General features: G+C 35.1%; 3 long non-coding RNA genes across 6 annotated transcripts; 2 read left to right on the top strand and 1 right to left on the bottom strand.

Moving 5' to 3' along the window:
* The first annotated feature begins 33594 nt into the window (after positions 1-33594).
* Positions 33595-34703, top strand: LOC132597268 (uncharacterized). Its single transcript, XR_009563786.1, has 2 exons — positions 33595-33926; positions 34328-34703. It is a non-coding gene; the product is annotated as an uncharacterized lncRNA (long non-coding RNA).
* Positions 34704-40788: 6085 nt separating this feature from the next.
* LOC132597269 (uncharacterized) lies at positions 40789-89309 on the top strand. The gene is made up of 7 exons (XR_009563787.1): positions 40789-46335; positions 52938-53051; positions 56192-56703; positions 61689-61719; positions 74789-74853; positions 84257-84492; positions 86688-89309. It is a non-coding gene; the product is annotated as an uncharacterized lncRNA (long non-coding RNA).
* LOC132597270 (uncharacterized) lies at positions 72094-133615 on the bottom strand. 4 transcript variants are annotated; one of them, XR_009563789.1, is made up of 7 exons: positions 133489-133602; positions 116690-116923; positions 105121-105159; positions 104249-104348; positions 83516-83646; positions 82303-82332; positions 79676-80134 (listed from the first exon to the last, which is right to left on the bottom strand). It is a non-coding gene; the product is annotated as an uncharacterized lncRNA (long non-coding RNA). The 4 variants fall into 4 exon arrangements; XR_009563791.1 differs by lacking the exons at positions 79676-80134; positions 116690-116923 and adding an exon at positions 72094-74002 and having other exon boundaries at positions 133489-133615; XR_009563790.1 differs by lacking the exon at positions 116690-116923 and having other exon boundaries at positions 83516-85044; positions 133489-133615.
* Positions 133616-144179: the final 10564 nt, after the last annotated feature.

Genomic DNA, 144179 nt, shown 5'->3' with positions numbered 1-144179 from the left:
TTGTCATGGGAAATCATAGCCGGTTACAAGTGGACCAGTAGGATCTCTGCCACTTACTTTCCCAGCACAGTCTTTGTGAGAAGGCATTGCCTTAAAAAGGTTTACATATGTGTCTACTGACTTTGTAATCTTAAACAGATTAACAGACATTGGAAATGATTCAGAATTGCCTCTGGTAACAGTCATGACTCATATTGTTAGTTTATTTTCTCTCTTACTTTTTTGTTTATGATCCATACCCAAAATGTGGCAGAAAATCTTGACCAGACATGCAACTGCCAAGCTGGTTTAATTTTTCTTTAGATTTTACAAACTACTTGGGTTGATTCTAATGAAGTGGGTGGAGGAGAAAGAATCCAGGAAATATTGCATCTGTATTTACCTCCTGAGGATAAACTGTTAAACAACTGAAATGACTTAAGATGACATGGCTGTCTTTATTTATGAGGCAACTGAGCCTACACCTGACTTTCATCAAGAACGTCTAGGCATTTAGAGGCTGGGCATTCCCTACTTTAAAAGGATATTACCAAGATTCAGTTGCACTTTTTTATTTTAAATGAAGCTTCAAAGCAGTCAGCTGCATTAGTTAATCAAGACCTATAGGATGCAATTATCTTGGGGTAGTATTACAGGCAAAAGCTTCATTAAAATGTGGCACCTCCCATGGGGTAACCTTAGGGACCCCTTACAATGCACTTTTCACTATGATTCCACCTGGAAGAGATCTATTCTTATGCTTAACCACTGTTGCACAGTGTCCCCCACTCAAGTTGCACATATTGTTGGTTACCTTTTCATACATATGCCTCATATCACTAATTAGAGCAGGAGCCTGAGGTCTGAAACATAAGGTCTCTAACATGAAAATTTCTACGTATGCGTTTAATATTTATTACTATTTTACCTCCAGAATACAAGGCAACTCAGAACCTAGATGATCAACAAGGTTAGATCTTGTTGATACCTCAGACATCATTCAGTCCAGTGTCCTTCAAACTTTTGTTTAAGTATCTGAGCCTGTTCTTATAAAGAAACATAACTCAGAAGTGTAAAGTATAAAAGAGATGTAAGGAGAAGCTGGCTGGCTAGAGCCTAGTGAGATCTATTTCCTTGAACCTCCCATTGCTTAGGTTTCCCCATCCTAACCACTTTCTTTCTTTTTTTTTTTTTTTTTTTTTTTTGCGGTATGCGGGCCTCTCACTGTTGTGGCCTCTCCCGCTGCGGAGCACAGGCTCCGGACGCGCAGGCTCAGCGGCCATGGCTCACGGGACCAGCCGCTCCGCGGCATGTGGGATCTTCCCAGACCAGGGCACGAACCTGCGTCCCTTGCATCGGCAGGCGGACTCTCAACCACTGTGCCACCAGGGAAGCCCTGCTTTCTTTTTTTATTTAAGCAGATGTCTTTAGTAACAGCTGTATTTACTTACAGTTAAAATTTAATTAGAAATTTACAGCATGTAGCATTAGAAAAAAAATTGCCCTCAGTTTCTTTTTTTTTCCTGTTGATTTGTCTTTTTCTTTTTTAAAATTTATTTATTTATTTATTGAAGTATAGTTGATTTACAATATCATGTTAGTTTCAGGTTTACAGCACAGTCATTCACATGTGTATATATATCTTCTTCTTCAGACTCGCTTCTCTTATAGGTTATTACAAAATATTGGGTATAGCTCCCTCTGCCATACAGTAGTTCCTTGTTGGTTATCTATTTTATACATAGTAGTGTGTATATGTTAATCTTAACCTCCTAATTTATCTCTCCCCCAACCTCTTTTCCCCTTTGGTAACTAACCATAAGTTTGTTTTCTATGTCTGTAGGTCTCTTTCTGTTTTGGAAATAAGTTCACTTGTATCTTTTTTTAGATTCCACATATAAGCGATATCATATGATACCACTTGCAATGAACTTCCAGGACCCCATGAAGTGCTGTCTAAAAACACTGATTTCTTCCATTTAAAGATGAAAGAACTATGAGAGTGACTGTCTTCAAAAATTTTAGATCGCATATGCTTATCAGTAAAAACATTTTAAACATATGCTGCAAAGTATATTTATATACTACTATGGCCTGTTCTTATAAAACATACACACAAAATAAAATATGTACAAAATAAAAATATATAAATAATGACTTGAAAATATGAAAGTTATACTTTCCTCCCATATCCTAATAGATCATCTTGTGTGCCCTGTGTTCCCCATACGAAGAGCAGTCTATTAGATGTGAGGGCTGGCATTCCCAAACCTCATGACTGATTGCAATACAACAAGTATGCAAAATCTACGTAGTGGTCCAGCATTCTACTTTCTTTACAAATGTTCACTCCAGTTCAGGGTATATTGCTCTAGAACTGTGTTTTCTAGCAATGCTCAACTTTCTTTATAGCAACAAAGTACAAATTCCTTGCCCTTCTAGTTCTTGTGCAACAATAAAAAGCAAACAAACCTAGTTTACAAATCAAATATGATCCAAACTACAAAATCAATAAAAACCAAAGTTGTCGGCATGAATTGATTGTGATGGATTTTGTTGCTTTGATGAAATTAAATTACCAACTGTATCAACTAGTAACGATTTCACATGAATATAAGAGCAAACAAAACTTACAAAGGCTTAAAAAAAGGATCTGTTTCTCCCATGGGAAGAAGGCTGTGGACAGGTATTATGGCTTTGTTTAGGGGTTTAACAATGTCAAGTATTCTTTATCTGGAAGTCTTGTTGGCCTTTCCTTCATGGTTGTAAGATAAGTACAGTAGTTACTTTTATTTTTAATAACACATTTCAACATTGGACTGATTAATGAGCTACTCAATATAGTAGTACACAGCAATAGATAAAGCAAAAAAAAATTCATTTCTTTAAAAACAAAAAGTTATTTTCCCTGTATTTACAACTCCCTTTTCTGCTAATTAATTGACTTAAGCTGATGCATAAGTAGGACAGGTCCCACTGACATTTTCATTATTTCAAATGAATGACCAAATTGTCATTAACTCAAGACTGAGCAGCCTGAGGAATGGGACTGTTGAGAGTAAAAGATAAGGAGCATTGAATACACATTCCTCCTTCTTCACAATATGCTGTTGGGAATATCTCAGCCTAGAACTCATTTTTAAGTGTATCTTTTCAGGGTCTGTGTATATATGATATCTTCCTAGGTTATCTGGAAATTAAACAAATATTTAGAAACCAATGCATGATTGTATAATGGATGGATTAGATAATCACTGGAAAACAGGGAAAGTGGATGAACGTGTGCAGGTGCCCTGAGTGACACCTATACAAGTAGGAAATGAGAAGGGAAAGGTCACAGAGATGATCAGGGACCAGATCATGCGAAACCCAGGAACAATTTAAAAGACTTTGAATTTTATTCACTGTGGAATAAGGAGCCTTTGGAGGGTTTTAAGCAGGATGGTAACATGATCGGAAATACATTTGGAGAAGTTAAATAAGTTCTGTAAGATCAAACAACCTAGAAGTTGGTGAAGTTGTGATTCAAACTCAGGTCTGTTCTACTCCAAAGACTGAGCTTTTAACAACCTATGCTACAGAGTACTGCCTTACTTTTGATATTATTATCCAAATCAAATCCTAAACTCAGAGCTTGAGTTTGTGTCAAAGTTTGTCTTTGCTTAAAGAGAGTCTATCAGTAATAACATATTTTGACTCTTTGAAATATATTATGAAACATGAAGACACAAAAAAGAGGTGTTATAGAAAACTCTCTATTGGAAAAAAAGGTAATGAAAACTTTACTACATTGAAAACAAGTAAGCAAAGTGACATCCAAGAGTAATGCAGACATTAATTTATGTTAGTTGCATTTATATACTATGACTTATAATGTGAATTATTACATCAAAATAATTCTGATTTTTCCTTCAAAATTTTTGTATAGAATAAAAATTGAGCTGAGCATACTAGGTACATAAAGTCTTTATGAATTTTTCATATATCTTGTCTTCTAGATTGCTATCAGGTATATGATTAGATATGTTGAAATCTATAAGAAAGGCTCATGTTGTATATTCCTCCTGATTGGAAGAAAACTCATGAGAGAACCTAATCCCTGTTCCTGTACAATTTTCAGACTCAAGAAGATTGGATAGTTCAAAGCAAAGCCTCATTCTGTCTTGAAATTCTTCCATTATTTATTTATTCTGAAGTCATATTGTTGCGTTCTCCTTTTCCCCTTTCTTCTGAGGGCGCTAAGAGAGGAGAATTTTATGGAGGAAATATCTCAGAACAAAATTTCACATTTATTTATTCAAATGATTTCTTGTACTGATGGGTCTTAATTTTCTGTGCTTCTTTATTTTTCTATGAAGCAAAGAAAATGAAACTTTCTAAGTGGATCAAATAGTACCTCAGGGCTGCACAGGCTCTTAGTTTGTTTTATGTTGGCCTTAAAAAACAAAGGCACAAATTTGTCTGATAACTGCTGAGTATTCTTTCCTCCAATCTAGACCTACATTTGGCCAATACCTTATATAAGTGATTATATTTTGTCATGAGAACCATACAAGTCTAAGGTAAAATATATATTTTTATGTGATTTCCATATTTAGTAAATTGAGGACGATTCTTCACGTCAATGAATATATTGATACTTCTACAGTATTACACTGTGAACAACTTTAAACTATTTCATTATGTGAAGATACTAAAGTTCATTGAAATAAACCCTTACTGTTGTATATTTAAGCTGTTTTTTATATTTAATTATGATTTATAAGACTGTAAAGGACACAATCATAAATAATTTCTTTCATTTGACAATATTCAACAATTTTCCCCCACATAGTTGAAGTAATCTTTTCCAAAGACAGTTCTGCTTCTATTTAAAACTCATTAAAGCTTTGAAGGGAAACCTTAGTTATTTGAGAAAAGGAACGAAGCTCTGAAAAAAAAAAAGAGCAAGGACTCAGGTGCTTTCTTATCCCCTCCTGCCTCATTGCATACCACAGTCCTGCTTCTCTTGCCATTCCAGCCACAGTGGTCTCCTGTCAGCTCCTCGTATTCACCATGTCTCCTCCTACCCCTGGACCTTTGCACATGCTACTTCTCTGCTTACAACCTGCTTTCTTCTCTTTTATGGTTGACACATGTTCCTCACTTAGCTTTCAGCTTAAAGGGTCTTCTTGAGAGAAGCCTTCCTTGATCTTTTTTTTTTTTAATTTAATTTTTATTTTTGGCTGCGTTGGGTCTTTCTTACTGTGTGCAGGCTTTCTCTAGTTGCAGCAAGCAGGGGCTACTCTTCACTGTGGTGCGCAGGCTTCTCATTGCGGTGGCTTCTCTTGCTGCAGCTCGCCGGCTCTAGTGTGCATGGGCTTCAGTAGTTGTGGCTCACGGGCTCTAGAATGCAGGCTCAGTAGTTGTGGTGCACGGGCTTAGTTGCTCCGTGGCATGTGGGATCTTCCCGGACCAGGGCTCGAACTCATGTACCCTGCATTGGCAGGCAGATTCTTAAACACTGCACCACCAGGGAAGCCCCTTGCTTGTTCTCTTTGACCGTGTTAAACATCTCTCTAAAAAGTGCTCATCTCTCCCTTACATAGCACTTGCCACAGCTGCCACGTTTGTCTGATTTTTAATGTGTCTCCACCACTAAACTCTAACTTCGTGAAGACAGGGACTTGTCATCATTGAATACCCGGCTCCTGGCACGTTGAGTGACAGAAGTACGTATGCAGTATGTATGTGTGTATGCGTCTGTGTGTGTACAATATTAATCAAGTATATACTATGTGTCAAGTATTATGCTAATTTATATACACATATGAATTTTTAAGTATGTTCTTAGGATACACTTCTAGAAGTGTCAAAGGATATGCACTCTTTCACATTTTTAATACACATTGTCAATTTGCTTTCAATAAATGTCGTACCCAATTAAAATCCCAAGATAAATATATAAGGGTAAGAACACTTTTCCCTGAATCCCCCCAAAATACTTATAATTGTCATGTTCAGTGATTTTCATTTTTTTTTCCTAGTAAGTAATAGTATTTGTTTATGTTTATTGATCATTTGTACTTATTGCATAAATTCTCAGATTTAAATCCCTCAACAACGTCTTACAAATAAAAATGTATAGACTCATATGGTTTCACAAATTTCTTCTGGACGATCTTCAGTACTTTTCAAATTTTGTGTTTTTATCTGAATAAAATTATAAAAACAAATTATATAGGTATATTCTGGCCATCGGGAGAACCACCATAAAATCAAGTCCCACTAAATGATTTTAGTACCAATGTTTGCATTATGATAAAAAAGGAACCACTTAGCACAACTTTACTTATCAACAGTGAGAAAAGAAGGCACACTTAGTAATGACTTGATGTTTTTATACCAAGGGACACCAAATGATGCCATTGTGTGTTCTGTAAGTAATAATGCCATAGTTATTTAGAAAGATGAAATTTCTGGGAGAACTCAAAAAACTTTCATAAGTACTATAGTCATGTTCTAAGAGGCAATTTAGCTTCTGTAAAACAACATCATCTTTCATATTAAATCACAATTGTTAGCTTGGATTTTATGATTTGTATAGGGATTTGGTTGTCATTTAATTTAAAAATATGGCTTTGTTACATAGTATAAGATTGATATATCAAGTTTATATTTACTCTTGTTTACCAGTATATAATTAAATTCAATTGACATTAGGAGTCCCAAAGAATATTTTCTTTTTAAAATATATCTTTTTACTACTCAACTGCATGAAACACAATCATAGACCAACATAGTTTGAACTGAAATATACAGCTGACACTTCCTAATGAATTGTGAAGAAAAAATATCAACTTTTGTTAAGATGGCCATAAAATCTGTGGCTCAAACTTTGAGAGTGAAAGGGAGTGCTGTTAATAATTATGCCAGAACTATAGGTGTTAGCCTAAGTCCTGTGCAGACTGTGTTGTTTGGCGACCCAAAGTATATAATTGGCTTTATTGTAACTTTTTGTCATATAAAAATTAGGGCAGGTAAAAATGCAGCCTTAACTAGTTCAGCGGTCTGGTAATCGGTACTGGGCATAATAATTACAGGATTTTGGCCTTTGAGATTTGACTCACTGAATTAAAGAAAGACAAGCAGTAAGAGTATTTTTTGGAATGATTGTATCTGAAAACGGGTAGAAAGCACAAAATGAGTTGCGTATAAAATCAGGTAAGTGGAGAAAAACGCAGGCAAAATGTGATATGAATTTTTAAAATAAAGTAGATTCCAAGCACAATTTACCAGTCCCATCCATTTCCCTATAGAGAGGAACTGCACCAAGAACACACACTTCAAGCAATACAATTTCAGTTTGGCTTTAAATGCCATCTGTAAATGAGGACTTCCAAATTCATATCTCTGGATCCAGCTCTCCCCTGAACTCCAGAATCATATATCCAACTCTTTTCTTGATATATAGAAGACATCTCAGAATTAACATAGCCTGTCTTAGTCTGTTCAAACTGCCATAACAAAATACCATAGACTGAATGGTTTAAACAACAGAAATTTATCTTCTAGTAGTTCTGGAGGGTGGGAAGTTGTTCAAGATCAAAGAGGTGGCCAACGTAGTTTCTGGTGAGAGCTCTCTTCCTGGCTTGCACTTTCTGTGTCCCTATGTAGTGGAGAGAGAGAGGGAGAGAGAGAATGCATGTGCCTGAGCAAACAAGTTCTGATCCCTTCTTATAAGAGCACAGATCTCATCATAAGGGCCCCACCCTTATGACCTCATCTAATCCTAATTAATTCTGAAAGCCCCCACCTCCAAATGCCATCACACTGGGGGCTAACACTTCAAAATGTGAATTTGGGGTGAGACAAACATTCAGTACATAACATATGCCAAACTTTTTGTATACCCTTCAACCTAAACTGACTTGTCTTTTAGGCCACCTCATTTCAGTAAATGACACTTCATTCAACATTGCTCAGTTCAAGCATTTTGACCCTTCTTTTGCTCCCACACCTCCCAATCAAAATATCCTTTTAGTTCTAACTGCAAAATAATGCTTACCCTGTATTACAATGTCCTGTGAGATCTGGTGTCTGGCTAACTCTCTGATTTTCTCACCATTTCTGGTCACACTTTCTTGGTTAATAATAATTACATTTTATACTATAACCAACATCTCCATAATTGGTTAGCCTTATTTCTGTATTTAAGTGGTTTCAATACTCATTCCAAGTATTTTTCCTTGTTCTCTCTAGTCTTCTATAAGTCAACCAAATTTCATCATCCCGATGGTAGCATTGTGCTGTGAGTTCTTGCATGTTTGAAAATGTATGCTTTTTGCCTTTATTCTTGAGCAAAGACTTGACTTAATATAAAATTCTTGAATCGTGTTTCCATTCCTTGTTATCTGTTTAACACTACCATCTTCTGGTATTAAATGTTGCTAATCAGAGCCAAGAGCAGCTTAATTTTCACCCTGAGTTGGTGACGTTTGTTTTTCTAGTGGTATTCTTTTTTTCTTTTTAATCCTTGAAATCTAGTAATTTTATAAATACATAACTTGATGTTGATTATTCTGTCTCAATTATCTCTCAGACACAGTTCAGTGTTCAGTATGCAGATTCTATTGTGTCAAATATTTTCAGTTCCAATTAAGTTGTATTCTTCTTCAGTTACAACATATAAGTGCATGTTGCATCCTCAGTGTATGTCCTCCGTACTTATTCTTTTTTCCAATCCTCTTAAATGTTTACACATTTTGAAATTCATTTTGTTCATGCCTGTCCTTCATGTCCCCAACTGTGGTTTCAGCAGTGTCTGTTTGCATTATTGGCTCTATTTTAATCATATAGGTAAGTTGAGTCTAGCAGTTTACTTTCATATCTTAATTCTTGTGTACATATCTTTGACTTTTTTTAATAAGCCATGTTTTCATTAGTTCTTTGAGATCATGAATATGTTCTTGTTTGCCTGGCATAATTATTTTGATAATTCCCCCTCTTTTCTTTATATATTAATTTCCTTTCTCCTGCTTCCTTTTCCTTTCTTCTCCCTTCTTTTTTTTTTTTTTTTTTTTTTTTTTTTTTTGCGGTACACGGGCCTCTCACTGTTGTGGCCTCTCCTGCTGTGGATCACAGGCTCTGGACACGCAGGCTCAGCGGCCATGGCTCATGGGCCCAGCCGCTCCGCGGCATGAGGGATCCTCCCAGACAGGGGCACGAACCCATGTCCCCTGCATCAGCAGGCGGACTCTCAACCACTGCGCCACCAGGGAAGCCCCCTTTCTTCCTTTTTTTCTTCAAACTTTTTATTCATTTTTGCCTAACTCCATGATTGCTTTCTTCTAGTTATTACTCATCTTTTAATGTGGTCAATTCTATCTGAATCAACTTACTGTATAAGAAGAGACAAAGAACAATGAAGAGGTGATTGAGCAGGAGAATCAGGCAAATCCATTCTAGATATGGTGTCTCAGAACCTTTATGCCAAATATTCTTAGTTTTTTGCCTTAAGGACTTGTCTTTACCCAATCTTTTCAGTTGTCCCTGTGGAAGATTTCTGAGGATCACAGCAAAATCTCCAATGTCACTAATTTTTGTGTGATGATTTAGCATTTACTTATTTATTTTTAGATGCTTGTGATCAGCAGCTTCAGAGTAAATTGCCTCCATCTGTTTCCCACCCTGAGAAATGGACTACTTTCAACTTAAAGAGATGACACCTGTCTCCTGACTCAACTTCATCTCCACCCAGTGATGTATACTGGGCTCAGAGATACTCTCTCAGGCCATCCCTCCCCAAACCTACCTGGACCAAGTATAGGGACACTGATCGGGCCCTTTTACTTTAGAAGAACTCTGAAATTTGAGCTAGATCTATAGAGGTGTGTATCCTACTTGGCACTCACCCTCAAATTAATCTAAATTTCAAATTTTTGTCATTGTGGCGGTTTTCTACTTCACTGGAGGTGGAATTTACAATTATATTGTTCTTTGCAATGGTTGGCTGGTTTCAAAGAGAAGAAGAAATAGAAATGGCTCTATTCTTCCCTCTGTAACTGGAAGTTTGATTCAGAAGATTTATAAATAAAAATATGAAGCCAATTGTCAAGACACTCATAGTCTAATATGAGAAAATCATCCTTAACAAACAATTCCTATTTCATCTGCTACATGCTGTAATATTCAACATCTTGCTTATTTTAATGCCTTCTTCAGCTCTTATCATAAAATAACTTTTTAAGCAAAAACACACATGTAAGCAAAATTTATAATTTTAAATTACATAAAGTAGCTGAATTTATGCTTTTATTCACTAGGAATTTAAAAATTCAGATGAAAATAATAACATAATATTGTTAAATACTCATAATATTGACAAAATTTTAAAGTTTGATAATTCTAGGCTTTAATGAGGAGGTAGAACACTGGAAACTCTCATACCATTGGAGGCATCAATGCTACTCCTAGCGTTGATCCTTTAAAAGGATTCTTTTTATATAGAAAAGATAAGAATATTTTCATTCTAACATTATTGGTGATATCAAAATATTTGCAACCACCTAAACGTGCCTCAATTGGAAAATGGGTAAATAAATTGTAGTAAATAAAGCATTGGCATATTATATATCAATTAAAAGGAATGAAATAAAGGTACATGTATTAACATGGATTCACCTCAAAAATATAAATAAGAGAAAAGAAAATTGAGGAAGAGTAGGTAGAGTAGGTTGCTGTTTGTAGAAAGTTTAAAACAGTATAAAACAATACTCTATTTCTATCAGATAGCATTTGATCAGGAAATTAAAACCCATGTTATATTCCAAGTATTAAGAACTTTGATACAAGAGATTAGAGGTGTACAAAACAATTGAAAGGGCTGGGGGACTATAATAAGGGGATTCACTAGTAACGATTAGTTAGTGATAACAGCAGAGCTGGTGGTTTTCATGATGTTATTCAGAAAACATTGAAAGTCTCAGGAATCAAGAGAAAGCTATCCCAACTATCCCGGCAAGCAAACACTGATTCTCAAGAAGCCATTGCTTGATACCTCAATTGTCTACAGCACTAAAGCAGATGAGCTTGCCAGAAAGCTGTTGTGGTCTTCTTGTTTGCAATCTACCCAGTGTCTGTCTGAAAGTACTTCCAGAAAATCCTATCCATCCCTTCTTTCCTACCTTCCAAATGCCACTCAAGCACTTCTCATTGGCAAACTCTAACCCAGAACCATGTGGAAAAAGGAACTCAGTGAAAAGTTGTTCCTGGATTTTCCTCTGCAACACAGAGTCCTTTGGAGACCTTGAAAGGGATGGCAGCTATGCCATATTGACAACAATCCAGCCAAATATTCTTGCTGGATAAAAAAATATATATAATAAATGTTTAAAAATCAGCTCCAGAATGATAAGCACAACATACAGGATAGTGGCTACTTCTGAGCAGGGAGGTTTTCAAAGTAAAAGCAATTCAAGGTTAAGTGGAGAAACTATCAGTCTTAAAAAAGAGTTAGATAGCATTGCAGCTTCTAATGAATAGAGTTGTTTACAAACTGTATTTCAAGCCCATGTGTAAACACTGCAAATTTGCAGTTTCACTTATCATCTACGCTTTGTTTTACGTTTTGAGTTTAGCCAAGTACAAAAAGTTTTCAAATCTTCCAGATTCTTTGATAAAGAAGGTACACAATTGTCTCTAGTATGACGGACTTCACATCTGTGACTCTATCCATCATCACAGAGGTTCAAGATGACTTAATTCTGCATAAGATGAGGGGGACAGTAAATGTATAACTAAATGGGCCAGTGTGGATCACATATAACCTTAGATTGTATTTGAAGAGGAAAGCCTGATGATTTCCTACTTGGAATTGATTAAAGGACCAAACGGATTCATTTTTCAAGTTTCTAGTGTATATATATTTCCTTATCTCATCTCATGGAAAGTCAAAATAAGAAAGAAAATTTAAGGAGCAATGGGGTGCTCTGAGGCTGTGTGAAATTCCGAGGAACCCTTTTCAATCACAGGAAAGTACTTTTTACATTTTTCTATCACACTTTAATTTAATCCAAACTTCTTTCTCCCATCCTGTTCCTGGTCTCCAGTTTCCTATAACTTTAAAAACATTTAGAACTACTTTATATTTTAAACTTGTAAAACATTGATGTGCTTTAACATGCTTAAAAACACACAAGTAAAACATTCATGATCTAAGTATGGACTTTCATCTATACGTATACTTCTGTAAGATAGCTAAGTGTAAACTTTCTAAGTAGCTTCTAACAATTCTTCTATATGTATCTTCACATTCTTAAGAACTCACTCATTGGTATCTCAGAATGCACAGAAGTAAATTACAACCTGTAGTGTTGAGAAGTGAAAATGTAGTAACGGTATAACCCTAGCTTTGTACTGATGTGAATGTTCAAATAGACTGTGATGCAAAAACTGTTCAGAAGAAAAAAGTCAGTCATGTAAAATGGGCTGAAAACCAGTAATCTCTAATAGACGGCAAGGGGAGATAATCTTCGAAATGGCTATAGCTACAGATGCCAACAGAAGAGCAAGTGACTAAAAATCTGCCAGTGAAAGAGGGATTCCTGCTGCTGTCCAATAATAAACACATGTCAATTTTTCCTTGATCAGACAAAAATAGTCACAGAAACTATGGGGCTGGACAGTTGCCATGTTTTTTTCAAAAGAGTTTGTGTTTGTAGTTTGCAGCAAATGAAAAGCAGACAGAAAGAAAATGATCTAGCTAAAGATTTTTGCTCAGGACTGACAGTCAACATCTGGAGAAATTAAGAGAAGTAAACCAATTTATCTAATTAAAGCCTTTGATAACTTGCAAAGCTCACCTAGTAATAACTAACCTGGAATTTAGGGTTTGTAAAGTGTTTTCACATTATATTACTTCCAAACCAAGTGCTTGAACGTAGACACTCAACTAGAATTTCGTATTGAACACTTAAAATTTAGTGTGTTTATCCCAAAGCATGTTCTCTTCACTCCATGAAAACACAGCAAAACAATAACAAATGCAATGACCAACAACAGAATTTCTCAAAGTAAAAACTGACTTTTGGTACTTAATAGAGAAACAGACTCTAGGCACAGTTGTCCTAAACAGATTGACATGAGACCAAATTTATTTTAAAAGGATAAGCTTAAACCCACGAACCTTAAAATTAGAGATGTTCAGCCTCACAAAACTTCCCAGCTGCCTCAGTAGCCCCCTATATATCCAATATTCCCCAGCAATCAGACAAAAGGACATGGGAAGTAAAATATTCACTTAATAGCTGTTTTATACATAGGGCAATTAAGCATAATTTTATATGCCTTTTAATATTCAAACTGGTCTCTCCACCTGCTCTGACGATATAGAGAACTCAAGAGGTGAGCTCAAGAAATGCATTTAATGTGGCTCTTTGGACCTGTGATCCAAGAGGCAGAGACTTCAGGGTCCATTTTGCCTCTTACCACACTTGATAAAGGAAACTTGGAGACTCCCCCAAATCGATGGCTTCTGTGATTTCTTGGTCTTCGGCTTCCACAGTGCCCATGGTGCAGACCAGCTGAGAGAAGGCTGATTCGCTTCAGCTATGAAGTAAGGACACAACTGACCAGAGCAATAGCAGTTGTTCTGAAATCAATTCTGACCCAGAGAAGATTTCAGTGCACATCAGACAATATATCTAATTTTTCAGAGATGGGTGTTACAGAGTTGAGGAAGCTTAAAAAGTTCATCTAAGCTAGCTGAGCTTCCAAGTTATGTTTTCTACTTAATTCTTCTTTTTGAAATTACAGTACGTGTCTCATAGCTGACCTTCCAAGTTATTTTTTCTACTTAATTCTCTTTTTTGAAATTGCAGTACATGTCTCATAATCTTTCTCATAGTGTATAAGGAAGTTGAATAATATTTATTCATTCAGTTTTCTAATAAATATTTATTGTGTGCCTTTTATATATGAAGCACTGTTTTAGGCATAGAGGTACAGCAGTGAACACACACAATAAACTCTGTTCTTACGTAGCTTCCATTCTAGTGGGAGAAGAAAAACAGTAAACAAACAATTCACATAATTTCAAATAGAGGTAAATTATATGAAGACAGTAATGGAATAGAGAGTACTTGGGGGATGGGCGTGGGTAACATAGTTAAGATATGGTTGTCAGATCAGGCTTCTGAGAGGAGGTGGTATTTGAATTAAATTCTGATCAAGGCAAAGAGGCCAGTCATGCAAGGACACAAGGCAAGAGTATTTCACGCCGAGAGCACGGCAGGTGCAAAGGCCTGGAGGGAGGAATAAGATTATTGTCTTGCAAGAAGAGAAAGAGGATCATTGTTTCTGGAGCAGAGCAAGCTTGAAGGATGTAATTTGAGATAAGATTAAAGATATGGGCAAATCATGTAGGACCTTGAGACTATATTGTAAGAAAATGGAAGCCATTGAAGGATTTTAAGCAGGAAAGCAACAGGATTTCCTACTGGATGTTATATAGAGAATGGATTGGGGGCTTCCCTGGTGGCGCAGTGGTTGAGAGTCCGCCTGCCGATGCAGGGAACACGGGTTCGTGCCCCGGTCCGGGAAGATCCCATATGCCGCGGAGCAGCTGGGCCCGTGAGCCATGGCCGCTGAGCCTGCGCGTCCGGAGCCTGTTGCTCCGCAACGGGAGAGGCCACAACAGTGAGAGGCCTGCGTACCACAAAAAAAAAAAAAAAAAAAAAAGTAGCTAAAAACAAGAATGTATGTGTTCTGGTAGGAAGATCGAGGAGACGAGAGCAGTTCATGATACAGAAGAGCAAAATGGCAGACGCAAAATCCTTGAGTAGGCAAGCAGGGATGAGAGCCAAAGGACAATTTGAAGAGAACATGTGTATATCTTCCATTGTAACGAGCGAGAAAGCATCTATTCAGTTACTGTTAAGCTCTTTCATGTAAAAGTCACCGTAATTGTGTGTATGTATATGTATATATATATGTATATATATATATGTATGTGTATGTGTGTGTGTGTGTGTGTGTGTGTGTGTGTGTGCGTGCGCACCAAATACTTTGAAGGAGGGAGATAAACATAAATACAGAAACTTAGTGTAGACAATTTTTGGAGTCAGACATTTCAGATCTTATCACCACCACCCACTTTAGGTATATGACCTTAGACAAGTTATTTAAATTTTCTAAGCCTCCATTTCCTCATCGTAAAATGGAGAGGATAGTATTTGCTTCACAGAATTATGGTCAGATACAACTTAATTTTATGGGGGAGATAAAATATGCATAAATGTATATAAATTTTTATATACAAAATAGTAGTGGGGATGCAAGCTGCAAATTATTACACTGTGTGCTAAAAGAAAATACACTCAGGCAGTGATGAGAGTGACATGAGGATAATCCTTGTTCCTATTCAACATCTCTATGCTGTCAATACCCTAAATCCATATCTACAACCTATGTAGTAATGGTATAACCCTAGCTTTGTACTAATGTGAATGTTCAAATAGACTGTGATGCAAAAACTGTTCAGAAGAAAAAAGTCAGTCATGTAAAATGGGCTGAAAACCAGTAATCTCTAATAGACGGCAAGGGGAGATAATCTTTGAAATGGCTATAGCTACAGATGCCAACAGAAGAGCAAGTGACTAAAAAACTGCCAGTGAAAGAGGGAGTGACCAACTGGGTGACCAACTCACCCCAGTTTTCCCAAGGCTTTTCTGATTTTAGTACTGAAAGTCCAGCAAGAAACCCCGTAATTCAGGCAAACAGGAAGAAATTGGTCACGCGTCCAGCCTGTCCTATCTCCTGAGATTCGGCTGGACGTCTCCATGTTACAGCCCACAGATGTCTTATTCTCAGGAGGACCCAAACCAACTTATTCCTTACTTCCTGCAGAACTGCTCTTCTACTTGTGTTTCCTATCTCAGTAAATTCTACCACTATCTACCCTGAAGATCATACCAGACACGAGGTCTTTTTTTTTTTAACTTTCTTTTTTCTCTCATACCTTATCTCACACTTCTTAATTCCTTCCCCGAAGAACACAAGTTCCAAATTCCTTCCAAATTCCTCTTCAGTCTACCTTTAGATCTCTGCATTGACATTAAAGCTGCTAACTGGACTCCCTACCTCATTCTTGTCCCATTTAGTCTTTTCCACACTGAACTCAGAGCAGTTATTTTCTAAATCGCTAACATCATCATTTCACTTCTTTGATAAACATTTTTCCCAGTTTCCCTTCTTTGCTAATAGAAGCAAATCCACACTCTTTAACATATAGTATATTGTATCTCCTTGCTGCTTTGTTCACACAGTCATTTTGGCACTGGAAAATTTAAATCAATCAAAAATCAAACAAATTAAAAACTAACTGATGAATTAACTAATTTAAAAACTAACTAATAAATTAGCTACCAAGCCATGAAAAGACATGGAGAAAACTTAAATGCATATTACTAAGTGAAAGAAGTCAATCTGAAAAGCCTACATACTGTATGATTCCAACTATATGATGTTCTGGAAAAGGCAAAATGATGGAGACAGTAAAAAGATCAGTGGTGGTCAGTGGATGAGAGGGGAAGGAAGGACAAATAGGCAGAGCACAGAGGCTTTTTAGGGCTGTGAATCTACCCTGTATGATACTATAATGGTGGGCACATGTCATGATAAATTTGTCCAAACCTAAAGAACGTACAACACAAGAAGTGAACCCTAATACGAACTATGGAATTTGTATGATAATGATGTGTCAATGTGGGTTTATCAGTTGTAAGAAATGTACCACTCTGATGGGGGATGTTGATAGTGGGGAGAGCTATGCACGTGTGGGAACAGGGGATAAATGGAAAATCTCTGGACCTTCCACTCAATTTTGCTGTGAACCTAAAACTGCTCTAAAAATAAAGTCCATTAAATGTAAGGTAGATAGCTAGTGGGAAGCAGCTGCATAGCACGGGATATCAGCTCGGTGCTTTGTGACCACCTAGAGGGGTGGGATAGGGAGGGTGGGAGGGAGGGAGACACAAGAGGGAAGAGATATGGGAACATATGTATATGTATAACTGATTCACTTTGTTATAAAGCAGAAACTCACACACCATTGTAAAGCAATTATACTCCAATAAACATGTTAAAAAAATAAAAAAATAAAAATAAAGTCCATTAAAACAAAGCGAGAGAGAGGCATGGACATATATACAATACCAAACGTAAGGTAGATAGCTAGTGGGAAGCAGCCGCATAGCACAGGGAGATCAGCTCCGTGCTTTGTGACCATCTAGAGGGGTGGGATAGGGAGGGTGGGAGGGAGGGAGACGCAAGAGGGAAGAGATATGGGAACATATGTATATATATTACTGATTCACTTTGTTATAAAGCAGAAGCTAACACTGTAAAGCAATTATACTCCAATAAAGATGTAAAATATATATATATATATATACACATAGGTACACACATATAAAAAAACCCAATATCTTTCTTTCTACCAATAAAAAATAAGATTGCTTTCTTTTAGTAAGTAAAGCATAAGTAATACACAAGTAATACATAAGTAAGAGTAAGATTCAAGCAATATAAAAATTTTCAAAAAAAAATAAAATGAAAGTCTGCAATAATTTTTATACACATTACATAAACTTAATCTCAGTTATGTGATTTAATTCTTATTACTGAACTTTAGCATTTTCTGCTTTTGCAATCCCTATATAAAACATAAAAATCCAATCATAGGGGGCTTCCCTGGTGGCACAGTTGTTGAGAATCCGCCTGCCAATGCAGGGGACACGGGTTCAATCCCTGGTCCAGGAAGATCCCACATGCCACGGAGCAACTAAGCCCGTACACCACAACTACTGAGCCTGTGCTCTAGAGCCCATGAGCCACAACTACTGAGCCCACGTGCCACAACTACTAGAGCCCGTGCTCCACAACGAGAGAAGCCACCGCAATGAGAAGCCCATGCACCACAATGAAGAGCAGTCCTTGCTCACCGCAACGAGAGAAAGCCCGCATGCAGCAATGAAGATCCAACACAGCCAAAAATAAATAAAATAAATAAATAAATTAAAAAAATTAAAATATGATGGTGTAACCACCTCCTCTCATGTGTAAAGTATCTTCCTACTACAAAACACGTTATGTGGAAAAAAAAAAAAAAACAATCATGTCAGAATCCCCTTTGGACTGGGGCCCAGATCTACTATTGCTAGGCCCACATCATACTGATAAACTGAGAAGCTTCCCTATATACTCCAAGAAGAGTATTTTTCGGAAAAGTCTGTGCATATTTCTTTAGTAACTCTAGAAGAGACTGCCAATTTTTCTCCAATATCTCTTATCTCCTTATTCTCACTAAAAGAATCCCAGGATACAGGACTGCCAAGATAAAGACTGTATTTCTCAGCCTCCTTGCAGCTTCACTTAGCTATTTGACCAGGTTTTGGCCAATGGGAGGTAAGAGGATGTGTAATGTTCAACTACTGAGAAGTATTCCTGGAGATAAGGGTCTTGTTTTCTCTTTTTCTTTTCTCCCTGCTGTGTTGAGCTGTTGAGAGACTGCAGCAGATGGCTTTGACTTGAGGATGGTGAAACAGCTCAATAAAGACTGATGCTTTAGAGTTAACTGAGCAACATGGCTGAATAAGACTCCTTCCTTTGTATCCCTACTCAACAACAAGTTGGCATCTATCCATGGACAAAAGTGCTTTCGTGGGAGCTGTGGGTTTCAGCACCATACACCAATGGATTCAGGTGTCTTGCCCATATGTGCACTGGGTAATAGGTATACAGACTTCAGTTCTGGCCGTAGACCTCACAGTAGCCCACAAACCTGCTCCAGCTCCACTTGGCTGTGGTCTGGAAGCTCCTGGAAAACACCATCTTAGAAGTTCACCCTGATGGAAAAGCCTTTGTGAAAGTCCAGTTTTCCAGCAAAGAAGTTCTAACACATCATTGGAGCAAAAAAATATGATGCACTGAAGAAGGTTAGAAAAACAATTCAACTTTACTTGTACCACCCCTCCCCCAAGGCAGCACATGTTTCCAACTGATGTTCTGAGGTGAAAAGTTCTTAAAATAACCCTGACAAAAATCGATGGTACATTTGTTAACTTTTTCTGTATAATTAATTATCTTTCCCCAAATTTGGTACCTTAAAATGATCATTCGTTTTACTTCATAATTTTGTGTGTCATTAATTTAGATGGGGCTCATTTGGACAGCTCTTTTGCTGGTCTTGGTAGCTCTCAAGCAACTGAGGTCAGCGTTGGGTCAGCTGGTGGTTTAAATGTGGTTGGGGTGTTGCTCAGCTGGGAGAAACCACTGCTTCCCTGTGGTCTCTGGTCATCCAGGAGGCAAACCTGGTCTTCTCCACATGGAGTCTCAGGGTTCTAAACAGCAGTGAGACAGAGCAAATGTCCCAGTGCACCATAACTTTTAAGTCTCTAATTGTGTCTCATTTGCTACATCTCATTGACAAACCAAGTCACAGGGCCAAATACAGATTCAAGAATGGAGAGATAAATTTCACCTACTAAGGAATGGAGTTGAAAAATAGTGCCACTATGTTTTTGTATGTTCGTTTGTTTCTTTTTGGGGGCTGGGTCGTGGTCTACAACACAGAAAGCAGAAAGTTTTGTTTAAACAAAATTGGATAAAAGTCTCATATATGTAAAACATTTCTGTACAAAATATAAAATTGAATAAGACATCTTTGTCTTCTGGAAGTCTGCAGACTAGGGATGAGTATCTAAACATCTAATCATACTGCAAGTCTGGGAAAAAAATTAATGCTGGACTTGAGCACAAGCTATATTTTGTTGGAATCCAAAGTCTCATTTAGTCTGATGGTGGTAATCAGAGAAATTTTCATGGACGAATTAACACATGTGCTGGACATAAGTAGATGACCTTTTAGGTAAAAAGATAAAGACAGTTTGGATGGAGGGTATTCATCACATAAAATCATAGAGATGTGAATGTGCATGTGGTGATTAGTGAAATTATACGTTTCATAATTTTCCAGCCAGGTTGATTTCTTTCCCATCTGTAACAGTTAAAAATAAACTTGGCTGCAAGTAAGACAACCCATATTTACAGTGGCTTAAACAAATAGAGACTTCTTTTACTCCCAAATGTCTGGTGATAGGTTGTTTTTAGATTTTTTTCCATCCTGCTTTACCATTTTTAGCATATTAGCTTTTTTTTTCAAGTTTGTTGTGTTATGGTTGGAGGTGGCTATTATACCTTCAAACGCTGTCTATATTCAAGACAGAAAGGAAATAGATAAAGCTTTGCCAATGTAAAGGAAGAAAAATTTCTCCTCAACCTTCTTAGTGTCCTTGGGTGGGTCTGAAATTTAAACTGACAAAGACAGTTTAACAGGAGAAAAGCATACAAATTCATTTAATATAAGTTTTATGTGACATAGGAGTCTTCATAAAGAAATGAAGACTTGAAGAAACAATTAAATCTGGGTGTTTGATGAAGAGTGGACAGCCATGTAGAAATGTGGTTGGTCAAAGTGTATGATCTATCTGTTTGGATTCTTCTGGCATCCCTTTATCTTCAGAGATAAGGATGCTCCTTTCCTGCAGGTATAGGGAGGGCACCTCTCTTATGAGGATTTATGACCTGTTTCAGGGAAGAAAGGTGGGGGGAAGGTCAGAGTGACCTTTCTGCTTCTGCTGTTTGCTTAAACTCCTTCAGCTTAAAGTATTCAGTGTGTCAAGGTACCATATTTTTTTTTTCAAGGTACCATATTTTAGGATAGTGTGTTCTGAGCTCCATCATCAGTTGTATCTGTACCCTTATAACAGAAATGCAATAGTTTTCCCCAAACTTTCCCAGTAGACTCCACTTATACCAGTGGCTAAAGCTGGGTTGCAGCGACTCCCCTACTGCCCCAAAAGCTGGGAAATTAGAGAATAAATTTTTATATTTGGCTTGAAACAATGGATATTCATCTCCTAAACTTGACAAATGACTGTCCTTAACCTTCACAAGAAAGATTCTGTTAGTGTAGAAGGGGAAGTAATATCTGTTATATTATCCTGTAATATGACTTAGTTCTAACTCTGTGCCCACATCTATGTTATTTTTCTAGAATACAATGCCTTTCCTTATCTTTATCACTCTTCAAAGATGGGCCAAAGTACCAACTCCTCTGTGAGGTCTTCCTAGGTAGCCCATTCCTAATGGACTGGTCCTCTTTCTGACCCATGTCACATCAAGTTGCCATTAATTACATTCTGTCTTCAATTGCTTGCTAATTGTTGTATGTATAAAATTTCTCTCCTTGGTGAAAATGTAAATATTGTTCAGGGAGCTAGAGACTGTAAATTATTGTTTTATATTCCTGTTAATGCCCAGAAAAGTACTTGGCACATACGATATATGTCAATTAATCAAAAATTGTTGATTGTTGTTCCGTTGTAGTTTTGCTTCATGAATGTTTAGATTCTTAGGATTGATTAACCCATCCTTCTTTCACTTCCTTTACACAATGACAAAGTTCATTGAAAAAAAGGAGTTTTTATAAGCATGGTGAATATTGATTGTCTATTTCATGTTCTTAAGCACAGGAAATCTTTCTTCCAAACAGTTTTGAATGGTTCTCTCTCCCCCTAGCTGATTCCTGGAAGGAACTTGAATTCAAGTCATGGACAGTCATCTCTTGGCCTCGATTATTAATACAAGAATGGGCATCTGACCCAAACCAGACCAGCAAGTTTCAATTAGGATATTTATGACCAAAATATTAGGACAGAGAAGCATTCTCTTCCTTTGGAATAGAAGCTGGTGGGACATAGGCCTAAAACTGTTTCCTCCATGGAAGAATTTATGCCTCTAGGACCTAGGGTTTTTTTCTTTTTTTTTCCCCCAATCTTTCTGAATTACCATTCTTAGCTGACAAAAATAAAGCCAAACCACAGGAATTCAGAGACAAGGGAGGGAAAGAAAAATAATTGAGTCCCCACAATACCATTTGAATTCCACGATCTAGTCATCCCTGAAGTCTGAAGATTTCAATTAAGCAATAAATTTCCTTTTGACAACTAATTCCCGTTTGACGATAAATCCCCTTTTTGGCTTAAGTCACTTTTAGTTGGATTTCTATCACTTGCAACTGACCATGATATTTAGATTGATGCCTTGCCTTCTTCACTGTGAAGTCTCTCATTGGTACTGACAACTCAACACAGCCTGACAGGATGGAAGTATCCTTGTTTTCATAGTCAAAAATTTACTCTAGTTTGCGCTCTGCCTCTTTCTAGCTATGTGGCCTTACACCGATGTGTTGGGTTGTGTGTTGCCAACTTGGCACTACGATGCTCATTTCAGATGGGTATTACATTTTCCAGAACTCCTATCCCTGCATGGTTCTGAGCTAGAGTTGAACAAGAAAGGAATTTTGCATGAGATTTGGAAGATGAAAGTGAAGAAAGAGGACGTCACTCTTGGAAGGCCATGGTGGTCAGATATGGTAAGGGACAGATACAAAGGTCCCCAGTGGGCCCCAGCTCGTCAGAGCTCTCCTTCTGCATGTGCAACTTGTCTTTCTGACTACTGATCCTACCCACCCACCATGGCCCCTAACCCACCATTATATTCTTGACTGTGAGATTGCAGATGAGCACAGCTTCTCAAATGTTCCTGCAAGTTCTCACTTATCTTCCTGGGCCAACATTTCATTTGCATCTGGTTACTAACTGTATCTCTGACTTCTACTTCCCTCTTCCAGACCGGCACTTAAATAACTCCCCCCACATTCATAAAAAAATATAATTTCTATACTTATTCCCAAAGTCCTTGTAATGGTTCTGTTTTCTTTATGGACCCTGTCTAATAAGGCCAGTTATTTACTCTCTTAAGCCTTGGCTGCTTTGCCTGTAACAAGTGGGTTGTCCTGCCTGACTGTCGCTTCTGTAGGGAGACTCTCATGATAATGAGCCTGGGGTGGAATCTGTAAATGTATAAGCATTACTGCAGCCTGATTGTTGGTCGTTGGAAACAAGGGCCTTGGCTCAAGCATACAGGACTTTACTACCTTTCTTTCTTGTATAAACAAACCTTCAAAAGACAAAAAAGAAAGACAGCAGTTTCCAACCTCAAAACAAGTGTATGCCTTAGAAGTTAAAAAAAAAAAAGGCAATTGCAGTTGAAATTCCAACTTAAGAATGTGCCTATTTCTTGATCCCTTAATTTTTTTTCTCCTTTTCATTCTAGAAAGAATATTGAGGTTTCCTTATTGATCACTGACTAATATTAAAATATTCCTTTTCCCCTATTATTCTCATCTAGATCCCACAACTCCACGTCTTCCCATTTCAAACCTTTTTGTTTCCACACCTATTCGTTTCATGGAAGATACAAAAGGAATGAATTATCAAAAACTTCAATCAGATAAATAGCTATTTTAAATGTTTTTAGAGATTTATGTAGACACTCATTCTTGTCCATTTTATCTATACAAAATTCTCCTATATAGTTCATTGAAGATTACACATTTTATATATACATATATATGTTTTTAAGCTATTGTCCTTTTAAATGTCATATATATATTTAAATATATATAAAAGCTACAATCCAGTTTTATTTCTTAAGCAGAACTCGTTCACTGGTTGAGAAATCTTAAACTGATTTATGATTATGGAGAAAGATATATTTTCACTTGAGCTTTTGCTCCGGATTGAGACCTGATGTTCTGGTGTAAGCCCCTCTTTTTGTTTGTAATAAAGTGTAAAATGGGTGTTCTACAGTGAATGCTCCCTTCCTACACAGTGATTTCCATCAATGTATAATTAAAAGTGGATTTCCTTTTCCTTTTTGGTTGATGGGAGGGAGGGGCAGGTAAACCTGGTTAAAGAAGGGAGAACAAAGAGAACTTTGATGAGTTCCCCTGCAAACAGTCTATCAGTTACAATTCCTAGTGTTCGAATGGCTGCACCATTCTAAAGAAGTTCCGGAATAAAAAAACTCAAGCAGGGGGTCCAAGGAAAATTCAACCCGCATGCCAACTAAGGGAAAGAAAGAAAAAGGCAGGGAGAAAAACCCTATTTTTTGTTGTAAAAAGAACTAATGAAGCTGCTGTTAGAACTGTCCACAGTGACACAACAAGGCTGTACACCCACACACATTGTTCAAGTGCCAGTCATCCCCCGTAATGGGAAAAGGAAATGCTGTGGTTTCAAGGAAGTGGTGGCACACATCGCTTTTGGAGTTTAACTTGGGAAATCTCAGTGAAGTCACACTTTGGCTTGTGTTAGCTCCCAGAAGTTAGTGCAAAAACGCGTAAGGTTGTCTACTTCGGTCTTAAAGAAGAGATGGACTGGTGGGGGGTAAAATCCCATTGTCATTATAAATTGCTAATTAAATAATTATCAATTAGTTGGCAGACAGAACTAATTCCAGTGTATTCCTTAGAGAGCCGTTAATAAAGAAAAACAGTAATTTTGGCTTTTTTCCCTATACAATATTCTTGCCTAGAGGTGCTAAATACAGATAACATGTGATATATCCTATGTTGGCTGTTTCACATAGACTATTATACATTATTGCTCAAAGATAAACACCAATTATAGCAAGAAAACATGAATTTCCATTATCCTAGTTACATGGTGTTAATCTTACCGTATTAACTCATTGACTGGGTCATTTTTCAAGGAACAAGCAATATACTATTTATTTGCCAGCAAAGAAAACAAAAATCCCAACACTGAATTTTCTAAGCTATCATAAAGTATTGAAACAAAGTGTCAACTGATATTAATTTGGAAATCAGAGATTGTCTCTGCATTTTTAATTCCAAAAGTGTTTTATTTAAAATTTCTAGGCATATTCATTCCCTAATTACAAAGATAATTTAAAAATAGTCATTTAAAAATATAACTAGGCGGGCTTCCCTGGTGGCGCAGTGGTTGAGAGTCTGCCTGCCGATGCAGGAGACACAGGTTCGTGCCCCGGTCCGGGAAGATCCCACATGCCGCAGAGCGGCTGGGCCTGTGAGCCATGGCCGCTAAGCCTGCGCGTCCGGAGCCTGTGCTCTGCAACGGGAGAGGCCACAGCAGTGAGAGGCCCGCGTACCGCAAAAAAAAAAAAAAAAAATATATATATATATATATATAAACTAGGAGAAAAAAGAAACGTTCAGAAGTAAAGAAATAAATATTAAATATATAAAATATATACATATATATAATGCAAAATGTAAATATATATTTATATAAGTTAAAATATCTATCTATCTATTTATCTATCTATTTATCTATATTCTTTGTTGTGAATTTAGGACTTAAGGATAAGTGCTAGTACCATCCTCAGATTTTACAAGTGAAAAGTCATTGTTTGGTTTTCAGGAGACAAGGTATTTCTGAGGCTCAGATCAGGGCCCTGAGCAGAAATAAAACCCAAAGGATATAACATCTGGAAAGATGGCAATCAAATTCCGAAGAGATTCAGTTACATTAAATATAAATAAGCTTGTAGCCGTCCATTACATACGTAGAGGTAGATCATTTCTCTCTTTGTAGAGAGATGTGAAGCTCTGAACCTCTCCAGCTATCTCCTCTGTTAACTTTGAATTTGAGAAGGTTGTAAATTTCTAAAAACTTTAGAAAATTCAATAGCATGTTATGGACAACAACTAATTAGTAAAATAAATTTATTTTAGTAGCTATTGGGGAAAACATTTTTCTTCCTACCATGATACTTTGCACTGCAAATCTGCATAAAGTTTCATTTTGTTAAGAAAATAGTAGTATTTTAAGGTTTGATTTTAAAACCACTTATGTACAGGTGACAGTGGTCTTGATTATACAAGCCCAGCCTTTCTTATTATTTCAGTTAATTACCTCATAACAGATGAAAATAAGGTGTGTCTTGTCACAGCCTAATGCCCCTTCTAAACAATAGTTTCCTTTGGGGGACTTGGAATCAATTGAATTCTCAAAATCTTAAAAGATCTTCATTATGGCAAGGCCCTTAATTTGATTTACCTTAAGAAATAGTTAATGGTTAAAGGTCCGTACTATGCTGTATTATTGAATTCTTGTTCACGGTTCAGAACTGATCCCCTTCAGGTTTTCAGCAGGGAGCAGTTTTCCAGGGAAGCTCAACAAGACTCCAAATCAATAAGGTTAATAGATGTGAGGTCACTCAGTCAGAGGTGATAGGGCTGGCAGTTCTGATGCCAATGAAGACAAGTTCTGATGTCACTTTTATGCTGGCAACACTGTCATCCTAATTACCTGGAGCATACCGTTGTTTTGTGTTGACAGGACTGTGAATGGCCCAGGAATCTGAATTACCTTAAGGGAACTAGTTCAAAAAAATTTTTCTACTCTTCTTTAAATTACCGGTCTCCATGATTTCTGAGATATCACCTGCTCTCTTGGTGTAGAAAATAGCAGTGTTCAGTTCTTCCTTGGTATTTTAGTACTCTCAACAACAGATTATAGCTCCGTAAAATGTTAGCCCCCCAAATTAGAGGGTATTTTGTCTAAAAAATGTTCATTTTCTAAAAGAATCCTTATCTAAAGAGGGGGTTTGTAAATAGAAAAATCTGAAAGAGACAACTCGATCTAGAAAGCCTTATGTTTATCTAGTAGTCTATATCAAGCAGCATGAAATATAAACTAGTTAAGCAAAGAATGACTAGTCAAGTTTTGTTTTACTGTACTTTTATAGGTCTTCTCTTTAGAAAGCCCGTAGAAAGGCAGCAATCCCTTCCAAAGTCTATCAAAATGTACCTTTTACAGACATCCCACTGGGACTCAAGCAACTGACTCCAGAGAAAATAGATTCATCTCTTCCAAATGCTTCAATAAATATGTTGATAAGTACATAAATGTAATAAAGTATTACTAAGCGGCAACTTAGATAATTTGCCCATCTGTCCTTGAGGAAAAAGCTTGGCTGTTCACATTATTTCAAAGAACGATGCCGATTTTACTGTACAAAATAAGGAATCATCCTCGTCATCATATCATTCACAGAAGGATCTATCTATTTCCTCTTTTACAAACTTTATTTATTTACTTTTTAAGAAAAACAAGCCAAGTCCAATGAACAATCTAAAGTCTTTAATACCCCAAGAATTTCCTTGACAAACACTGTGGTGTTCACATATCCATCGTGCATGTATCCAACTTTACACTTCATCTTCGGCTGATTTGCCATATTCTTAAAATAAAGATTTATATTGCTAAACCTGGAAACAAGTAGATAATAATTTATAATAATAATTTATTTATAATAATTATTCTGTTCAGACAAATTCTGCCAGTAGAGACAGAATGGACAGTTAAGCCGCAGATTGAATTACGTATTCTTTTTTATTGTCTTGCATACTCATTAAACCTGTTAAATAGTAAAACATATTAGGTTAACGTGAAAATGCTTCACGACTGAAGGAAACTAATTTTTTTTTTAAATTGCACTGGAGATTCTCTGTTGAGTTGTAATCAGTTAGTATTGATCATTAGCCCTTTGTTTTATGATTAGGATGTTAACAGTGATCATGGTGATGATGATGATGTAATGTGCACAGAGAATGACGGAAATGTGTCCTGTTCATCTGAAGAGGGTCTGTTTTTATGCCAAATGTATATCGGTTTACGTGGTGGCCTTGCAGCAACCAAGAAAAAGGCAGTAGCAAACATTCTAGGCATTCAACTAGGCTAAAGGAGGAATTTTCATAATCTTAAATTATCTTTTCCATTCTCATGTTTGAAATGCTAGCCAAAACTGTCTTGAAATTATTTGTTGAGGATAAATATCATTATTTTTTTTCCAGTATGTATTATACTTATCTTCTAGGAGTAAGGCAGTTCTTTTGCCAGTTGCACATTTTAAAAAAATGATGTCTAATTTGAATAAATTAACATATTTTGTCATCAAAAATTAATTCTAAAAAAGGAATGATAACCAGGAAAGCAATTTAATTGTGTATTTTATAGGAAAAGAAGGGGAAAAAACTTTGTCATTCACAGGGCTGCTCAGTATAATTTGATGTACTTTGATATAAATTTGGGGGTTGCTTTCATTTCAAAACATATTTTTTCACTTAATAAGAGAGACAAAAGAAACTTTCAACCAGCATCTCCAGTTTGTTATCTCAGAATGTTTTGGCTTCTCACATGTGAGAACATGATTGTTTTTATTTCCAGGAGGAGATAATAACACTGAAGCAATAAAAAAGAGTCAAGGCGGCATGCACAGCACAGGAAGTTCACAGCCAGAGACTTAATTTCTCACACAATGTGCTGTGCAATGGGCCCATTAACGTAGATGAATAGGCTCTTTAAAGGTTTTTTTTCTTCTTCTTCTTCTTCCAGATATGCAGCTGCCGCTGAATGGCGGTATGTTAATAAGGTACTCACTTGCCTATTCTTCAGGTACTCTGGCATTCTCTACCTAGGTAATCTCTATATAGGAAAAGCTATTAGGGGGCTGTATCTGCTACCACACCTTCAATTATATTAACACCTGCACTGATAATCCACGTAAGGTAAACTAGTAGGGGGCCTATGGACTTAGTCTACCCCTTTTCTCCCTACAAAGTTACATCTGAAGGGGAAGAAAAGGAAGAAGTGGAAGGAAAAAAAAAAAGGAAAGTCACTTTTATTACACATCAGTGGGAACCTTCTGAAAAAGCTTTCATGCCTAGGAAATTGTTATTTCTTCAAACAGCTGACAGCCTGCGGAGGAAACTCTTAATGGAAACCCAGCTCCTGCATTGTTATGCATGGCCCTCATGTAGATTGGGGGCTGGGGGTGGATTAAGTTAGCTTCCAAAGGGTCTATTGTGTGTAGCATTAATTTGCAGGGCTCTTGATATTTCAGTCTGAAGGTTTGTAACCTCAGTGTTTACTTAGATGAACTATATCCTAGGTTTGTTTATTTCCGTCTGCAGTCTCTTATTTCCTAGTAAATGTTACATTTATATTTGTTAACAGCAAGAATGTTGTTATAAATCTGAAAGAAATAATTGCACATGCTCACATTCATTCATTTTAAAGCCTCGATCCTGGTCTTCCCAGGTCACCCTTCACTGTTATGTCTATAGAAGATTATACAGATAAATTCATTTCTCAAGAACATATATGCGATCCAGTTAAACAGCAGTGTGAAGACCATACAGTTTGGAACAAACGCTTAATTATCCTCCTCCAACGTGATAACTTTCTGTGAAATTAACATAAATGTCCCTTGTTTCTTTTGTATAGCAATATTATAAATACATAGCTCCCCAAATCTGTGCCATTTTCTTCCAGATGAACAAATCTACTATAGAATTGATCATCACTTTCTTTTGTTACTGTTTGAATGATTACTTGTAAAGGGTAGTTTCCAATTTTGCAATTTTGAATATTTTTTAATGTTTCCAAATGGCTATTTGCAAACAACTCTGTGTGATGTTTTAGATATAGGAACCCTGCAAAAGTCTCATCTTCCAAGGTTAAATTGCAAATTTACATTCACAAACTTGTTCAGCACCACCCCTAACCCTACTCCCTCCTCCTTTCCCCCCTAGATTGTATAGGCGGTTGCTAACATGAATTTAAAATTCAATATGAATGGCTAGGGGGAAAAAAATGCATGCCCATTGGAACTTACTCTCGTCTTAATCTGGATTTAGGGACTCAATTGAATAGAAGTACATTATGCTTGAACAACTGAAGTTTCTACTATTTTTAAACCTTTTTTATAGAAAACTACACCAAGAGCATGTTGAATATTTTATTGCACATTTTCTGCTTTTGGTTAGTATTTTCAATGTCTCACAGAGAATTTAAAGTGTCACTATTCATGGAATTATCCATGTTAGCATTTATATTTAACAGGTCTTGTGATATAAGGGTGAGATCATTTATTTTCTTAAATATCAGAGACCAGGATTTTTGTTTTGGTTCCAAGTACCTTGGGTTGGTCTCTGAACTTCTTTGGGGTCTTACTTTTTCATCTGTAAAAATTAGAGCGATAGTCTGATATCTAAGGCAATAAAGTTCTATGATTCTCACCAAAATATACTACTTCTTAGGAACTCCCAATAAAGCTGATATACCTAGACGTCCCCTACTCTCAATAATTAGATTTGCCAAACTTTACGTATTTCCCAGGAATGTATATTTAATACTGTTGCTTACAGATATCACTATTTTTTCACCTTTTTTTTCTTTAATTTCAAGGGAAAACTTGATTAGGAAACTAACTGTTGTTAGGAAAACTCTGACAGACCTAGTTGAAAACATACTGGCTCATAGTCGTGAAACTTTGAAGTAAACTTTTAAGCTCTGATTACACTTAGCCTGGTAAGTAATCGTGAAAGATGGATCTTATTACCATTGGTTTGTTTGTTGTTTCATCATGCAGTTCTGTAGGCTGTTCCTATGTATCCTGAAAGACAATCCATCCAAAAATAGAATTTAGTTGATTCAGCAAATATTTCTTGAACACCTCTCATATGCCACACATTGTGCTACATATTAAGGATACAGTTATACATAGGAAAGAAATGGCCTCTGCCTTGGGTTGATTATTTTGGGGACAGTACCTATCATATTATAGACACACAACAATTGTTTACTGAATGAATGAAGGTATATGTTTGCTTGTATGAACGAAAGAATAAACTTACCCTTAATGACTTTATGTTTTTCCTAAGGCAGAGAAGATGTATAGGTTCAGTTCAGCTCAGCTCATTTTAACAGTAATTTATTGAACATTTTCTATGTGCCAGACATTAGGTTTAGCCTTGGGAATTTTTATTAGGGAAATTAAATACCAGCAAAAGTTGACACAGCAAGGTGAGAGCCTTATATGGGCTATATCAAATATTTGCCAATAGACATAAATGCCAAGTGCTCTAATGTGTGCTGAAGTGCTGCTTCATGTGTGTTTCATTTAGTCCAGATTTTATCTCGATCTTAAAGTTGTTATAGGAGTTATACACAAAGTTATTACAATCTGGGGGAAACAACAACAAGAAAATATTCGGTCCTCAAAGGCCACTCATAAGCTGGACTCAGTGGCTCATACGTAGTGCTAAAAGGAGGAAGAAAAGAGAAATAAATTTTTAGTTACTGTGTAGTGATGGTAAAAGTGATAATGATTATGATGCTATCAGCTGTCTTTTATAGTGGACTTACTAAACACCAAATTTTGTCCTGAATGCTCTATATGCATTACCTGATTAAATTTTTCTGATAGCCCTTGGAGGTGTGGGCATTATTATGCCCATTTGACAGATAAAGAAACTGAGGTTTAGAAGAACAAGGTAACTTGCCCAAGCCACAAAGGTGGCAAATGGTAGAGCTGAAGTTCAAAGTCAAATTTCCCTTACTTCCCAGTGTCTCCTCTTAATCACTGCATTACTGTTATCCTATCTTTGTGGTCAAATCCCTCTAGCTATTTCAAGTCTGCTAGTTCTAACTTTGTTCTTTCTGCAATTCCTTAGGAGACTGGTAGTTACAAACATTAATTGCAGCTTAGTACAAGAACAGATTTCAGGACTGCAGTTCATCAAAGAGAATTTTGTTAAGCTCTTGTCCAAAGTCTAGAAATATAACTTTTTTCCATGGCAATAGCTGCAGCAGTTTTATAGACTTCTAATGGAATCTCAAATATAAGTGTCTGCTTCTTAAAAGTGTATGTATATATATACATATTTAAAACATCTTTGCAAGAATAAGACGAAGGAGGTAATAATGATTAAATGGTGGGTTTATGGAACTTGCAAACTAAACTGTTTTGAGAATAGTAACTACATCCCATCGTCATAGCAAAAAGTATGAGAGTTTCTAAATCTGAATGAAGAACATAAAGGAATACATAATTCTTTTATTCTCTCAAAAAGCAAATATAATACCGGGAGGGAAGGACAGAGAAAAGCAGCTGCAAGCAGGCTAGGATTAAGTGTCTGATCCACTACTTTGACAACTGTAAAAACATATTTGATCACTGATGTCATTACTGGATGCAATGGGTTTGCAGACAACACAAATCTCTTCATGCTTCTAGAGTTGCCATTTCTTGTTTATTTTACTAATAGGAACTTGCTCTCACAGTTTGTTTACATTTACAACCATGTATTAGTAAATTGGTTTATGTACAAAGAAAACTTGGATGTAGTTTTAGTTAAAAATTTTGTTAGAGATAGTAACTTGAGTTTAGAGCTTCTTTTTCTGAAATCACAAATAAAACTACAGTTGGTGTTATCAAAAGGAAGACATAACGAGTAAATTTCTACTTAATCATTTTAGGTCTAAGTGCATACAAATAATGAAGTATATATCTGTGGCGTTTATTTTCCCCTATACATAACAGAATTTCAAAACATTCTTTTGATTTTTTGTCTCAATATGATTTAATTGAAAGAGTGGGTGATTTGGTACCTGATAGTTCTGGGAACAAATACTTGCTATCACAGTTATTGTGTGGCCCTAAGGCAGTACCTTAATCATTGGGCCTCTGTCTTTCCTTCTATCAGATGGAAATAAAAATGCCTACCTTTCAGGGTTGTAGTAAGAATTCCAGGGAATATGTATGAAGCATTGGACACAGTGCTTATACTAAGAGTTGGATAAATGGTGGTGACATTTTAGTGAGACTAGAAGCCTGGGAAATTAAGGCATCAGGGAAAAGTGAAACAAGGATATTAGTAATAGAAAAGGCAATGCAGTAGATAAAAAGATGATGAAAAATGGCCAATACTGATTGAGGGAATTAAGATATTCAAAGCCAAAATAGGAAAAGGTAAGGACACTCAAGAGCAAAGTTTGTCCATATTCTGACTATTCTGACTTTTGGAATTGTTTTCATAAAAAAGCACAATGTCTGAGAAGAGAAAGAAAGGAAAAAGAACAACAATATAAAACTATGGGGAAATTAAACAAAATCAAGAAAATTAGATTAAATATGGAACTTTTGTCAAAGAGCAGTTGAACAATGCAAAGAGAACAATATGATAAAACAAAAACCCTGGGAAGTCTAGAAAAGAAAACAAAAGAAAAACAAAGAAACATGAGAAAGACAGAAAAAAGCAAACACAGAGAAGAAAGGGTTGAAGTGTATATATGCTCAAGCCAGTAGAACACACACAACTCTGCTTTTAGTTTTGACAGCAAAAAGATATCTTAATTGAGCAGATTTACGAGAAGAAAAGCACATACATGATGTTAGAAAGCAATGATTTTTTAAAACTTCTCAAGTTAAAACAGAATGCTGTTTAAGCATGATATATGTCTGTGTTTTAAAATGCATATGGAATTCTGGGTTTGGGACAGGGAAACATCACTTGATTTTATTATAAATTTACCCATCTGGATGCTAGAAGTGAGAAATTTGATTGTTTTCTCATTCACCCAATCAGAGAAAATAATTTTTTCAAATTGCAGTTATATCAACAGATACAGAAGCGATCTTATTTAGTTAAAAACCTCCATAAGTGTCATTTAGCTGAATGGATAAAACAAGAGCAACAAAAATATTTCCAGCCACACAGCAAGCCATCTAAAAATTCTTTGGGGAATCTCTTCCTCACTTCTATGGCAAAATAACACGTGTTATCTCTACCACAAATCTAAAGGCAAATAGACTTGTTTCTGTCCACTTATCCTTGCAAGAAAGTATCTGCTCACTAGTCTTTTGCTGTTGTTATTTTTTTTTCTGAATGCTCCAATTCAAAAACCTCATCCTACCACATTTTTTAGTCGTTAAATCTCCCTGTCCTTGTGGCTCTGTCTCTATGCACCAGAGAAACGACCTCATTAACAAAGTAGTTCTGTGCGTCCTTAACACTGAGGCCCTAGACTTCAGCTGGAGGCAGCTCTCTGCTCAGCCCGCAGTGCCGAGTGACACAGGCAGGCGACATCATCTGAGTACTAACTTCTACTACATCCAGACAGACTGCGAGAACCATTTCCGAATCGTGGCAAGACGTAAGAGCAGCAAAGGTAATCCTTCTGTTTCTATATCCAATTTTTGCAAAAATCAAATATTTCCATCTGGAAGGAACAGTTGGGGGTGGGGGCAGGCTCAGGGTCAAAATTGATAAGCCAGGAAATAAATGTATCCATCAGGTAGGAAATAAAGGGCAAACACAGAAAGAGAAGAGCTTCTGATATTTTTGAAAAAATGAAAGTCTCACGCAAGATGAATGAAATGTTTTTAGGATCGATATAAAAAGGGGATGTGCTGGCGAAGGCTTTGTTACGTGGGAATTAAACTGCAGGCTAGTATCTGGTAATAAGAGGAGGAGTTTTTATCTTACTGGAATCTCCAAGTTGGAAAGGACTTCAGACATCATCCAAGTCTATCATGAATGATCACATCTCATACTTTTCTTTTTTTAAAGGGTTAGCTGCAAAGTTTTGGACAAGACCTCTACAGGCAACTGGAAGCACAGTGTACCCAGGTGGTGGGTCTCGTCTGTGGCAATATATTTTTCTGTCTGTCCAATTGAATATGGCTGTAAAGGGAATAAAACCCCATGTAATCTCCAGCAGTGACAATTTAATCAGTTGTGTAAGGGGAAGAAGCAGAGTCCTCTCATTTTCATATTTGCATATTTGATTTTCGCTTTGGGGAATAGAGGTTATGTGTTTCTATTACTTCCCGTTCAATTTTAATATTTAACCCATTTAGGAGCAAATTTTTTCTCATGGTAGGAAATATTGAGTCAAACTGGTCAAAAAATAAGATTTCATTTCTGAAATAAAGCTCTGGATGCAGCATGCTTTGTGTAACATTTTTTCCTACAAAGAATCTGTGTGCCAAACATGGCTTGCGTGCTTCCAGCTTCTGCACGTGATGCATTCCCTATTAACATTCAGAGATCCACCCAGAAAAGGAAGGCAACTGTTTGGAGAACAATGCAAAATGATGAGGGCTATACCATAATATGTCCCCTTTTTTGTTCACATTTTCTTAAAATGTTAAGTCTTAATAACTGCCACTATTTCTGAGAAAATAGGGTTTCTAAAATACCTTATATATACAGGAATCACTTTTTATGAGGCTATAGAGGGGCAATAAATACAGCGAAATTAGTAAAACTCCATTGTTTTTACTATTGATAGAATGATGTTATTGTCCATAATGTGGTAACAGATTAGGGAATAGATTTTAAGATAAATAAGATGCAAGTAATTTGAAGTCATCATCAATTTCCCTTGTGTGACTCCCATGAGTATATTAAAAATCCACTCAGAATGGTGTTGAATTTGAATTACTGTAACATAGCAGTTTTTTGTGTGTTTTTTCAATGCATGTAAGCCTCCACTTGTGAAAGCCCCAGAAGCATGTTGGGTAACTTAAAAAAAATAGAAAAGGCTAGTATTCTACTTGCTTAACGATTTAGAATTTCTTTATAAAAAGTGAACTCTGATTTCACTGGAGAGGAAAGAAATATTGATTTGAGTCTATATAATTTTGCAAAAAGAGAAAAAGATTAAACAAAATTTAAAAATATTGTGTGCATTAAATTTAATCTATGTATGTATTCACACACACATGCACATGTTGGGGGGTGTGTGTGTGTGTGTGTGTGTATAAAATGTGGCCTAAATATTGCTAATCAAATTCTATAAGAAATTACTAAAATTGGAATTCTGAAAAGATGTCATTTCATTTTATTCAAAAGCAGAACAGATTGTCTTTTTAATTTATGTCCATGAAGAGTGCACCAGTAGCGATATACAGACGTGTAATCATTAGAAGACAGGTATAAGATGCTTTGGGGGTTGGCAGAATTCATATTAAATTCAAGCACATAATATGTCAGGTTTTGAATATATTCTTATTTATTTAAATCTGCATTCTGATAATCAAAGAGATTATCATTCATATATTTTTATAAATTCATATATTTCTTACCCCTTCAAAGTGGTAACAAATATATGAATATGTGATCCAATGATTACATATTCAAATTAACCCAGTTTCTTTGAATATGGTCTAATGATTGAAGGATCCCCCAAACACTGTGACTCCTCAGGGAAATATGCTGATGCCTCAGCACATTTTCTCAAGGTCTGGAGAGGACTAGATCTGCCAAGGAGTGCCTTGAAGCACGGAAACTCTGCTCTACCTAAACACAGGTCCTAGGCTTTAATCACAACGGCTAGGTTCACACTAAAGCAATTAACCATATGATTGCTTTCGCAGGAGCCCAACCTCATCAGTGGCTTTCCTTCGGGCAAACTGACAAGGCTGGATGTAGTCAATGACTCAAGTGGATTTGATTACCTAAGAGGTACAAATCTCTGAATACACAAATACAGGGTAGGAATATTCACCCTCAATCTATTTTTTAGAAGTTGATATTTCATAATCAACCCTCTAAATTTAAATGATAAAGATAAAATAACTGCTCCATGAAGCAAGAGTTGGCAAGTTTTAGAATGAAGACTGAGACCAAATAATAATGGTCTGTTGTATAGTTTGTTGGTTTTTTGTTTGTTTGTTTTATTCTTTTCGGCAGTAAGTGAGAGTGAGCCATGATAGCTCTCAAAATCTAAAATAATAAGATTTACTTTGAGATTTGAAAGAGGTAAAAATGCCTAAGGAGTGTAATCTGTAATTGAGTAGCAACTTTAGATAAGGTTTGAAAGGTGTGTTTGTGCGTGTGTGTGCGTGTGTGTGTGTGTACACATAGATACATATATGTGTATATGCCTGTGTCTTTTTTTAGGCTTATTTACCCTTGTGACTTCACTAGTCATTGCTGGACTTGGTGATATATCTAGTGTGAACTTGAAGCTTTCTAGCATCCTCTTCTTGGTATCCTATTGGGAAGTTTCTGCCAGCATGATAACAGGATTTTTGGTACTATCCACTAGAATGGTTTCTTCAAAAGTGAGGCACTAAAGGATTTTAAATGTTTTCCTAGCGTAAAAGCCAAGTATGAATACAAGATCTGGGCAATGTGTCTTCCGACAGGTTTGTCATTTCTCAGCACTTTTTAAAGATTATCCTAAATATCCCTTAAATGCAATTAAAATACACTAGACAGCAAGTGACATGCCTCCCAAAGATGCTAAGGAGTTCATGCTTCTAGTAGGTATCAGTCAGAAATCTGGGAGGTTATGGGGTCTGATGAGCTTCACTGGGGCTGTATCCCATTCTGGAATGCCAGTGTACATATTGCTATGAAAAACTTGTTGAAATCATGAGATTGACTCCCAAAAAGATTTCCATAATTTGGAATTCAACAGTTAGTTTATTACCTGCAATAAAAAGAAAGTACACCCAAGGAATTTTAGTCTTGATGATGTTGGGAGCCTCTTAAGTAAAAACACATATCAAAACATGGAAATTTTTTCTTTAAGGTCTTAAGATGATTTGTCTTGAATCAAAGAAGATTTTATCAAAATTGGCCAAAATGTCTTTTCTGAATCTTAGTGTTAAGCACCACATCCAATGCTTTCTTATGTTCAAATACTTTGGTGAATGGTAAAACTTTATCCAGTGACTTGGCAAATTGTATCCCAACCAAAGTCCCCGATCGTCCTGTCTTCTCACTTTTAAAGCACAACGTTCTGAGAATCTAGATGATTTGCTGAGTGTCTGGGGCTCAGGAGGTAAAGTACCTAGAGACCTGAGGGGAAAAAAGTGCTGAGGGAACCAAATTCTCTCACCATCACTGAGAGAACAAACCTGATGGATATCAAAACATACTTGCCTTGTATTCCAGAGAGCCCATCCATCTATCTCTTTTTTTTCCTTTTTTCGATTCTTAAAGAAAAAGAGATATATAAAAAGAAATCTAAAGAGAATAGTTATGAAAAAACTTTGGGCAATATGGAGTATAATTACAGCCTGTTTGAGGGTTGATGAAAAGACGGATGTGCCTGTACCCTCCTCACATTGGCTGCTGGTTGCAGTAAAAGAGGTTGTGTCTCCCCACAGCCCACTGCCTGCAGCTCCAGCCCCTCCTTCAGCCTATTCTGGGCTGTGGATTCCCCTGTGCTCTTTGTGCACTTTAAGTTTAATTTTGCATTTAAGAACTCAATTGACTCATCCATTAAGCATTAAGCAGCTCCCTTTTGAACCAAGAGGGAGCCCTGGGAAAACCCACAGCTGCTGGAACACGGAAAATGGGTTTAAAAAAACAAAACCATTTTGAAACTTTAAAGCATTTTAGCAGCCGTGGATTTCCCAGTCCTTACCCCCCAAATGGTTCATCTGTTTAACTTTCATCTGGTATTGGAACACACAAACCAGAGCATTAAATAGCCCTCAAATGACTTTTTGTTTAACACAAAATGAAAGTAAGAGCTAAGCAAGTCACGTGGGAGGAACGTTCAGCTATGGCCTGGAATACCTGCAAGTATATTCTCCCTCCAGTTATAGAAACAATTCTGAATGCAGTCATGCCTCCTGGAACCACAACCTTTCCTCCACTCACTTAGATGTGAGTCTTAAGACATAACCTCCACCACCAAAAAAAGAAAAAGGGGGAGAAAACAAGTCCCAAACAAGTCCAAATCCCAGCTTATAAAATGACAATAAAATGGATGGAAAAGTTAATAGGCTGGGGATATGAATGAAACGCTCAATCAAGATTTTAAGTTTCATAATGATTTGTCATTAACTAAAAATTCATGTTTAATTACAGTTGGATAGGCTGTAGATAAACATAAATTATCATTTTATTTCCAGGTTTGCCAAATATTCCCCTAGCTAAACTTGGGACACTGTGGTAGATACCCAATAGACATATAAAAAAAAAATCTAAAGAAAGTAGTTATGAAAGTACTTTGGGCAATATGGAGTATAATTTCACATATAAGTGAAATCATACGATGTTTGTCTTTCTCTGTCTGACTTAGTTCACTTAGCATAATACTCTCTAGGTCCATCGAAATTTTGCAAATGGCCAGATTCATCCTTTTTTATAGCTGAGTAGTATTTCATTGTATATGTATGTGCATATATAAATATATGTATACACCATATCTTCTGTATCCATTCATCTGTTGATGGACACTTAGGTTGCTTCCATATCTTGGCAATTGTAAATAATGCTGCTGTGAACATTGGGGTGCATGTATCTTTCCAAATTATTGTTTTTGTTTTTGTTTTTGGATGTATACCCAGGAGTGAAATAGCTGGGTCATATGGTAGTTCTATTTTTAGTGTTTTGAGACGCTTCCATACTGTTTTTCACAGTGGCTGCACCAATTTACATTCCCACCAATAACGTAGGAGGGTTCCCTTTTCTCCACACCCTCACCAACACTTGTTATTTGTGTTCTTTTTCATGAAAGCCATTCTGACCAGTGTGAGGTGATATCTCATTGTGGTTTTGATTTGCATTTCCCTGATGATTAGTGATGCTGAGCCTCTTTTCATATGTCTGTTGACTATTTCTATGTCATTTTTGGAGAGATGTCTGCTCAGGTCCTCTGCCCATTTTTTAGTCAGTTTGCTTGTTTTTTTTGGCAACAGTTGAATTAGTTTGGAAGTGTTCCTTCCCATTCAATTTTTTGGGAATATTTTGACAAGGATAGGTATTAACTCTTATTTTGTTAACATTCACCTGTGAAGCCATCTGGTCCTGCACTTTTGTTTATTGGGAGGTTTTGATTATCAATTACTAGTACTCTGTCTGTTCTGATTTCCTATTTCTTCCTGATTCAGTCTCTGTAGATTGTCTGTTTCTGGGAATTTATACTCTTCTTCTAGTTGTCTAATTTGTTGGCCTATAATTATTTGTTGTAATCTCTTATGATCTTTGCATTTCTGTGGTGTCAATTATAATTTCTCTTTCAATTCTGATTTTATTTATTTGGGTCCTCTCTTTTTTTTTTCCTTGATGAGTCTGGCTAAAGGTTTATCAATTTTGTTTATCTTTTCAAAGAACTAGCTCTTAGTTTCGTTGATCTTTTTTATTTTTTTAGTATCTATTTTATTTATTTCTACTCCGATCTTTTTTGTATCCTTCCTTCTACTAACTTTGGGTTTTGTTTGTTTTTCTTTTTATAGTACCATCAAGGGTAAGGTTCAAATGTTCATTTGAGATTTTAATTTGTTTCCTGAGGTAGGCCTGTATCAATATAAACTTCCCTATTAGAAATTCCTTTGCTACATGCCACAGATTTTGAAATATTGGGTCCATATCTACTTGTCTCCAGGTATTTTTTATTTCCTCTGATTTCTTCAGTGACCCATTGGTTGTATAGACTCCCATCTGTTTTTCCAGTTTTTTTTTCTTACAGTAGATTTCTAGTCTAATACTATTGTGGTCAAAAAAGATGCTTTATATGATTTCAATCTTACATGTGGTCTGTCCTGGAGAATGTTTTATGTGCACTTGGAAAGAACATTTACTGTCCTGCTTTTGCATGGAATGTCCTTTATATATCCATTAAGTTCTAGTGGTCTAATGTGTCATTTAAGGCCAATGTTTTCTTATAGATTTTCTGTCTGGATAATCTGTCCATCAATGTTGTTAAAGTCCCCTACTATTATTGTATTACTGTTAATTTCTTCTTTTATGCTAGTTAATACTTACTTATTTAGTTGTTCCTATGTTGGGTGCATATATATTTACAAGTGTTATATCTTCTTCTTGTATTGATTCTTTTATTATTATGTAATGTGAATATTTGTCCCTTGTTATACTCTTTGTTTTAAAGTCTATTTTGTTTGATATAAGTATTGCTACCCCAGCTATATTTTGTTTCCATTTGTATGGAATATCTTTTTCCATTCCTTCACTTTCAGTCTGTGAAAGTCTTTAAGTCTGAATTGAGTCTTGTAGACAGCATATATATGGGTTTTGTTCTTTTTTACCCATTCAGCCACCTCATGTCTTTTGATTGGAGCATTTCATCGATTTACTTCTAAAGTTATTATTGATAGGTATGTACTCATTGGTATTTTGTTGTTTCCTAGTTATTTTTTCTGTTCCTTTCTTATTCTCTTGCTCTCTAACCTTGTGATTTGATGACTTTCTTTAGTGTTATGCTTGCAGTCCTTTCTCTTTTTTTTTTATGCATCTATTGTCAGTTTTTAGCTCATGGATACCATGAGGCTCTTATGTGATAACCCATGTATATAGCGGTCTATTTTAAGTTGAAGGTCACTTAAGCTTGAGCACATTCTAAAAGCACTACATATGTACACCCCCGCCCTCCTGCTATGTTTTAAGTTTTTGATATCATATTTACTATGACGTCATAATACTATTTGACGTCTTATTTTGTGTATCCCTTGACTAATTATTATAGATATATATGATTTTACTAGTTTTGTTTTTAACTTTCATACTAGATACATAGGTGGTTGATCCACTACTTTTACCATATATTTGCCTTTATTGGTGAGATTTTTTTCTTTCATAATTTTCATATTTCTAGCTATGATTTTTTAATTTTCTGTTTAAAGAAGTCTCTTTAACATGTTTTGTAAGGTCTGTTTAGTCATGATGAACTCCTTTAGTTTTTCCTTGTGTAGGAAACTCTTTAGTTCTCCTTAATTCTGAGTGATAAACTTGCTGGATAGAGTATTCTTGGTTGTAAGTTTTTTTTTCCTTTTACTACTTTGAATATGTCATGCCACTCCCTTCTGAACTATAAAGTTTCTGCTCAGAAGTCAGCTGATAATCTTATGAGGGCTCCCCTATTTGTAACTATGGTTTCCTCTCTCTGTTTTTAAAGTTCTCTCTTTGTATTTAACTTTTGACCTTGTAATTATAATGTGTCTTGGTGTGAGTCCCTTTGGGTTCACCTTGTTTGGGACTTTCTGTGCTTCCTGGACTTGAATGTCTATTTCTTTCATCAGGTTGAGGAAGTATTCAGCCATAATCTCTTCAAATAGGTTTTCTTCTCCTTCTTGGACCTCTATAATGTGAATGTTAGTATGCTTGATGTTGTCCCAGAGGTCTCTTAAACTATTCTCTTTTTTTTTTTTTGCTATTCCAGTTTGGTGATTTTTAGTAGCCTTTCTTCCACATTACTGGTCTGTTCTTCTGTATCATTTAATCTGCTGGTGGTTCCCTCTAGTATATTTTTCATTTCAGTTATTGTATTCCTTAGCTCTGATTGGTTCTTTTTTATATTTTCTGTCTTTTTGTTGAAGTTCTCATTGTGTTCCTCCTTTCCTCTCCTGAGTTCAGAGAGTTTTTATAATGACTAATATTTTGAACTGTTTATCAGGAAGATTGCTTATCTCCATTTCATTTAGTTATTTTTCTAAGGTTATGTCTTACTCTTTCACTTGGAACATATTCATTTGTCTCTTCATTTTGCCTAACTCTATGAGTTTGTTTCAGGTATTAGTTATATCAGCTACATTTCCTAGATTTAAAAGTGTGGCTTTGTGTAGAAGGTGTCCTGGGGCAGCACAGTAGTGCCATTCCCCCAGCTGCTAGAGTCACTCCAGGAGTGTCCTTTGTATGAGCTGTGTATCTGGGCTGCAAATGCTGTGGACACACTAATGTGTGGGGTTGAGCCCTGTTACAACTGGCTATATGGCCTGGTCACAACTGCTTGTAGGTACTCTGATAGGTAGGCTCAGACCCTGGGAAGGAGCCACTTTGGGGGGATGCCAGTACCAGACAAGTGCCTCTCCAAGACTGGTGGGGAGGGGGTTGTTTTGTAGGGGGCTACACTGTTGGGTGAGAGCACCTGCCAGAACTGGCAGGATTGGGGGCTACTTTGGAGGGACTCCAGTCCCAGCTGAGGGTACCCACAGGGTCTGGCCAGGGGTGGGGTTGTTTTGGAGAAGCTCCAGTGCTGGCCAAGGGTACCCACCAGGACTGGTGAGGCAGAGGGGACACTTTGGAGGAGTGTCACTGGGTTGGGCCCACAGGTGACCCTAGGGGGAGCAAGCAGTTCTAGTCAGTCAGATGGGGAGAGTCAGAAATGGTGCCTGCTAGCACCAGGTCAGCCAGGTAGGTGAGCCCTCCCCACCAAAAAATAAATAAATAAATAAAATGCCTGCCAGCTCCTTTGTAGCCAGAGAAAGTTCCAACAGATCCCTTCCCCTTAGCACCTGCCCTAAAATTAGTCAGTGAATCTCCTTCAGGTGCTTTTCAGACTGCTGCCTCTGTGCTGGGACTCAGGGTGAGTTTTTGCATGAGACTTTGAAAAGCAGAGTCTCGGTTTCCTATAGACGTCTGGCTCTCCTAGACATAAGCCTCCTTAGTTTTCAAAGTCAAATGTTATAGGGGCATATCTTCCCAGTGCAAGCTCCCCAGGCTGGGGAGCCTGACATGGAGTTTGGAATAGGAGAGTCTAGGATTTCTCAGATTGGGGAGAGGACCATAGAAAGGAGAGGAAGGACATGGGAGGGGGAGATCTGCAGGGACTGTATGAAATTAATAATTTTTTGTCCCCTCATGTAGGATTTTGATGCCCAGGTGAGAGTATTTCAAGAAGGAAGGTGGATCCTTTTCAGTTGACTGCTGCTGAGAGGAGCATTGAAAAATGGCTTTTGGATTTGGTGAAAGCTTTAGTAAGGGTTACTGGGGTAGTGTGATGCTGATAGAAACAGACTAGAGTGGGTTAAGGAGGGAGAGGAAGGTGAGAACGAAGCGATGAGAATGGCCACCCACTATAGAATTCTGGCTGTGTAGAAGAGAAGAGAGTTAAGCAGAAGCCATGGGTACTGTGGAGATAGGACAAGGCTGGTTGTTGTTTTGAAATGGAGAAAAGAAAAAGAAAATGCTTAGTGTAGGTTCCCAGATGAAGCAGCAGGGAATAGAATCCAAAGCACAGGCAGAGGCACTGGCCTTAGACTGTTGGATGACACATTCTGGATCAAGCCAGGAGAGAAGGAGAAAAGCCTAGACTTTGATGGTATGCTTGCTGTTTACTTAGAAACTTAAGAATCAGTTCATTTGGATTATTTTGTGTTATTGTTATATTTTTCTCTTATATCTCTTCTTATGTATTTGACAATCTTGATCTATGATTAAAAAGAAAGGGCTGTCATTCTAATATTTTTACATGACATGGAAAGTAATAGTTCAACTAACTGTTTGTTATAATAATAAAGACCAGAAGCAAAAACCAAAGGCCAGGATCCTAGAGTCTTTCATGTTGACCTCTGTTCTATTATGAACTTTAAAATCTGTTTTACATCAGACACTGCAGGAAATAGAATAGGAGAACATGGGAAAGGAATATATCCTGCTAAGATTGCCTAGATCCAGGGGGATTGGTGATGTTACCAAAGAGAAACAAACAGCAGTTGATGAGGGTTTTCAATATGAGTAAAAATGCTTTGATGTCAGATGATTTTCAAAAAGAGGAAGAAAGATGCAGACTTTAGCAAGAAAATATCAAAACAAAACTCAGATTGACTGAAGGAAAGATGCAAGGAAATGAGTAGGGGTAAATCCACAGAGCATAAAAAGTACTCGTAAGTCGTTTGTTAGAATTCATGGTGATCATTTCAATCCATGGTAAAATTTTCTTAGTCATATGAAAATTTTAACTAAACATTCTTTTCAAAAAAGAAAGTGTGCTAAATTTAGAGGAATATGCTCGAAATATGATAAATTGTTCAGAGACCACTTTAGGGTGGATATTCTGTATTTCATTAAATTTTCAAATAAATATTCTTCTTTTGCTTTGTGAAACATCTTTGTATATTATTATGGCTTTTCTAGTTTCTATCCCCTCTTCCACTCCTGTCATTGCTTTCAAAACTGTTATTAAGGTGATGTTACTTACCCTTTCCTGACAAGGTTAAAAGCACTGAGTTAATTGACCACTAGTTTCAATGGATGTGGTATGGTAATAATTGCTGTAATGAGTAAACAACTGTACAACTACAAATACAATGCCAGCAGAGCCTATTTACATGAACCAACATTTAACACACACTAGTGAAAATGATTCCCTCCTGTGATGCTACATTCAACAGAAGGGTTATATCTGGGAGGTCGAAAGACATGCCCAGAGTAATTTACTCCACATAATACATAGTTGTTGTTTCCATAACCCTAATCTTCCTTCTTTAGCTGGAAAGGATGGAGCCAGTGAAAAGGGGCACATATGCACATACTCTTGTTGCCCATCTGGCAAACACCACCAAGCCATTCAAGGTTTATTTCAACCCTGACACATTCTATGGGGTCTTTCTGAACCTCATTCCCCTTGGTAGAACTTATTTCTCTCTTCCTTGCATTTCCAATCTGAGGACAGGAAAAAGAGAATAAATCCAGACCTCTCCTTTTATTATTAATTAATTTAATTATTTATTACATTTATCTATAATTCTTTTTTTTTTTTTTCGGTACGCGGGCCTCTCACTGCTGTGGCCTCTCCCGTTGTGGAGCACAGGCTCCGGACGCGCAGGCTCAGTGGCCATGGCTCACGGGCCCAGCCGCTCCAGCGGCATGTGGGATCTTCCCGGACCAGGGCACGAACCCGAGTCCCCTGCATTGGCAGGCGGACTCTCAACCACTGCGCCACCAGGGAAGCCCTTATCTATAATCCTTAAATATATTTATCTTTTGATTCTTTGGCAGGGTAAGGCTCATTTTTCTGCTTTACATTGTCATAACAATCAATATTGTATTTGGAGGGAATTCATAACAGTAGTCATCAAAAACTGAACAGAGTGTGACTGCATATTTAAACTTGTGAATAAGACAGAACAAGCTGACATAAAATAAACCTAACCCTAAAATTTACCTTAACCTCAACTTTACCTTAACCTCAAAAGGGTATACATTTTGTTCTGTTTTTTTTTTTTGTTTTCTTGAAATTATTCAAAATTTTCTACTAAGTAAAAAAGGGAGAAGAAAAGCAACAATATCTTGAGAAATTGTTAAATTAATTTATTATTTATTGAATGGATTCAAATCTTGAAAAAAATTCTGATGCTGAACTGATTTTGAAAAATAATCATGTTTTACATTAGAAAAGTTTAAATTGCCAGTTTAAGCCTGTTGAAAATATTTCTATTGCATTCTTAGTAATTTCCCAAGGAAACATTTCTAAAGGCTTAGCGAAACATTTACAATTTTATAAAATCTTTTAAATTAATTTATAACTTAGCTATGAGCTTCTTTTTGGGAGACTCAAAACAGTGGGTGACCTTATATCCATAATGTGTGAGCTTAAATGTTTTATTACAGCAGAGTGAATTAGGATGGAATTACTCAACTTTCGATACCAGCATTTCATTTAACTGCAGTCTGCTTGGTGCTTTACTTAAACCAATTTAATTCCTTTTCATACAATTGCAAGGTCACTTTTGTATGTTCTAACTGTTTTGTTTTATTTTCAACTGTAGAATGGCTTCAGGTAGATGGCATGAGAAAATACTGACCAAATTGAATAATTCTCTTGGCATTGTATCCCATTTGATGTTTAAGAAGATCGACGTTTTCTCCTAATCTTGGTTAGTGAGATATAATGTGTTCCCAATCTCACCTCTTCTTAGTCCACTTTTTTTATCTCAGCTGTTACTATGACAACCAACTGTGTACAGGTGTAACCTGACAGCACAGTGCTACAGCCCAGCCATACCTGTCTTTTACTTTCTGTCCCTGAGCATCTTTATTTACACTTACTTTCACTTCTATTTGTTTTCTAATAAATGTTTTAAGGGCTATATATTTTCCTCTGTGTAGCATTTCAATCACATTCACATGATAAACTGGGTAGTGTTCTCATTGTTCATTTCTAATTGGAATTTAATTTTAGCTTTGATCTCCCAAAGTTAACCCAAGGGTTATGTAGAGAAGGCTTCTTAATATCTAAATAAATACTTGCCTTTATTTTTACAGTTTACTGCCTGAAAAGTACCCTGAGTGATTTCTGATTTGGGATCCTCACTAGATTTTTCTTTGCATAAAATATTACGTGTTTTCTTTAAAATGAAATGTCCATGGATACCAAAAATTTTTATGTAACACAATGTTATATTGGAACTCTATCTACCTCAGGTTTGGCTGAGGTCTCTCTCTCTCTCTCTCTCTCTCTCTCACACACACACACACACACACATACACACACATGAAATCAGTGGCAAATACTCTCACACTCTGCTGTGAGGGACTGTTCCAAGTTATGTACGTCCTGCAAAGAAGGTCCTGAAAGTCAGCTTTGCAATCCTTGCCCGTCAACCACCTCTGCCCCATGTAAACTGCAGACTCAGACTTCATCCAGAAGTAGGTTAATAGAGAGAGGGGTGCTTTTTCTGGAGAGAATTGTTGTTGGATGCTGAGGACCACCCACCCCTTCACTTTAAGTCTCCTGTGAAAAAAATTTTACTGATACTACTCAGACAGCTTGATATGTGTCCCTGAGAATATCAGACACACTTCTGAGATATTTGAAGTAAGCAAATTGTGTGAAACTCCTTGTGTCTTCAGAGCAGAGAGCTCTGGTGGATGGTAAGAGCATGTCCACTGACAAAGGGCCAAACATATGCCCGTCTCATTGTCAAAGCTACTTTGGTGCGAAGTGGTCTAAGACTGATACTGAGCCTGTGACATTCACTCCCCTGACTGTCCTACCATGTGAGAGCCAATCAAAGGTAACCTTTCCAAACTACATTTCCAGGATTATAAACCTAAAAAGAGATTATATGCCATCTAAATAGATTAAATATTCCTATTAATATTTAATAGGGCTAAATATTCCTATTAATTCATGTGGTGCACACACACTGCTTTGGGGTGGTGGTAGGAGTTCCTCTAATCTCTAGGGCAGTGTCTTCTCTCCCCTGAGGCAGCCTAAGCTTTCACTGTGGTTGAATCCAGCATGGTGACTCTTGTTAGAATGAGATTTGGGTGTCTGGACAGAGTCTTCAAGTGAAGGGAGCGCAGAGGAGCAATCGGGATCCTGCAGTAGAAGAAAGTGTCTTTGCACTAGGAAATCTCAGGGGTTTTCCCCAAAATAGGAGTTCAGGACATGCCACCCCAAATATGTCTCTTTGGTATACTGATTATTTTGAGCAGAAGGCACTTGCAAAACAGCAAATGTAAGAAGAGGCTTTCTCTGAACTCTCCCTATTTGCTTAAAGACAGATCCTCCAAAAGGAACTCGGTTGTGATAAATCCTCTCTCAGGGCCTTTCATCAACCAGGAGAGATTGACTATTATCACAGAAGAGGAGCATTTTTCACTCATTTTTCCCTGGGTATCTCTCATGTATACATGACGTATATAAGTTAATAAACTTCTGTTTGTTTTTCCCATGGTAATCTGTGTTTCATTACAGAAAGTTTCAGCCAAGAATTCAAAGGGTAGAGGGAATGTTATTTTTCCTCCCCTACTGTTGTAAATAAAGTTTTATTGGAACACAGCCACACCCATTCATTTTTGTATTATCTTTGGCTGCTTTCACATTACAACAGCAGAACTGAGTTGTGTGACAGAGACTGCATGGTCCTCCAGTCTAAAATGTTTCCTATCTAGCCCTTTGCAGAAAATGTTTGCTACCCTTGATTTTTATCTTTCTCAGCTTTTAGTCACCTAATCACTTGGTTTCTCCCACTATGACTGTGAAATTGTCAGTTTCCCCTGATGTTTGAATCAGTTTGTACACTGAAAATTTCCAAAGCTGTATAGCAAAATTTCATGACTTTTGTAACGTTTATTGGCTCATAACTTTATCAGTATCCAGTATACCTCTTTTTCCCTTTTAATGAACTTCACCTTAAATTCTCTTTGGTCTAATCTCAATATTAGTATAACTGCTTTCTTTGAGTTAACATTTGCCTAGTACTTAACTTCCATCAATTAATTTTCAGTCTTTCTACAACATTACTTTTTAGATACTTATCTTTCTAAAAAGCTTATAACTACATTTTAAAACCTTTGTTGTAGAGCATTTAATCTATTTTTTGTGAATTGTAATGCTAAATTTTTCTTTGCCATATCATTTTTTTAATATCACTTATTATACTTATACTCCTCTGCTTTGTTGCTGGGTTTTCCTCAACTCCTTTTGATTTGATCCATCAAGATCACTTGTTAGTTGTTTTTCCCATCTGTGTGTTGAAATCGTAAATCCTCTCTCTCTCCGCCTAGTGTATATCCTTAAAATCTTATATACATATTTAAACTCATTTTTCTACAGTTATTTAGATGTAGCTGTATCAATTTATTCCCTAACATAAGATGAGAACCTTGTCTATGTCTCTTTATCCTTTACACCTCTCACCACTGAAATGTAATCATTTGGACTACTATGAGTAATATTATGAGAATATTCTTTGAAAGGATAGCATCAATTATTTTTACTCATTTATTCATTTTATTAAATTATTTTTCTCTGTTCTTTTTCCAACATTTTCTTTTTTTCAGGCCATTATTTGATTTGCTAATGTACATTCTCAATCTTTGTCAGTGTTCATTGTGATAAACTTTATGAATCTCTGCATGTATGAAAAATATTTATTTTGATCTTTCACTTAAATGCCTCCCTATCTCAACCATGTTCCTTTAACCCTGTTAACTCCTCTGTAAATCGCCTATTAAACTTTCATCAATGAAAACTTTAGTGTGCTGTTTTATGCCAGAATCCTGAATGTGACAAATTTTATATCTTGAAAACCAAAGAGATTATAATGCAAATCATCTTCCATTATCATTTTAGTAAATTGTCTGAACACTAATAAATGTCCAAAAATTATAGATATATAGTACACACACGTGCACATGTGCACACTCACATACATATGTGTTCCACAGAGGCAAAAAAGTAAACACTTGTAGTACTTATGTTGGTTGACAAAACTTCTAACTAACCTAAGGAATAAATTAACTGTAAAGGAAAGGGATATAAATGAAGAAAAGTATAAAATTAAGTAAAGAAACAAAGAAACAAATACATTTTATTGATGGACAAGGAACCTGAGTGAAAAAAAAAAACAGAAAACACTCCTGGATGGTGTATCAGTTAGGATGCATTTGGTTGCAAATAAGAGAAAATGAATCTCAAATTGGCTGCAACAGTGCAGGATGCTGCTTCTAAGAATGTGGTCAGTGAGCGTGCTGCATTAGTGTCACCTGGGATCTTGTTGGAAATGTAAATTCTCCGGACTTATCCCAGAAGTACTGAATCAGAATCTTGGGAGGTGGGTCCAGGAGCCCATGTGTTTAACAAGCCTTCATGTCACTCTTATTCATGTTAAACTTCAAGAAGCATAAGTAAAGGAGATTTATTGGCTTATAAACTGGAAGTTTAGAGTTGAATTCTGTGGCTCAATTGCTTTTCCTTTCGGCCTTCAACTTGGCAGTTTCATCCTCATTCTGCTTCCTCTGGAGATCTCTAGGCACTGCCAAAAATGTTGGGGCTATAGACTTCCTAACTGACTTGAGGAAGAAAGAAAGAGTAGCTTACATATGGGATCTCCATTATAGAAATAAGAAAAGTTCTTTCTCAAAAGCCCACAATTACTTTCTCCTTGTGCCTCATTGCCCAGTTTGGGTCACAGGACCATCCATAAACATGGGCCACGAGATGGGATAATGCTGATTACTGTGTGTCACATGCCCTACCCTAGAGACACAGAGAGATTCATCATTTTTCCAAGCTGATGGGATGCATGGTGAACATACGAATAATTGAATTCAGAGTTCAAACCATGAGAAGCAGTAATAAGTGATGGGAAACTAATGACAGTGTCAACTCAATTCATTAAAACGTCAATCTTCCAAATGATTATAAAAATTAACTTTAAAAGTCTTTCAGAATCCCTACTAAAATAGGTTAAATCTATATTAAAATTTTAATAGAAAATTGCCCAACATTCTTTAAAATAGATAACTAATGAAGAAGAACCCACCCAACAAGATTTAAAATATGCTGCAAAGCTTTAATAATCAATATTGTATACCTAGGAAACCTACTAAAACAGGAATAGACAAATAGATTAATGGAACTGAATGAATTCCAAAATGTACAAATGGGAACTTAACATTTAATAAAGATGGCATTTCAGTCCATTGTTTACTTGATAAATATGCTTGGTATAATTAGCTACCCATCTGTATAAAAGCAGTTAGATCATTTTGTTATATAACATTTACAAAAATAAAATCTAGGTAGATTAAAAATATAAATGTAAAAGACACATAATATTTGCAAAACAATTAGAAGAATATTTGTATAACCATGTTGAGGGGGAGCAGGAGAGAACTTCAGAAGCAATAAAGGAAACATCCCTGGAAAAGATTAAGAGATTTGATTACAAAGAAATTTAAACTCCTTATGTGGAAAAATTTACCATAAACAAAGCCTAAGAACAGATAAGACTGAGAGAAAGTATTTGTAATATATATGGCAACAACAAATAAGTTGATAAGAAAGACATAAAAAAAATTGGCAGTGATATAAACAAGTCACACAGGAGATGCCAGTGAAAAATGGGTATTAATATATGAAAAGGCATTCAACTCCACTAATAATCAGGAAAATGAAAATGGAAATACTAGTAACATATTAGTTTTTCTTAACCCATGAGGTTGGCAAAAATGTGTATATGTGTATGTGTGTTTAATATATAATACCCAGTGCTGATGAGAAGGTGGGGAAATGGGAATTCTTATACATGCTGGCTGAAGTATGAAATACTATGACTCCTTTGGAACAGATTTGGTAGTATCTATTAAAATTGAAAAAAAAAATATATACACACACATATGTCCTTTCACCAAATAATCTCAGTTTGGAGAATCTATCAAACAGAAATAAAACTACAGATACATACAGAAAAATGTTTATTGTAGCATTATATGAGTGGCAAAAATAAATCAGCAAACTATATTGTCAATTAAGAGGAGAAAGATTGAATAAGTTAAGATGCATTCATGCTGTGAAATGCTAGGCAACCATAAAAAAGGAATGAGCTTATTCATTATTCATTCAACAGACATTTAACATATACGTACAGTGTCCATGTCCTGTTTTAAATGTTGGCATTAAAGTAAGTTCTAAACGAAAGTATGTCTTTGGTGACTCATATACTAGTCAGGATGAGAAATAAATAAGTAAAAATAAATAAGATAATTTCAGAGAGCAATTAGATATTAAGAATAAAATAAAACAAGGTGATATGATATAAAATGATAGATAAGGAGGTAAACTGAGAGCTGAAGAAACTGAAAGTCTCATGAAAATAATATTAAAAATTTTTTGATTAAAAATTAAAAAAAAATTTTAAGCCAAATGAACATTTTCCTTATAGCCTTATCAATGGATCCAGAGGGACATTTATATTATACTAAAAAAGAAAAATTACAGAAAAATATGGTATAATGTGATCTTATTTTTGTTTTAAAAAAATTAGGAAAATCACTCTCCTGGCAGGTACGTATATGTTTTTATTTAAGTGAACATAGAGAAAACAGAAGAATATATCATGTTAACACTAATTAGCATAGGTGATAGTATTCAGATGATGAGGTATAAAAATAGTTGATTTTTCTTTGTAGATGTTTGGTTTCGGCTCATAACATCATGCAGATTTTGATATTATAGTTTGGAGTAAAAACTATAATCAAGATTTTCAAATTACTTAAAAAATTTTTTAGGATGTGGATCATTTCAATTTTGAGATTCATTTTTTTGACATTGAAAACTATCCTTATTTCTTTGATTATTTCCTCCCTCCCCACTGTTCTCTCCACCAGTTCTTTATGGAACACATGGCTACTCTGAATTCCAATTAATTCTTTCCAATTAATTATCGGAGACTCCACTAGGGCCGGTTCCTGCTCACTGTTGTGTGGAATACTGGTTGAGTTTTTAAGACCTGAGCCACCTCCACCTCCAAAGCTGTCTTGTGTAGCTATTTTTTGTCTTTTTTTTTTTTTTTTTTTTTTTTTGGCTTTCTATCTTTCAGAATTTTTTCTCAAAGTTTCTTCTAATCACGTTTTTTTCCCTTCAGTATCTTGTATCTAAGAACATTAAAGAATGTCTTGGTCATTTCAGGCTGCTATGACAGGATACCATAGACTGGTATAAACAACAAACATTTATTTCTCACAGTTCTAGAGGCTGGGAAGTCCAAGATCTGGGTGCCAGCAGACTTTGTGTCTGGTGAGAGCCCACTTTCTGGCTCGTAGATGGCTGTCTTCTTGATTCATCCTCACATGACAGAAGGTACAAGGGAGATCTCTGGGGTCTCTTTTATCAGGACATGAATCCCTTCCATGAGGGCTCTACCCCCATGACCTAATGACATCCCAAAAGCCCTATCTCTACTACCAACATATTGGGGATTAGAATTTCAACATATGGATTTGGGGGAGGACAAAAACATTCAGTCCATTACACTAAATAAATTTTGTTCTGAGGAAAGGTATATGTTCAATTTATCATCTTATTCACTCTCCTCTGCTATTCTTTCTGTCACCTTAGAATTTACATTTCAGCTTTGCAGGATAATTTAGGCTAAATGTAAGCACTAGCAAAACTACATGTTTTAGGACACAAATCACTCCTTACATTTCATGAGTTCAGAATATTTATATCAGTTCCCTGAGTTTCGGCCTATTGCAGTCTTTATTTTAGTTTTTATCTTTCTCTGAAAACCATTGGTTTTGAATGTAGGCAGCTATGATTGTTGAGGGCACAGCTCCTACAGCTAGATCGTTGCATCTTTCTTCCCCATTTCAACCAGAGCCACTTAGTTTTTTCCATGTTATATTATATGCATCTGTTTAAGTTCCTGTCAAAAAAGGGGGGATGATTATTTTTAAAAGAGTTGGAACAGCATCTTAAGAAGAAAACCAAAAGCAAACCAAAAGCAGTAGGAATTCATGAGTTTATCTTTGGCTCTCTCCCAATATTTTTCTTGATCTTTTCTCATTTCCAATTCTCCTCATGACCTGCCTTCCAGCTGCCTAAAACCACATGTGATCCTCAGATCCTCAAACCCATTCAGACTCAACCTTCCAATAGTTTTGTCCCTAGCAATTCAAAGTTTCCTTTCCCTGTCCCCCTAATAAAAATGCAAATTCTATTAGTGCACCAGATCTTATCAAGAGGTTATGAAATGATCTGATTAAAAATTCACATGTACATATCAAAAGTGGATAGGAAGCCCTCAAGAAGCATGTTACATTTTAAAATTGGATATTGTCTTAACTTATCTCTTGTTGGTAGATGATATGCAGGCACGTCTGTGACTATGTGATCTGTTCCCCTCTTGCCCCTTGTCTGCCCAGTGCTGTGACATATTCTTCCAGTTGAAAGAATAGGACACGTGACACTGCAAACCCTTTTTATGTGTCAAACTTAGCGATTCTCAAAGTGAAGTTCATGATGAATTTTCCACTGGTCTGTGACAAAATGAGGAAAATAAGGTCACTATAAGAGCATCTTCACAAAGTCAAATTGACTCAGTATGCAGACCAATAATTCATTCTGTGCATCTTGTCCTGTTTTAATGAAATAATTACTGTAGCAAAAAGTAGTCTTATTTCGAATGTCCTGATCTTGACAAAGGAGGACTTCCTCTTGTAAAACTCCCAATTAAAAAAAAAATCCATAAAATGCCAAAGCCTTGCAATACAATATATTCTGAGCTCTTTGGGGGAAAGGACTTTGTCTTATCTGCTCTATATCCCCTGCACAGCAAAGTGTCTATCATATTACAGTGCCCACTGTACGGAAAATTGAATTATGAGATATATAGAGCAAGCCAAGCCTTTTAAAGTTGTCTTTAGAGTTTATGCTGTAATTGATCCGTATTAGCAGAAATCCTATCAAAATTCTACTTTATGTAAATACTACTTCATATAACCCCCGCACTGGGGTATAGGGCTGTCAGTACTCTCTATTTTTTTCCAGTTGGAATTTCAAACGGAGTTTATTCACTCAGTCCCAGAGAATCGGCAAGATAGTCAAAGGTTTCTGTCTTCCCACTTCTCCATATCTTTGTTTCTAGAAAACAATTCCTTAAGACCTGTTGAAAACTTTCTACCATTTTTCTAAAACAGGTTCCCAGCCATCAAAATTGTGTCCTCTTACTCTAGCTGATTAGTGTCTTATCTATCTTTAAGTGTAAATTATGCTAAATGTAACTAAGAAGACAAGGGGGTCTAATTTAACATTCCTATGGCCCATTAGTCACATCCCATAGTGTTAGAAATACTTTTAGGCAATGTTTTCCAGTCCTGGAAAAATTGAAAATGTGCATCGTGTCTTGTTAGCAGTGATTCTTCTCTCCCTGAGAAATGTAGCAAAAGACCTAAAGAAATATCTGTAATACATATCTTACTCTGTACTTTCTCAGACTTTTGTGTTTTCTTAAATTTAATAATTATATAATTTAACTTCTGCCAATTGAGATTTCTTGACTATCCCCTCTAAAAGAAAATTTTATTCCTTCAAAGAGAACCCTGACACCATAACATACACACTTTCCCCCTTTGAGATCATTTAAGTACTTGTCTTTTCTCCATTTCAGCTAGTTTTACCCAGCAACAGTGAAACAAAAAATTCTCAATTATGGATCCCTGTTAATCTTGTTCTCTCTCTTTCACCCTCTGCTCAGTCTGTTTGTAACCTCCTTCTGGTGAAAACAAGACTTTCCTCCTTCCAGGTCCCCGAATTCCACCCCATGGAAGTGTATGGCAGTGATTTTGCTTAATGTACAATCTCATTTTCAAGGAAGTGGACAGAATAAGACTGTGGATATTAAAATAGTGGCACATGTATCTCGTTTCTTTATACTAAGCATTAACAAATGCCAAAGATATTAGCATAGGTCAATATCAGCAAGGAAAATGTTGGAAGTTCAAACATGTCTTTTTTGTCAGTTAAATAAAAATGCATATGTGCAAATTTCTATTAGTATAGTTGGCCTTTGATCATTAATGACAAAAAAGGGCAAGACTGGAGCATGGATAGCTATGGGAAAGCATGGTGCAGTGCCCTTAAAATACAGGTAAAGGACCTTGAGAGTTGAGACCTTGAGTTCATTTGTCCTTCAGTCTAAAAGCACCTTCCACTGTATGGACCCAAGCTTCACATCAGGCTCTTTATTGCTCCCATGCCATTGCACATGTTGGCCTTGAAATTACTGATAAGCTCTAAGATCCTATTATACTTTGTCTTTTGTTGTCCTAGATCAGGAAGATATAGTTCAGATTTATTCCCAAATAGAAATGTCTATGCTATCATAAACATTTGTCGCTGGCAGTGTACCTTCCTGAACTCATTTTAAACATGTGTGCTTCATTCTGTCTAGTATACATTCTCTGTCCATTAAGCATGTTTACCACTATTTTTTTCAGAACCACTTGATAAATATTTTCTATCTTCAACTTCTGAAGTCTTACTGATGGCTTTTTAAGAATACCTGTGCTCATACCATCAAAAAGATTTAAGTGGTGGCGCAGTGGTTAAGAATCCACCTGCCAATTCAGGGACATGGGTTTGATCCCTGGTCTGGGAAGATCCCACATGCTGCGGAGCAACTAAGCCTGTGCGCCACAACTACTGAGCCTGTGCTCTAGAGCCCACGAGCCACAACTACTGAGTCCGCGTGCCATAGCTACTGAATACCGCATGCCTAGAGTCTGTGCTTGGCAACAAGAGAAGCCACCGCAATGAGAAGCCTGCACACCGCAATGAAGAGTAGCCGCCGCTCGCCACAACTAGAGAAAGTCTGCGTGCAGCAACAAAGACCCAACACAGCCACAAATAAAAATAATTACAAAAAAAAGATTTAATAAGGCTCCTCTGTACATATTGTGATGATAACACTGAAAGTTATGAAAACTGGCACATTGATATAGTGAATATAGTAAGTAATTTCACACTCATGAGAATATCATACTTCCAGTTATGTTGATTTAGCGATAGATTGATTGCTGTTTCCAATTTCCAAAACCTGAATTCTTTCTCAAATAAAAAATGTTTTCTTAAATAAAGAATGTTAGAAGATAATTTTCTAACAAAATGTTGAAATCATGATTCTCATATGATATAAAATGAACATGTGTCAAAGATTTTAACTCATTAATTAAAGAGAGAACAAAACTGATTCAAAGAAAAGTCAAAGTGCCACACGTTTATAGTGAGATAAGAAATATTAAAATGAATTTACAAATGAATGTCAAACTGGGAAAATTAATCAATATGTCCAGGTCAGTGTGCATTGATCAAATGTGTTCCATCAGACACAGGTTATATTTTTATAGGAAGAAATTATTTGCAATACTATTTATTAGTTTTTTAGAAGTTAACATCTCTATGGTGCTGTAAAATACCCTAGTCAAAGACAAAATAAGGATCAGTTAATCTCCAGAAGCCATGGTGTTCCACTGAAAAGATATCCAGTGGTCTCTTTTATCCATAATTTTCCCATCTTTTGTGATCTTAATAAACTCAAAGAAAGATTATTTTTGATCACAAAATAAGGATGGTTCATTAGACTTGTACCGATTATTTGCATATAGACAGCAAAGGTCTTAATTTACTACATATTCCTTCTCAAGATCATTTTGAATAATCTAGAGCCATACTAGATTGAACAATCAAAAAATTAACTTCCTTCTGGAAGTTGTCATGAGAAATCTCAGATTGGATTTTAATTTTAAAGCCTTCTATTATTTTTTTATCCTGAGGATAGGAAATCAAGCCCCCCCCCAAAAAAAATCCTTTACACCAGATTTCACCTGCAGTATCTATACATTTGGATGAATTTTCCTTCTCTGTAAGTCCCCCAAATATCCTTAGGTTTCTTGGCATGCCAAGAAGTGAACTTTCTTACCACCTGTAAGGCTGAGACTCTAAAGCCAGGCGCCAGGACAGTTTCCCTGAGAGGATTTTGCAGGCATCCGCTTCATAGGTAAAGTCAATCATAGTTCCTTAAATGTGGCTTGCCATACCTGATTAAATGAGCATTATTCTCTACTATAACACTTTGTGAGGACATGTTTGTATAATCAGTTTTTCTAATTGTATCTTGATAGAAATGAGGACAGATTCTTACTGAGTCTATGTAAATAACCGAATTAACATGAAAAGTTTTCTGGAGGGGTCAATGGAAAGAAGATAGTATTTTTAAGTTTCATTTCAGTGTACAAAAGCAGAGTCTATCAAACTGTCATTTTTCAGTAGATTTGGGGTTAGAAGTCTCATGAAGCTGGTTTTTTCTTGACTCAGCCCAGTCTGAAAGTTGCTGAAGTGATGTCATCAGAAGCCTTTACCCAAAAGTTTCTTCTTTGAAAGGTCAGTAGTGTGAAGTGCCTGGTTTAGTCCTTTTCCATGGTGTTCTGACACACTCTGGTGAAGACAAAACCTCCGGTAGCTTATAGAAGAGTTGTCACACAGCATCAGAGTAAAACAAGGACTGTAGATGACAGAGACTTCATGGCTATTGTTAATTTCTTACTGAATTTTTTTAAGTGTGAAAGGATTAATGAGTGTTCATAATGAGAATCTGTAAGTGACACAAAATGTTAGTTGTTTCTGTGACATGTGAAACATGATAATAACATCATTCCACATATCAGTATAATTTTAGCCAAATTATCTCTAGGGGTAACTGATTAAGCCCATTTTCAAAAAGTCAGTAAATCTTATACCTGATTTATAAAAAAAAGATAAGTAAAATTTTAACAGAGAATAACCCTGAGACATTATATATATGTATAATATATAAATAATATACCAAGAATATGACATAGATTCAGTAAGTAAAGAATAAGGCCTAGACATCTGTATTTTTATAAAACTCTATGAGTAAGTCTGACATACATATGTTCTCAGTTGACAACTGTTGGCCTTGAAGATACCAGTTTCAAATTAAAGAGGTAAGATTACAGTCAAGCAAACAATTTAAATGATTATAAAATTATGACCCATAACATTATACAGTTGTCTAATATCTTCAGGCAACTCACCAGGACTATGACAAATAAAGGAAAAGTTAACTAAAATATTTCCTAAGACCTTTGATTAATGTTTCTCTGAACATAAACATTTATCAGGGACAATGAATATTCTGGCACAGTTGATCCTCATTATTCACGGATTCTGTATTTGCAAATTTGTCTACTTGCTAAAATTTATTTGTAACCCTAACATTCACCCACGGGGATGCATGAGTCCCAACACAGGAATCCTCCAGAGAACAGTTTTCCTGGAAGTTTTCTTTAACATACAATGACAGACAATTCTGTAAAGCTCAGGCAGAGCACTGAAAGTTAAAGAGCTAGGGTGCCAGTTCAGTAGTTTTGGAAGCAAGGCATCCATATACTGTCATGATTTTCTGGTACCTAAGCAGCAGGAGGGATGGAAAGAGAGAGAAGACTGGATGTGTTCATCGAGCAGGGAGGAGGGACCTGTAAGCCTCATCCAAAATGTTGACTGATGTTTTCAAAGTGAAAATGGCAGCAGAGAGATCTGCTGTATCATGGAGGCTTACTATTTTTTCTTTTTTTTGTAAATTCAGATAGTCTTATATTGAGGAATAAGGAATGAGTTCAACGCTCTGGGGAGTGATGTTCTTTAGTCCTTCACCCTGGAGACAACACGTTTCCAGACACATCAGACACAGTAGAGGAATACTTCTTCCATGCGATGCAGAAGCCAGGAATGGCCCAGGAAAACGTCCACATTTACATACCTCTCTGAAATTTCTCTTTCTCTATGATTTATCCATCTGGGGTCTTTCCTGCTCTTTACCCTAGCCAGCCAAGGAGAAGGAGGAAATGACAGGAGTGTTTTCAAGGAAATTTCACTTTGGAATGTTGCAGTATTTAAAAACATTTTAAGGCTCCACATACAGTATATTTGGATTTTAAATTACTTCTGAAGTGGGAGGAAAGGGCCATTTACAGGAATATCTATCTGGAAAGGCGAACAACAACGTATTTTTAAAATATATGTTTCAAATGGACATGGCTATATCTATCTATCTATCTATCTATCATCTATCATTTTATCTGTTTCTTCATCCATCTATCTGTCTCCATCATAATCCAAGATGCCTGTCAGCGTCAGCTCTTGGGTGCAACTTCCTTGTTCCTTGACCTTCCTTTTTCTGTCTCTACCACTTTAGAGACAGGAAGACTATGCTTTCTTCCTGTGCTATCAAAGGTCTCTAACTTATCTTAATATATAAAATGCTTCTTGTTATATTTACTGCAGCTTTACTGGGAGCAATTGACAAAGAAAGTTGAATATACTTAAAGTACACAGCATGATGATTTGATATATGTATACATTGTGAAATGATTACCAAAATCAGGTTAACTAACACATCTATCATCTCATGCAATTACTTTTGTGTGTGTGTAGTGAGAATACTCTCTAAGTAAATTTCAAGTATACAATACATATTATTAACTACCATTACCATGGTGTACATTAGATCTCCAGAACTTATTCATATTATCACTAAAATATTATACTCTTTGACTAGCATCTCCTCATTCCCCCCACCTCTAGCACTTGCTAACCATCATTTTACTCTCTATTTCTGAGTTCATTCAACTTTTTTTTTTAATTCCACATATAAGTGAGATAATACAGTATTTTATTTTTGGTCTGGCACATTTTATTTAACAAAATGTTCTCCAGGTTCACCTATGTTGTCACAAATGGCAGAATTTCCTTATTTCTCATAGCTGAATAATATTACTCTATATAGTATATGAATACAAAATATATAATATATATATATATATCTCACATCTTTTCTATCCTTTCATCTGTCAATGGACACTCAGGTTGTTTCCATGTCTTAGCTATTGTGAATAATGCTTTAAAGGCCACAGGAGTGCAGATTATCTCTTTGAGATAGTGAATTCATTTCCTGGGGATATACACTCAGAAGTGGGTTTGCTGGATCACATGCCCATTTTTAATTTTTTGATGAATCTCCATACTGTTTTCCATAGTGGCTGCACCAATTTACATCCCCACAGATAGTGTATGAGGGTTCCTTTTCTCTACATCCTCTCCAGCACTTGCTATCTCTTGGCTTTTTGATTAAAAAAAAAAACAAAAACATTTTAACAGGTGTGTTATATTATTGTGGTTTTGATTTGCATTTCCCTGATGACTAGTGAGATTGAGCACTTTTCATGTACTTATTGGCCATTTGTATATCTTTAGAAAAATGTCTAATTAAGTCCTTTGCCCATTTTTTAATGATTATCCTTTTTTTTTCTGCTATTGATTTGTCTGCATTCCTTATATATTTTGGATATCAACCCTTTATCAAATATATGGTTTGTAAATATTTTCTCCTATTCTGTTGGTTGTAAATATTTTCTCCTATTCTGTAGGTTGCCTTTTTATTATATTTTATAATAATTATTAAACATGTTTTAAAATATTCTAATTCTTAAAATTTTTGACTATATCTCTTTTACTCGTTGTTAAATGAAATAAGCTCCTTTTTTCCCCCATAAGATGTAGATACACACTGGAATCTCAAAACATTGTGCAAGCATGAACACACATGTTTTCAATTTTGAAGTATCATACAGTTTATTTCTTTGGTTAGTTAACTACCTTTTAATTGAGCTAATAGCAGATGTATTAGTAAGAATCTTTAACTCAAATCAATGTAAGAAAAACAAAGGGAGAGTTATAACTTCATGTAATTAAGATACTAGGGGTAAATAAGTCCTACTTCAGACACATCCTTGAATCCAGGGTGTCAAATTATGTCATTTACAGTCACTCCTGACCGCCCCTATCTTCTCTTTTTCTCCTCTCATCCTTTCCCTTGGTTCCACTGCCTTTTGTACATTGGTCTTGCTCTTCATGAAGATTGTTTCCTTCGGGGATATAATAATATGAGGTATGATTTTGGAATTATACTATTACAATCATGAATTGTAATATACTTAATATAATTATAATCAATATGTAATATAATATACATTATCATATTAAGTAGCATTATATATTAATATTATAATATAACTATATACTAATAAATAATATAGTATTATATAAAATATATGCTATATACTAATATAATATATACTTATTATATAAAATTTTCTACATGATTTAACATTGAATTATAAGCTTAATTTAATTAAATTATATTTTGAGAATTTCTTCATGCAACTAAGTTTTCTGTGGAAAATTTTAAATTAGGAATTAAAATTTTTTAAATTAAGTTTTAAAATTAAATTAAAAATTTTTAATTTAATTAAAAAAATTTTAATTTAAAAATTAAATTTTTTTTAAATGCTTAAGAAAAACTCTATTATTAGAGGAACACTGCTTTTTAAATTGAAATATGTTAACTTCTTTTTGGCTTATCCTTGACAGAGGCATCTTTTTTCTAATGAGTAGATTTCAGATGAATGTAGAGGATGAAGAGTAATAATATGCCATTCTTTGTGTATGAAAATGGCAGTCCTGACCTGCCATTAATCGGGGTACTTATGGCTATGATAGATTTTTCTGGATCCACCTGCTTTCCCTTCCAGGCACCCCAGGCTTCTCAGGATGAAAGACGTAATCGGTGGCCTCAGAACAGAGCAACGCTAATGAGGATGACCCTGACCTCATGAGAATAGTGTTCTGACCCCGTGACCCAAACGGAAATAGAAAAGCTTGTGCAGTACATTTAAGAGTAACTTTGGGATTAGTTCTATAAGTATAAAGATAAATGTGAAAATAAAGTCCACTCACAAGCAGAGAGACTTGGATAATTGTGTGATATTTGAAACAAATCTTAAACTGAAAACTATTACACTCGTAAGTTGAATTACATTATCATTCCTTTTAACTAACATCACAATTACCTTTCCTTTAGTATTTCCTTAGTTAATAAGAACCCAATCTTATTATAATAATTAAGGCTACTAAAAATGCTTTAAGCCTTTTTCTTTTTAAAGATGCATTTATTATCTTTTTATTAAGTCTATTTGAAACATATACAGAAATTGTCCTATTTTTAGAAATTTTGAAATATTATTTCCATCAATTGAAATATATTTAGATTATAAATGAATATTGTCAAATAATTCTTTTGCACTAGATATCATGAAAACCCTTTTCAACCTATAATTAGACACTTACCATGCAGCTTGTCTCTATTAAAACTGATCGTTCTGAATTATTATCTTGAATCTGTTTTACTACAATCCTTGCATATAAATTCATTAATAATATAATTATCTGATGGTGTATGGAAGCTCTACTAATAATATTAGAAATTTAAAATGTACTAACTCTAGAAACAAATTATGTAAAAAGATAGAGTGAAATTATTGTTTATCTTTTTTTACTTTGGTAAGAGACAGGGTTAATTTTTGTAATAAATCGTAGGGATTTAGATGCCGTATGTTTGTTGGTCATTGAAATAGCAAAGGGAACTCTGAGCTAGTCTGAGGAAAAAAACAGAATCCTTATTTTTCTCTTTAAAAAAGTAAAACAACAACTGCCCCAATGAGAACTGGTTGCACCAATCCACTATTTGTCTGATTCTTTTTTTTTTTTTCCCACAAAAGGCAGCTTCAGCTCTGGATTGCCAAACAGTCTGAAAGAAACACACTTTTTGACTGTTGGCATCAACTTTCGGATAAGACATAAAACCAGAGTCTTGGTACTTTCTGGAAGAGTTGAGGCACTAGCTCCATTGTCCTGGCCAAATTCCAATTTGGGTAATTGCATTCTGCTTCTTTAAAGGCCCCTGGTTGGTTCAGTTCGATAAGAAACTCTTCACTTCCTGCTTGAACAGTTACAGAATGTGGCAGCGCTCTGGGAAATGGTTGTGGGGTTTACTCTTAAGATAGGTGAATGTCAACACTGCAACACATGCACACACACTCACTCACACACACAAATATGTGAATGGTGAATAGAAATCCCCATGTGAAAGGTGTGCTTCTGCACACATCTACATTTTCATAAAGCCAGATCCCATTGTAAGACCAATACCATGGAAAGAGGGTCTCTGTCAGTACACAAAAATGATTCTAGTCATTGAAGAAGACACTGATTATTTAATTTTTAATATCCAATTATATTATAACTAAAGCCATAATATACAAAATAAAAGAATAACTTATTAGAAGAGAATATGCTGCCTTCTCCATCTTGTGGCTCTAGGGAGAGCCCAACTGATAAACACATTATTGAGACTTACATTAAGAAAGCTTCGACACATGTGCAGCAATTTTTTAAGAAGATTTCCAGTAACCTCTAACTACTTCAGGTTGCTATTCACAATAAGAAGAGCAGAATTTTAGAAGTCTCCCTAAAGAGAGTAATAGCAGGATTTAGTTCCTAGTGGATTACAGCCCACATTATGAAACTACTGCACATTTGGCACAATTATGCACCACTGGCAGCCTTTTCTCAAAGGAAGCCTCATGTTAAATGAACACTTAGAATCATTTTGGAACTCATGCATCTTGCAGCTAACACTGTGCTAAGTTAAACATCTACCACTCTGCCCATCTGGTAGTGAGAGAATATCAGGGCTGCAATATCATCAGTCCGTTCCCCTTAAAAGCTTTGATTTCGTTAAAGGTGAACTATCAAAGTGCTTTAGAAAATGGGATACTCTACAAAATGTGCTGAATAGGACAGAGGGCCATTCAGTACATAGAGTCCTGTCTTACCCATTGTTGTTTTTAAGGTTTCCCAGCATCATGCAGGTTGGCTGTTTTTCTGCTTTGGTGTCGGTCTTGTGAAGTCAGTATAGAAGTTATTCAGTGGGCCCTGCAGGGTTGAGTAAAGTACATTTGCAATAAAATGTACTGGCCATTACTCTCCAGAGTGTCATTGGGATGGAAGATTTTCAGAAGAGAATTTGGAAACCTCAGAAACAAAATGTGGGCTTCAGTTCCCTTCCAGAACTAAACATTCAAGGAACTGAATTTCAAAAGATGAATATGAGATTATTTCATACTGTCATGACTCTCACCACAAAAGTGTGCTTTACAAACTCTGCCACAAATATTTTACAGAAATATGTAACCACACGACTGCATACCATGAATTCTGGTCCCAGCCATCTTGTAATAATATCTATTTGAAACATGGTTACAAAATGTGAATCAAACCAGTAAGACTGCTGAAAAGAAAACCAATTAAGCAAAGTTCAAATTGACTTTTACTTATCAAAAAGCCTCTGGAGCTACTGCTCAAAGTTGATTTATTTCATGTATTTTATTGAAATAATTTATTTGTGTTTAATTCACAATGCCCTGGACTTAGTTATCCAGCTTCAAAGTCAAAATTAGAAACAGGAAATTACAACAGGTGCTGCCAGTGCACAGTCTATGAATATGAGTGGAAAGTGATATTGTACAAAATTTCAAAAACTCTAGCAGCCTGTCATTTTCATGATTTCTTTTGCCTACAGTAGATTCCAGGAAGGGATAATGTAAAATAATCTTGGCCACCATACTTTGTTTTTTTCTTATGTTAGTGTGTTAATTTTCAAAATACAGAGTTGGAATTGTCATACTGGTTTACATATGTTGTACTCATAACTTTTACTTTCAAATTTCTATTTGGATTGTTAGTCTGTTTCTCAGTTTACCCAACCATTCAATAAAGCTAGTAATCATTGTTTCATAGAAATAGATAAAGGGAAAGTTGAACTTTATATTTCAACATATCCTGAGCTTATCACTATCTTATATAACAATATCTTCATTTAGGTTGAGTGAAATAAAACTAATGATCCTAACTGAGCAAACTACATTTAAAAATTCAGGATACTGTTTATATTTTAGACATATTTTCATTTGAATTAAAGTAAATTTTTAAATGTTGATAATTTCATGGTGAATTTTCCATTGTTCTGAGAGTGAGTTTACCCAGAACTTCAAAATCCTCAGGGGCTCTAAATAGCTTATATTATACTCAACAAAATATTTTGGTTCCATTTGCTTCTTATTCCTTTAGTAGATCCCAGGAGAGTATAAAGTAAAACAAAACAAAACATGGTCACCACAGTTGTTTGCTTTTCCCTTATATTCATGTATTAATTTTCAAACTACAGACAAAATTACAAGCAGGTTTTAATTTATATTGTATCCATAATTTATTTATGTTGTAATATATTTGTCTCATTCAACATTTTGATTTCAAATGTTTTATTTGTGTTTGGATTATTAATTCTATTTTTTTGCCTTATGAATTCCTCATTTAATCTCTTTTTCCAAATTAAAACACATATTTATATTACCATAATTATAAAAGTAATCCATAAATGCATGCTCACTGTATATATTTTAACAATTAGGAATTTAATAAAAGAATAAATAGGGCTTCCCTGGTGGCGCAGTGGTTGAGAGTCCGCCTGCTGATGCAGGGGACCTGGGTTCGCGCCCCGGTCTGGGATGATCCCACGTGTCGCGGAGCGGCTGGGCCCGTGAGCCATGGCCGCTGAGCCTGCGCGTCCGTGAGCCTGTGCTCCGTAACGGGAGAGGCCACAGCAGTGAGAGGCCCGCGTACCGCAAAAAAAAAAAAAAAAAAAAGAATAAATAAAAGTCCCTTTTAACCCTCTTTATCCTCATTAAGTAGTCACCAGTCAAGGGACTGCCAACATGTACCTTCCAGGATTTCAGAGTTCTGTGACCCACTGATTAATCTGGGCCTCTCTTTTCAGTCCATTTTGAATGAGTGTTTATAGTGGTTATCTATCTGACGCATGTCCTGCCATTGTATATTGGTAGTCTTGGGAGCTGATAACTTGTCTATTTAGTTTAATGTTTGTTTAATCTATAAAAACTATTCTCAAGGAGCTGATACTTGCAAATCACACACTGAGAAGCCTGATATGCAACTGAACATAATTTAGAATTTGAACCTGAACCTGAAACCATAATAGGATAAGATTTTGGGGGCCTTGTAGATTTTTTTACATGTGGGTTGAATGTGGATTTTATCACCAGAAGGGAGACTGTGGCAGATTGTACTTTATAAAATCAGCCACAGTAATACTTCTGTCCCCACAGAATTTTCCAGAACCTTGTCAATCCTCCTTCAAGAAGTACAGTCTATTTCCCATCTCTTTGAAATTGGGTGGAACTTTGTGATTGCTTTAATTTAATAGAATGTGGTGGAAATGATGCTTCTTGACTTTCACTGGTACATCATAAAGTAATATAACTTCCACCTGGCTCTCTGTTTCTTGGGATGCTCACCCTTTGAATCCAAACACAATGTTGTGAGGAACCTCGGGCCACATCAAAACATCCTGTATAGGTGTTTTGCTTGGTAGCCTTAGCTAAGATACCAACTGACAGACAGTTACAGTTGCCAGACATGTAAGTGAACAAGTCTTCAGATGACACTAGTTTCCAGCAATTAAGCCATCTTTGCTGATGCCAAGTAGAAGAGAGACAAGTTGGCTCTGCCAAGTCCTGCATAAATTAGAGACAAACATGTAAAGCAAAATAAAGTTTTTTAAGTCATTGAGTTTTGGATTTTTTTTCCCACACAGATAAAGATAGCCAGAATAGATCACAAGCTATTTTAGATAGCTGATTAGAGAAGAAAGAAAATAAATCTGAGCAAACTTGACATGGCTTCATTTAGATGATTGATTTTGTTCATATATTACCTAAGTCTTAATAAACTGGCTTTGGGGATATTGGACTAATATAGTTGGTCCTTTTATTGATGCCACAGGACCAGAATAGACCAGACCCTTGTGTGTGTGTGTGCGCCCGCGTGTGTGTGTGTGTTTAGGGAGGGAGTTTCACCAAAAAGAAATGTATATTCACACTTTAAATTATACTATGAAGAGACTGATGCTGGGGCAGAAAATCAAGACTCAAGATGTGAATGAGTAAGAGAGTGAATGAGTGAGCAAGCAATTGAGTGAGTGAGTAAAAGGGAAGATCTTTCTCCTCCCTTTATGGTCAGGAGTCACTTTGGCTCTGACTGACACACAAAGATGCCTGGAGCCCTACTGGTGGTAGTCTTGGGGTGAGCTGCCCCTTCCAGTGGTAAAGTTGAGCTTCCTCTTCAAGTAGTAGAGGTGAGATGCCTCTGGCTTCTTGAAGTCAGGGGCCATTCCAGTGAGAGCACCTGAACTCGTGCACTAGTCTCCATTTTGAGCTTCCCTTTCATTATTTCTAAACCACTAGCAAAGTTTCCTGAAAAGTTACTCCTGTTCTTTGCACAATTAAGCCTATATAAAATCAAGGGAAAAGACCTATTCTATGCTTGAAAGAAGTAGATAAGAAGATGTCAGTGTTTGACACCAGAAGAGAGATGGTAATACTAGCTTCTTGTGAAAAGCGGTACATGGTAGACCAACCATCTCATAACGTTGATTAGAGGCAAAGGAAGCGTCTTGGTGGCATGAGGCAAAGGTTGGGACTAACTAATCGGGAAGGCAGCACTCTAGGGAATGCTTGTGGAAAGCTAACTCACATCTGTTAATTCTCAGAGGAAACTTCCCATGCTATAACATGGAAACAGTATAAACACACCACTTGTTAGATATTTGACCTTTGGTAATAACATCTCTATGTCTCTCAATTTTCTATTAAGATTAGTGATATCTATCTCATGGAATTTGTATGGTAGGTAAATGAGGTACTATAAATGCATTGGCTCAGTTGAGAATTTCTTGTCTAACAAGGCATTAAATTCCTTAAATAAGTTAAGTGTAACAAAATCATGAAGCACTCAGAAGAATATAGAAAGTAATTTTTTCTAATCTTGGATTTGGAAAGGATTGTCTAAACACAAAAAAAGAAGAAAAACACTAGCAAGAGGGAAAATTAATCTGACTTCCACCAAATTAAAAAAATATTTTTGATATTAAAAATTTAAAAGGAAAGTGAAAATAGAAGACACACCATCAAATTTGATAAGAGCTGAGTATATATAACTCACTTAAGATAAATATAAATATTTAATAAAGTACAAAAGTATGTTCAACCTCACTAATAAAGAAGTGAATTGCAAAATATTCCTATTAAGACTATTCCATTGGCAAATCCCAAATTTGGACAGAGTATGATGATACTGGAGCTTTCTTACTTTGATGGAAGGACCATAAATTGATGACAACATTCCAAACTCTAGAACTGTTCTAGAATCTAGAGAATAATTTGACAATAAATAAAGAAAACTGAAAAATGGTACATAGGTCGAGCCAACATTTCACTTATAAGAAAGTATTTTAAGGAAATAAGCAGAGACACAGAAAAGATTTATATGCAGTGATTTTACAATATTTTAAATAAAAAATAGTACAAATTAGCCACAGTACAATATTTCAAATACATTATCAGTTCAATGGCAATATTACCAATGTGGTATTACACTGCCATTGCAAGCTATTTTAGTAATAGGATAAATTGTTAAGCAACAGATTTTTGAAAGAGAGCAAGTGACAAATAGAAGAAAAATATGGCACCATTCCAAGATATGCATGATAAAAAGACTGGAATAAAACATAAGATAAGAGTGATGGATTTGTAGGTAATTTTTGTTTTCTTCTTTAATTTTTCTATATTTTACAATTTTTTACAAAAATATATTATTTCTTCAAACTGGGAAAAAGATTTAAATATTAGAATTAATAAGCATTTTGGAATAAAACACACAAAAATAAAAATTTTAAATTTTCTCCTGTAAATACTTTGATTTATAGGTTAAATTGCTATTTTAGTTGTTCTCGCTGAAACTTGTTCAGCTGGAACAACTGAAGGTCTTGTTGCAAGGTCCAACTGCCCCAAGTAAAATTACAATTCAAGGAACACAACTCATGAATAAGAAAAAAAAAAGGTGTTCAGCTGATAAATTTCTACTGTAATAAGAGATCTGCCTTTTAGTATCAAAGTATATCTGAAAACCACCAAACTAAAAGTTTATCTGAGTAGAAGAGTCAGGGTTTGAAAGCATTAATTTTGATCCAGTTGCCAAGACAACCATTTCCTTTCACTATATGCTTAGGTGGTGGCTCATTTGTAACCTGTCTTTTAGGATATCTGGACTCCCCAACCTCCACCCTCCATGGCAGAAGAGTGGACAAAGTAAAAGCAACAAAAATGCTGAATACTAATATGCATGTTTAACTGTAACCTTAACAAATTATAACTTGGCAGAATATCAATTCAATATTAAATGCAGTATATTGGGGGGTGATGTCAGCAAGGTGGAAGACTAGGAGGCCCCAGTGCTTGTCACCCCTCCAAAACAAACAAGAACAATGAATAAACAACTACATGCCAGTGGAAATATCTCTAGGAGAACTCTGGAATACAATGGGAGAGTTGCAGAAACACTGTGGAGCACAGAAACCCAGGATACTCTCATACACAAGCATAGGAAGTATTTTGCTTGTGTCATCCCATCCCTCAGCCTGGCATAGCTCAGCACCAAGAGGGGTTCCCTCTGTGCAACCTTCTCCCATGGTGGAAATGGAGAGTAGGAGGATCCAGTAGCCCTCACCACCATGACAGAAACCTGCAGCATTCACTACTGAGGACCCCTACAGTCTTCACTGACACTGAACCCAGTTGAAGGAGCTTTCCGGAGGGCATGCCACTTTGCCACCCACCTTGGAGAGGCAGCAAGCACTGCTCTTCCCTCAAAGGAGCTGCTCCTGTGCCTCATTCTCACATCCTGGGGCTAGAACCAACCCTCCCCTCTCCTGCACCCCAGATACCAATGTCACTGCTGCTGCAAGCTCACATGGACCTCAGATCCTGGTGCTACTGCCACTGCATGTACACCTGCAGGCCAGACCCAATGCCAAGCAAGATTCCCTTAGCCAGGACTTCCTCCTGCAAGGATAAAGGAAAACAGCAGGACCACAGAAACCTTCAATGCCACAAATATCCACAGCCTAGGCCACTAAAGACCTCCTCAGTCTTCACCGATGCTGGCTTCAGCTGACAGAGCTCCACAGAGGCTATGCCACTGCTGAGGCCCCACAGAGCCACCACACCTCTCCCAGCTAGTGCCCTCACATACACCCATAAATAAGGTCTTTCCCACCAAATCCAGTCCATAAAGTCTGCAAGAGGTGACTGTTCCCTCCAACTTGCAGACATCCATGCAAGGCTTCAAGAAACATAAAAAATTAAGGAAATATGATGCTACCAAAAGAACGCAATAAGTTTTCAGTTACTAAAACTAAAGAAATAAAGATCTACAAAAATTCCTGTCAAAGAATTCAAAATTCTCTTTTAGCTTGGTGAGCTAAAAGAGAACACAGTCAACTCAATGAAATCAGAAAAGCAATACATGAACAAAACTAGAAGTTCAACAAAGAGACATCATAAAAAGGAACCAAACAGAAATGCTGGAGCTGAAAAATACAATGAGTAAAATGAAAAATACAATAGAAAATTTTAACAACAAATTCAAGCAAAAAAAAAAAAAATTGTTAACCCAAAAACAAGTCATTTAAAATTATTCACTCAGAGGAGAAAAAAGAAAGAAAAAGAGTGAAGAAAGCCTAAGAGATTTGTGAGAAACAACCAAGTGAACCAATATAAACATTATGGAATTACCAGAAAAAGCAGAGAAAAAGAAAGGGGCAGAAAATATATTTGAAGAAATAATGGCTTTAAATTTCCCAAATCAGAGGAGGAAAATGGACATCCAGATTCATAAAGCCCAAAGGTTCCCAAGTTAAGTTGAAACTAAAGAGGTCTACACTGAGAAACATTATAATTAAATTGTTAAAAGTCAAAGACAAAGAGAATTTTGAAAGCAGCAATAGAAAAGCAATGCATCACATAAAGAGAAATGCCATAAGGCTATCCGTGGATTTCTCAGTAGAAAGCTTGCAGGTGAGGAGACTGAGATAATATTTTCAAAGTACTGAAAGAAAATACTACCAATCAAGATTACTATACCTGGCAAAATTATCCTTTAAAAATGGAGGAGAGATAAAGACATAACCAGACAAACAAAACCTGATGGAGTTTGCCACCACTAGAAGTGCCTTGTAAGAACTGAATGTGGAGGACACTATGCTAAGGAAAATAAGTCAGTTACATGTAGAATCTAAAATAAGAGAACTCACATAAGAGAGAAGAATGATGGTTGCCAGGGGCTGGGGGGAGGGGTAAATGGGGAGATGTTGGTCAAAGGGTACAAAGTTTCAGTCATGCAAGATGGATAAGTTCTGTAGATCTAATGTACAACAATATGAGTATAGTTAACAATACTTTATTTTATACTTGAAATTTGCTAAGAGAGTAGATTTTAAGTGGTCCTGGTACACAAGAAAATGGTAAGTAGCTAAGGGATGGATATGTTAATTCGCTTGAATGTGGTAATGATGCACTATACATATGTATATCAAATCATCAAATTGTACACCTTAAATATACACAATTGTTAATTGTCAAAAAAAGCAAAAAAAAAAAAATCAAATAGCAGTATATTGAATTTTATGTATATAAAATAGAAAGTTTAACATTTACATATAGGCACATATTTATGTATATGGAAAATCAACTTTCATAAATACATTTCAAATTCAATTATTAGTTAAAGTACATATATTTTAAATGTCTAAAATGTCTTTTACATCTATTTAGTTTAAAATGTTCAAAATATTTTTACATCTCATGTTGCCAAATGAAAACTTGAATTAAAAATTTGGAAGTGAACATGTTAAATCCACAATGAGGTCATGAGAGCATTTTCTAATTACAAGTATATTCTTGGTTATATATCCAAAATTTATCTCTCTAGATGCAAGGGTATAGTTTTAAATTTCCCACTTATGAGAATTTCTGTGAAGTATCCAAGATATTATAGAATATATACAAAAATATATTTGTAAATAAATATTGCAACTTTAATGTATTAGATATATTAAAATATTGATATTTTAGATTCCATTAATTGGGATTTTTAGTTATCCAGATAAGGCCTTAGCATTGCTGGTATCTCTAGAAGCCTGAAAGCCAATAACTTCTTCCCTATCCAAGTTTATCAGAAAGCCAAGGCCAATTAGAGACTTTTATTATTTGGTTTAAAGAAAGCCAAGGCAAGTTAGAGACCTTTATTATTTATATAGCTAATATTGAAGAATGTGGTTCATAGCTGCAGGCAAATAAAATACCTAATATTGTTCCCAGAATTAAACATGTGTGCCCATCCAAAGACAGAGTTAGTCCAAGGATCACCTTGTCCTGTTTAAAATGTATGGCTTTGAAGAGCAGAGCTAAATTTATGCTGGGAGCAACTTGCTCAACTTGCTTGATACTGGTATATTTTAAAGCTTTTATCTGTTTTATTATAACTACCACTACTAATGAGTAATTAAAAGTTTTAGATAGGCAGATATATATAGTTACAGATATTTTATCTAGTTCTTATCTAATCTTAATAACACATGTTTCAAATAATTAATAGAATATTAATAAATGATTCATATCTATTTATCATGGCCAATCAGAAAAAACTGATTCTTAGGAACATTTCATTAAAATTAGTTTGTACATCTAGAATAAAAGTATTTCAACTGAGGTAAGAAAATATATGCTAAGTCTTTACAAAGGAGAGTCCCATGATTGTGAGTTATCACATTTCTGATACAGGTGGTCCACTTTCTCTGTGTGTTGTTTTTACTACCATAGTTCTCTAAACACCTAAGACTGAAAGGTAAAAGGAAAAACTGAAACAAATGTTTAAAAAGGCAAGTTTTGTGGTTAAAGAAAATAGTAGGTTAAAAAGTGATAAAATAAAAGTATGATTGAAACAAATGAAAATGATAAAAGATATTTAGGAGGCTTTTTAAACAACAATACTTAAAGATTCTACATCCTGTATCTATTGCATAGTGTATATTGACCTCTTAGATTCCACGACCTCTGCTCTCTAAGAAAATTTCTTTGTCATCCTCCCCAGTTACCGTACCATGAGTTCATTCACATTAATTTAACACATCATCATCTAAAGGATGTGATAAGTTGGTGTTTGTATCTCTCAAGGGACCGAAGAGATGAAAACTAGGCATCACCAAAAGGTATAACTTTAGGTTGTTGGATACCCTTGCATTTTTCTTAATTATTTCTGACATTTTATCTATTTCACCATGAAGTTCCTTGGAGAATACAGATGAAAAAATGTCTTCGTGACACAGAAGAAGAAATACATCTTCTCTTAATAAATCCCACCTGAAATCATATAGGGGAAGGAAAGAAGGAATAACAGTTAACATTTATCACTCATACTGTTTCATTTGCTAAACTCTTTTTGTAACCTGAAAGACAGTTTCTTTTCAGCATGAAAGAGATTTCAGGGTGAGGGTCTGAGAAAAAGAATTTTGGATACACTATATAAGGATCTGTCCAAGGGGAAATTGAGATGTGGAAACAACAAGCACTGCCTGTCCTAATCCTAAACTCTGAAGATAAGACAGCATTTTGTTAATTGATATATTCTTAGCACTTAGCATATGGTAGGTATTCAATAAGTGTATCTTAAAATACTTTGAGTTGCATATGGCATTTCAATTAAGATGTCATGAATCCTTTCAGAAATGTGTGCTAAACCAGAAGAACATACATAAACTAAAGACACAGACTGTGTATCTATTGCATACCACACCTACTGCCCAGGGCAAAACTTACTGTTTGTGGTATGTAACAGAGTTTATTGTTGAATCCATGATTTAAAAATTAAAAGAGCTAAGAAAATATTGAGGCAAAGGCAAAAATACATTTCTTATAAATGGTTTCTGTTAGTTTTTCTTGGCTCAAGAGGTTACAAAAGATGGCAGGACCTCTTCCAAGATGGCCCCAGTAAGCCATGCCTCCTGGTATTAATACTTTTGTGTAGTCACCTCCTATATTGAATCTAGGCAGATAATAAATAGAAGACAGTAGAAGTGACTCTGTGTGACTTTTAAGGTCAAATTAGAAGATTTGTTGTATCTAATAGCTTCCTCTTTGCTCTTTTAGAAGGAGCACTTTGGGGGAAACCAGCCACCATGCAAGAAGACTATCCTGAGATTGCCATGTTCTGAGTAAGTCCAAGCCTGCCACGTGGAAAAGCCCCACACAGAGACAGAGATGCCAGCCAGCTTCACAGCATTCTAGCTTTCTCAGCTGAGACACCAGACATATGAGAGAAGTTATCTTAATGAACTAAGCCAAATGGGTGGATAGCCATGCTTAAACTTGGAATCCGTTATTAAACCTTCCTCTGGGACTTGGGATGGGGAGGGTGAGTATTAAAGGGATAGCTTAAAGGAGGTTCAATTACCAAGAATCAGAACACACTCATACCAATCTCTTTGGGTCCAACAGTACAAGGAGGTGCAGTAAGATCAGCAGGCTTCCACAGGTATAGATATTGGTAAACTTAGGTATAATTAAGGAAGTTCCTATAATTTCATTTAATATTTTAAACTGGTGTTAATATAACTAATATCTTAATTTTAATTATTCTCTATATGGCCTCTTAGATTTTAATTTATTCTGTTATTTTCAATTAATAAGATCTTGTAGAAGTTTATGTTAAGAGTAGGTGTCTGCTATTGACCATGGCTTTATTTTTTCTGGTATGTGTCTGGAAATACAAATCAACTGAGGTATAAAACTTCTCCTGCTCTTTCTGACAAGTTACATGAAGCAAAAAGACCATAATGATGTCACATATGTGAACAAGTATTTTACTAATTACCTCTATTTAAAGGTCAAGACTAACCATGATGGCAAATAATCTCAATAACAGATTTGATATTAGACAAGAACTAGAAGGAAGAGAACAAAAATTGGAGAATATATTTTTCACATCAATTGATTTTTTAAATTGAATCATGCAGACTTTTTTTTATTCAACTTTAATTGGGTAGATAATCCCTATTATCTGTTAGGGATGTTGCAAAATGTAGAGGAAATAACTGAAAAGAAGACAGAGAAAGACTTCGTCCCCAAGGAGATTTTAGTGATGGAGCTGGTGAGTAAGGGCAAGTAAACAAACAGAAAGTCAACATAGGACTTTCCTGGTGGAACAGTGGTTAAGAATCCACCTGCCAATGCAGGGGACACGGGTTTTAGACCTGATCCGGGAAGATCCCACATGCTGTGGAGCAACTAAGTCCATGTGCCACAGCTACTGAGTCTGCACTCTAGAGAGCCCACAAGCCACAACTACTGACCCCTCATGCTGCAGCTACTGAAGTCCACGCTCCTAGAGCCCGTGCTCCACAACAAGAGAAACCATCGCAATGAGAAGCCTGTGCACTGCAACGAAGAGCAGCCCCCACTCACTGCAACTAGAGAAAGCCCTGGAGCAGCAAGAAAGACCCCAACACAGCCAAAAATAAAAGAAAACAAATAAATAAATTTATTTTTTAAAAAATCAACATAAATCTCCTTCAAGGTGTCAAATATTGAAGCATGTTAGTAATTATATGCAATCCTCACATAACTGTTGATAATATAATCCTGGAAAAAATATTCCATCTTGGTTGAGTCGTGAAGGTAATTCATTATTAACAACAGATACTGTGGTATGTATATATTGAATATATTTGGAATTTAAATTTTCTCTTTGTATGTGCCTGTATTTAGGCCAATAATCATATTATGTTCTGTTCTTCATTTTCCTCTTGTGTTGTATTCCCTTGTTCTTTGACCATAGAAGCAATGTGGCAATGAACAGTAAGATAATAAAAGTCTTAGGACTTCATTCTGGATATTTTCTTTTGACTTATCTTCTTGTTTATAAATTCTTTCTTCAGTTATATTTAAGCTACCAATAAACCCTCCATCAAGTTCCTGATATAATTTACTATAATTTTTAGATCTGGAGTTTATATTTTGTCCTTTTTTGTAGTTTTTAGGTTTCTGACATTTTCAATTTTCTTGTTTATCTTCTTGAATATATAACATAATATATTATCATATGCATCTCTCTACTCCATTATCTTGACAACCTGTGATTGTATTTCTACTGACTCTTATTTTCTTGGTTTTCATTTGTTTTCCTTTAATGTGTTTACAGTTAATTTGGATTGAGGGTCAATAATTTATATGAAATGAAATCTGTTGGGTGGCTAGAACATTTGCAATCAAAAATAACTTAATTGCCCTCAGGCTTTAGTACTTGCTAGGGAGGGTCTACTTTTAGGTTCCCTTCTTCCTAGATAATAGCCTTTCAAAGTCGTATTTCAGAGAGTGTTTTCTGGCAGATGCTGTAATACAGTGTTGATCCTCCTAGTTTGGAGGCTGGTAGAAATTTTTCTCAGATTATTAGTTTCTCAGCTTCTTGGCAGATGAATCTAATGCAAAGGTGATAATCCCCAATATAGTGCATCAACCTGGCTATATGTCTTTTCCTGAACTGTGACTTTGTGAGTCCTCACTGCTTTTTTAATTATCTCATGTATTGAAGCAGGTTTTAAAAAATATTTTATCTAGGCTTTCTAGGTGTTCTCAGTGAGAGGTTGGTTCAAGTCACTTATTCCAACATTACTTAGAAGCAGAAGTTCTGCATTCATATTTCTTTGCATTCTTATGAAAATTTAAAGGAAAGGCAAAATATGAATTTATCACTGTTTAAAATTTTCTTTTATATGTATGTATTAGTTTTCATAGACTACATATAAGATTTTATTTTTTACCGGGAAATTTCAAGTTGTTTTTATTTGATTGTTCACAGGTTCCATGTCCAGCTCTTTAGGACACATTATGTTCAGACTGGCAAAATGTTCAGGTTCAACAGTCTGCTCTTTCCTGTATTGGGTTGGCCAAAGGTTCATTCGGGTTTTTCCGTAACATCTTATGGAAATATATGAATTACTAGTTAAGAATGGAGTAAGACCATTGCAAAATTATTCATTAGTAAATTATATTTTTAAATTATAGTTCAGAGTTCTTTGGTAATATACAAGAGAAACTAACTATGATTGCCAAGAGCCTTGGGCAGTTCCAAGGATTTCAGAAATGGTACCTAATGAATAAACTCTTCAGGGGAACTCTTTGGGTTGACGATAGTCCAAACATTTTTATACATTGGGCCTGTCTGCATAAAACACTTGTTTTGCCTTGGAGTCCTATCAACAAGGAAAAGTATGACAACATTTTTTACATAACTATTTACTGAGTAACCCCCTTTTTTTTTTTTCAAAAAAAAGAAGTTATAGTTTCCTCATTTATTGTAGAGTCATAACAACTCTGCAAGACAAATATTATACTTTTCATGTTATACAGAAGTTAAATAACTTGTTTATTTCCCTGGAGTCAGAGAAATGAGTAATATTGGTCTGTCTTGGGAAGAAAAAATTGGTTTAAAGACTTTAATGTTCCTAAGATCATAAGATCAGTAAATGACAAACTGGGATTTCCACTTTAAGTCTTTCTTTTATGCCACATTATCTCCTTACATTTGGGGACAGCCTGTTTTCATGAAATTCAGAAGAAAAAGTTACAATAAAAAGTAAGTTTTCTCTGTTGACCTTAAAAGAACGATGTAATATTGAAAGCAATCTTGCCACTATGTTCATTTTTTCACCTCATCTTTAGGATTATGATCTGTATTGTGTTATATCTATCTTACAAGAACATTAATAGTATTTTTTTTAAATGGACGCAAAATAAAATAGTATAAAAATCTGTATATTCCAGAATACAGCTATTAAATCATGTTACTGGACATAAAGACAATGAGATCTACTACTGATGTGGGATAATGGTAACCATTGATTAAAGTAAGTTATTATAAGCTCATTAATAAAGCTGTGGTTTTTCATACTTGGACAGATCTCTTTAGGGAAACTTCTAGATTAAAAATAAATTTTATTATTTTAGCTAAGAGCAAGCCTTTCTAAAGTCACAGGAATTATATAGCCAATTAGTAGTGCTAGTTACCGGTAATGTTAGAAATCCCCAAAAGCCAAACTAATATTCTCTAGCCAAGCTTATAAGAATATGGAATATCCTCAAATGGTTACTTTCTCTATGCTTGGCTTCCAAACATTCTTCAAAAGTCATCTCATCTAGTAGCTAAGTATTTGTTTTATTTCACATGATTTTTTTTTTCATCTACAATGAGGTAAATTTGGTAACCAATAACCGAACCAATAATTTCAATAATTTATGTGTCACTTTATTTATTTAAGGTATGTGTTATTTATAAACTGATGCTTGAAAATCTCTACCTAATCAAAATCATGAGCATGGTAACTATTTTTTTTAGTTTCCTCCATGAAACTAAAAAATGTAATTTTCTACATGTAATTTTCTACAAACTTTCTAAGTCAGATGCTTTATTTTGTCATATTCTTGAGTGATAATAATTTAATTTTAGCATTTCTTTTATTTATATTTTAAAATCTCACATCCTAATAGAGTATTATATTAAAATTATTCTTTTAAAATTATAGCATAGCAAAATTGAGCTATTTGTAATGAGGTGGATGGACCTAGAGTCTGTCATACAGAGTGAAGTAAGTCAGAAAAAGAAAGACACATATATATGGAATTTAAGAAAAAAAAATGTCATGAAGAACCTAGGGGTAAGACAGGAATAAAGACACAGACTTACTAGAGAAAGGACTTGAGGATATGGGGAGGGGGAAGGGTAAGCTGTGACAAAGTGAGAGAGTGGCATGGACATATATACACTACCAAACGTAAAATAGATAGCTAGTGGGAAGCAGCCACATAGCACAGGGAGATCAGCTCGGTGCTCTGTGACCACCTAGAGGGGTGGGATAGGGAGGGTGGGAGGGAGGGAGATGCAAGAGGGAAGAGATATGGGAACATATGTATATGTATAACTGATTCACTTTGTTATAAAGCAGAAACTAACACACCATTGTAAAGCAATTATACTCCAATAAAGATGTAAAAAAAAATTATAGCATAGTGAGACTCTATTGGATAGCTATACACATTAAATCTATTTTCAAAATCTGCAAGTACAAATTATAGATTTCAGTGTACAATTAGACATAAGTGCTTTTTCCACTAATATAAATTTTAGAAATGCTAGATTGTTAAGAATGTAAAACTAAACTATTAAATGCAGAGTTATTTGATAAAAAATACATTGATTTTTAAATTATTAATAAGGCTTTTTGTGAAATGAAATAACTACTGGGAATAGGGGCCAAGTGTTTTCAAAAGATGAAATGGTACTTGACTGGAAGGTTCTCCTGGCAAACTTGGTGCATCTTGGTAGGTACATCTGATGTGAGTCAGGTAAGATCCAGAAGTCACACAAGCGATGGACCACAGAGAAGGATGGAAAGGAGAGTACGCCACAATCTTCTATGCCAGCCAGAAAAGGAATACATCCTACAGATGTGAGGGTAAAGTTCAGGGACTTTACATGCTGAGGCAGCCCTAGAATTCTGTTTCTAAATATCATCTAAACACTTATATTTGATTTTTGTGTCATATTTTATGTTCATGAAAGTTTCATTATATCTTGCTAAGGGTACTATTTTTCTGTATTTAAAAGAGAGTGATTTTGCTGTCTAGCAATATTACCTGAGCCTAATTACATAGACATTTTAGTGTTTCATTTCCCTGAGATAGTTATTATAATATTACACTTAGGTTATTTCTTAATTCTCTTCACTTAATTCTTACCCCTTAAGGAGTGCATTATTATCCTCCTTATAAAAGCTTATGTTTGGTGAGGTAAATTTCCTTTAGACAATGTATTAGAGGAACCATTTTCTAAACACATATTTTTTTGACTGAAGTCTATCTTTTTTTCAACTCATCACTATGGAAAAAGTATTTTGTTTCCCAAAAGCTGAGAATACTTTCAAGCAATGTGCTCTTTTCTCTACCTAGAGATTGTGTAACCAGTCATCACTCTAAAGTGAGTCTACCTTTAATTTTGTTTTTTTAAATCCTCCAGAGGTGGTTTTATCATTCCCTCTATTTTATTTTTAATTTCTTGTTTATGATGTATTTGGAAAATGGCTGAGTAGGTGGTTGAACACGAATGAAATTGTATGTTTTATTGGGGATTAAATCTGTAAGCTTAACCTCAATAACACCTTGCTTTTAATCTTAGTGGTGCTATTTTTGCACCAAAAATCATTACACATATTTTTCACTATTATAGAATGGCTGAGCCTGGATAGCCCTTGAAAAAATACATCTTTGGCCTGCCACATTTTTTCATTATTTTCTATGGTCCTTCATGTCTTTTTCTCTTTCTCCCAGCCTATTTCATCCCATGTCATGTTTTTCCAGTCTGGTTACCATTTTTAAAATATGTTAACTGAACATATTTTTTAAAATATGGTTTTACTTAAAATTCTGAAGAATGAAACTATAACACTAAAGTATCAAGTGATAGAGTTAGATTTTAGATGCCTTCCTTGGTGCCCCCTTAAACACATATAAGTGGCTGCCTAATCTACTAAACTATGCATTTCTTGAGCAAAAGAATTTAAGTACATTTGTTTTTGTATAAATCGGTATGTGTGTGTGTACTCATATATACATGCATGAGCATAAGACTAATTTTATGCATCACTACATTAACATATATACTAGCAGTTTATTGTCAATGTGTTTGAATAAAAATCTAATTTATCTTATCAACTATCCATAAGACAAGTCCTAATTTGAAATAATTTAAGGAGGACTTTGAGAAAACAAACAAATCATCCTTAACATATACAAAGCAAATATTTCATTGAGGCAGATAAATATCAGAATAAAACTTACAGAAAATATCAGAAGTCAAAAAAATCATAGATCTTTCAGCCAGTTCCACATTAATTTAGGATTAAAAATTTAAAAAGCAAATCTAGGTTTTATTCAGACATCATTCTCATCCTATTATATTCAGTGTTAGTTGCACCATCTAAATTAAAGATAATTAAAATTTTTAGTTCAGCAATTTGTTAATAGCACTCATGAGGAAAAAATTATACAAACTGATAAAAACCAATGTTTTCTTTTGTTATTTCAAAGTTATTTGCCAACAGGAGGTTTAAAAAAGAACATGCAAATGGGAAAACTGTACCAACTAACTACTATATTTAAATGAAATCTATTTACCTTTTATCCAGTCTGAATAGATGCTTTTTAATTATTGCTAATTGTTTAAGAAGGCTTTGCATCCCCGGGAAGATTTAGTCTGAATAAATTTAATTCCTTTAAAATCTCCTTCAGTTACAGGCAAATACAGTAAGAAGCCCCATAGATATGGCTGTAAATAGTCATAAAGGCAGAAACATTTAAATAAGTAGAGCAAGGAAGTCTTCCCCAAAAGAGGCAGAAAAGCTATATGGTTAGGATGTAAGAGCCAAACATGAAACACAGAGTTGAAACATTTGAGATGGCTGTGAAAAAGGTCTATGTTCACTTGTTAAAGAATGCGCTGGGGCAGACGAAATCATATGAATAGTTCTTTCACAGGTCACAGCGTCCATTCAGCCTGTGACATTGTTATTACCCACAGAAATAGATGTGCCTAATTAATATTCTGAACATACCTGGGAGAACATTCTTAAGGAAATCATCCTCTGGTGGTTTGAGAATTAAAAAAAAGAAAGAAAGAAAACAGTAAGCATTAAAAATTGGATCTAGATAACAAAGTCAACTGCTTTCAAAGTTTAATGCCAGCTGCAAATAGGAGTCTTGTTTGTGTACATTTCTTGGTATAAATGGTTGTGCCTTGTGAAATAAAGTTCAACAGTAGTTTGAATTTATTAGTAATTATATTCTTGCCATTTCAACAAATAACAGGCAAAAGTCAGCTACAGAAAGTTTGTCATAGTAAACTGTGCAAATTCATATAATAATGAATAATGTAGCAATTTATAAATTGAGCATTAATTAATGTAAAATGCTTAGAGTGAAAATACAGTATCAGGAAAAAGAATTTAGTATTTTCTTGAAAAAGTAGGTATGTCATTGATTGGAGAAACAATCACCTGGAAATAATGTTTAAGATATTTCTAAATAAATTATTAATTTTCAATATATGATTAAATCTAAATTTCTCATACACAGCTACAATACAATAAGCCATGAACTTCTCAGTTTTTTTATTTTGAACATTTTACATTTACAACAGCATTTATGGAAGATTAATTATACTTAAAATTTTACTTTTGCAAATTGGGATCTAAAACCATAATTAGTTTAAAAATATAATAAAAAATAGACTGTAGGACAAATTTTATGAGCTATTTTAATATATAAATTTAACATATGCATATTTATATATAAATGACATATATAAGCCCACATATATGTATAACGCATACATATATACATATATTAAAGAAAGAACTGAGGATAACACTATAGAATATTCAATAAAACAAGATAAAGGTACTTACTGAAGAATTTAGTAGTTAACGTACTTTATCCTGTTTACATACCTGCATTTAACAAAGTAATACATTCTGAAATGGGAGTCAGGTGTTTAGTGCCCAAACTTAATACAGTATGTATAAAACAAAATCCCTATTGAAATGAATGGAGCCATTCATTTCCCAGACACAAAAAGCTGTAGTTTCTTTGTCTTGCTACTTTAAGGCCCCTTGGTAGCATTTTTCCTTTTTTATGGTGCTTTAGGTATAGATGCTGCTCTGCTCAAAAATCATGAAAAAACTACAAGTAGCAAATACCTAAATATGTAACGGGTATATACATGCTCCTCAGGATAAATAGATTATGGACAATTAATGGTCATCGTACCTCTGTCTTCATTTCCACTTGTTCCTGTAGTGTACACTAGTGGCTTATTAGGAATATAACCAAAGCAGTAACACAAATTCCAGGTTCAAAGTTAACTGAGGAAAATCTGGTTCCTTGCTTCTTGAGTGTTCCTTGTGAAAAGAACAATAAGCAATGCAGAAACAAAGTCATAAATGAGTATCATTCAAGGGACCACTTACAAAAAACCCCATGTTATATTTTTGTCTGGTTGTAAGTATATTTCAAATTGGATGATCAAAGGAGGATTTAACACCACTTCAAAAGTTGTTAAATGCAATAGGTGGTCCTTGTTTGGATTATGATTCAAACAAATCAAACCAAATGTGATCATGTTATGAAAAAAGAAATCAAAGAAATTTGAGCACATTGGATATATGATGACATTTTAAAAATTATCTTTTTTAGTTGTGAGAATGAAATTGTGCTTTGGATTTTTTTAATTTGTGGGTGAAATGATGTATTGTCTGGAATTTCTTCAAAATAATTGGAATGGCGTGTAGAAAGTGGGTGGATGTATTGTGGTGATATTTGAAATATGTTCAAAAATTCTTTGATATGCCTCCTTTCAAGATGTGGAGCTTGATTCCTCTCTCCTTGTGCGTGGGATGTGTGTCATGACTTACTCCTAGCAAGCAGAGTATGGCAGAAATGACAGTGTGTGATTTCCAACACTAAGTTACAAGAGTCATTGAGCCTTCCTTTTTGTCCTCTCTCTTGTAGATCCTGCTCTGTGGGGAAACAGTGGCTGTCATGAGAACATTCCAGCAACCCTATGTAGTGAAGAAGTGAGTCTTTCTGCCAACAACCCCTGAGGACCTGAGGCCTCCTGCCAACAACCATGAGAGAGAATCACCTCGGAAGTGAATCCTGTGGCCCTGACCCTACTACAGATGACCACAGTCCACGCCAACAGCCTGACTGCAAATTCGACTGACTCTCAGAGCCGCCCAGCTAAGGTGCTCCCAAATTTGTGACCCACAGAAAAGGCGATGATAAATGTTTACTGTTTCAAGCTACTAGGTTGTTGTTGTTTGTTTGTTTTTGTAGTAACATATAACTAACAGTATCTATGAAACCAGATTCTCTATCTGTTAAGTTTTTGATGCTATTGAATAATGAAACATGAGGAGTTATTATAATATTTCATCTACTTTCATGTATATTTTAATAACTTGATAACTTTTTTATAATTAATTAATTAATTTTTGACTGTGTTGGGTCTTCGTTGCTGCGCTAGGGCTTTCCCTAGTTGCGGCGAGCAGGGGCTACTCTTTGTTGCGGTGCGCAGGCTTCTCATTGCGGTGGCTTCTCTTGTTGCGGAGCACGGGCTCTAGGTGTGCAGGCTTCAGTAGTTATGGTATGTGGGCTCAGTAGCTGTGGCTTGTGGGCTCTAGAGCACAGGCTCAGTAGTTGTGGCACACAGGCTTGGTTGCTCTGCAGCATGTGGGATATTCCCGGACCAGGGCTCGAACCCGTGTCCCCTGCATTGGCAGGTAGATTCTTAACCACTGCACCAACAAGGAAACCCAACTTGGTAACTTTTTAAAACTTGTTTTCATTTTTCTTATTCCAAGCTGTCATTTAAATGGAAATTATAGACATTTTGTTAAAGTGTAAGAACTTATAGTTTTCTTTAAAAAGAGTTCTTTTAAACCTTTTCGCTATTTTTTTCTCCAATAGTCCATAGATACATTTGGATCATACTCACCATTTTCCAGCAACTTTCCGAAAAGTAGATCTCAATGAAAAAAAAAAACACGCTAACAAAATCATGTAGGGCTATAAAATAGAGCCAGCACTAAGCGGGGACTTGGAGAAGTGATTTAGGTCCTCCCCACATCATAATTTTTATCACACTCTCACAAATAAGCATACTCTGTGAGTAAAACAGTGTGTTTTCTTGGCAAACACAGCTTCCAGATAAGACCCCTTGAGCTCTGACTGTACCAAAATAAGACTATACATGTGAAAGACATTATCTTTAAAGATTGCTGTGATATGATTACCTAAACCTCTATCTAAAATGAATATAATCAGTGAATATATATTTAATAGCCTTGAACTAAGGGCTAAATGAAAATGAAATATATTTTAACCTAAGAAAAACAAAGTTTTTTTTTTTTTTCATAGAGTAAATTCTGAAGGGATTAATTTCTAAAGTTTTGTGTCTTTGGTCTTCAAAAATGTAAGTTCAGCATATCATATTAAATAGAAAATGTATCTATTATCAACTATAATCAGGCTTTTATAGAGGAAAGTAATGCATATTAGGCACATCATGTTTGATACATTTTATTATGTTGATTTCTCACATTTTCCCTGTGAGTTACTTGTTTTTTTCACATTTATAGAGGAGGAAGGAAAACTTGAAAGATAAATTCTCTTGCTAGGATTACACAATTAAAATTAATGGTTCCCGGGCTTCCCTGGTGGCGCAGTGGTTGAGAGTCCACCTGCCGATGCAGGGGACACGGGTTTGTGCCCCAGTCCGGGAAGATCCCACATGCCGCGGAGCGGCTGGGCCCGTGAGCCATGGCTGCTGAGCCTGCACGTCCGGAGCCTGTGCTCCGCAACGGGAGAGGCCACAACAGTACCACAAAAAAAAAAAAAAAAAAAAAAAAATTAATGGTTCCCTATTTCATATTTGAGCTTCACTGAGTCTAAATTCCCAAATCACAGGGAGAACTGTTATGTACCTAGCATTGTGTTCTGTTCCATGTGGACAGAAAAGAAGACTACAGCATAGCCTCTGCCCTCAGTATATATTTAAATGTAAGGAAACAAAATATTAAATGGAAAATATCAGGGCATGAAAATATTAATGGTATACTGCCTGGGTCTGCTATCATTGAAATGGAAATCTACAGGAATTAGGGATGTGTGTGGTCAACAGCAGGTGAAGAAATTTTCATTAAGGAGGTGAGATTTTAAGTAAGCTTTGAGAAAAAAAAGTATAATTTAGATAGACAGAATGTAGTGTGTGGGTATTATTGGTTAACTTAATCCCCACTCCCAGCCACCTTTCAGTTGAAGGAACTGCGTAGAAGAGTTCTAAATGATGATATTTAAGAAAAAGTCAGCTGTGAGATTTCTGGGAAGCCTGTTGCCTTCTTCACACTCCTTTCTCTTTTCGCTTCTTGTTGGAACTCAGATGTGATAACTGGAGCTGCCTAGAGAACATGCAACGCCTCAGGGTCACGTCACTGAGCTGCTCAACTAGCACCAGTAAGTGCTCATCAGAGCCTTCTTGTTATATAACAAAAACAAACCCATGTTTGTTTAAGGCTCCATATTTGGGCTATCTATTACTTCTTGCACAAACATTCCTAATAGATATGGAGTGGTATACACTATTCCAGGTAAGAGAAAAACCCTGAAAATGCACTCATCCTGCGCATAAAAAGTTTAAACTTCCATGACTGATAGTATTTGAATATAACTTAGTCTGATTCCAAGTCTAATCTTTGGCTAATAAATCCTGATGTGTTGCCTGAGAGAATCGGGCTTATTGTTTCCTTTAAGGTCTCATGTATTAATCTTCTCCATATAGTTGTATCTGAGATCATCTGCTGAATATAGGGTGGAATGAAGATTATGAGATTGTGTGAAGTCCTGAATAATCTCTATTTGGAATGTTCAATGGAAGCCCTGGACCCACCCATGAAATGAAATAAAAAGCTGGATAAGCAACTGTGGAGGTCAGTTGGAAGTTAGTAAACTAGTATTTATTACTTTCGAGAATTAAGTTCTATACTCAACTGTGGTGACTGGGTTTAAGTTAGTTCGTGTAATTTTCTTACTTCTGGTACATTTGGAAGGGATAGACGACAGTATTAAAATTGTTTTATATAAGAGATGAAGGAAAAACATGACCTGGGCTTCAGTTTAAGGGATTGATAATGTTAATACTTCTGACTGAAAGGAAGCTATTTGAAAGGAGTGTTTGTCTTGGAGGGAAAGAGATAATTTCCCTGTTGGATGTATATGCATTTGAGTACCCCTTATGTGGACTTAGTAAGCTGCTGAGAACAGGCACAGAGACAAAGGCAGTGGGTTATGAATGGAGTTTGACATTAAGAAGTAATCAGGAAGAAAAGCAACAACAACTAGAAAAGTGGCTGATTTAATTAGACCGGCAAGCTAAAATTGCAGGTATCAAGAACAGATGTGTGAGCTTCCATAAGGGGAAGGCAGCAGTGTGAGGAACGAATATCGTGCATGGAGATAGAGCAGCAGTTAGGAAGATGAAGTGTCAAGAAAGCCAAGGGAGGGGACTTCCCTGGTGGTCCAATGGTTAAGACTCCGCGCTCCCAATGCAGGGGGGCTGGGTTGGATCCCTGGTCAGAGAACTAGAGCTTGCATGTCACAACTAAAAGATCCCGCACGCGGCAACGAAACTAAGACGCGGCGCAGTCAAATAAGTTTAAAAACAAAAGGCCGAGGGATACTGGTTGGGGACTCGGGAGAGCAACACAGTCAAGGGTAGGGCTGGGATTCAGGAAAGACCCTGCTGTTAGAAGGCTTTGGTGACCTGTAGGAGAGTAGAGTTCTGGTTGTGGTGCGGATGGTGAAGAGCCTTCATTCCAGGAGTGGGGGAATGAGTGCAAGGAGAGAGAATAGACAAAGCCTGCCCAATAAACAGCCGATTCCAAAAAATGCATGTGCAGGATTGACGTGAAGTTTCAGGAGGATGGAAGGGGTTTATTCTCAATGTGGCAGCTGTTGGAGGGTGCAGATCCTGGAAGCATCAACTCCGTTTGACTTAGCAATTTGGGATAATATATTTAAAGTCCTTTGCTTGTTTCACTGTGGTAATTGCTTCTGAATTTTTGAAAAAAATGTGTGAATATTTTTGAGCTGTACAAAGGTTATAAAAAATTATTTACTTCACTTTATAATAATTGCCCTGAATTACAAGGCACAATTAAGGTGCAGAAAGTTGCAAGTATTCAGCTCTTAATGAGAAAGTTTCTTCCTACTTTTAAAGATCAAACAAAAATTTTTACAATATGTTTAGACAGAAAAATGTGTTTTGTTCATGGAAAAATTTTCAGTGTATTTTTAAACTTATGCTTTTGTATCCAACTTTATGAAATGTAACTATTCTTTGCTATCTACATTCTAATCATTATTGTATGGCATCAGAAAGCTGCAAAAACATCTTATTATCATGGCTCCGCACAAAATTGCCTTTATAGGATTGAACACAATAATTTGATTTTAAAATAATGCCACTACTTTCATCTAGTATGTATGTAGAAAGTAATCATGAACAAAATATCTACATTAAATATTAAAATAAAGACAATAAAATGACTGAAAAAATGATCCCATTCCTTATGCTATTCATTATTTTTTATTTAAGGTTCACATGATTAATTCTTCTTAGGACGCCCATGCTAAGAAAACAAAGAAAGTAGCAAAACCATTAAAACAGTGTATGCCATGTGTTTTGTTTCTGATAAATAAACAAAAACAAGGAGACACAATCTCTTTTTGTCTAATGGGAGCTCTAAAACCACCATGTTCCTTGATTCCCCTCAGTTCTCGGGAAGCTCAGTTGAAATTTTTTGAAAGAGCCTCCAGCAGGTTAGCTTTTTTTGGCATGATTATTTCTCCATCCTGGCTTTACTACTTGGCTTTTCTATTCTTTCTCATGCTTTATTGGTTTACCATTCTATGATATCTTCTTTAATATCATCAGTTTTCTTATAGCCATTTTGAAAGGGGGCAAAACATAAATAATGAATTATATCATTGTCAAATCATACTAACGTTCAATAAATAAATTTGTTTTGTTTTGTTTTGTTTTGCTTTTTTTTTGTGGTACGCGGGCCTCTCACTGTTGTGGCCTTTCCCACTGCGGAGCACAGGCTCCGGACGCGCAGGCTCACCGGCCATGGCTCACAGGCCTAGCCGCTCAGCAGCATGTGGGATCTTCCCGGACCGGGGCACGAACCTGTGTCCCCTGCATCGGCAGGTGGACTCTCAACCACTGAGCCATGAGGGAATCCCAATAAATGTGTTTTAGGGAAAATATTAAGATAAGTTTTAAAAGAATTAACTAGTCTTAAGCTAAAATTACAGTTTTAAATACCATTGTTATTTAAATGAATTTAGTTGAATGTTGAAGTCAGTTTATTAATGAAACTTACATTACTATTAAAAATAATCTAGAGACAAAAAGAGGACAATAGATTAGACTATTAATCAGAAATGTTCTAGATTGTATAGGGTATGAAATGAAAATAAGTATAACCAATTAAGCGTAGCAGATAATTTCCTGATCTGGGAGACTGTAAATCCACTTCTTACTCTGACTAGACTACTGAAATGTATCTGATCTTGACTAAGGCTTGACCTTTTGAGATTTCAGTTTTTTCATCTGTAAAATGAATAAATTTGACTTACCAGTAAGGCTCCTTCCAACTCTAAAACTTCTTTCCTGGAATGGTTTTTAAAATCTTTCTATTTTAGATGCACTACTTATCTTTGTTTTGTTTTATCTTGTTTGACTGGATATAATAATGGGTTAGGAGGAGCAAAAAATTGCATAGAAACCACACAGGAAAAAAAATATAGATATCTCTGGTGTTCCAGAATTTCTTTTGAAAGACTATGCTTAATACACTAGTAAACTTAATTTGGAAATGTTTAACTTCCAAAAGTTTGTGAAATTTTAAACAACAGTGAACCGCACTTAAAACCAGTTGCATTTTGCTGTAAAAGATAGAGGCTGAGAGTCTTTTAAGCGTACTTATGATTTTGGTATCTTATAAATTTACATTTGGTTTGCTGGGTTCTCTGTATAATGTGTTTTTGCACACTTTCTTTCAGAATTTCAACAGATTCAACCAGTGGGAATCTGGAAAACAGAGTTCAATGGAAATGAAAACTACATATTTTAACATCATTCTTCACTTTTTCTCTGAGTTTCCAAAAAGATTTGATTCTAATTTGATTTGGGAGTGAGTTTACTAGATTGCCCATCTTGATTTCAGATTGACAGCTGGAGGGCATTCAACAACCACAGACCTAAGGCAGAACTACCTAAAGTAGAACTATAGTTGGAGGGAAACCAAGGACTCTGCATCAGTAAAATTTCCATGTTACTGATGGTTTCTTGTTTCTGTCCTTTTTCAAGTATTTGAGTGTTTTTTTTTACTTTTGTGTTTTAAAAGCTTTGTGCTTATATAGAACCTCTGGTAAAGGAATGGAATCCAAAAGAGCAATATCATTTTGGCTGAATTGTTATGGAAAGCTGGTAAAAATCAAGTTTTTATAGTATCCCCCTGACAGCATCAGACTATTGAGAACTTTCCTTAATAACAATGTACATTTTAATTATAATAGCTCAGCTTCTTTAACATTTTTTTTTTTTTTTACTATCTTCTAACCTACTGACATAGTTGTTGAGAAACTTATGAATGCTTCAATGGAAGAAAAAAGTCACTACTTAAAACACTAACATAGATGTTAGAACAGTTATTGAAGTAATTGACTTTCTGAAGCTGCATAATTGATAGCCTCCAAATGTTAAATTAATTTATGTAAGAGCTATCAAAAAGCTCCTCCTGAGTTTTCCTTATTTTTCTGGGAAAAAAAATATAATGTCACCACCAACAACCCAAAGATGATTAATAGAGAGAGTTAACAAAACCAAAGATGATTATTTGGGAAAGTCAACAAAATTGACAAACCTTTAGCTAGACTAAGAAAAAAAGAGAGAAGATGCAAATAACCAAAATCAGAAATGCAAGTGGGGACTTTATTATCAATCTTACAGAAATTAAAAGAGAATAAGAGAAATTAAGAGAATAGTGAACTATTGTATACCAATAAATTTAATAATCTAGATAAAATGGACAAATTTTTAGAAGCACAGGATTTAACAAACTGACTCAAGAAGAAATAGAAAATCTCAACAGACATAAAACAAGTAAAGAGATTGATGCAGTAATCAAAAACCTCCCAACAAAGAAAAGTTCAAGACCAGATGACTTCACTGGTGAATTCTATCAAATATTTAAAGAAGAATTAATACTAATCCTCCTCAAACTTTTCCAACAAAAAAAGAGGAGGGAATACTTTCTAACTCATTCTATGGGTCAACATTACCTTGATACCAAAGACAGATAAAGAAACCACAAGAAAAGAAAGCTATAGAGGAATATCCCTTATGAATATTGATGCAAAAATTCTCAACAGAATACTTGCAAACTAAATTCAACAGCATATTGAAAGGATTATACATCAAGTGGGACTTATCCCAGGGATACAAGAATGGTTCAACATAAGAAAATAAAGTAATGTAGTCCATCATACACTTAGAATATAAGATTAAAAACCCACATGATCATCTCAATTTACATAGAAAAACATTACACAAATATGTGTATACACATGTAGACTATTGGAGTATGTTAAGGCTTCAAGAATCCCATCAGTTTATCAAGGGATAACTTTATTTTTTCTAGCACATGCCTCCTATCATTTTCTTCCCCCTTTACTTCTTTATTTTTTTGTCTCTTTATCGCCTAGCCATCCTACAGCCTCTTCATGTGTTGGCTTTTATTGTTGACTTCGTTTTATGATTCTCTAAGTTGCATAGAGGATTTAGAAGATTTTATCCTACTTCATTTAGTACTTACTTCCTAGTGTAGTTAGGATTAATGTTTATTTTTCTTTCTTTCTTTCTTGGAGAAAGGCATCCCAGAAAATCAACCTAATATCCTATATCAACTTTCCTAAAGGCTAGTGATAGCCACATTGTCAAGAGAGATATGGCAAGATATCACAAACTCTACTAACTAAAAGCTCTATTACAAAGCTCTGAGGGGGATGGAGGTCCCTCTAATGAGCAGGAAATAACCTGCCAGCTGCATGGCTGGTAATAATATGGATGTGGAGCTGGGTCCAAAGAGGAATGCAGAGTTCTCAGAGCCTGTTGATAGAGCTTGTTGAACTCTGTGGGGAGGGTGCTTCTAGAGACAGGGCTCATTTTGTCCATTCCGAGATCCAGTCCTACAAGCCTCCTAGGATCTGGACTCATCATGGGGCAACCACGAGAAAATTTGTGTTACAAAGTCTCCCTTCATTTCTTCGTTATCATATTCTTTTACACTTTTTTAACACAACAGGTTCTAAAATCCTGCTTTCCTCATTTTTTCCACATATGACTTTCATTCTCTCCCCTGGACAAGTCATGATTGGTCTTGATCTCTTGCTTGTTAGATAGAGACTTCATGACTAATAATCTCTACATCCCAGTACCTGCTATGATGTCTAGGACACAGTAATTATCCAATACATATTAGTGGATTGTTATAAGATATTAGCTAGTTGGCTTAAATACATCCTCTTTTTCTTTTCAGAATCAATTTCCCAAACATTACTAGTCAACCAATTATGACTGTAAATATTAAACAAGGTGCTTGGCTGACGCTGTAAGGATTTCAAAGATGTACGTACTTTGACTTTAAGGAAATTGTTTTAAAAATAAAAATACAGGGCTTCCCTGGTGGCACAGTGGTTGAGAGTCCGCCTGCTGATGCAGGGGACATGGGTTCGTGCCCCGGTCCGGGAAGATCCAACATGCCGCAGAGCAGCTGGGCCCGTGAGCCAAGGCCGCTGAGCCTGCACGTCCAGAGCCTGTGCTCCGCAACGGGAGAGGCCACAACAGTGAGAGGCCCGCGTACCACAAAAAAAAAAATTAAAAAATGAAAATAAAAATAAATAAAAATACACTTAAACTATGAGATGAAATTTAGTTTTGTCAAAAAAATATTTACTATGGCTTTATGCTTTAAACCACAAACCGGATCAATACTGAAAAACATTAGAGGAGGCCATTATAGGGTATAAGCAATTAAGTGTTATTATAATTATTATATAATATGATTTTTAAAATAAACTTATTTATTTATTTTTGGCTGTGTTGGGTCTTCGTTGCTGCGCATGGGGTTTCTCTAGTTGCAGCAAGCTGGTGCGCGGGCTTCTCTTTGCAGTGGCTTCTCTGGTTGCAAAGCATGGGCTCTAGGTGTGCAGGCTTTAGTTATGGCATGTGGGTGCACGGGCTTAGTTTCTCTGCGACACGTGGGATCTTCCAGGACCAGGGCTCGAACCCATGTCCTCTGTATTGGCAGATAGATTCTTAACCACTGTGTCACCAGGGAAGTCCCTATAATATGATTTAAATGTGTAGCTAAAACTATTAATGGAAGTGCAAGAGGTAAACTAGAGTTACAGAGAACACTTCTAACAGAACACCTGAGCCTCAAAGGATTGGTAGTTATGACATTAGAATGCAGAAAATGCAGAGCATTCTAGGTGAGGGCAGGAGCAAAAGTTCTAAAGAGAGAATTTACAATGTGTGCTTGGAAAATAGGATATAATAGAACAAGTAAAGGATTCCTTAGAACTCTGCATCTTAGAAACATTCCCTTTAAAAAAAAAAATTATGGCCAGAATGGGTATCTTAAGAATATTTATATATGAGGAGACTCCTTCTCTGGCTTTACTTGCTGGAAAATGAGCTGAGAGACCAACAGGACTAGCTCATGTGGACCAATAGGAAAATGACAAAGATTGCTAGTTTCCTTAATCCCTCTTTTTGCAGGAGAAAAACTTATAAAATGGTTAGATGAAGGAGGCAGGATGTCCTCCTGATGAAAATCCTTCCCTAGGTAAATTTATGTCAGAGAGATGGGGCTGGGCCCAGGAAAAGGTTCACCCCCTGATGGCCGCTCCTTCCCCTGTTCCCTGAAGAATCACGTCCTTTCAGCTGATGCTTAAAAGACCCTTGCCTGACTGGGGTGTAGGAAGGAGAAAAAGTGCCCTAAGGGGAGGGCGCAAAATGTCTAAACAGCCAAGCCAAGGAGGAAAGCAGATGTTATGGGTTGAATTACACTGAAGTCCTAACCCCCAGAACCCCCCAGTACCTATATTTGGAGATAGTCTTTAAAGAGCTAATTAAGTTAAGATGAGGTCATTAGGGTGGGCTCTAATCCAATATGACTGGTATCCTTGTAAGAAGAGGGGCAAAAACACACACAGAGGGAAGACCATGTGAAGACACATGGCCATCAACATACCAAGGAGACAGTCCTCAGAAGAAACTAGCTCTGTTGACAACCTGATCTTGGACATCTGACCTCCAGGACTGTAAGAAAATTAATTTCTGTTGTTTAAGCCACCACGTCTGTTGTACTTTGTTATTGCAGCCCATGCAAACTAATACAGCAGGATCCCCAAATGTGCTTAGTATAGAATTGATTACACCTATTGGCAGAAAAGGAGGTAGGTTGATCCAAGAGTTAAGTGCCTCCAAAAAATTTCATTGTGTATCTGTACATTTACCCAAGGGTTGAAGAGGAGCACGACACTTTTCTGAGGGCAAAGTGAGATAAGACACCACCCTCTAATAAGGGTAAATTTTAATGTCTGCCCATGCTGAGCATATGGCAAGAAGAAGATATATGCAACTGAAGGTACAAATTAAGAGGGAGCTAAATTGTGCTGTATAAGGAAGGAATGAGAGGCCAGAAGACAAATTTTTATGTAGAAAGTCAGAAGTCTGGGAGTCCAAGGCCAAATGGAGGAGGGGGAAAAAGAGGAGAGCCAGTGGTGACAGGTGGGGAGGTCATTTGCTTGGGCTTTGCAGTTGACCCTGCCGACACTATCTGAAATTTCCTAAGAAATTTCTTTACAGGTCTTGATGTGAGTGGACTTATTTTTGAGACTACAGAGAAGTGTTGCACCAGTTGGCAAGTTTGATGCAGGCAAAAACAGAGACTTTTCTGGGGGATGACTCACAATTTGACCTCAACAGTTAGGGTTATCCGGGAAGTAAGAGGGATTATGTCACAATTTTGTGAGGCACTGGTTTGAACACGTGGAACTGAACAACATAGTGGATGTCAGGCAAATATGTGAACTTGACTCTGTACAAAGGATCTGGGTAAGATTCACACATGGGCTTTAGATGTTGGCAACCTAATAGCGTCTCTGAGAACTCAACTTGTTTTGTGAGCCTCCAGTGGGGCAGCCTTAGCTGTCACAGGAAGCATGGTAACTCCTCATGGGATGTCAGTCCTGCAGCAGATCTTACCCAAACTCATTGGCCAGTGAAAAAAAACCTTTTCCCTCTCTTACCACCCTTGCCTACCCTAAAAATAAACATTAAAAAGTAAGAAAGAAGACCTCTAATACCATTGGGGTGAAGGAAGTATTGCTAATAACCCATCCAGGGCTCTAACATATGTCACTCTCTACTGTAGAAGCCCACACAGCCTTGGGCTGCTGATCTCTATAGGACATTGGTCGTGGTGCCCAGAAAAGCCATGTCCAACAGAGTAATGGTGGCATCTGAGCATCGGCAGTGCCTGCCTGCACTGTGGGGACTTCCATGACCTTCAGAGTAGCCAGGATCCCCAGCAGACGAATAAGGTGACAAGGAAAAGATGACGAAGCAGGGCTAATTTGAGAATGACATTTGGTTTGTAGTCACTGCATCTGGCTACTTGGGTGCTCAAAGGAACTGTGAGCTTACCCTGCCCACAGGCCTGAGGAATAAGAGTAGTAGAATGAGATAACTATAAATGGGAGCAGGGTAGCAACCTTGCCCAGTGAAAATGAACTCGTTTGAGCAAAAGTGAAACATCCTCTGGGGACTCCTGGAAATACCTGGGTGGGGTATGTGCTTTGCAAGGGGCTTCGGTCCTGTGTAATGCATGTGAGGCCAGAAGGTAGTAAGATGCTAGTTATTAATGTTAATGTGATCTCATTTGTTTCCATAGGCTCTTGTGGCCTGGGGAAATCTTGGTTCTATTGTGTGTAATAGGGAGCTTCTGATTTTTAAAAGCAAAATAGTTGATAGAATAGAAATAGTGTTTTAGAAAGATTAAATTCCAATTTACGAGGAAAGAGAAATGACTTTAGCAGTAGGAAAACATTAGTTACATTGCTTTAAAAATTGAGGAAAAAAATTCACTGTAGGTTTTAAACAAAGCTATCCCGTTTAATATGGTAATTAATATACATACCTCAAAGAAAAAGAAAAATGCTCCAAACTTTGGAATGACTCACAGAGGTCTACAAAACTCCTGCTAATTAAGGTCCTCAGAAGTTCTTTAGCTTGAAGCAAAGCCAACATAGCTTGACTTCTAGTCTGTGCTAACACCTCTGAATAATTGCTAATGTCTTGTTTTCATGTTTATATTGCCAACTTCATGCTCCTTGAGCTGGTTTCTGAATCTTACTATATACACACAGCTTACAATGCTTCTCTTCAAGCTGTATAAGTGGTGGGGAATGACATTGGGCCAGTTCCCTCTGCATAGTATAGGACAAACAAAACAACTGCAGGTTAAATCATTTAATCTGGCCTAAATACTTCTGTTTAACTATCTTAAACAAGTTACTGATTCTCTCTTTGTTTCATCTTTATTCTGTGTAAAATAAAAGGTCCAGATGATCCCCCAAGTTTTTCCATCATAAAACTATATCATTCTAGAAAAATAATGATATAATTACTTGAGAATCACTTTATTTTCCCATGTTGACTAAATCCTCCTGTACTTTTCTCTCAAGGCAGGTTGAAAAGATTCAGAATTTCTCTTTAGTCTAACTAAAATTGCTCTATCTTCCAATAAAAGGCAGACAGCAGCTTTAGCTTACAAAAGGGAGCAGGAAGCAAGCGAGGAGTAACTTCTGCCTAAATGAAAACTTCATTAGGAAAAATGAACTAATCAGTATGCTCTGAGGGAAAGTCATCTGTTAAGGAGGGCATAGCCTCTGCTGCTACACGTACTTAATTTATATTATTATTAAAATTGCTACATAAATATATATACATATATTTTTACATATTTGGAACACAGCTAATGGACCATATTTTACAACTTGGTATTTCTATCAGGAATTACTAGCTATTCTGATATTACATTTGAATATGGATGAGATAACATATTCAAGCAAATATGTGCACTGTGGTGTTAGGAATAGGAAATAAACTCGTTAAACAGAACCTTCTGCAAAGTTCCACATTCTGTGGTGAGTCAGTCAGTACATAATAGCAGGGCTGAAAGATCAGTCCAAGTGTCATCCAATAGCAATATTTTGCATCAAAAGAATATCCTGAACACTTCCACCAGGGAGGAGATGCACTGGTAGTAGAGGTTGAGGCTCTCCGGAGACTCAGGTACTCGATGCCCTCTAGACTAACAAAGGAGTTTCGTGAGAGATCTAGAGATTTTAGACCTCTTAAATTCATCAAAGAATTTCCTAGGTTTTGGAATCATGGAGAATTTAAGAGCTTCTAAATGAAACCATGTCACTGATAGGGCCTTGGTGCTCCGGCTGGGTGTCAGGCCTGTGCCTTTTAAGTGGGAGAGCCAAGTTCAGGACATTGGTTCACCAGAGACCTCCCAGCTCCAAATAATATCAAATGGCAAAAACTCTCCCAGAGATCTCCATCTCAACGTTAAGACCCAGTTCCACTCAACAACCAGCAAGCTACAGTGCTGGACACCCTATGTCAAAAAACTAACAAGACAGGAACACAAATCACCCCATTAGCAGAGAGGCATCCTAAAATCATAAGAGGTCACAGGCACCCCAAAACACAACACCAGACATGGTCGTCCCCACCAAAAAACAAGATCCAACCTCATCCACCAGAAAACAGGCACTAGTCCCCTCCACCAGGAAGCATACACAAGCCACTGAACCAACATTAGCCACTGGGGGCAGACACCAAAAACAACAGGAACTACAAACCTGCAGCCTGCAAAAAGGAGACCCCAAACACAGTAAATTAAGCAAAATGAGAAGACAGAGAAACACGTAGCAGATAAAGGAGCAAGGTAAAAACCCACCAGACCAAACAAATGAAGAGGAAATAGGCAGTCTACCTGAAAAAGAATTCAGAGTAATTATAGTAAAAATGATACAAAATCTTGGAAATAGAATGGAGAAAATGCAAGAAACGTTTATCAAGGACCTAGAAGAACTAAAGAGCAAACAAACAAAGATGAAAAACACAATAAATGAAATTAAAAATTCTCTAGAAGGAATCAATAGCAGAATAACTGAAGCAGAAGAATGGATAGGGACCTGGAAGATGAAATAGTGGAAATAACTACTGCAGAGAAAAATAAAGAAAAAAGAACAAAAAGAATTGAGGACTGTCTTAGAGACTTATGGGACAACATTAAATGTACCAACATTCGAATTATAGGGTCCCAGAAGAAGAATAGAAAAAGAAAGGGACTTAGAAAATATTTGAACAGATTATAGTTGAAAACTTCCTTAATATGGGAAAGGAAATAGTCAGTCAAGACCAGGAAGAGCAGAGAATCTCATATAGAATAAATCAAGGAGAAACACACGAAGACACATATTCATCAAACTATCAAAAATTAAATACAAAGAAAAAATATTAAAAACAGCAAGGGAAAAACAACAAGTAACATATGAGGGAATCTCCATAAGGTTAACAGCTGATCTTTCAGCAGAAACTCTGCAAGCCAGAAGGGAGTGGCAACACATATTTAAAGTGATGAGAGGGAAAAAACTACAACCAAGATGACCCTATCCAGCAAGGATCTCATTCAGATTCGACGGAGAAATTAAAACCTTTACAGACAAGCAAAACTTAAGAGAATTCAGCACCACTAAACCAGTTTTACAACAAATACTAAAGGAACTTCTAGGGGCAGGAAAAACAAGAGAAGGAAAAGACCTACAATAACAAAACCAAAACAATTAAGAAACTGGTAATAGGAACATACATATCGATAATTACCTTAAATGTAAATGGATTAAATGCTCCAACCAAAAGACATAGACTGGTGGAATGGCTACAAAAAAAAAGACCTGTATATTAGCAGTCTACAAGAGACCCACTTCAGACCTAGGGACACATACAGACTGAAAGTGAGGGGGTGGAAAAAGATATTCCATGCAAATGGAAATCAGAAGAAAGCTGGAGTAGCAATTCTCATATCAGAGAAAATAGACTTTAAAATAAAGACTATTACAGGAGACAGAGAAGGACACTACATAATGATCAAGGGATCAATCCAAGAAGAAGATATAACAATTGTAAACATTTATGCACCAAACATAGGAGCATGTCAATACATAAGGCAAATGCCAACAGCCATAAAAGGGGAAATCAACAGTAACACAGTCACAGTAGGGGACTTGAACATACCACTTTCTCCAATGGACAGATCATCCAAAATGAAAATAAATAAGGAAACACAAGCTTTAAATGATACATTAAACAAGATGGACTTAACTGATATTTATAGGACATTCCACCCAAAAACAACAGAATACACTTTCTTCTCAAGTGCCCATGGAACATTCTCCAGAACAAATCAAATCTTGGGTCACAAATCAAGCCTTGGTAAATTGAAGAAAACTGAAATCGTATCAAGTATCTTTTCTGACCACAACGCTATGAGACTAGATGTCAATTACAGGAAACAAACTGTAAAAAAATACAAACACATGGAGGCTAAACAATACACTACTTAATAATGAAGAGATCATTGAATAAATCAAAAAGATAAACAAAAAATACCTAGAAACAAATGACAATGAAAACACGACAACCCAAAACCTATGGGCTGCAGCAAAAGCAGGAAGAAGGAAGTTTATAGCTATAAAATCCTACCTCAAGAAACAAGAAACATCTCAAATAAACAACCTAACCTTATACCTAAAGCAATTAGAGAAAGAAGAACAAAAAAGCTCCAAAGTTAGCAGAAGGAAAGAAATCATAAAGATCAGACCAGAAATAAATGAAAAAGAAATGAAGGAAACAATAGCAAAGATCAATAAAACCAAAAGCTGTTTCTTTGAGAAGATAAACAAAATTGATAAACCATTAGCCAGACTCATCAAGAAAAAAAGGGAGAAGACTCAAATCGTAGAATTAGAAATGAAAAAGGAGAAGTAGCAACTGACACTGAAGAAAAACAACGGATCATGAGAGAGTACTACAAACAACTATATGCCAATAAAATGGACAACCTGGAAGAAATGGACAAATTCTTAGTAAAGCACAATGGGTCGAGACTGAGCCAGGAAGAATAAGAAAATATAAACAGACCAATCACAAGCAATGAAATTGACACTGTGATTAAAAATCTTCCAACAAACAAAAGCACAGGATGAGATGGCTTCACAGGCAAATTCTATCAAACATTTAGAGAAGAGCTAACACCTATGCTTCTCAAACTCTTCCAAAATATAGCAGAGGGAGGAACACTCCCAAACTCATTCTATGAGGCCACCATCACCCTGATACCAAAACCAGACAAAGATGTCACAAAGAAAGAAAACTACAGGCCAATATCACTGATGAACATAGATTAAAAAAATCCTCTACAAAATACTAGCAAACAGAATCCAACAGCACATTAAAAGGGTCATACACCATGATCAAGTGGGGTTAATCTCAGGAATGCAAGGATTCTTCAATATACGCAAATCAATAAATGTGATACACCATATTAACAAATTTAAGGAGAAAAACTATATGATCATCTCAATAGATGCAGAAAAAGCTTTCAACAAAATTCAACACCAATTTATGATAAAAACCCTCCAGAAAGTATACACAGAGGGATATAAGGCCTTATATGACAAACTCACAGCCAACATCGTTCTCAATGGTGAAAAACTAAAACAATTTCCTCTAAGATTAGCAACAAGACAAGGTTGTCTACTCTCACCACTATTATTCAACATAGTTTTGGAACTTTTAGCCACAGCAATCAGAGAAGAAAAAGAAATAAAAGGAATCCTAAGAGGAAAAGAAGAAGTAAAGCTGTTTGCAGATGACATGATACTATACACAGAGAATCCTAAAGATGCTACCAGAAAACTACTAGAGCTAATCAATGAATTTGGTAAAGTTGCAGGATACAAAATTAATGCACAGATATGTCTTGCATTCCTATACACTAATGATGAAAAATCTGAAAGAGAAATTAAGAAAACACTACCATTTACCACTGCAACAAAAAGAAAAAAATACCTAGGAATAATTCTACTTAAGGAAACAAAAGACCTATATGCAGAAAACTATAAGACACTGATGAAAGAAATTAAACATGATACAAACAGATGGAGAGATATACTATGTTCTTGGATTGGAAGAATCAACATTGTGAAAATGATTATACTAAACAAAGCAATCTACATATTCGGTGCAATACCTATCAAACTACCAATGGCATTTTTCACAGAGCTAGAACAAAAAATTGCACAATTTGTATGGAAGCACAAAAGACCCCAAATAGCCAAAGCAATCTTGAGAAAGAAAAACCAAGCTGGAGGTATCAGGCTCCTGGACTTCAGACTATACTTCAAAGCTACAGTCATCAAGACAGTATTGTAATGGCACAAAAGCAGAAATATAGATCAATGGAACAGGATAGCAAGCCCCAAGATAAACCCACACACATATGGTCAACTTATTTTTGTTAAAGGAGGCAAGAATATACAATGGAGAAAAGACAGCCTCTTCAATAAGCGGTGCTGGGAAAACTGGACAGTTACATGTAAAGGAATGAAATTAGAACATTTCCTAACACCATATACAAAAATAAACTCAAAATGGATTAAAGACCTAAATATGAGGCCAGATACTATAAAACTCTTAGAGGAAAATGTAGGCAGAACACTCTATGACATAAATCACAGCAAGATCCTTTTTGACCCACCTCCTAGTGAAATGAAAATAAAACAAAAAATAAACAAACGTGAACTAATGAAACTTCAAAGATTTTGCACATGAAATGAAACCATAAACAAGACGAAAAGGCAACCCTCAGAATGGGAGAAAATATTTGCAAATGAAGCAACTGACAAAGGATTAATCTCCAAAATTTACAAGCATCTCACGCAGCTCAATATCAAAAAAACAAACAACCCAATCCAAAAATGGTCAGAAGACCTAGACATTTCTCCAAAGGAGATTACTGTTTGCCAACAAACACATGAAAGTATCCTCCACATCACTAATAATTAGCTAAATGCAAATCAAAACTACAATGAGGTATTACCTCACACCAGTCAGAATGGACATCATCAAAAATCTACAAACAATAAATGCTGGAGAGGGAGTGGAGAGAAGGGAACCTTCTTGCACTCTTTGTGGGAATGTAAATTGATACAGCCACTATGGAGAACAGTATGGAGCTTCCTTAAAAAACTAAAAATAGAACTACCATATGACCCAGCAATTCCACTACTGGGCTTATACCCTGAGAAAACTATAATTTGAAAAGAGTCATGTACCACAATGTTCACTGCAGCTCTATTTACAATAGCTAGGACATGGAAGCAACCTAAGTGTCCATCGACAGATGAATGCATAAAGATGTGGCACATATATACAATGGAATATTACTCAGCCATATAAAGAAACAAAATTGAGTTATTTATAGTGAGGTGGATGGACCCAGAGTCTGCCATACAGAGTGAAATAAGTCAGAAAGAGAAAAATATATAATGTATGCTAACACACATATATATTTGAAATGAAAAAAAAAAGAAAATGGTTCTGAAGAACCTAGGGGCAGGATAGGAATAAAGACACAGACATAGAGAATGGACTTGAGGACACGGGGAGTGGGAAGGGTAAGCTGAGACGAAGTGAGAGAGTGACATGAACTTATATACACTACCAAATGTAAAATAGATAGTGGGAAGCAGCTGCATAGCACAGGGAGATCAGATTGATGCTTTGTGTCGTCCTAGAGGGGTGAGATGGGGGGGGTCAGAGGGAGATCCAAGAGGGAGGAGATATGGGGATATAGGTATATGTATGGCTGATTCACTTTGTTATAAAGCAGAAACTAACACAACATTGTAAAGCAATTATACTCCAATAAAGATGTTAAAAAAAACCAAAAACAAAAGAATATCCTAATGACTTCTATTTATCTACGTTTAGACATATCTGCAGAAAAATTCAGTACACAGAAATAGGAATGCAAAATATTTATGAACAGTTATTTGGTTTGTCAAATACCCAAATTCAAACCTTAAACTGCACTGGATTTCACAAAATCTCAGTGAGTGTGCTTTAAAAAATTTTAAAAAAGAAGAAGAAAGGAAAAGAAGGAAGAAAAGGAAAAAAAAAAGAAAGAAAAAAGGCAGGTGCAATCATAATAGATATGGCTCTCAAGAAACATCGGAGAATTGTGCTACAAAATAAGCAATTTAATCGTGGCATAAATAGAAGATAAACTTTATAGAATGCAGAAAATAATTTTCTAAGTATATTCCTCTAATTTTACAGGAGAAATGGGAGCAAAAGAGAACTAATATTTATTGAAGTCTGCTATGGACTTGGCTCCTTTATTTAACCCTCAGCACCATCCAGTGATGTCAGTATTATAATTCCTTTTAAACTGAAACATAACAGAGAATGACATGTGATAAACATTATAGGAAACCACATCTGAGGACCAGAGGGAGATATGGATACATGCGAACATAGGTAACGAGGACAAACTACTTACAAATTGAACAAAAAAGAAAACAATCAAAATCTTAGCTTATGCATATTTCTCCCATAAAAATAAGAAGTACTAAGACAGCTAAAACAAGCAGAAGAGGTCAATGTTAAAAAGGTCTTTGGAACAACATTAAGTTGTTTTTACTAAAGAGAAAAATATAATAAAGTACCTGGAAAGGATCAGGCAAACATCATTCAATGAAAAGAGGAGGGATTGATTTTCTTCTCCCTCCTTATTTCCTCTTTCTTTATTGAAGGCAATCTTTTGTCCTGTGGATTATGAAAGAAATGTTGTTTAGGCCACCCAGACTATGGTATTTTTTTTTACAGCAAACATGGCAAATTAAAGTAATATTAATGGCAAAATGGAAGCCAATAGACCAAATGCAGTGTGTAACCAAATTAAAAGACAACAGAAATCAGAAGAATCACTTTCAAAAGTCTTTGCAAAGTATTAGTAAAGCAAATGTTTAAGTCAATTATATCAGTAATAGTGGAAGCAGAAATATGTAGACACAACAAAAGTTTATATGGAAAATAGAACTTATGAAACACACACACACACACACACACACACACACACGGGAGAGAAGAAGCAAAGCACTGTAAAGGAGAAAATAAGGTACAGTTTAATTTAACTAAAAGTTTTCTAATAATTAAACCATTTATTTTTATTCTACCATGTAAGTGTAACAATCTAGTTTATTACTGATAACTCTTTAATGATAATAAAATCATTGTTTCTTTTTTATATTAGGAAATATATTTTTCTTTATTACACAGCAAATATTCTTGTAAAATAGATAAGCAAATACAGATAAACAAAATCAGCTCTATATTAATTAGACTAGGCTAGGTTGTGCCATGGTAACAAAAACTTCCCCATATCTCAGGGGCTTAAAACAAACAAATCAACCAAAAAGATTTACTTTTCTCACTCATGCATTACTGCTCCTGTGAATTATTGTGTCAGGTTTCTTAGGCTGCTATAACAAAATACCATAGTCTGTGTGGCCAAAGCAACAGAAATTTGTTTTCTTACAAGAAGTCCAAGATGAAGGTGTTTTGGTGGAGTTGATTTCTGAAAAGAGAAAAAGTGGAATATTGAAAAATACCCCAAATGACAATGACACTGTGTATAATTTTCTATTGTAACATTGTTCTTATAACTAATCTAATAATGCTATGATAAAAATCACTTTGTCTTGTTATGATCTGTCACAGTACAAAGACATTACATAATTATTGACTATATTCCTCATACTGAACATTTCATACCCATGACTCATTCATTTTTCAACTGGAAGTTTGATCATTTTTAAATGTATAGAAATATTACATCACTATGTTGTGTAACAGGAAATAACATAGTATTGTAGTTAGCTCAATTATACTTCCAAAACCAACAAATATAGAAAGATCAGATTTGTGGCCACTAGAAGAGGGGAGTAGGTGGAGGGGAAATTGGATGAAGGCAGTCAAAGGGTACAAACTTCCAGTTATAAGATAAATAAATACTAGGGGTGCAATGAACAACATGATAAATAGAATTAACTCTGCTGTATGTTATATATGAAAGTTAAGAGAGTAAATCCTGAGTTCTCATCACAAGGAAAAAATTCTATTTCTTTAATTTTTTTAAAAAAATTTTATTTTATATTGGAGTATAGCTAATTAACAATGTTGTGATAGTTTCAGGTGCACAGCAAAGCGACTCAGCCATACATATACATGTATCCATTCTCACCCAAACTCCCCTCCCATCCAGGCTGCCACATAACATTGAGCAGAGTTCCCTGTGCTATACAGTAGGTCCTTGTTGGTTATCCATTTTAAATATAGAAGTGTAGACATGTCAATCCCAAACTCCCTAACCATCCCTTCCCCACTCCACCCACCTTGGTAACCATAAGTTCGTCCTCTAAGTCTGTGAGTCTGTTTCTGTTTTAATTTTGTATTTATATGAGATGATGGGTGTTCACTAAACTTATTGTAACAATTATTTCATGATATATGTAAGTCAAATCATTATGCTGTACACCTTAAACTTGTTCACTGCTGTGTGTCAATTATACCTCAATAAAACTGGAAGGAAAAAAGAGAAATAAAGCATTAAGCTCTCTTGACACTTTTTTTTAAAGTTGTGTTAAAATAAATATAACATAAAATTTACAATTTTAATCATTTTAATGCCACTGTACACTTCAGTGGCATTAAATACATTTACATTCTTGTGCCACGAGCACCACTATCCATCTCCAGAACTTTTTCATCATCCCATATTGAAACTCTGTACCCACTGAACACTAACTCCCTAGTCTCCCTGCCCCCAGCCCCTGGTAACAATTGTTCTACTTTCTGTCTCTATGAATTTGGCTACTCTAGGTATCTCAGGTAAGTAGAATGACATAGTATTTGTTTTTTTGTAACTGGCCAGAATAAAATTACTACTAAAGAAAACTTTCCAAAGCATATTCTTCTAGTATGAATTCCAAATAAAAAAATTTTAGAAGGGAAATAGATGTATTAAACAGCGTGAAACATTTTGAGCATTTTATTGTGTCCTGGCAAATATTTTTCCTGAAATATATTGTAGAATCATCCCAATTCCTTAAATCCTTGTGAACATTAGACATTACTTAAGAATAAAAAGAGAAGGGCAAGGAGGAAAAAGAGTTGAGGAAAACTTTTTGCTAAGTATACCATCAAAAACATCACTTCTTTGTTTTAATTTTTTTTAACCCCCAAATCCTATTATTATCTTTTTGCTTGCATATACTTTTAATGATATGGATAATGTAGTCACTATTTTGGTTAATTTTTTTTTTCTCAGAGAAGCATTTGCTGTTCAATTACAGACATTTTACCCATTCTAAGTTATTCGCTACTTTGAGGAAGAAGTCTAAATTCTAACATATTTAAACATTTGTGCATACATATGGGCCAAAGATTCCATACAAGAAATTGATATTTAGCAGCACCTTATCCTGACAAAGTCCCAATGATCAAGGTTAAAAAGTAGATGCAATATTGTCTTTCTCTGAGCCTGTTTTTATCATAAAGCCAGAAACTCACATGCCATCACCTGAAAGAGCACATCTGTATTATCAGAAAGGATGCACACTTTTTCCAAGAATAGTATTAGAATGTGACAGATGATTAAACATCTCTGATCTTCATCAGAGCATCTTTACCTCTTTACCTCACCAGAGTGCTGTGTTAAAGGTGGACAGCCCCTGAAGAAGGTACAAGCCCATGAATCCACCAAGTGCTGAACTTCTTCCTGGCCCTAATGTGCTCGGTAGACTTCAGCTGGATGTGAGCTCTTGCCTCAAGCTATTTACACCATGATCAGCCTAGTAATTAGCAAAATGTTTAATATAATATAGAAGCAATTAGGAGGTGATAACATGCAATTAAGATGTGTTTTCAGATTAAAGATTTTATAGTGCTCTTTTTCTTGAAAAGATAAAGTGCCTATCTCAAAATGTCAAACTGCAGTGATTTAATCTGAATTATTTTCAATTAATATGCATGTATTCTTGCGATGTGTTCACCGTTGTTATTGACATTGATAAATTAAGCTCATCCCAGCTGAATTTATCCTTGAGTCACTCTATATTTCCTGAATGTCAGCTCTTCATTCGTATTTTTTTTCTTTGCCTACAAGCTGTGAGTGATCTAACTCTAAGTCCCTTGATTCATCCCTGGGATTACAGTGATGTGTCAGTCTGGAAGAACAATAATCTGAAAGGGCACTGTTATAAATAGAGTGTTAGAATATAATTGTTTGTCATGTCATTTCTCCTCTTTAAATTCCCTTGAGTCCTGTTGAAGTAATTTAGACAGCTAAGATGACAAGAGTCTTGAGACTGTACTTATAGAGTTGTCCAACACATCTTTAGCCTATTCTGCCTTTTGAGACCATCTTGTCTGCAAAGTAGGAAAAGCAAACATCAAATGAGTTTTGACTACAGTGTGGATTTAATTTGAGAGTTTACACAGGCTACTCTTTGTACAGTACAAGCATTATGCCTCCTAATTCATCTGTACGTGTTGGGACAATGGCTGTTAAATGGCATTTAAAATTAATTAGAAATTGTCATGAGTGAGCACTGCAGCCGTTGAAGATAACTTAGAGGAATTAAATATTTAATGTGTAGGAGTTTATTGGTGTTGTCTTTTTTGTAAAGACAATGTGCAGATGAATGGGTTGGGAGTAAAATATTTAATTTTTAGCTGTTATTATTTTATATCAATTTCACTATTTGTAAATTAAAACTAATATTAATGATTACAGCAGTAATACATGCCCTATAATGTGGTGATAAAATTAGAAACAAATCTAATATTTCTTTCTAAACAAAATGTACAGAAATGCCTCACATCTGAGAATTATTATTTATTAAGAAGCACTTCAATTTACAGTTGGTTTAGTACTTAAAATTGTATCTTTACAAATGATGAATGAGTGTAATTTAAGGGGTAACAGTTCATAGAATAATGAAAATACCTTATGCCATGATGGATTTACAAGTACACTTATTAGATCTAGTAAATAAACATTTATCTTAGGTTTAACTGAATTTTTTTACCTATCCAAGTTCACGAAAATGAAGAAAATGAATGTTTTGACAAAAATTGTCATCTTTGTAAAGAAAGAATTTAACATTCTTTACTTGATAGGTTTTGTGAGTTTGACATTATCAATGTTTGTGGCCTATGGTCTTTGAAGTGGGGTGCATCCCCCTAGAAGAGCCAGACAATCCTTGAAGTATGCAAACAAAATATTATATTCTTTAAATTATATTTACATTTCATCTAAAACTAAGAACTACATTTAACTTTCAATATGTAAATGACATCCCTGTCCTCACTCTGTCCTGTGTCAAGGGCTCACACAGAGGCCATATGTTATATATGCATGTGCAATGTATCCTAGGCAAGAGAGCAGTTCACAGCGTAGAGGTATCAACGGAGGAATCATCAAGGCATTTGTTTGCTTGTGTTGTATTTCCATACAGAGCATAGTTAAGTGGATTTGTGGACTATGTTAGTTTTAATTAAGCTAGCCCTCAATATTGACAAGTGACTTTATAATTTTCCAGCAAAGAAAATGCAGCTGAATATACTCATCATTGCCAGTGTGAGTGAATTTAAACAAAAATCTTGTCATAATTGGAGATGGGATTGAAAAATTAGCATCCTGATTTAGTAAGAGGGACCAATAATGTACCTCTTCCATTTAGGACTACTTGTCTTTAAGAAGTATCTTTTTTAGTGGTGACAACCATTAAGCAGGTATCAAAATAAATTAAACTTATTTATAATTTATAAAAAATAAGAATATATATTCATAAATGTATATAAGTATACATAAGCATATGTATTTATAAAAGTAACTAAACATTTATTTTTTCTGTACAAACAAAATGTCATTTCTTCCATTAAATATCGTTCGAGTGATAAAAATAAGATTTGTAACATTAATAAATAAAATGAAGTAGACATTTTAAATTTTTTTTTCTAGATGAATTTCATTCTAACTTTCAGAGTATCTTTTATGCATTCATAGAACGAATATGCATAAACAACAATAAAATATATTAGCTCAACTAGATAAGTGCACATATTAAAACCAAACAGTCATTTTTGTAAACATTTGGTCTAATCAAGCAAATAATGTTTGATCAGAAAAGTTTACAGACTACTGTTATAGACAGCCAATCCTTTGCCCATTCAATATACTGAGGTATGTAAAGTGTGTTTAAGTGTATGTGAGCTTAAACACACACACACACACACACACACACACACACAGGTGCACAAAAGTATATTCCAGAACCCATATATAAGCTTATGTAGAAATGTACTTTCATTTAATATACCTTTATTAAATATCAAGGTACTGTACTAAGTACGGGATAGAAAATATGCAATGGGTTTTGCTTTCAAAGGAAACACAGTGTGAAATTCTCACATGGTTGCTGCAAAATTATTTGAAAAAACATGATGGAGAGAAGGTCAGTATAATAGTGAAAATTATGTATTAGAAAAATATCTGATAATTATCCTGCTGTAGGAAGTAAACACATTTTTCTGTACAAATTATAATAATAAATTATTATTTATATTATTTATATTTATACATTAATTATTATAAAAATATATATGAAAACAAATATAGTTAGGCCCTATGCTATTGGCATCTTTTCAGGTCAAAAACTGTCATATTAGTGATGTATGTCCACTAAACGTCATAGAACAAAGTTTCCCTTGACTTTATACAGCCCCCATTTCTTTCTAAGACTGTAAAAACCTAGAACAATGTCTTGCCTATGGTAGGTGCACAATAAGTATTTGTTGAATATTTATCAGCACTGTTATTAGCACAGTATTTCTCATACATTGTTATTACCTAGTCATGCTAATCACCTTCTCCCTACTCTCAACCTCTTTTTAGAGAACTTATTGCTTGCTGGCCACAGCTGATGGACAGCTAACAAGTGCCCAGTTTGAATGTCTCTCCAAAATGAGAAACTGGCGTCCAAACTAGGCAGGGGTAAAGCATCTAATTAAGCTTGGTGAGATCTCCTGGGACCCAGACCACGACGAGGATGTGAAGCACTTGGCAAATTCAGAGAATTAGGATGATTAAACATGGTTTTGTAAAAGTTGCTTTGAGGATTCTGATGAATAGTATCCTGGGTCACCAAGTCACATAGACCTTAAGTCCATGCTTTGCACTGGACTAAGTTTAACTGGCAGTCCAGAGACAGAGAATGGGCATTCAGACTCTAGCTATTTGATTTTTACACTTCAGTGAATGATGTCCTACTGTAAGGACATTTCTCTGTGGCTGATCAAATCAGACTTTACTTAAAAATTTGATTGAGCTGGTTTTCTAGCTTCAGAAAATTTCTCAAATGGTTTTTACTGCTTAAAGGAATGTAGATAAATACTGTGTCTGATGTGTACGTCCAATCTCTCAGTTTTTTCTGATTCTACAATGTACTTAGAGGTAATCTGAGGAAGACACACCAATCAACAAATTGTGTTGGCAAAATGATAAAGAATATTGATCCATTTGAATGATACATTTAAATAGATTTATTTATATATCAGTCATTCAAAATAATCAATATAAATTTTTTAATATTAAAATTTTGTGCATTTGATAAAGTCATCTTGAATTCAATCAGATCAATAAAGCATTGCTTAAAAATTCTAACATTTAATTTTTAACTGGCAAAATAGATTCTATTAAGTTTACTCATGTCAATAAACAAAAATGTTTTATCTATAAATCATTTCACACATTAAAAGTTTATATTTTAGATAAGTGCCTCAATAGAATATAATTTCTGCCATTATATTACTATTAAACAAGAAAGTGTGTTTTGAGGTTAATTTTTAGAAAATGTCCTGCAATTATTTTAAACAATCTAAGCATAAGATGCTATAGGAAAATTGCCATTACTTTTATCAGAGAAAGAGCACCCATCAAACACTAAAAGCAGTTTTTAATATTTGTATAATTTGAGGATAATTTTTCAGCCACCTTCTTATATGGAGGTGATCATAAAAAGGACACTCAGCCCTTAATTAGTATTCTGCATATTATCAAAATGATGAATAATCTACTGGTATTCAGGATAGACTCATGATTTTAAACTTATGTTTATTTGTTTGTTTTTAACTAGTCAATAAGGAGTTAAGTTCCTCTCCACACTATTCAGGTTTTTGGCTCATTGTGGCTAAACAAAACAATGGAACAATAATACTTATCTTCTTAAAATAAATGTATATTAGATATTTTCATAAACACTTGAGAACATGCAGTGTTTTTAACAATGAAATATTTCAGTGCATCAGCAGCTAAGCTAAGAATCTGTAATGTAGCCTTTTAAAATTTTCCTGATCAAATTTAATTCTACTGGGTGATATAAAGCATCCATTTACATTTCCAACCTTTAAGGAAAATTGAAAGAAGAGTTTTAACAGCTGTGCAGTTTAGTTACAATTGTTTGCTAATAAAAGATTGATTTTATTTCAGAGCAAGTAAAAATTACCACTAGCAGCAATGCCCCCAACTAACACACAGACTTCATTATGTCCTACCTAGACTTCTGCATGTGTTTATAAAATGTGGGCTTTCCGCTTTACAATACGTCAAATAACTAACTAATTTTGAAAATCCGATCTTAAAACCTAATTCAGGGGGAAAACCTCTCAACCTAACAAAAGGAATTATTGCCGGAGATTAAACTGCTTGATGCTCTTCATTGTTCTAGTTGAGTCAGGAGGGAATATTAATTGAGATGTGCCATGGATTCCAGTGTGTGTTCCATAGTGGTTCACAGGTTTCCTGGTGGTCCTTCCAACAGGAATAGCATAAATGAGTGGAATAAGACAGATCATTCTGAACCACAGTAGTTAAGCCATTGTTCTGTTTGGCACAAAAGGTAATGGTTGGTTGATTTGCTTTATTTCTGTGCTGTTCTGATTTTTCCCTCATACACCCTAATCTCTGCCACTTCCTCTGTGAGTCATCAGCAGCTGGACCCAGTGAGACCACAGGAAATGGATCCTAGAAAAGAGCTCTAATGGAGCTATTACTCAAGTTCAATTCTCTTTAAGTCTGGTAAGAACTGAGAGTAACAGAAGATAGAAAAAAAGAATTATTTTGCATTTTCTGCTTTGAAGAGCCTCCAAATCATGCTGACCTATTTATATTTCTCTCCAGACACACGATAGATGTATTTATCTCAGTAGTTCTTATGCACAAATATACTGTAGATGAAAAAAATAAGAATATTTTACACTATTACCCACAGTAGTTTAATTATTTCTGTTGGAGTTTTTTTGTTTATTGGTTTGGTTTTGTAGTAGTTTATTTTCTTTTGCAAATTCCAAAAGCAATATCTTAGTACTTTTTTTCCCATGTAGAATCTATCCAACAGTTTCTGCTAGTCTACATCTGATACAGTTACTATGATAACCTCCATTAAACATAAACATTCCTATTTTCTCACCACACGAGGGGATCTTGAATTGGATTTACAAAGAGCAGCTTGATTTATGGTTGTTTTCTCTCCACCTTATTTGAAAACAAAAACAAAAACTTAGCATGGCATCAGGCTTTGATATGAGGGAGTTCCCATAGTCTACTGGCAAAATCTCTAGCTTATCTTGACTAGAGATTAGGCTAGAGATTTTACTAAAGAGGAAGGTGTCAGGTACACCTGAAACTGTGGCTATGGTGCTAGGCTATTTAACAAGACTCTGAATAAGACAGCCCCATATCTCAGGCTTCTACTATCCCTTTACTCCTCAAGTGGAATCTCAGTCTCCTTCAACTAAAAATAGATATTTAAAAATGCGCAAAATATTAAACAAAGCTTATTTGTTAATACATTTCTCCTACACATGGTATAAAGGAAATCTGTAGGAATTACAACCACAGATGATAGTGTCTCTTCGTTGACCAGAAGTATAGGGAAATAAGATGAGATCTCTGAAAACAATTATGGACATAGAGAGAGTGTGCAGTCCTCTAGTGCTGGAGGCCCCTCTCCCCACTATACCCTCTCTATCCATGCAGACTTGCCTTTTTCTATTACTCTCACACAGTACCTCTTTGCTGGGGTCCCTACATCTGTCTTCTCAGCATGCCATGTGCAGAACAGAAGGCTCTATCTATTGAACCCAACCTGACCTTCATTCCACAAGGGTCATGTTTCCTGAAACTCTTTAGGCATCCTTCCCTTCCCTTCCATACTTTAATGGCAAAATTGTTGTAAAAGATCTAATGATTTGCTCTACTTAGAAATATCTTCAGCCAACAGAAGACTCCAAGAGTTTAAAAAAAGGCAGTATAATTCTCTCATACATCTATATTTAAAATCTATTCCCCTTGAAGGGGATTAAGTCTAAATTATTGTGTCGGTAAGAAAATGACTTTTTTAGCCTTAGTTATATTAGGAATTGGGAAGTTTTAAATATCGTATATGTTAGTATTAATTCATTCTAAAAGCGTATTTTTAGTACCACAGAAATGCGTACAAAAATGTAATGTTACTTTTCCAGAGAATTTTATGCTCTCTATCTAATTTTAAAAAAATCTTTGGGAAGTTGTGAAATATTAGGGGATTTAAAGATTCAATATTTATAAATCCCACATCTGTCTTCAGCAATGGGTGCCTTTAAAAGTAACAACCTCAAGTCCTGAAAATAACTCTGTTTTTTAAAAATATATGTGTTTTACATTTTATGGCATTGACAGATATTTTGACTCATAATTACATACCAGAAAATATCACTATACCTTTCTCAAAATGAGTGACATGGTAGACAAGCCCAGTGTCACCAGTTCAAATGTAAATTAGTTTTTGGTTAGGAAAAAATAATTAAGATTTATTCATGTGTTGTGGAGAAATTCACTAAGTTTTATAGCATCTCAGTGCAAATTAATCCCTGATTAATGCTCATTTGCTTTCATGCGTGATCTCTGGTACTAGGGACTCAATACTTTCCCCCATATGTTTTAGCTTTTATTCATACAGCATGGATTAGTTTTACATAATAAGACATCTGACAGTTTTCAATCTTTTGATATAATAAGAGGTTAGGATAAGCCTGAAAGCCTTCCGGTTATACTTAGTTTTAACAGATTTGTTTGTTTTACAATGGAAATGGTTTTTTTCTTTAAAATTTTGAACTATTTACAATTGCTTGTTTTGTTTTACTATTATAATATTTACGATAACATTTGAAATACTCTAGAATTATAAAGTGGCCTCAATGACCTTTGTTTTACATGAAACACAAAACAGATCACAATGAGAATTTCCAAAAGGGATGCATGTTTTGTAACCTGAGGAATAATGGTGATAGAAAATGACCCTGTATTAATCACTAATGCCTTTTTCTCATTACTTACTCATTTTCTCCATAAAGATTTGTTAAGCATCTTTAATATATAAGGCATTTTGCTAGGTAGTTTTTACTTAAACACAAGCAGATAATACTTCAGCTTTACAAAAAATTATTAATAAGAGAATAACCGCCTTGATATTTGCTGTATAATTCTTTTTAAAATGTCCCTTATCCTCCTGAATAAGTTTGCAAATATTTTATTTCATGGAACCTCTGTACTCCAAGAAAACAGAAAGGAAAACTCTTCTGTTATCTTCTCCAAGCTCTCCCACCACAGAGCTTTTGCCCATGCAGTTTTCCCAAACTAAAATGTCTTATCCCTTTACCTTTTCTTTACATTCTAGCAATAGACAGTGTGAGGGAATTAAGTCTCAGTCTCTCTTGTCACTCATGATCAAAACGATGATAAGTTAAAACTAGAAAACAGAAGGGGTCCTAAGAAGCCATCTCTTCCTTCTGGTACTGTTTTGTATCTATCTCAGCAAAGTAGGGATGAAGACCAGTGACTCTTGGAATACATGCTCTTCAGCAACCACTCCACAGAGAACCAGGTATTGGCTGAAGTCATAGACAAATAGTTTGGTAATAACGGGTTCAGTGATGAGTTTGGGGGTGGGTAGTGTAGAAAATTGGAGCAGGAAATTGGAGTAATGGAGGGGAAAATGCTAGGAAACTTTCAGGTTACCACAAATGGGATGCTCCCACCAGCACTGTCTGTAAAGACCTGCTTTACTTTGTACCAGTTGTATTTTTTGGATGCTAAGGCATACTATAGAAAATATGAGCCTAAGAGATATTTGGTCAATAAGGGATTTGGGCACTGAATTAATGTTGGAGACAATAACAACATAAGAATAAACTTATGGGGAAATTCCATATTTATTGCATTTTAGGAGGAATAGGACAGCCTTCCAAATATATTGAGATCTATTGGGAGAAAGGAAGCTTTCCAAAGTGTGATAAAGATTCAATGCAGGGCTTCCCTGGTGGTGCAGTGGTTGGGAGTCCGCCTGCTGATGCAGGGGACACGGGTTCGTGCCCCGGTCCGGGAAGATCCCACATGCCGCGGAGCGGCTGTGCCCGCGAGCCATGGCCGCTGAGCCTGCGCGTCCGGAGCCTGTGCTCCGCAACGGGAGAGGCCACAACAGTGAGAGGCCCGCGTACAGCAAAAAAAAAAAAAAAAAAAAAAAAAAAAAGATTCATTGCACCCATTACACACTTAGAATAAGAATGACAATATGGAGTATGGAAGTATTACCTATGAGACTACAAGTTTCAACTTACAGTCATCTATAAAAATATCAATGAATATGAAGTCATATCATAAAACCAGGGAAATTAGAGAGGGTGTCTCACAGGAAGGAGCAGTAAAGATGTAGTTCAAAGCATGAATCTAAAGTCAGACAGGTCTAGGTTTAAATCCAAGCTCTACCTTTATTAGAAATGTTACTTTGGACAAATCACTTCTCTGTTTCAGTTGCCTCATCTGTGCAATGGGAACAGTATTAGCCCCTGCCACATAAACTAGCAGTGACTATGCAGTGATTAGCTCAGTGCCTATGATGAAGTTGTCACTACAGACAAATCTTTATTACTGCTTCTCAGAATTCCCACAGCAATTTATTAGTACCATTGCAATGTCTATATTGCGTTATAGTTATTTATGTATTTACCTTTCAATTTCTACAAAATTCTTGCTGCAGCTTTAATCCACATCAGTTTCAGCTTTGAACCAACACATTGCCTCAAAAACTGTCTTTTCCGGAAGAATTATTTGAAGTCGTCAGAGTAATGTCGCTGAAATGGCAGCATAGAAGACCTCAGCCTCCATCCAACTTTAAGAAGCTAAGAGGTCATCCCAAAATTTCAATCCAAAATGTTCTTCTCCAAGACACATTATAATAAAACTGTTTAAATCAAAGACAGAAAGCAAATTTTAAAAGCAAGAAGAGAAAAAAAAAACCCATCTCATACAAAGGAATCCCCCTGTGGCTATCAGAAGATTTCTCATCAGAGACCTTGCAGACCAGGAGAGAATAAGATATATTCAGAGTGCTGAAAGAAACTGGCAACCAAGAATAGTTAACGCAGCAAAGATATCCTTCAAAAATGAAGGCGAGGACTTCCCTCGTGGCGCAGTGGTTAAGAATCTGCCTGCCAATGCAGGGGACACGGGATCAATCCCTGGTCCGGGAAGATCCCACATACTGTGGAGCAACTAAGCCTGTGAGCCACAACTACTGAGCCTATGCTCTAGAGCCCACATGCCACAACTACTGAGCCCACGCCACAACTACTGAAGCATGAGCACTCCAGGGCCCACGTGCCGCAACTACTGAGCCTGCGTGCCTGGAGCTCATGTTCTGCAACAAGAGAAGCTACCACAGTGAGAAGCCCGTGCACCACAGTGAAGAGTAGCCCCCATTTGCCACAACTAGAGAAAGCCCATGCACAGCAACAAAGACCCAATGCAGCCAAAAAAAAAAGAAAAAAATTATAAAAAAAAAAATGAAGGCATGATAAATACTTTCCCTTAAAAAAAAAAAAGCTGAGCTCATCACCACTAGACTTACAAGAAATGCTGAAACTTCTTCAAACTGCAACAAAAGGATGCTAATTAGTACCAAAAAAATGTATAAAAATATACAACACTCTGGTAAAGGTAAGTATGTAGTCAGATTCAGAATACTCTAATATTGTAATATGGCAGTGTGTTAACCACTTGAATATAAAGGTTAATGGCAAAAGTATGAAAATAGTAATAACTACAATAATTTGTTAACAGATACACAATACAAATAGATGTAAATTGTGAAATCAAAAATATAAAAGAGGGTGTAAAAAGACTAACTCACAGAAACACAGAGTAGAATGATGGTTACCAGGTGTTGGGGAATGGGGGAAATAGGGAGTGTTGGTCAAAAAATGTATTTGATAATTTGTTGAATTTTTTAACAATCTCTTTTCAAAAAGGATTTGAGGAGACATGAAGAATATTTATAATTTCATTTAAAGAAAAGTATGTGTTAAAGTATAATCAATATTTATTTAATGAAATATTAACAAATATTTGAATTCATTAACCAATCAAATAGGTTGTATTTATGTAATAAAAGGGTTGAGTTAGAGCTGAGAACACCTGATTTTGGATCTAGGTTCTGCCCCTTATTTCAGTGTTTGAGAAAAGGCTTTATAGTTCCTGAACCTCAAAAACTGTGAAAAATAATTAAAACTGAATGAGATGCCATTATGTGAAAGCAACCATTCATAGTGCCTGGCAACCAATGACACTTAGGAAAGTTTTAGTGATACTGCCTTTAAATGGATACACAAAATATCTCAGAATTATTTTATTGCATTGTCGGATTTTTATGTCTCTCCCACAAAGTATGTATCCATGAAGCTAACTCATCTATGAGGCTGTACACAAATAATTTGAGATTAGTTATGGAAGAATAACAGGAAAATGAGAAAATTCCCCAAAACAAATAAAATGAGATAGGATGTTTTTCTTAGATCCTTTCATTTCCTCCAAAGTAAATTCATCCTGTATCTATTGATTAGAATATGCTGATACATTTTAACAAGACTCTTAACATGAAAATATAATTTATCCTATATTTTATTAAACAGTTATTTACTCAGTATTCTATTAGTTTCCTAGGACTGCCATATCAAAGAACCACAAACTGCGAGGCTTACAAAAACAGAAATCTATTCTCTCACAGTTCTGGAGGCTAGAAGTCTGAAATCAAGGTTTCAATAGGAACATGTTTCCTCTGAGACTCTGGGTAGAATTCATTTTTGCCTCTTCCTAGCTTCCAATGCTAACTATCAATCCTTGACGTTCCTTGGTTTGAAGCTGCAACACTCCAATTTCTGTCTATGTTGTAACATGGTGCTTTTCTCCTGTGTCTATGTCTTTTCTTATAAGGATACCATTTTATTGGATTTAGGGTCCACCCTAATAAACCTCATCTTAATTTAATTACATCTGCAAATACCTTATTTCTAAATAAAGTTACAGGGCTTCTGGCCGTGCTCTGCAACAAGAGAAGCCACCGCAATGAGAAGCCCGTGCGCCGCAACGAAGAGTAGCCCCTGCTCACCGCAACTGGAGAAAGCCCACATGCAGCAGCGAAGACCCAACACAGCCAAAAATAAATAAATAAATAAATAAAAAGTTACATTCACAAGTACCAGAGCTTAGGATCTCAACTTATCTTTTCAGGGATACAGTTGAACCCATAACACACCCCTATTATATAGCAGGTAATATTCAAGGCATGGAGGACTAAACAGTAAAAAAGCCAAAAAAAGAAAGTCTTACAATAATAATATCCACCTCTGTTTTGGGAAAAGAAGGTTTGGGCTCCATATCTGCTCAGGAGTTCCTCCTTGCAGAATTTCTCCATCCCAGCCATTTATCAGATACACCAGTGTTCTTTACAAATTCAGTTTCCTTCCAGATTTGTAGATTAGAAAAAATGGCTCTCTTTTTATGTTCAGCTTAGTAGGTGAATATCTAATAGTAGATTAAAGCTAAAAAGTATCAAGAACACATAACCACAAAATTCTCTTGTATCTGTTTAACAGATGTGGAAACTCTACCCATCTTATTACTCTGATTGTATCACACTTGTTAGGCAGTAACAGTGGTGTGCACAGCCCTCCAATTATAGAATTAGACATGTCCTGACTCAGTTGGCAAGTTGGACAAAGACAGTGCAAACAAACATCAGGAGGATGTGAGTAATAATAGGGAAGAAAATTCAATGAATTACTGTTTGTTTCCAGTATTATTCCATATTATAAATGTCAAAATTCTGAGAGTTAAATGGAAAAAATGAAAAATCATATTTAGATCATTAGAGGAATCAGTACATACTTCTTAGAACATTTCAAGAAATTTATAGGAAAAGCTAATTTCTCCCTAATCACCTTTCAGTTCCATACCCTTTTTTGTGTGTTGTTGCATGGTTTTATGTGTGGATATGTGTATTGTTTTAAAGAAAACAAAATAATGCCATTATTGTGTACAATTTACAACTTGTTTTCTTTTCACTAGCAGTTCTATCACATACTGAGAATGATATAAGATCACCAGTGATTATGAATTTATCAATTTATCCTATTGAATCTGTCAGGTTTTGTTTTTTATATTTTGAGACTATATTATTAGTTTCATACATATTTAGGATCACAATAACTTCTCAGTAGATTAACAATATAAAATCATATGAGTTTATCATATAAAATATCTGTCTCTAGTCCTACTAATACTTCTTGCCTTAAAAACTATTTTCTCTGATATATGAAAACTAAATAACTTTTCTTTTAGTTAATGTTTTATGTTGTATTTTTTTTACCATCCTATTTCTTTCAAACTTTTTGACTTTTTCTGTTTAGGGATGTCTATTATAGACAGTATACAAATGAGTTTTGTTTTTATTTTATCTAGCTTTATAATTTTTAAAAATCAAGTTATTACATATTTAATGTGATAATAATTTAGCATTAATTCTACCCTTTTAGTATTTGTTTTGTATTTCTCCCACCTAATTTTTTTAAAGTCTGCAATTTTATTTTAATTAAACTTTTTATTTTGAGGTAACTGTAGATTCACATGCCTTGTAAGAAACAATATAGAGGGATCACATGTACCCTTTACACAGTTTGCTGCAATGGTAATATCTTGCAAAACTATAATACAATACCACAACAAGTATACTGACATTGATATAGTCAAGACAGAAAACCTTTCCCTTACCACCAGGGTCCCTCATGTAGCTCTTTTGCAGCCACATCAACTTCCCTTATACTTCCACCCCTTCCTTAAACCCTGACAACCATATATGTTCTCCATTTCCATAATTTTGTCATATCAAAATGTTATGTAAATAAAATAATGTAATACCATGTAATCTTCTGAGACTGGCTTTTTTTCACTCAGCATAATTCTCTGAATATGTATCCAAGTTATTTTGTGTATCAATAATTTGCCCTCTTTATCGCTGAGTAATATTCCTAGAGGATATGCTGCAATTTATTTAATCATTCACCTGTTGAAGAACATCTGTGCTATTTCCAAACTGAGGCTATATATGTTCATGTACAAGTGTTTACGTAAACATAAGTTTTTTAGTTCTCTGGAATAAATACCCAGAAATATACAGTTGATCCTTGAACAACATGGGGGTTAGGAGCGCCAGCCCTCTGTGCAGTCGAAAACCCACTTATAATTTACAGTTGGCCCTCCATTTCGAAGTTCTTCCATATCCATTGTTCCGCATATACAGATTCAACCAACTGTGGATTGTGGAGTACTGTAGTATTTATTGTTGGAAAAAGTCTGAGTGTAAGTGGACCCTCAGAGTTCAAACATGTGTGGTTCAAGGGTCAATTGTAATTGCTGGTCATATTGTAGTTGCATATTTAGTTTTCATACATTTTTTAAAACCGCCAAGCTGTTTTCCAAAGCAATTGTACCACTTTACATTCTCTCCAGCAATCCAGTGATCCAGTTTTTTTTTGCATCCTTTGATAAGTTTATAGTGATATCTCACTGTGGTTTCAATTTGCATTTGCCTAATGGCTGTGATGTTGAGCATCTTTTTCGTGTGATTTTTTTGCCATCAGTATACTTTCTTCAGTGAAATGTACCTTTATGTTTTTTCCCCAGTTTTAACTGACTGCTTTTATTTTTACTATTGAGTGTTGAGAATTGTTCATGTGTTCTAGATATTAATCTTTTGTTGCATGTGTGATTTGCAAGTATTTTCTCCCACTCTGTAACTGGCCTTTTTATTCTCTTCACAGGCTGTCACAAAGCAAAGTCTTAAATTTTGATCAAGTTCAATTTATAATTTTTTTTTCCTTTTATAGATCATGATTTGGTGTTAAGTCTAAGAACTCTCTGCTTAATCCTACATCCCAAATATCTTCTGGTGACAAATTTTTCTAGTTTTCCTTCATCTAGGAATGTCTTAATTTGTCCTTCACTTCTAATGGATATTTTCACTGGATGTAAGATTCTAGGTTGACAGTTTTCATAGAGCATTAAAATTTTTTCTCTTTATAGTTTCATTTTAGAAATTTCTATTGACATTTCTTCAAGCTCACTGATTCTTACCTCGCCTGTGTCCAGTCTATTGATAAGCCCATCGAAAGCATTCTTCACTTATGTTACAGTGCTTTTGATTTTAGGCATTTCCTTTTATTCTTTCTTAGTTTTCATCTTGCTGCTTACATTTTCCATCTGTTGTTGAACAAATGGACTATTGCATGTAATTGTCTATTATATGGAACAGATGATGTCCACTTTTTCCATTAGAGCCCTTGTCACATTAATAATCATAGTTGTTTTAAATTCTCAGTCTGATAATGACAACACCTCTGTCATATCTGAGTCTAGTTCTGATGCTTGTTCTGTCTCTTCAAACTTTGTTCTCTTTTCGTATGCATTGTCATTCTTTTTGAAAACTGGACATGATGTAGTGGGGAAAAGGAATTGCACTAAGTAGGTTTTTAGTATGAAGTGTTTTGTTTATCTGGGTAGAAAATTAGGCTGTATTTACTGTTTACTATAGCCATAGATGTCAAAGACAAAAATTCCTCTGGTGTCTTTGTTTTTCTCTCCCTTGTTGTCTTTGGTTTTCCATAGGTATGTTTCCAAATATGTTTCAAATGACTTACCCTACTTTGTGGCTAGCTTTTTCACACCCTTAGAGTTATCATGTGACCAATGGAAGTTTTTTTATTTTAATGTAGTTCACTTATCAATGTTTCCTTTAGAGTTAGTGCTTTTTGTGTCCTGTTTAAATATTCCAACTCTGGGTTCATGATGGGATATTACTACATTCTCTTTTGAGTGCTTTATTTTTTTTCCCCCATTTATATTTAGTTCTACTATCTGCTCAGAAGTGGTTTCTGTGTATGGTGTGAGATAGCAATCAAACTTCATATTATTTTTATGTGGAAAACCTCTATGATTTATTCTCCAAAATGGGACACTCTGAGAGTGAAAAAGGATGCAAGAAGTGATTACATTGGACCAAAACCATCCCCCACAATATATTGAAAAGCCCCTCCTTTCTCATTTCTTAGCAGCACAACATTTATCATGTGACGTATGTGTGATTCTGGTTCATATCTGTCTATCCTTGTGTCAGTACTACCTTATATGGTATACTACCCCCTTATAAGAGACCTTGATATATTCTAGAATGAGCTCTTTAATCTTCAAGTGTGTCTCGGGTGTTCTTGACACTTTTTATACAAATTTCAGAGTTGATTTGTTAAATCCCACAAAAAAATCCTTTTGGAACTTTGTGAGATGTGCTGATTTTATATGTAAATTTTGGAAACATTGATATCTGTACGATGTTGAGTCTTCTGATTCATCAGTGTGGTATATCTCTTCATTTGTTTAGGTTTTGTTTAATTTCACTTAATAATGCTTTATAATATTCTGCATTTTTTCATATCTTTGTTAAATTTATTCTTAAGTATCATATTTTTGCTATCACTGAAAAGTAGAGAAATGTTATCTCTTTAAAACTTTTCAAAACTATTTTCTATTTGTTGCTATTATGAACTTGTGTGCATTGATTTGCTTTTAGTAATATTAAGTTCTCATTAATTAAATCATTTATGTGTAGAGGGTTTTGGATTTGTTCATGTAAATAATTATTTCACTTGAGGATAACGAATGTTCTCTTTCTCCCTTTCTAGTCCTTCTGTTTTTTTCTGCTTGTTATTCTGCACTAGCTGGATATTCCATAATTTGTAGGTGAAGGTAGTATTCTCACTGTTATAAGGATTACTAAATCCATTATAAGATATTAAGTGGCTTTTGTCTAAGGTCACTGAAGTCATGAACATGTCTCTAGTGTTTTCCACTATACCACATCAGCTCTGTCAACAATGACTGCATTCTTAGAAAATTAGAAAGATGTGAAAATGAGCAGTTAATGTACTGAGTTGTAACACCTCACTACATCTACCACCACAACTACCACCATCCCTATAGGGGATAAATTAATGTCACTTTTAGTGACTCTATATTTTGCTTTATTTCTCCCATCCTGACCTTTCTGAATGCAACTAGATTCAGCTAAACTGGAAGTCCCAAAATGAACCAGCACTGTGACACATTGCATTTGTACTCTTAGTGTTAGAATAAATACTCTAGGTTGTTTTTTTTTTTTAGCTTTAACAGTTCAAAATTATCCCTTTTATTGAATAAAAATTTACCTCCTTGTAATTTTTTTTTCTGAGAGAATGTCATGATACAGAGAAAAGATATTAGTCTTTGGAATTAGAAATCATGCAGTTCACAGTGGGGTCTGCTATTGGTAGGCCTGTTACCAGAAGCTCAGGCATATGTGGATCCTGTCTGGTTCCTGGGTGTATGGGACTGCCTCTAGGACTTTGTTCAGAGGGTTTGGGGACAAGAGTCTGTTCCAGGGTCTGCAGTTGGGTCCACAGACAGCAGGGCTGTTATCAGTTGTATAGACGGTGTGGCCCCTGCCAAGTCCCTGAGAGTGCTCCTGCCAGGTCACTGGATGGTGCCTGGGCAGGCAGGACTGGCCCAGAATGAGTCCCAGGGCTGCTTTAGGATTAACAGCCCAGATCAAAGTCAACCAACCTGGCTCTAGAGGCACAGACATGAAGGTCTCCCAGCAGGCCCCTAAGTGGGCTGGACCACACCTTGAGCACAGCTGGGAGAGCCTGGAGCCAAATTAAAGGACCATTTCAGGATTCACAGGAAGACCAAGGTTAGTGTGTTCACCTCCAAGGACACTTATGGGTGTTTCTCCTGGTGAGTCTCTGAGTGGGCAGAACTGTTCATGGACCACAGCTGGGAGGTGCTGGAGCTGAGTCACAGGGCTATTTCAGGATCTGCTGTTGGATGGAGATTGGTTGTCTTGCTTTCAGAGGCACAAACAAGCATGTCTCCCTATGGCCCCCATGCTGGCAAGACTACTTCCTGGACTGTGGCAGAGAAGAACTAGAGCCCAGTTACAGGGCCATTTCAGAATGGGAAGTTAGACTGAGTTTGGCAAGCTTGCCTCAAGGGGGTTCCAGATCACAGCTGAGTGGGGCTGGAGCCCGGGCCAAAGACTGTGGGTCTATTGCCTGATGCATGGGTATGCATGACTCCTCCTGGGTCCCTTGGCATATGTTGCTGGTGGCAAGACCAAGACCAAATGGGATTGTAGTTTAGTCCACAGGGGTATGGAGCTGTTCCCCGGTCTGTAACTTGGACCACCCAGCTGGGCACAAGTTTGCCCTCTCAAAGAGCCCTCCTTGGTCTTGGACTCGACTGAGTTTCACAGTCTCCTCTCTAGATCCCAAAACTCCCACAAAGGCACATTTCTTCTGTGAATGGCTGCCGAATTATTGTTGTTGAGAGGGGACATGAGTGAGGGACCTCCATCTATTCCATCATCTTGCTGACACCACTCTCTCTCTCGAGGAAACTTAAATGCATATTAGTAAATGAAAGAAGCCAATATGAAAAGCTACATACAGTGTGATTCCAACTATATGACGTCCTAGAAATGGCAAAACTATGAAGATAGTAAAAATATCAGGGGTAAAATTTCCACTGGTTAGGGGAGAGGGACGGATGAGTAGCACAGAGGATTTTCAGGGCAATGAAACTACCTTGTATGATACTATAATGGTGAAGACATGTCATTATATATGTTTGTCCAAACCTAGAATGTACAACACAGGGAGCGAATCCTGATATAAACTATGGACTCTGGATGACAATGATGTGTCAATGTAGGTTCATCAATTGTAACAAATGAACCACTCTGGTGGGGGATGATGATAGTGGAGAGGCTATGAATTTGGGTGGGCAGGGGAGATATGGGAAACTCTGTACCTTCATTTTTGCTGTGAACCTAAAATGTCTCTAAAAAATAAGGTGTATTAAAAATTATCTAGTCCAAAACTTTATGTAAAGTGTTTTTTTCCCATTGGTCATGACAATATATTGAAAAAATTATGAAATAAATTTCTTAATATTAAATCACCCTTGCGTCTTCTGTTTGTGTTTTTTGGTTTTTTTTTTTTACAAAGCCCAACTAGATGATGCTGAAGGAATGGTACCTGGATACATTGATAAGTTCAGTTTATTTCTTTAGTTCCTAGCCATTTTACTGAACAATTGCTTTTCAGATGAACTTTGTTTTCCTGGGCAGAAAATCAAATTATTGATCAATACAAAGTATTACTCCTCATTCTTAATATTTATACAGTTTCTTTGTTTTCATAAATAATTTTATTGGTTAGAAACTTCAGAAAACATTACATAATAGTAGCTATAACAGTTTTCTTTCTTTTACTTTAGTGGAATTCCTTCACACTTGTTAATATTTCATTTAAGTTTTTACATTTATTATATATAATTTTGTACCATAGTGTTTTTGAACTATATTGCTTATATTTTATCAGTTTAGCTTTGAAAACAAATGATGAAATTTTAATTTGTAAAATAACCTCTCAAAGGTTTTAAATAGAAAAATTCTTTTTAGTAGTGAAATTCTTTGTCCATTGCCTCCTGGAGGGCTGTTGTTTTTTTGTTTTGTTGTTTTGTTTTTGTCCATTCCACCTATTAAGGATTTTTTAAAATCCCTTATTGAAGATTTAGAGTATCCATATTTTGCTATAAATATGGTCCACTTTACCACAGTTCTCACATTCACTTAGTGTGTGTACATGGTATTTCTCCAGAGGGATGCCAGCTCTACTGGGATGAGAAAGTGCCTCTTCCTGTATCACAGACAGAAAGTCCCATTTGCTATCCTCTTCCCGGGGAGGTGGTCTCACTGCTATTGTAGCACTACATGTTTCACTTAATATCAAAAGCTGAAAGTAGCAAAAAATAAAGGCAGTAACATTACACAAAATACAAAAATCAGGTAGGACACCAGCTTGAGGGACCTACAACCAAACTAAAGAACAGTGGAAAAAGGTAGCATTGACAGGCTAGACTAGAAATTGATTGATTGCAAAAGAACACATGTTGTAACTGACATATTTATTCCTCTGAGCTCTATTTTCCTTTAATTTACTCTCACACTGCATGATTGGGGCACTGAATACGTATTTGCCTTTACCAGCTTTGATGCATTCACTTATATTTCAGAAGCTATAATTTGACAAGCAGTTCTTCTGAGTAAGCTTAAGAGTGACCTCTATTTTATTGTGTAATAAAAACAGTGACTTAATTGAGTTTGCAATTCTGCAAGGCCAGTATTTACAATAAAAGTACCTTTGTTTCTATTTCCCTCTCCTCTCTGTTGAAGTATATTTTTGATTACCGATAAGAGGAACCTTAAAACTTGGGGCAGAAGGCTCTTCGAAAACTCTACGGAGGGATTGAGCCTTTGAGTGAGTGATCATCAGACTGAGCCCATGACAGGCTCTTCCCCAGCTGGGGAAAATCGGAAAGTTACTGTTGAATGGAAAGAAACTTCTGTGAGTCAAGTCTTGAGGATTAAGGTCTTTGCGGTTGAGGAGAGATCCTAAGGGAATCACCTCTGCCTATGTGACAACTGTGGATTATCCCAGCTCCCAAATTTCATCTCCAACATCTGAATGCAGCTGGTGAACCAGAAGAGACAAAGTCCCATATATGGGTGCCGCACACACATAGCTGCATATGCTACTGTACTTTGGTTGAAGGACAGTTAGCATGCTTATCATCTCAAGTTAGCTGACATTTACCTGAATACAAACTAGAATTTATTCTCTCATACCACTCTATTTACTCCCTTCAGTCTTAGCTCATTCTATACTAAAATGGACTGCTAATTTGGCTTCTGCCAATGATAGCAAATATGGCCTGGGATGTAGAAGACCCAAAATGAAATTTTGATTAATGGAAACTTATTCTGTGACCAGAAGTCCCAGAAACTAACACAAGCAAGTGAGGGTTCTGATTTTCCTAACCAGGAAATGACTAATCATAAGGATTGACATGTCAATAAATTCTTACCAAACTGATAAATAAGGAAATTAAAGTGCATTCTTCTCTTCATCCAATTACGGTAATTTTATTTTATTTTAGCTAACATTTTGATATGATCATTGTGGCTAGAAGGTAAATAACAGACCAGGCAGGGAATCATTTTAGGGAAGAGGTTATTTTCTTTACTAGCAAAATATTTCTGGAATCTTTGCTGGCTATAACCAGAGCAAACTTAACAAAGATCATGTTTATTAAAAGTCCCTTTGGTTTATCCCAGATTACTTTTCAAGATCTAGTACTTTACTCCCCTTACTATTTCCTCTTTACCATGTTTTCCCTCATTTTAAATTCTCCATTGAGACTGCTTACCAAGTTGATTATCCCCAAACTCTCACTTTATAAGTTAAAAAAGTTGTATATTCAATAACCCTAGAACAAATATAATTTATAAAAATAATAATTTGCAGTGCCAGCTCTTGGAGGGATTCTTTTCCCTCCTCTGTGAATGTGTCTAATGAGACAATGTGTATCAGGAGGGGAATATACCATTCGGGTTCCCAGATTGCTTGCCCTATTTAGCATTATTATTTTCTTAAAGTTGCAATTAGTATTAGCCTTAAGAAATGAATGAAAATTGGCGATGAATGAAAAAGTTAATAGATGTTAGTATTGTAATTAGCAAGGGTCTGATCTTGCAAGAGCAGTTTTACAACTGCCGTCTTTGGAGGACACGCAAGTCTCCAGCCTGTCTGCCTGGAGCTTTACGCCACGCATGAGGGAAGGGTTTCAGTGGAAAAAGGATGAATTGCCCTCCTCTGCCTCTTATGATGATGGGGATGCAAGGAAATGATAGGAAGTCTGAGCCTCATTCAGCTTCACAGACATAGTCCATCTTTTCCCCAGACAAGTGAGAACAGAGTCCATTAGAAGTTTAATTGGGCTGTGGCAGCAGACATAATGTAATTGAGATGATGTTTTTATCACAGGACAAAAAAAAATGGGACTCTTAGGTTGGAGAGAAGAAACATCTAAATAAGTTGCTGGAAAAGAGTCAGCCCTTTATGGAGAAGAAACAACCTGAATTTCCCTTTGTGTATTTTTTCTACCATTTACCCAGAGGGTATCTTTCTCCTTGCCGTCAGTCCTATGTCTGAGTGGCCCAGGAAAAACGTTTAAAGTAAAAAGTACTGGAAAAGAAGTCTAGAGAAAAAGATACAAAGGCCTGGGAATACATAATGTCATAAATATTTGTTCTAAATTTGAGTGTGAAACTTTACAATTGGAAAATATATTTAAAAGTAACAGCACTCAGCATTGGTAATGGTGCCAAGAAATGACATCTCTTGTGTATTGCTTGTGGACATGTAAATTGTTACAATGTTCATGGAGGGACACGTGGCAGGGCTAGAAATGTAAAGTATTAAACACAAGAATGCTATTTGACCCTGTAATTACAGTACAAAATAATCTACCATAAGGAAAGAGACATGGCTAAAATAATGTATGTAAAATATATGCATGTTCTTTCCAACACTGACTAGAGTTTAAAAAAAAAGGAACCAAACACAATAACCAGTGATTAGGATAGGCTAAAAAAATTATGATCATCAATAAAATGGAATACTATGCACTATTTTTAATAAAAGAGTTTAAATATAGGGGAATTTATTCAAAGAAAAATAAAATTGTAGAGGCTGAAAGCCTTTCTAATTAAGATACAAAGTAGTTTTTACTACCTTAAAATTTAAAATGTTTGCCTGCAGAAATGGAAATGAACAGCATCAGTAAAGAAATGGCAATCTGGGGAAAGCTTATTGTAACACATATGACAGGCAAAACAATATTAATGTACTTAACATGTAAAGAGTTCTTGTAAATCAATACCAAAAACAATAAACACCCAACAGTAAAATGAGAAATGTTCATAAACAGTCAATTTTCAGATAAAAAAATGCAAGTTGTCAGTAAGGATTCTTTATCTTATGATTTGCAAATTTTAGTTAAAACAACGATGAAGTACCACTCTATCACATATAGTGGTAGAGATTTTTTTAAATGGTTGTATACAGTGTAGTGAAGGTAAAAGAACGTAAATGGCTTCATTCCATTTTTATGCATAGGGAAAACGGTAACATCATTGGTAATCTACATGGTAATAGCTGTAAATATTTTATTTATTTTTAAATTTTAAATTAAGGGCTTTATTTTAAGAAGCTCCATTTGTCTTAAACTTTGGAGCTATCGTTTGATGGGAATGTCAGATCTGCTCTATTCAGCAGGTTCTGTTTCCTGCATACAGAACTGACTCACATAAGAACTCAATTTTAAAACACTCTCTAATGGCTGACTATTCATATTCTTATTCTTTTGAGGGAGGGATTTGGTTTAGTTAAAAGAACAATTTTTGTACTACTTTTGTGAAGATACAAACTTTGATAAAGCGTTTAAGACAAGTTTGTGAGAATACAGTGTTGGTTTTGTTTTAAATTTTCTGCAAGTTATTTTAGAAAAATACAGTTAAATGTATTTATATTTTTACCCCACAATTGCATTTCTAGGTATTTATCTTGCAGAAATACTTACACATAACTTACATTTATATGCAGGAATATTGATTGCAACATTGTTGGAAAAGCTAAAGATAAAAAATAAGCTAACTATACTCAAGCAAATTGTAGAACCACCTTTCAATGTGATACTAGGTTACCACCAAAAAGAAAAAAGTAGATCTATATTGTCAACGTTTGATCCTTTGAGGGTCTGTAAAAAAATGGATTATTAATGGAAAAAACTTTGTTTATGATATATTTTCATTTGTGTAAACACTTGGAAAGATACACAAGAAAAAGAGCCTGAGATAGGAAGAGGATGAATTTTTCACTCTCCACAATTTTGTTCTGTGTAATTTTTTCTACCATAACCATGAAAGTATTTTTCAACATAAACCTTATAATTAATAATTTATAAATATATAGGAAAATATACTTAATATGTTTAGTGTAAAATTCATTTCCCAGTACAATCCTTTTTTCTTGAAATATATACTGTATATTTTATTGTATATTATATTTTATCACATATAATATTAAATTATATGTTATATATTATATTATACAGAAAAATTGAAACAATGTTAATAATGATTATCTCTGGTGGAGTTATGAGTGAATTTTTTTGTGTTTTTTTTCTTTATATTCTAGGTTTTATTTACCTTTATAATAAAATAAATATTTGTTTATATTGAAGCTATTGGTAGATGCTTACATGACTAATTCTGACATTTTTAATATAGTAATTCAAGTCTTTCATTTCAGGAAAGTTTTCTTGCATTATATATTAAAATATTTCTTGTTTCACTATTTTGGATTACTTTCAATCTTCATTTATGTATACATTAATATCTTTTCCCTCTCTTCTATAAATATCACTTTTCCTAAGACATTTTAGCTCCTTATAAATTTCTATTTAATTTTGGCTACTTTTAAAAATTCTTCTTGTATCTTGCTGTATTTTACATAATTCCTATTTTCCTTTGTTCCCCTGTATTTAAAAAAAACTTTATTTTGTATTATTCTTTTACATTATTTCCTCTTCTTTGGGAGTTCTGGCAGACTGTATTTTATTTTACTTTATTGACTTTCCATTTCCTCCCTGAATTTCTGCATTTCTACTTTGAGGTCTTCCTTCAAATAGGCAATTACTTCAATATTGAAAAAAACCTGGGTAATTATTTTTCACATCATTTATAAGCTGAGTAGCAACATTTTTCTGGTAAAGTAGCCTTCCTCTGTTGGAAAGTTCTACTACTTCTTTTCTGTTCTTTTATAATTATGGTGATTTTGTATCCAAGCTCTGCTTTTAGAAGATTTTGTATCCATTGTTAAATTAGCTAGGACCAGCTATTTGCAAGATGTTCCTTTGGGCAGAGAGGTATCTTAGTAGTATCTCAGATGGTTGATTTTCATAATGTGAGTCTAACTTTGTGGGTTGCTCCACATTCTATGTCTCCATGATAATTCATAAAATCCCACTTTTCCTGTTTCTATAAACTAAACCAGATCTAGGAGTCCTGCTGCCCACAACTCATCTCTGTTCCTGCTCCTGTTGTTCAGAAAAAGGATATAGATATTTCAACTCTGGTTATGCCCTTCATATTCAGAAAGTACACGTTTGTTGTGTTGCTGAAATCTGTTGTGACAGCCTCTCGCAGAGTCCTGTCTCTGTTGTTTTTTCCTCTCCTCTTCCTCCTATGAAGCTCCTTTATTACATTTTCAGATTTCCCAAAATTAACTTGAAGTCATCATTATTGGAACTGAAATAAGCTAATACATAAATGTAATAAACATTGACTTAAAAATGACTGAGTCCTATTATTGAGTAAGCTTCAATGCTCACCATTCATCATTTTGTAGCACAGGTTTGCAATTCATCTAAGACAGCTGGATCATTGTTCAATTAATATATCCTCAGGAAGAATATATGGATACTTTCTCAGATGCTGCATATTTAGGAATATGTATAATGAGTTATATTTCCCCTCAACAGTCAGACTGTGTATGACAGATTTTGTTTCTCAAAATATAGAAGGTAATCGCTGTTGACTCCTTGCATTTAAAATGATGACAAGGATGTCTTAGTTAAACTCAAGTTTTCTTTATTTATATGTAACCGAATTTGTTCCCTGGTGGCATTGTCGTTTTAAAAGATGGACAGATTAGATGGACATAACTGCATTTACTATGATCCTATCACTGCTGTATCCACAGAACTTTATCGTAATTTCTTCTCCAGGCTCTAGGATTTTTCTTTACAGTCTATCAGTTATATATATTTGTGGGGATGTGGGCAGGGATCAGCTAAATACCTGTGTTTATAATGCTTGCCCACCTGACATCTATACATTTATTCAAATGAAGCTAAACTTTAAAACATTTATGTAACTTTTATTTTAGAGTAACCTTCCTTTATGATAAATGTTAATACCTGTAAATGATTTATTTTTTCCAAACCACTAGATGAAGAACATAAAAAATCACATTTTAATCTCTACAAAGGAGTTTATGATGAAAATGTCCAGAGAATTTCTTGTTTGACTAATAATCTTACTTTTAAGTTAATTCTAAAACATGATTCTCAAATGTTCTTAATTGCTGAAATCATTATTGAGGTAAATATACGGCATCTCAACATTCTTCTCTTTACAAATAGCAGTTCTGAGGGGTTTTATGTTCAAATATGCATATAAAAATCAATCTCCATACTTTACAGTCATATCTCAGGTAAAATTACACAGAAAATGAATTATTTAATACTTATGAATCAGATTCTTCTAATTCATACACTATTCACTGTTTTAATGAAATGAATAGACCTCTAGTTGCCTGAAAGGGTTATTCAGCTTCCAAAAGTGCTTGGCTTCCTCCCAGAAAGGAGTTTATACAGTGACACTTTATGAGTGATAAAGTGATATGAAGAGGTACTTACACACTGACAGGACCACACATCTGCTAATAACTGGAATTGCTCTCAGTGTCTTCAGCAGCTTCTTTGAATGTCTTCAATACTGCAAATTTTCACCTTTTTAGGGTGGACCTGCTTTTTGGCATCGTCCCCTAGGAAGAAATGCCCAGTAGCATTGTACAAATTCCAAAAGTCACAGAAAATCTTCTAGTAAACTAAACATAAATGTATCTTAAACCAAACTGCACATGATAACTTTAGGACATTATTGGAAATGCAAATTAAGAAACTATAGACATTTTAGGATATAGAGTAGATAATCCTTTATGTTTAAAAACATTTCCAAAGCATGATACAATATCTTAAATTGAAGCCCAATAATAAAAAAATAAAGATTTACCTACATCTTATCTAGTAATGAATTTTAATGCCCTATGGCTACATACACTATAATCAATCACAGTTAACATAAAATTTAATTGAAACTAATTACAAAGGGTACATATTCATGTTTAAATGTAACTCCTTTTTACACTTTTTGGTTTACTAGGAAGTGTGTCTTTTCTCTTTTACACAGGTAAGCTATACCTATTGACTCCTCCTGAGATCTTCATTCTTCCATTACTACCTTTCTTTTTAAGATAGCTTTAATTTGTTTCTCGAGAATGTAGAGTTATCCTCTATGCTGAAATACCTTTCACTTTACGCATGACCCTGAATGGCCAACCCCCTAATCTCTTTGGGGCTTATAGATCAGTAGAAAAGAGACAAATCATTCTGAGTCTTGTATGCTCTATTAAATATTTTAGTCATTCTAAAAACTTAAGGCATTTAAAATAGGCAAGAGGAGGTACTGAAAGTAGACAAAGTTATATGATGAGTCAAAATCAGTTTTCTGTATTCAGTCTTATTTCTCCTTGAACTCTGATGATGATATTAAGTACTCTTTTTTCTTGTTTATTATTTCTTTCTAATGCCATAGCTCACTTCCTTGGTCCTTTTCTGGTTTCTACCTAGGGTTTCCTTCTTCATTTGGTTCTCTCTTCCACTAGTCTGTCTTACAATTTTTCTTTGTATTTGCCAAGATACCTTGAAGACCATAATAATTGCTTAGAATACTATTGATACTATCACTGCAGCTTAGAATACTATTGATACTATCACATACTAGTGGCAGAACAATCTAACACTGATAATGCTCTTCTAATTTTTTTTTAATTTTACCTACAGGAAACACATTTTTCATTGTATTTCTCATTAGTTAATAATTTATGGATGAAACTGTAAAATCTAAGTTGTTCTAATAAAAATCTTAATAACACAAGAGTCCAATTTTGAGAAGGCCTAGAATATTCTAATCAATCAAGATTTAGAACCACTGATTTAAACAAAATTTTCTTTCAGATTTTCAATTATGTGATGACAACAAAGTTTGAAAACTGATGTAATTTTGTATTTGAAGAGAATGTGAACAGGAAGAGTAATATTGAGCTCCTAGTGTAGGCAGATATTGTCCTAGTTATTCTATGTGTTTCTCATGTAATCTTTTTCTTAAATTTTTATTGGAGTATAGTTGATTTATAATGTTGTGTTAGTTTCAGGTGTACAGCAAAGTGAATCAGTTATACATATGTCCACTCTTTTTTAGATTCTTTTCCCTCATAGGCCACTATAGAGTATTCAGTAGAATTCCCTGTGCTATACAGTAGGTCCTCATTAGTTATCTATTTTATAGATAGTAGTATGTATATGTCAATCCCAATTTCCCAATTTATCCCCCCCCTTACCCCCTGGTAAGTATAAGTTTGTTTTCTACATCTGTCAAATATCGCATGATATCACTTATATGGGGAATCTCATTTAATTTTTACAAATTTCTCTTTTAGGTAAATTTTACTATTTTTTGTTTCAAGTCAGGAAATTGAGACTGGTTAATCATTTTTACTCAAGATGTAAAGCTAATAAATTATAAAAACAAGATTCAAATTTAATTCACTAAAATTTCTAATTATATGCTTTTCTCACTATTATACTCAGCAGGTTTTTTCAAAGTTGCACAATATTTCCAAAGACAAGAAAGTATAGATGGTCACATTGAGATCCTAATACTTTATTCAACAATTGAACTGTAAAAGAATTTCCACAAGTCAAAATTTTAAATAATTTAATTTTGTTATATTTGGTAACTTAGTATCTGTGTATATTTTATAGTGAAAATGGATGGTTTTCTTTTGAGGACATACCTAACCATGGGAGTCACTGTGTTTCAAATACAATGAAGTCATACATTAAACTTTGGCTCAGAAATCACAATGCAAATTATTCCATAAATAATCTTCTCTAGCTATCAAGTTCTAAGCATCAGTTTTTAACCTTTCAATTTCATTAATGATTAACTATCAAAAGACCAACCCTCCAGTTGCATCATTATAGTAGTTTGTGCATTTATAGTTACTAATAATATAGCCTTTTTATATATAGCACATAAAAGAAAGGCTTGTGATGTCAATTTTCCTTATTTCAGGATGCTTTTGTTACTTCAAGATTCTGTACAAAGTGAAATCATTACTATTGTGTGAATCACTGTTCCCCAAAATCAGGCATTATCAATAACATGACAAATTCAGTTTACTCCTTAAGTAAAGGGTAGGGGAGAACAAAACATCTCCTCAACAGGTATGATTATTTTTGAGCTGATATCAACAGTATCAAGTTGATATCCTTTAAATGTTTATCCTAAGATTTAAAATTGTGGTTGTAAGTGCTAAATGTTAAAAATTAAAACAAAAGAGACTGATAATATTGTGTATCTTTAGAAAAGAGACTAGGTGAAATTTAGGACTTTTTGATTTTTTTCTGTTGTTTCAAAACTTTGGTGATTCTTGGGACTTAACTGGTGGTCCAGTGGGTAAGACTCCACACTCCCAATGCAGTGGGCCTGTGCTCGATCCCTGGTTGGGGAACTAGATCCCGCATGCATGTCACAACTAAGAAGTCTGTATGCTGCAACTAAGAAGTCTGCATGGGCAACTAAAGGTCCCGCATGCTGCAACTAAGACCAAGTGCAGTCAAAATAAATAAATAAATAAATATTAAAAAAAAATCTTTGGTGATTCTTGCAATAATGTATATTTAGAGTTTACATATTTCCCATACTTAATAGAAAATAAGTGTTTTCTAAAACTTACTAAATTTAAAATAGTTCATTTTCATTTTAAAATTTAAAATAATAGACTCAAAAATGGATTCATAAACAAGGATTTCATGGATAAAATTTACATTACATTTCTGAAACTAATGATTTTTCAAGTAGCAATAGGTTATTTAATTGTTTCTGTCTTTTGGATTTTTAATAATTCATTATTTTTTGTTCATAGGCATGAGTAGTCACCTAACTACATACCTGTTACACATGTGTAATACATGCTGTTTCCTTAGTGACAAACAGTGATTATGTGTTTAAAGTATATTGTAAATTATTATGAAAGTGTTTAAAATATACCTACAGTAAAATATACTGAGTTTCCATTTTTGCCATTTTAAAGTGAAACCAAATCTTTCGGATTAAGAATGATTTTATATTTAGGGTCTATTGCAATTTATGACTTCACTCCACTTCTTTGTTTTGCTTTCCTGTTCCCAAGTTACTTTAAGGAATGCGAATCTCATTAAGTTACATTTATTTTGAAATAAAACTATAGTTCAAAACAAGTTTCATTGCCAGTGGAAATTTTCTAAAGTTGTCTGTATTTTTTTAAGAAACTGTGATTTATTTACACATTCCCTCTCTGTAAGCCACTCTGTTCTATCATAATAAAACCTACAAATAAAGGATCTGCTCTATGGAGCAAAGTTGATATAATACTAAGAGTACAAACACAGGACTTGTTTGTCAAAAGAGTTTCCAAAGATTATTTCATCAAAGTAAAAATATAATACTTAACAGAAATTTCCATTATACACTTGAAATGTTGAAAATATTCATGGAAGATTACAATAACACATTTTCTTGCACGTCTAGTTAAGCACTGCTACATATCGATCAGAGAAACTAATAATTTTATTGTATGTTAAAATGACTTTGAAAAATAACCTGACTTTTCATCTAAAATAATTACTTTCTCATTGAATTGGCTTCTTAAACCGTTCACATGGTTTTTGCCATTTATCCAGAAATTTTAATTTCACTTTCTGGATTTGGAGAGAAAAATTATCGGTCCAACTTCACTTTCAAATCTAAGCCAGAACCACATAATAATATATATATGTGTACTTGTGTCTGAATTTAAGACATGAGTAGTACAGTTGACTGTTTCTATTCTAAACAATAAAATATACTAAGTCCTACTCTTTTTTATCTGGGGAATATCAAAATAATTTTTTTTCAGAGTTACTAGTTTATAATCAAAATTTTCAGTTCAGCTAACTTGAATATTCTCCTTTATATGTTGCACAACACAACCAAGCATGACTAAAAAACTCTGATTAAATTTATATCATATTTTATGTGGTATTGGTACAAACTCCTTAGAAAATCAAAGGCTAGGTAGTGAGTAAAGAAGGTAGAAAAAAATATAAAATCTTTATAAGCATAATCATAGCAGAACTGTAAAAATGTAAGTGAGAGCTCTTTTAAAGCTTGTTGGGGATGTTCAAGTTGAAATAGTCTGAGTAAATATTAACAAGGTGAAGTTAAGAATCAATGTAATATGCAAAATTACCAGGCACAAGTATCTGGACTATAGGAGGTATTCAATAAATATTTGTTGAATCAATTGAAAGAAGGTGCCTTAGTAATTAAGAAGTATTTGTATGTATTTTGAATGTATGTATGTATGTATTTTAAATGTATGTATTGGTATAGCTTTCATATGTTTGCATTTTGAGAGTTTCAATGAAGGTTCTTTCTTTTAATTTACTCAACTTTGCTTTAACTGATTTTTCAGAGAATTCCTTATGGTGGCAATGGTTCCTCCGGGTGCCAATTTTGAATCTTGCTATGCTTAATTTTTGAAAAATCAACTTGCTTAGGGAAATGCATTCATCAATCTACGAAGAAAAATATCAAAATATTTCCTTTTAGACTGATACCTAAATGCTGCGAGATTTTCTTCTCCTAAATTAGGCACTTTAAAAGTTTTAGTATACTGTTTATAGCATTTATATCTCATGTATTCATCAAAGGTATACTTAAAATTATTAATGAAGGCAATATTAAGTGAGGTTGACATTGAAGTATGTTCTGACTGATTACACTGAGAGAGATAGAAATGGTTTCCAGATTGAGTTGTGTCCAATAGTGGGTTTTGTTTGTTTGTTTTTGTTTGTTGTCTTGGCATTCTCACCTACTTTCCCCACTTGACTCAGACAAAAGCAATAATTCATTATATTGTGTGCAAAGAAACTTGGGTAAATAATAGGGATAACAAATAGAAGATTATATATATGTATATAAAACATATATATCTTACAAAGTGCTTTGTTAAAAGAGAAATCAGTATAGGGACTTTCACCAATATTATCTAATTTAAACCTTATGCACTGTTGTACAGGATGGAGCGAGCTCCTCTTGGCCCATAAGAGATGATTGTTAAGTTTTCAAGAATGTCATGAGCTGAGTTGCTGAACACAAATATTATTATAACATAAATAAACTATAAAACCATGAAATAAATTATACTAAAAATGAAGATAATAAACTCATCAATTCCTAATTATTTTAATATATTCCACTATTATTGAATATATAGTATTATACATACATAATACTATATATTATATATATAATACTATATATTTGCTTTTGAGGGTTTTTGCAATTACTACATCTGAATGGTGAAAATAATATCATGTAAAATAATATAATGTGAAATGCTATATTATACAGTATAATGATGTGCAACTGTGCTCTCTTCCCAACTCTGCATTGAAAGCTTAACTTTGGCAGTGTTGGAAAGAATTTACACCACAAGAAATCAGTAAGCATTTACTGGCAGAGCACAGGTCTCTCAGTTCAAACAAAGATATAGAATATTTTATAGAAGTGGAAACTTAAACTCAGAGAAATTAACTGATTTACCAATGCCACTCATAAGTTTTAGACCCAACATGTTTTACCTGACTCTAAACCAACATTATTTTTGGTGATGCTTTATTGCCTAGCAAATTCTAACAACATCAAAATGGCTAACTTCTTTGAGCTCTTTCCTGGATGCTTGGTTCTCTGATAAGAACTTGATATGCCTTATCTTAATTGTTACAGAATAGTTGTAACCTTCATCTTTATTTTATAGATGAATGAAGTGTGGTTTTGAGAGTTTGTTTTCTCCACAGACAGGATTTGAACTCAAGCCTGTTTAATTCTGAAGCCAGAACTCTACTCCTCTTCTTACCCAGATAACCTTTGAAGAGTGATTTAAAACAAATAAAGTGGGTGAAGAAGCTGTTTCTCCATGAACTTTTCTAATATTGGCATCAGACTTAAGAGTCTACTTTTATTTTTACTTTGATTCTTACCTATCTTTAAATACTGCAAAGCTGCTGCAAAATTCACCTATTTCTTCATTCCTTTATGATGCTGGTAAAAATGACGTCTCCTCACCACTCTGTAAGAGCAAAGGCTTCTCCTTAGGATTTTCTAATTTAAACATGTCCTTTGAAGCAGACAAATTCTAATATAAATTCAGGCATTGAAAAGAGGCTTGAGTTTTATTTTAGGAAGAACAGTATTATTTAAACATAAAATATTACTCTTTTTTATTCACTTTTCAAAGCTATTTTAAAGTAGTTTCATTAAGTTTCAAGTTTAAATAATGAGAAAGACTAAAATACAAAATGATTGATAATGTTAGAAAATGTTTTAATTAAAGAGCAGAGTCCTTAACAAGACATCAAGTTTTTGATAAAAAAGAGAAACTTTGAGAAATAAGAGTAGTGAAATGCAATGAAGAAAGGAGCACTAAATATCATAAACTAAATCAGTCTTTGTAGGGGAAAAAAAAAGAGAGAGAGAGAGAGAGAGAGAGAGAGAGAAAGGAATGAAAAGAAACAGAAACTCAGTCTAGTAATAGCAAAGAAGCAAAGTTGGTGTCCTTATAGTTTCCAAAATGGCTACCATCCAATGAAGATGTTGCTATTTTGGACTAAAATATTCTTTTCTAAGGTACGCATAAACTCATTTACAGATGAGTCATATTCAAATATTTTCTGAAAATATATATTTACCTTTTTTGTTGTTAACACATTTCTCGGATATCAATTCTGTTCTTAGATGGAGTTATGTCAGCAGAAAAATTTCCATTTAAAGATAACTTAATGCCTGAATTAATAAGCTTTAACCTAATGATAGCTAGTTCTTGAGAGCAATGAGATCATTTCCTAGTAGGGATATATATTGCTTATTGAATATCACTTTTTATCACTAACTCTATATAATTTGAATACAGTTGAAATCCAAGTAATTGAATTCTGATTTTCCACCTTTCAAAGAATCATTTTATTATTGTGTCAGGAAATCATAAAAAAAAATTATGTTGTGTTTTATTTCCCCAGAACTTACAGGAAAATTCTTCACAAGTGAACTGTGAAATCTCTATGAATATGTCACTTTAACCAAAACTTCACTAAAAAATTGTATCTGGAATAATACAAAAAGCCTTTAAATATTCAGAAACTTAGGTAATGGTACTAAAAGACAAACAAACTATTCTGTTATAGCATGTATGTAATTCTGTAACAAAAATGAATGATACTGATACTTGAGGCTCAAGAAAAGATAGCTAAATAAAATTCATTTTTGTTCTTTTCACAGATTGAAAATATCTATCTTTCAGATGCTACAATAAGAATGGATAAAGTACACACTTACCCAGGCTTTATATACTAAGTTGTTTTATTTGTCTGTTAGTTTTTCAAATAATACAAATGCAAGCTGAATGATTAAGACTCAATCATTTCACCTTGAAGTGTGTTAAGAGTATGGCTTTCATATAGAACTGATATTCTAAATTTTTTAATCATTCAGATATTTTGGTTTACATGATGTGCATTTTAGTTTAGAGTATCATTAAGTCTAAAATGCCACAAATAATGCATTCATAAACAGAAATATTTCTTTGATTGGAAAGTTGATTTTAGTAACATTTTCAAAATTATAATTTTGTTTTTAAAATTATTCCCTAAAAATACTTCTTAAATTGTCAATATTATGATTAAATCACTTTTAAGGTATATCATCTTCTCACTAGAGTTATTATTTATGTCTTTTAAATGTACAAGTTCAAACTTTTAGTGTTTTTTTTTTATTGAAGTCCTCAGTACTATTGAAAATAGTAAGCTGTGATGCAGATTCCAAAAACATATTTTATTTTAATTATATAATCATTTTATTATTTTTTCTCTTACACTGTTGCTTTAAAATATGTGATGATGGTAAGTTATTACTATAATAAAAATTTCAAAAAATAAAAGAATTTTAAAAATTAAGATTAGCTAACTCTAGGCATTTTAATTACTTTAAAACATACTATTCAATTTTTCAATGTTGTTAATATATTGACCAGTGCTACCAATAACTAATAAGAAAATATGACAAGGGTCATTTTTCCAAAGCACACACTATGGGACTATTTCTCTTTACATTTCCATAAACACTAGGATTTTTTTCCCATATGTAACAGTCATTATTATTAATGAAAGTTGAATTATTATTAACCTTTAACAAAGTGGCTCTATTAGGGAATGTATTTCAATTTTAATTAGTAGCTGAATAAAATAGAATTTGAACAAATATCACATAATTTTATATTCACAAATTGGAATGAATTTATGTTGAAACTCTAGTCAGAACAGTAGATAAGCGGAAGAGGTAAAAAGAATTGGATGTAATTGCATCAGTCCAATAACTTTATTAAGCTGTATTATGTACACAGAGTACTTTATCAGGTTGAAAACATTCCTGAGAAGGCAGTGCTAGACTTCTTTATTCATATTATCATTTGCAGATATACATGAAGGTGACCATATCTGATAAAGAAATCTTGGATTCTGTAAGGTGGAAAGGAAATTTTACAAAGTAGAGATTATCCACTAGAGTCAGCTGTTTTATGATAAATTTATATATTTCATGATTGTACTAAACAAGAATTCCAAACATGACTCGACAGTTTAGAAGCAGGATGGGAGAGGAGAGTGGAAGGAAATATTATCAGCTGCTGCATTTGGTTCAAGTGACAATGAAATATCAAGTATTATTTATCAAAGATTGTCTTTTTGATGTAAATTGTTTATCACTAGATTTCCATTTGTTTTACTATTTCCTGAATGTGAAGGAGTAGTTAAAAAACCAGGACGATACATAGCTTTGATGAATTAGTCTCAGTTGGATGAGATTTTTGCTCCTCATTGGTTAAAAGTGAAAAGATTTTAGACTTAGAAAATACAACTGCCTGGATTCTTAATTTTGCACAGTACATCTTAAAGAAAACCATATACTTTGTTGAATATTAATCTCACTGTGAAGCTCTTGTCAATTGTGTTAGTCTTTTCTTAACAAAAATAGTTGCTTTCAAAATACTAGACATTTTTTAAAAACTGAAAAAAACTAAAACTAAAAAACTAAAAAAAACTCTTATTATGCATTTGTTAACTACATTTTAGAACTGGAAGAGGCCTTAGAGATTATCTAATACCATCCCTGCATTTTCTCTGGAGAGGGAACTGAGGCCAGAGGAATGAAATAATGTATCCAAATTACATAGCTACCTAAAGGCACTTAGAGGATTTTCATCCTGAGAAATTTAGGAAAAGAATACCTGGTAGCATCCACTTCCTTTTACTTATCTCATTAGAACTACTCTGAATCTGTGAAACTACTAAACATCTAGAGTAAGATAGATGTCCCCTTGGGACAAAGTTGTAAGTCTACGCATGTGACTCTGTGTGTGTGTGTGTGTGTGTGTGTGTGTGTGTGTGTATCTCTGGGGATCACTGGACTTCTCCAATCTATTTTCTCAGTCACCTTGTTTATAGCTTTAAGTATCAATAACCAATATTCCTTTCTGTGGGCCTATTTTGAAGCTTATTGTACTTTTTGTTAGGGATTTGTTTTTCTATTCTTTCATATAACTCTTTATCTGAAGTAATATAAGAAATAAGAGGTTTAAAACTAGGAAGGAAGCATATATCTAGTACGTTTAAAAATAGTGCCCCAGAACTATACTTCAGCTGTTCCAAAGACTGTTTTGAGAAACAGAAAATCATCTCAGAACAATGTGGTAAAACTTCAGTGTATATTGTGATTCCCCTGTTGTAACCATCGCTGATGCCAACACATGTTCTGCATAAGTAGAGAAACACAAATTGAACTCAAAATGCCCCGAGAGTATTGTCCTTCATAACGCCCTGGTGTCCCATGTGTGGCTGAATGAATAACAAATAACCGAGCTATTAAGAGACTAAACAAAAGTCATCTAGGCCCATAATACTGATGTAACAGCATTTCGATACTGTATTTGCTTTCATTAGTTTGTGTAGAACAAATCTTTTTATCTTAAAAAAGAAATGCACTGAGCTTGCTGGTAATTTGCTCCAGGAATTTTTTCAAAAGGGAATCCTGCTGTAGCTCTTTTTAGTAGTTGCACATGTTATCTACAAATGTGTGATTGTGCAGCTTCCAGGTTTTTTTTTAACAAGGTCTAGTTTTTGATGTTGGCCTT

The sequence above is a fragment of the Globicephala melas genome, chromosome 4 (genome assembly GCF_963455315.2).
Source record: "Globicephala melas chromosome 4, mGloMel1.2, whole genome shotgun sequence".
Classification (NCBI taxonomy): Eukaryota; Metazoa; Chordata; class Mammalia; order Artiodactyla; family Delphinidae; genus Globicephala; species Globicephala melas.
Note: the sequence above shows the minus strand (reverse complement) of the source record. Positions and strands in the feature narration are given on the sequence as shown.